This window comes from Phocoena phocoena, chromosome 15, assembly GCF_963924675.1.
Source record: "Phocoena phocoena chromosome 15, mPhoPho1.1, whole genome shotgun sequence".
NCBI lineage: Eukaryota > Metazoa > Chordata > Mammalia > Artiodactyla > Phocoenidae > Phocoena > Phocoena phocoena.
Genome location: NC_089233.1, coordinates 21,264,401 through 21,386,739, shown reverse-complemented (window position 1 = coordinate 21,386,739; position 122,339 = coordinate 21,264,401). Strand labels below are relative to the sequence as shown.

Genomic DNA, 122,339 nt, shown 5'->3' with positions numbered 1-122,339 from the left:
GTTGTCAGTATTCTGGTAGAGATATTATTAGCCCAGAGCCAAAAGAAAATAACTAAAACCAACTATCTTAATTTACAAGTAAGTCACTACAGAGAAAGCTCTTTGGAAAGAGAGATGATTGGATTTAGGATTTGCTGATGGTGATTTGTGGAAGCTGAAGGGCTGGAATCATGCCTCTGACCTTCAAGAGACTCTTTCACAGCCACTAATCTGCAAGATTGAAAGTGCTTTTTCTCCATGGCAAAACTCCTTTTGACTCCGGGTCAAATGGGAAACTGTATTGAAATGCCCTTTAACATTCTTCAAAAAACAAACACAAAACAACAACGAAAAAGAACGGTCGGGAGAATTAAAGTTATTGATGATTTTAAATGGCAATCCCCCCCCCCCAAAACCCCACATACCAGACTTTATGCCTTTTAGTATTAGTGTGTTCATTTTAAGGACACTATTTGGGGAAACTTTTTCCCCCTGCAAAAGCTTGAACAAAAATTGCACTGAAAAAGACAAGTTAGCTTCCAGTGCTAAAAACCCTGCTTTGGAGGGGTTTCCATCATTCTTTTAGAGTCTATAGTCATAGCTGAGAAGCAATCATAAGCAGCCTCTTCAGCAACATTATTATTTGGTTTAGTAATAGGTTAGTGAATAACAACCCAAGCTGATTCTAAAAGGAGGGTTTTGGGTTTCATTTAATAATTCACCAGTATTTTGTGCACCTGCCCACCCTAATCATTACACCATTTTGCTACTTTTAAACTCTTCTGTATAAAACATTTTGTGTTACAGAAGAACCAGTTTCAGAAATCCTTTATTCCTGGTTGTAAAGATACACTATTCTTGTTCTTTGGTGTTTTGTTGCTATAGTAAAATCAGGTAAGGAGAGTTTTTAGATAGTAGTGTTGGCTTTAAAAAGATTCTTAAGTGGTGATTTTCAGTCTGATACCTACTGAAATAAGTGTTTATTACGATGAAAATAATCTAAAGCAAAATATTGATAGTTCCTTTTGCGGATAGAAATAAGGAAGATTTTTACTTCCTCCTCTCAATATATATAAACAGAAGTTTAGGCTATGGAGTTTTTTGTAATGTTATTAAAACCTTATATTCACCATATATATATATATCACATAAACCTTATGCTTCAGACAGGATGGGTGCTTAACTCAAAATCTTTAAAAAAAATTTGAACTCAGCTAAGCAAGCTTATGACTCTTTGCAAAATTCTGAGTTTATAAATACCTGCCTTCAGACTTAATGATACATCAATTCAGAGGGTGTGGCATGCTTCTTGTTTTAGCATGCCTGAAATAAAACTAAGAAAGAGTGCCTAGATTTTGGTGGGCTAAATTTGTATCTTGGCTTTTGGTTCTACTGACTCCCTTGTTTTTGGCTCTTTTAGTAACCCTGTGGCCTCAGCTTCAATCTTCATTCTCACTTATGCCAAAAAGTAACTCCCTAGAGTGAGGTCTTCAACAGTACTTCCCAGCGTTTTCAAACCTGAGAATTACCTTTAAAGCCAGAAATGTTGGCTGACCTCCACATAATAGTACTTGTATTTTTCAAGAGTTTGAGAATGCATAATGATAACAGTTCAAGTATTTGTATTGTATCATTACAGCAGAATCTACAAACATTTTAAGAAAGCTAGTACACAAATGGGCAAAATATTCTTTATTCTGTTTACAGACAATGCTTGGTCTGCATATGGGTTTCATAACCCTTTTTGATAATTCTAGGGCTCTACTTGCCATAGAATTAAAATCATTCTTGTATCTACCCGATGCAAAATGAAACTTAGGCACTTAGGTAATTTGATCATTTGAGCCAGATACCCACTTCCCCCTTCTAACTTGCTCTCCCCTTCTCTAAGAAATTGGGTAATATAGACTGAGGTTCCTGCTTAATTCCCAAGAATTGTTTAAGCAGGTAACATCTCTCGAATTATCTGAATATTTTTGTTTTCTGCTTCAGTAAGATTTTGGAGACCTGCCCATTATAAAACAGGAAAATCATGGTGTTATCTTTTTTTTTAAATTTAATTTATTTATTTTTGGCTGCATTGGGTCTTCGTTGCTGCATGTGGGCTTTTTCTAGTTGTGGTGAGTGGGCGTTACTCTTCGTTGTGGTGCACGGGCTGCTTATTGCGGTGGCTTCTCTTGTTGCGGAGCACGGGCTCTAGGTGCGCGGGCTCGGTAGTTGTGGCTCGTGGGCTCCAGAGCACAGGTTCAGTAGTTGTGGCGTACGGGCTTAGTTGCTCTGTGGCATGTGGGATCTTCCCAGACCAGGACTTGAACACGTGTCCCCTGCATTGGCAGGTGGATTCTTAACCACTGTGCTGCCAGGGAAGTCCCCATGGTGTTATCTTAAAACTACAGTCAAGATTAAAAAAGCAAGATGAGTCTATACCTACCTCTTGCTTGATTAACCTTTTCCTGTTTTCCAGTTGGATAAATCAAGTCCCTGAAAGGGTAAGACAATTTGCCAGATTTAAGAGGAACATTTACATCAGAGCAAGGACCAAAATGTGTTCTTTCTATATCCATCTTAGCTTTGGGCCAAAGCTACATAGAATGTCAGGAGAAGATCAAAAATAAATCTCCCAGTGCAAGTCTGTACTACTGAATGGACAACTTTATGCTAAGATGAAGGGCTTGCTGCTATTCCTTCTCTTTGACACTTGCTAAAGGATGTCACTTCATTGTTTTTTTTCTGTTGTAACCTCCCAAGTAGGGAGGATAATACTGCCATAAACACATCTCCCTGACCACTAGTTAAACATGTCTAAACTCTTGAATATATTTCACTTTTATAAGTTAGAAGAGATACTAAAGATATATTCAAGTAAAGCCACACTCTATGCAAATTAGGGTTCCTGGCAACATCTCACAAATTGTTGAGTGAGTGGATAAGAAAGTAAAGTATTAAATCTCGTTGCGTATTCACAGCTAGTGGTTTTGAACTTTTATTTAACTTAAATTAACTAGTGTCCAGTGGAATTTTGCCACTCCTCAGTTATTGTATGCAAGCAGTGAATCTTAACCATTTCTTTTTTTTCTTAAACTAAAGGAAGAAGGATTCCTCTGTGTGGAAAATGGCATTTTAAAATATCAAAACCATTGCTTGGGCATTTTCTAGGATAACATTAGGGACTGAAATGCTAAATTCTATCTTCAATTTCTACTATGTAAAGGCTTTTTTACACCTGTACAAGATTTCAGAAGTGGCCTTTTACCAAGCGCAGGTGAGATGGAGGTCTTGTTGTCCTTTCACCTTAGGACAGAGTTTCTCCTTCCTCATAGTTGTGCCTTGCTGTGATTTTACAAGGAGCTGATTCCTCATGAGCTGAAAGAGTTATCAAGAAGAGGTTATCCATGTCCAAGATCCTCTGTTTAACGGCAAAGAGACTTTTGAAAGATTGTCAAAACACAACAGCTTTAGAGTTTAAAGGGTAAGCTTTTGGTTATCTGGAAAATTCCCTTATGTGGAAAAATTAGAATTATTAAGATATTCTATGTTTTGAAATGACCCATGGTATTCACAAATTTTATTGTAATTCATTACCAATTAGATGTTCAGGATGGATAGATTTCATGGTCTTAAAAACCCGTATGGTTTATAATGTTACTTGTTTATTACCAGCAACAACATCCTTGATCTAATAAGTGTTTTTGCCATTTTGAGATGGCAAACACTAATATTTTAACCTTTCCTAATGAAATTATGTAAAACTGTGCCATGGTCTGTAAACAGGCCGTCACTCTTTGCAGAGGCGTGGCTGTGTGCCTTGTGGGGAGACACTGTAGCGTAATGATTGAAAGCACAGACTCTGGGGTCATGTGCCTTGGCTCAAACCCTGGCTCTGTCATTTATTAGCCTGGCAAGTTGCTTAATATATCTGGCCCTCACTTTCCTTGTAAAGCAGGGATAATAATAGTACCTGCTTCATAGGGTTGTTTTAAGGATTGATTGAAATAATTCATGTAAAAACTTGTTTGCCTAAACACAAAGTGAATGTGCACTGTTTTTGAGAGGTAGTATTAGCTGTTATTATTAATATTTCAGTATGTACACCCCCTACAGATACTGGAAGCAATGAGCTTTTTTTTTTTTTTTTCAACTGATCAACTTTGGTTACTTCACATTAATTAAAAATTCAGGGGTCATTTTCATCAGTATAAACTATACTAAAATAATCCTTTGGTTTTTTTTTTTTTCTCCTAGATGATTTTAATGATTTGGAATGCTCTTAACGACCTGAGTGGGTATTTTCACAACAACTGTTAGGCTGACTGCTGTTCCAATCATCGTAGTTCTGTTTTGTGTGGTGGCCCTTTATACGCAATAGCCTTCCTGCTTCCTTGGCTCCCTTGGAAGTACTATCATGAAGGTGACTGGCTTAGTGGGCTTCACCTGGTGGTATCATTATGTGCTTTTGATAGCACGCTTACCTTTTTTCAGCAAGCCCAGTGTGTACTGTTTACAGAAATTTTCACTAGATATTTCACTAGTCGGCTAATTATTTAAATTATTTTCACTAATTTCACTAGTCGGCTTCAGCTTATTAAAATCAACCAAGTGGCATCACTGGTAGGATCTACCAGTATCCTTTTCTGTGGTCTCATCTCTGATAACATGGAAATTTTGCTCAGTTTTCAGGCCATCACTGTTGTCATGCTCTTCTTGCTACTGCCAGCCTTTATATTGGCATGCACCACGTGAGTCACTTAGAACCTAAAAGAAGCCCTGAGGAAAACCCTTTCTCAGAAACTGAATAGGATCTCCCCTGGACCTCCATCATCTCACTGATGAGACAAATCTTGATCCAGAAAAGCTTTTGCCTTTTTCTGACTATGCATTTCTTCCAGGTCTTCCCTTTAACCTTCTTCAGTAACTTCATCATGATCTCTGTTGATAATCTCATTCTTAAGGATGTTCTTCCTTCTTCTGTAAGGGGCATCAGGCTTTACCTGCCCACAGGTATGTCATGATTCTTCATGTATCTTCCTGCAGGGATTAAAGATGTAACTCTTACCTGGCTGAGGAATTAAAAACCTGATTATATCAGTAGTTGGAAAAAATGATTCACATTTATTAAGAGACCCAAAGATTCAGAGTCCCAGAAATTATACAAGATTCTGTAGAAACATAATGGAAACAAGAGATGCAAGGAAAAACGGAAGGAGCACCCAAGAAAGCTGAGCAATGTAATATTTTAAACATTTAGCTTTTCAATTTTGTTCTCCTGAGCTTCCTCGTTTAAACCTCCACACAACTACGGAGGAAAATACATGGCTTCCTGTGAGCATGTCATTTTGCTTTATCCTGACATTTAAGATTCCTGTGACTGTTACGAGGAAGAAGAGTTACTTGATCATGGATTCCTGAAGCCAGGTTTCAAAAACACTTGGCTAAAAGACTGGAGTCCTAGAATTCCAGAGTGTTAGTAAAATTCCATGGCCGTGACCATTATTGTAGAGGGTGTATCCTCCAAAAAATATAGCAGCCTGTTGTTTATTACACGATTTGGAGAGTTGATGAATAAAATTGCTTCCCTTAACCTAAATATATCCTCTAAAGATATGACTTAACCTAGCCTATGATATGGGTTTTTCCTGTTTTCACAATTAAAATCTGTTATCTATACTCTTCAGAGAATAAGTTATTCTAGATAGACAAGTTTTTACTGTTGACTAACTTTCCAAAAGATTTAAACCATGTGGGGTAGAAGTAGTTCTGAAATGTTCTAAATGTTGCCACACTTTCTTAAGCAAAGTATGAGGGATAGAATTTGCCTTTCTGCCATTAGCTCAAGGCCTTTATCATAGTTTGGTTACTGTATATACCATAATACTGGTAACTCACATTTTCTGAGTGCTTAGCATGTGCAATGGACTATGCCAAGTACATTGTATACGTTATCTCGTGTAATCCTGACAACTATCTTTGAAAGACCTATCCTGCCAAATGAGAAAAGGGAGGCTCAGAGGCCTTTAGAGTCGTGCACTTTAAGATTCTCTCTCTAAAGTGTACTGTGTTTATGTGGTCTGTTTAGCAGAGTTTACCAAATAGAGTAGCATTTTTGGCTTATCAGTATAGTCTCAGGTACTATGTGTACACAGTAAAATGATGCTCCCCCTTCATGGCAGTTTGAGGTTTTTCAAGCTGTTTGCTGACCCAGAATGGGGAGCTGTTTGAGTTCTTGTTTCTACTTGTTATTGTCAGATTCTAGGCTATATATACATTCCCACTTTTAATCACGTACTTGCCTATAGTATCTCCTCCAGGTAAAAAAAGTTTGTTAAACTCTTACATAAATTAAAAAAAAAAGTAGATAGATATTTTTATTATTTTGGCCACACCCAGCGGCATATGGCATCTTAGTTCCCTGACCAGGGATCGAACCCGTGACCGCTGGAGTGGAAGCACAGAATCCTAACCACTGGACCACCAGGGAATTCCCAATAGATAGATGTTTTTAAGCAGTTTAATTGAGATGTAATTCACATACCATACAATTAATTCACCCATTTAAAGTATACGATTCAGTGGTTTTTAGTATATTCACAGACATGTGCAACCATCAGCACAGTCAATTTTATTTTTGTTTATTTTTAAATTTTTTGGCCATGCCACATGGCTTGCAGAATCTCAGTTCCCCGAACAGGGATTGAATCTGGGCCAAAGCAGTGAAAGCCTGGAATCCTAACCACTAGGCCACAAGGGAGCTCCCACCACAGTCAAGTTTAGAACATTTCATAATCTCAAAAAAACAAAAAATGAGTTGAAATAAGGTAGTTTTTTGGTTACGGTTTTATTGAGGTATGATTGACTCTCAAGAAACTACATATATCTAAACTGTACGACTTGGTACATTTTGACCTATGTATGTACCATGAAACCATCACCACAATCAAAATAGTAGACGTACTCATCGCTCTCCAAATTGTCCTTGTAATCCCTCCCTCTAATTCTTCCTTAGTTTGCATTTTCTAGATTTTTATATAAATGGAATAATACAATACGTACTATTTTTTGGTCTGGATTCTTCAGTCATGTTGCTGTGGTATCAGTATTTCATTCCTTTTTATTGCCAAATAATATTCCATTGTGTGGATATACCACATTTGTTTACCTATTCACTTTTTAATGGGCATTTGGTTGTTTCTAGTTTTGGGCTATTACAAATAAAGCTGCTGTGAAAATTTGTGTCTTTTATTTTTTAGATAAATTTTAATTTAATTTTTATTTATCTTTTTATACAGCAGGTTCTTATTAGTCATCAATTTTATACACATTAGTGTATACATGTCAATCTTTGTATGGACATATGCTTTTCTTTCTCTTGGGTAAACCCCTAGGCGTAGAATGGCTGAACTGCATGGTAGGTAAATGTTTAACTTTTAAAGACACTGGCAAACTGTTTTCCAAAGTGGTTGTACCATTTTACATTCCTCCCAATCATGTATAAGTTTTCCAGTTCCTCCACATTCTCATCAATATTATATCAGGCTTTTTAGTTTTGGCTATACTAGTAGGTGTGTAGCAGTATCTTATTGTAGTTTTGATTTGCATTTTCCTAATGACTGCTAATGATGTTGAGCATCTTTTTTTTTTTTTTGGTGGTACGCAGGCCTGTCACTGCTGTGGCCTCTCCCGTTGCGGAGCACAGGCTCCGGACGCGCAGGCTCAGCGGCCATGGCTCACGGGCCCAGCCGCTCCGTGGCATGTGGGATCTTCCCAGACCAGGGCACAAACCCCTGTCCCCTGCATCAGCAGGCAGACTCTCAACCACTGTGCCACCAGGGAAGCCCTTGAGCATCTTTTAATGTGCTTACTTGCCACCCATATATCTTTTTGGTGAATTATTTGTTTAAATCTTAATTATTTTTTAAGTGAATTGTATATTGTTGAATTGTAAGAGTACTTTATATATTCAATATATTATGTATTCTCAGTAAAGGTGCTTTGTTGGATATATGTTCAGCAAGATTTTCTCCCAGTCTCTCTTGGCTATTAAATTTTAAGAGAAGTATGGCCAAAAGATTTCAACGATCATTTTTCTCAAGCCTTCACACTAACATATGAATTTCTGTTGATCTCAATAAAAAAATCATTCTAAAGTGGAAATCCAAAGTTGCCTTAAATTTTATTCTTAATTTCTAAAGAAGTGACACGTATAAATTATTGGGGTAAAAAAAATGACAGCTTGTTGGAATTTGTTGTTATTTATGTGGCTAGGTCACTTTAACACAATACCTGTTGGTTTTGGCAACGAAGTCTAAGCCCTGTATCTTCATTTTCTCAGGCTCTCTTCCCAGTGGCTTTCTTTTTGAGGAACTGAACAGATGAAAGGAGAAAAGAATGAGCAAGTGGTGTTTCTCTCTAATAACTGTTTTAATCGGTCTGTGACTCTTCCACATCCCACTCCCCTCCAAGAGGCAGAATAGTAAATGGGTTAGGAGCATGGAGACTGCCAGGGAGAAGTCGGCCTCCCCACTTATTAGCTGTCTGACCCTGGGGAAGTTACTGAAGCTCTCTGTGTCTCAGTTTCCTTCTCTGTAAAATGAGAATAAAAATGGTACCTGCGGATTGGAATTATTATGAGGATTAAGTGAATTAAGACATACAAAGTACTTAAAATGGTTCCTGGCACAAAATAAACACTCTAGAAATGTTAGCTTTTATTAAATCTCAGTGCAGCAAATATTTATTAAACTTTCACTATAAACACAGCATTGCCTTTATCTCTGTTTTGATTTAGGCTTCTTTGGCATTTGTTTGCCAACACTTGTTCTGGGACACATTATTCACAACCTTCTACTCAATAAACACATGAATGGAGAGCCAAAACCCTCAGTTTGTAGAAGGCTTTACTTTAGTAAAAGAAAAAGTAGTCTCTTTTTTTGTCGTTATATTACTCATCATTGGCTCCTATCTTTTTTTTTAAGGTAATGGTTTTTAATTTAATTTTACTTATTTATTTTTGGTTGCATTGGGTCTTTGTTGCTGCACGCGGGCTTTCTCTAGCTGCCTCGAGTGGGGGGCTACTCTTCGTTGCGGTGCACGGGCTTCTCAATGCAGTGGCTTCTCTTGTTGCGGAGCACCGGCTCTGGGCACGCGGGCTTCAGTAGTTGTGGTGCACGGGCTTAGCAGTTGTGGCTTGCAGGCTCTAGAGCGCAGGCTCAGCAGTTGTGGCGCACGGGCTTAGTTGCTCCATGTCATGTGGGATCTTCCCAGACCAGGGAATCGAACCCATGTTCCCTGCATTGGCAGGCAGGTTCTTAACCACTGTGCCGCCAGGGAAGTCCCTGGTTCATATCTTTTTACATTGGACAGAAAAGTAATAAGGAACAATTATTAAGTACTTTTTTTTTTTTTTTTTTTTTTATGCGTTACGCGGGCCTCTCACTGTCGTGGCCTCTCCCGTTGCGGAGCACAGGCTCCGGACGCGCAGGCTCAGCGGCCATGGCTCACGGGCCCAGCCGCTCCGCGGCATGTGGGATCTTCCCACACCGCGGCACGAACCCGTGTCCCCTGCATCGGCAGGCGGACTCTCAACCACTGCGCCACCAGGGAAGCCCTATTAAGTACTTTATATGATGAGAGAGACAGAGACAGAGAAGGGGAGGGAGTGCTAGTGGGAGGAAATGCCTCTTAGGTAAAGTAACTTGTCTATGAATGAACAGCTGATAAAAGTGGCAAAGCTGAAATTCAAACCTAGGGACATCTGATTTCAAAATCTTTCTCTTTCCACTTGGCCACGTATTTCTTACATTATTACTTTCTTATATTTTGTATAGTATTTATGTATTAGAGGTTGAAAACAAGAAGCTTCACTTCAATATGTGGAACTGTGTAAATCTACAATATTATTATTAAATATAGGAATATAAGGGGGCTTGCTGGGGTGTTTTACATACTTTACCTTATAGAACTCTAAGAAATGCCTTGGATCCCATCAATCACTGAGCCATTGTTTTAATATTAAAAAAAAAAGCGCTCTTGTTCCTTGAAAGTACAGAATTAAACCAAAAAAATCAGTCAGGGGGAAAACCCCTTATTTTTGTTAAAGAATATTGGTATTATACTTACATCATTGAAAATTCTCCTCTAATTGTAATGTACGCACATTTGGTTAGTGAAAACAGTTCAGGGCTAAATGATGTACTTCTTAAAACTGAAAACAAAGAGGATCTTTTAATCTCTGTTAATGTACATATGTATATTTAGCGCTAACTTTTTGGTCTAGAACAATGAACTTTTTCATTGGTAGCAAGAAATGCAGTAAAAAAATGTGATTGAGCTCTTAACATGAATCGAGTAGAATTATGAAAATATATAAGATTAGGCAGGAAACACAACCAGAAGAAATGTAGATAGAATCATAAACTATTGTTTATCTCTGGTGCTTGATTTTAGGATTAAGAAAGTACATTTCAGACATATTACAGCATGAAGAATAGTAAGATATTCATTTAACTATTTACTACTGTGTGCTAGGTGAATTCTGGGCTTTAATCCCAAATTTTAAAATCTGAATTTATTTTAGATTTGAGCTGGCCTTTTCACATTACAATAAAGCAATGCTTGTTGTTTCTAAGTGATGGTTCTTTCATAGTTGGTTTTAGTAAAACCTCCTCATGTTAGTGTGAAAATAAAAATGTATGAAACTGTTTCTCACTTTGTTCATTTTATAGGAAATAATAGCTGTTTCCTTGTTATTTATAGAATATTGGTCAACTTTTATGGATATCAATGGATAATAACATTTCTAACCATGATAGATAGTATTAGTTGTGTGTTTCAACTGATGTCATAATTCAGAAGCAAATTTATCTTTGGCTGAGAACGTGTATTTCGTTGTCAGGAAGAATAAGCATAATTCATGGGATTCCATCTTAACACGACGCCAATCTGCTTCCGTTTCAGGGCCTTGTACTTGTCAGCCAGTCCCGGCTGAGGAAGTTTGGTTACTCTGTATCTTATTTGCATTCTACCTAGAAGGAACAGCCTCCATTGTCATGTTATTTCTTGGACAGCAATACTATTATTTTTTGGCTCGTTATCTCACTTTTATCATGTAAGTAAATGCCGGTGCCAGTCCTAAAATTACAGTAGGTCTTGCCATTTCCTTTCAAGCAGTGAAACATCTTTGATCTGAAATGTGTTTAGTATTCATTTCTAGGCAGAGTCATTATACCTTTCTGTCAAATTGAATGTGAACTCCTTTTTTGCAGAGACTTCTAATGCTAAATTTTGTGGTAAAGTTAAGCACCTCTTTGTAACCTATTAAAGTGCATCATTTAGTAAACGCTGCTGCCAAATAATAATCTTGTCCCCAAAAGATGTTCTTTGCCTTTGCCATCTTGGGAAATGGCTCTACCATCTTTCTAGTTGCCCACGTCAGAGACCGAGAAGTTGTCTTTGCCATCTCTTTCTTGTCTCCTACATCCAATAAGCTACCGATTGTTAGTAGTTTTAGCTCCCTAATATGTCCTGAATCCATCCCTTCTCTGTTTCCACTGCCATTCCTTTAGCTCAGGTCCTCATCATCTCTTACCTGGATTTCCATATAGCCTCCCACATGGTCCCCTTGCCTCTAGTCCCCAGTTCCTCCAACCCCTTCTTCCATATTGCTTCTAGAGTAACGTGTCATTCCATTGCTTAAACAATCTTAAGTGGCTTCTCATCACTTGCAGGATATAATGCAAATAATGACATATGAGGTCCTTTGTTATGCAGGCCCTGTTTACCCTTTATCCTCATTTCTTGTTACTCCTCCACTTAGAATGAACTCCCTGCCATAGAGAAACATTTTGCAGTGCCTGATTCAACACCTCCATGTCTAACATGCAGCATTCTGTGCCTGGAGAGCTTTCACTGTTTCTTATATGGCTCTCTCCTAGTGTTTCTTTAGGCTGCAGCTCAGGGATGTGTTTTCTGGAAAGCCTTCCTCTATTTCCTCATCTGGATTGATTGTCCCTCCTACATGACCCCAGTGCCCTGTGCTTATCTCTGCTGTAGCACTTATCCCCCTGTCTGTGATTGTCTGTGGCTCCCACTGGACTGAGCTTATTATGAATAAGGTCTAGTTTCTTATTACTGTGGCCCCATTATTTACTATAGTTCCTGCAAATAGTTGGTCCTTAGAAAATGTGTTTTGGGTGAATGAATTAATAAAGCCTACTCCAGGTCCCTGCTGGAACAATTTGAGAAAATTTTCATGAAGACTTACTTGCATTTTGAATACATTGGTAACGGAGAGTATACTAATTAACCCAAAGTATACTAATTAACCCAATTAACTGAATCTCTGTGAAACTTAAAGATGTTAGAGCCCCACATAGATAGCTATTCTGTTAATCTACAATAGTGGCCTTGGCTATATCATATTTCAAAGGACATCTTGATAGAGATTTTTAGAATAAAAAATTTTGTTTGCTTTTTTTTTTTTTTTTTTACTTAAACCATCCCTCCATTTTTATTCTTCTATCATAACTAAGATGTTATATGTTCTTTTATAGTTCTTAACTTTCCTATCTTGATATCAAGAGATTTCTGTATTGGATGTGCTGTTGAACTAGAAGATTTCTAAATGCTTCTCCAGTTAAAATATATTGGAATTTATATTATTAAATACTTACTACTTATATATAATATTTTACTTAGCTCATTTCTTTTTGCATGGGATAAAGATTGTACAAAAGAAATATAAGAAGATAATCTACCTTCCCGTAGCTTATGGTAAAGAATTAGCAAACATAAGTAGTAGATTATAAATTTAAACTGAAAAAAAATTTAAAATATCTGCTATACTTGCCTTCTGTTATCAAAGATAATTTTAAAAGTTATATGTTTATGTGAATGAGAGATAATGGATTCTCATTTCTTCTGTGTTATTGTACAGTCTACAAAATATTTATGCTGTTTAAAATATAAACCAAAAAACACCATGTCATTATTACCATGCTCATAAAGCTAGAAAGTTCATTTTAATTAAGGCAGATCAACTATAGGAAGTAAAAGGGAAAAAAAGGAAAAATAAAGAGAAAAAATGTCTGATGAATTTCATGGCATGTTTTGTTCTTTAGAACCTATCCGTAATTTAAGCAGATTTAATGAGCAGTCATCTGGGAATGAGGAAAAAGCATAGTAAATTTTTCAAAATGTAGTTATTTTTAAAAGAGAATTATATATTCATAGATATATTTTGGGAGGATAGAAGCGTGTGCCTAATATATGTTTACTTTTGTAGTATATTATTTCCTTTTTCCTTTTTGCAAACCGAATGTCTACTTTTATTTGATGTTTGGTTTTTTTTTTTTTTTTTTTTTTTTTTTTTGCGGTACGTGGGCCTCTCACTGCTGTGGCCTCTCCCGTTGCAGAGCACAGGCTCCGGACGCGCAGGCTCAGCGGCCATGGCTCACGGGCCCAGCCGCTCCGCGGCATGTGGGATCTTCCCAGACTGGGGCACGAACCCGTGTCCCCTGCATTGGCAGGCGGACTCTCAACCACTGTGCCACCAGGGAAGCCCTGATGTTTGGTTTTTAAACAAATCTGTGCCTCCTAGTTATAGACTTTTCATTTGTGTATTTAAAATTGTTTCTAGGGTGATTGTGCAAGCTTCTTTTTGCTCATTTAATCTGCCACTAGCTGACGTGGTCAATGCAGATTTACTGAAGTTCAATTGGCAGTGAGTAATATTTTTTCAAATATTAGCTATAAAAATATCACATGGAGGCAGGACCTATCAGAGTCTCCATATCTCAGTTACATTGCCAGTACAAACCACATAACTGAAAGATGACCATAAGAGGCATCATTGGGAATCAAAGAGCAGAACATAACAGGATATTCATAATTGTTCACCCTGGGCAAGTTTTCTATGCTTTTGAAAGGACATCATAATTTTTTATCCCTCAGCTTCACACAGCCAGTGCTACAACAAGGTTAAATCTCAGAAACCAAAGTGAAACCTCAGATAGCTTTATGTTATAATATTGCAATATGAATTATGACACTGGATGATCAGGCAAAATGACCTTTGCCCTGTGACATCACAAGAATTAAAATTGAAAATCAAAGTCCATCTTATCCTCTTTTACTTGAAAAAGTGTAAGCTGATGATGAGAGATTTTGTTCCTTGGTATGGTTATTATAAAAGCTTTAGATCAGCTATAAAATTCACTTGATGGGCAAATATTTTGTGATATGTGCCCTATTTTATGGATTAGAGAGGACTGTATTATTTGAAGACTGGCATAGTCTTTATTAGCTTTGTAGAAACTGCATGGCTTTTTTTTTTTTTTTAATACAACTTAAATTGAAGGAAGCTTTGCCAATCCAGCTTGGTGATTTCTTCCTTATATAATTTCTTTCCTGTTTCAGGGTTTGTTGCTAAGTCATATTTGGAGTGATGAGCAAGGTGGTGAGCTCCTTAAGGTTCAGGACCGTGTCCCTAAGTGCCTAGAAAAATGACCGGCTCAAATCACTTTTAAAAGAAATGAATAAGTTAACAAGAAGAAACATCAGTAAACATCTTATAACCCTCAAATTCTTTTTGAATGAGACTGGGTACAAATGAGTAAAATGCCTCAAACAGTCGGAAAGGGAAGGGCACTGACATTTATCAAATGCCAATGTGTGTAAGCACTGTATGGCTTTTGCTTATTCGAGTCACACACCAGCCACGTGTGGTAGAACTATTGACTCAACAGATATTTATTGATTGCCTCCTATATGTCAGGCACTGTGGTCGATGCTGGGGATACAATACAGCAGGTCTTGTAGCAGATCCTTTCTAAAACATACTCTCTCCTATGCACATGCTGTATGCTTCTGACTGAATGGCTACTCTTGAAGACACATGTGCTTTTCTGCTCCCAGAAGTTATATCCTTACCAAGAGTCAGTACTTTTTGTTTCAAATTGGTTAATGTCAGATGCAATTGTTATTATAATTACAACACTTAATTACACTTATATTTTATAAACTTAGGAAATATAAATATGAAATGAAAGTTATTTCTATGAAAACTAAGTTGAATGCTTTAGAAAGACTTGATAAAGATTAAGTGTAAAAAAATTACTATCAAATCTGATGTGATGAGAACTGTAAATGTTTTGGGGAAAAGTCATAAAAATCTAAAGGTATTCTGTTCTTAGATTGCCTTGTGAACAACTTTAGGTTCTCTCCATAACTGATAGTAGAAACCATAGATCATATCCTATGGATACTATACATGCCAGAAAGATGGCACAACACTTTCATCAGTGGACTTGTACTTAAAGAAAAGATTGGTGAATGAGTATAGTTAAGTTGAAATAGAATGGTCAATGTCTTGTCTTCTGAAAATGATTTTTTGGCTTCAGTCAACTGTTGTCCTGATCAGGTCAGATAAGAACTTAATGCAGGGAGCCAAAGCAGATGTAACCCTTGCCTTTATGGCACTGACGGTCTAGTGGAGGATACAGACAGCAGTTGTATTATTATATTGTCATGAAATCATAATTATCCTCATTTTCAGGAAACTAAAACTCTTGAGGGGTTAACTTTCCCAAGGTAAGGTAACCAGCAGATTGAAGAACTGGGAATGAATCTCAAGCTCTTACCATCAAAGCAATCTTCCGATTCTCTGGCCTCATCTTTTCCCTTCTTTCCTTTCCTTTTCTTTTTTTCTTCCCTTTCTTCACCTCCCCTTTTTCTTCTCTTCTTCCTTAGTTGCAAGGTTTCCACCATTAGTTGAAATATGACAAAATTTCAGATTACTCAGTCAATGCACTTGATTTATTTTATGTGACATAACTAAATTATCAAAATATGATATGGCAGGATTCTTACAGAGAACATGTTAAAGTAATCCTTTATAAAATTTGGGCAGAAAGACTTAAGTATGAATCCCAGTTCTACTAGTTGCTAGCTGTGTGACTATGGACAAGTTAGTCTGTCCTCCCATCCCGAAAATAGGAGTGATAATATCTTCCTCATGGGATTGTTGTGGAGCTTAAGTGAAATAATACATATTGTGTGATATTGTGTGTTCAGTTCCAGACCACTGCAATAAAGCAAATATTGCAATAAAGCAAGTCACATATTTCTTGGTTTTCCAGTGCATATAAAAGTTATGTTCATACAATAGTGTAGTATATTAAGTGTGCAATAGCATTATGTCTAAAAAATGTACATACATTAATTTAAAAATACTTTATTGCTAAAAAATGAAATGTCCAAACAACTACAATAGTAACGTCAAAGATCACTCATCACAGATCACCGTAACAAATATACAGTAAGTCCCCTACAAATGAACCTTCAAGTAGTGAACTTTCAAAGATGCGAACGTGCATTTGCATGTCCAATCACATAAGTTAGTTCACGTGTCTGGCATACGTTGTCGTGTGCGTACATCCGCTACAAGTGGTTGTGCTTTTGTGTGCTTTACTGTACAGTACTCTATAGAGTACGGTAGTACAGTATCTTTATTTCAAGCCCAGGATGTCCGGAAGCAAGTGTAAAGGCAGCAGTATATAGCAGATTGTGTTAGTTGGGTGCCTAGGCTAACTTTGTTTGACTTACGAACAAATTAGACTTACGAACGCGCTCTTGGGACAGAACTTGTTTGTATGTAGGGGACTTACTGTAATAATAATGATAACGTTTGATATATTGCAAGAATTACCAAAATGTGACACAGAGACACAAAGTGAGCAAATTCCATTGGAAAAATGGCTCCAATAGACTTGCTCGATGCATGTTTGTGGCAACCCTGCATTATCAGATGATGGTTAGCATCTTTTAAACTATTTCTATTATTGTCTATTTAGGCTCAAGGAGGACTTAATAGCCAAAAGGTCCTTGATACTTGTATACATATATATGTATATACATGTACATATATACACACATGTAATTTGTGTGTGATGTAGACACATGCTACTTTTTTCTGTTCCAGGTCACCCCTTTCCTCAATGGTCTTTGGCATCAATGCTTTATTTACCAAACCTGCTCAGTCTTTAGCTCCCATGATGATACTCTCTAGGCTAAACCAGTATGGATATGGAAACCCAAACAAAAGGTAGAGAAAAAAAATGCTTTGAAATAATGTAATAGAAATACGAAAGCAAACTCAGCCTTTTACATTGATTACTAGGCAGTATCTTAGACTATGGGCATTATTAGTCATTAATTTATAGATCTTGAGTAAACTACAATAAAAAGTATTCATGTCAAAGGAACTTCAATAGGAATATCTTTAAGGGTATTCTTTAAATTATGTATGCTACAAATGTCTGTGTAATTCACACTAAGCTACATACTGATTGCTTTTCTAAGTCATTCACTCATTTATTACTTCATTCCACAAATGTTTCTGAGGGCCTGCTGTCATCTGCTAGGTTCAAAGGTTCTGGGCATACAAGATGAATAAGGAGACTCCAAAGCCCCACAGATTGTGAAGCACTGTGTAAGGCCCCACCAGCCTTCGGTGATAATGGGCACTGTGGTAATGCAGGGAAGAGGTTCCTGCCTCTGTCTGCCTAAAGTCAGATAGTCATTTTTTAAAGCAGTCGTAGGGTCACAACAACACTGGGCAGAAAGTACACAGAGTTCCTGTAAATTCTCTGCCTTCCCACACGAACTGCTTCCTCCACTATCAGCATCCCACACCAGAGTGGTACAAATGTTATAATCCATGAACCTACATCCTTATCACCCAAGTCCATGGTTTACACTAGGGTTCGTGCTTGGTGTTACACATTCTGTGGGTTTTGACAAATGTATAATGACGTGTGTCTTCACTGCCCTAAAAATCCTCTGTGTTCTGCCTATCCATCCCTCCTTCCCACCAACCCTGACAACTACTGATTTTTTTTTTTACTGTCTCCATAGTTTTGCCTTTTCCAGAATGTCATATAGTTGGACTCATACCTTTTCAGATTGGCTTCTTTCACTTAGTAATATGCATTTAAGATCCCTCCATTGCTTTTCATGGCTTGATAGCTCATTTCTATTTAGCACTGAATAATATTCCATTGTCTGGATGTGCTACAGTTTGTTTATTCATTCACCTACTGAAGGACATCTTGGTTGCTTCCCAGTTTTGACAATTATGAATAAAGCTGCTATAAACAACATGTGCAGGTTTTTGTGTGAACATAAGTTTTCAACTCCTTTGGGTAAAGACCAAGGACACAATTGCTGGATCATATTATAAAAGTATGTTTCCTTTTCTAAGAAACTGCCAACCTGTCTTCCAAAGCGACTATACCATTTTGAAATCTCACCGGAAAAGAAATGGGAGTTCTTGTTTCTCCACATCGTCATCAGCATTTGGTGTTGTCATTGTTCTGGATTTTGGCCATTCCAATAGGTGTATAGTGGTATCTTGTTTTAATTTGGAATTCCCTAATGGCATATGATCTGGAACATCTTTTCATATGCTTATGTGCCATCTGTATGTCTTTGGTGAGGTGTCTCTTCAGGTCTTTTGCCCATATTTAAATCAGGTCCTTAGTTTTCTTATTCTTGAGTTGTAAGATTTCTTTGTGTATTTTGGATATCAGTCCTTTGTTAGATATATTTTTTGCAAATATTTTCTCCCAGTTGGTGATTTGTCATCCTCTTGACAGTGTCTTTGGCAGAGCAGAAGTTTTTAATTTTAATCTAGTCTAGCTTATCAATGATTTCTTTCATGTATTGTGCCTTTCATGTTATATCTAAAAAGTCACTGACACCTAGATTTTCTCCTAGTCTATCTTCTAGGAATTTTATAGTTTTGCATTTTACATTTAGTTCTGTGATCCATTCTGAGTTAATTTTTGTAAAGAGTACAAGGTCTGTTTCTAGATTCATTTTTTGGCATATAGATGTCTAGTTGTTCTAACATCATTTATTGAAAAGACATTTTATTGCTTTTGCTCCTTGGTCAAAGATCAGTTGACTGTATTTATGTGGGACTATTTCTGGCCTCTCCATTGTGCTCCATTGATCTGATTGTCTATCCTTTTGTCAAAATCACAATGTATTTTTTCTCTTCCAGTTTTTTAAAAAAATATTTATTTATTTATTTGGCTGCGCCGGGTCTTAGTTGAGCATGCAGGATCTTCGTTGCGGCACGTGGGATCTTTTAGTTGTGGCACGTGGGCTCTTAGTTGTGTCATACGAACTCTTAGTTGTGGCATGTGAGATCTAGTTCCCTGACCAGGGATCTAACCTGGGCCCCCTGCATTGGGAGCACAGAGTCTTAGCCACTGGACCACGAGGGAAGTCCCTCTCTTCCAGTTTTGTTGTGATGTAATTGACATAAAGCGCTGTATAAGTTTAAGGTGCAGAGCATAATGATTTGACTCACATACCACATGAAATGATTATCACAGTGAGTTTCATGAACATCCATCATCTCATATAGATACAACACAGTGTCTTATTACTGTAGCTTTATAGTAAGTCTCGATGTCAGGTAATATCAGTGCATTGACTTTGGTTTTTTTCAGTGTTGTATTGGCTGTTTTTGATCTTTTTCCTTTCCATGTAAAATTTAGGATCAGTTTTTTGATAGCCACAAAATAGTCTTCTGGGATTTCGTTAGGGCTTGTGTTGAATCTATAGATCAAGTTAGGAAGAACTAAAATCTTGACAATATTGAGTCTTCTATCCATGAACTTGGAATCTCTCCACTTATTTAGTTCATCTTTGATTTCTTTCATATTTTGTTAGATTTATGCCTAACTATTTCATTTTGGGGGGTCCTAATGTAAATGGTATAATACTTTTAGTTTCAAGTTCCATTGCTGATATATAGGAAAGCAATTAATTTTTATATATTAACCTTGTATCCTGTAACCTTGCTATAAATGCTTGTTAGTTCTAGGAATTGTTTTGTTGCTTTTCTGTTGTTGGTTCTTTTGGATTTTCTACATAAATAAGAATTTATTTTTTAAAGTTTTTCTCACAACTCCCTGCATATTTCTATTATAAATATTTTCAAATATACAAAAAATTTGGATAATTTATACAGTGAAGACATATATTCACCACCTATATTCAACTATTTATATCTTACTATATTGGTTTTAACACATATTGATCAAGGTATCCATCCCTCTATCTATATATCAATCATTTTGTTTTTCCTCACAACTTCCTTTTATTATGAAAAATTTTAAACACAAAAGATATTGAAAGAAAAATACAGGGAAAATCCATGCACCCATTTCTTAGGTTTAACAATTTTAACATTGTGCCATATTCGCTTTATCTGTATTTATGTGTATGTATGTATTTTGTCCTCTGAACCACTTTAAGGTTAAGTTGCAGATATAGTAGCATATCATACATCTTATAACTTATGTACACCTTATAGTTTAGCTTACATCTCCTAGAAATAAAAGCATTCTGACTGAAGAGTTCTGAGCACAGTAATGACATGATTTGACTTATCTTTTTTTTTTTTTTAGAAGATGTTGGGGGTAGGAGTTTATTAATTAATTAATTTATTTTTGCTGTGTTGGGTTTTCGTTTCTGTGCGAGGGCTTTCTCTAGTTGTGGCAAGCGGGGGCCATTCTTCATTGCGGTGCGCGGGCCTCTCACTGTCGCGGCCTCTCTTGTTGCGGAGCACAGGCTCCAGACGCGCAGGCTCAGTAGTTGTGGCTCACGGGCCTAGTTGCTCCGTGGCATGTGAGATACGCCCAGACCAGGGCTCGAACCCATGTCCCCTGCATTAGCAGGCAGATTCTCAACCACTGCGCCACCAGGGAAGCCCTGACTTATCTTTTAACAGCGTCCCTCTGGCTGCTGTGAGAGAATAGATGAATGGGGGGAGTTAAGACATGGGAAACCTGTAGTTTAGTAACATATGGTATATTGCGCTTGATGGTAGCTGGAGGGAGGTGAAGCTGGAAAGGTCAGGGGGTGATGCTGCATTTAAATTTTTTTAATCCTGTACATCAGGGTGTCCCAAATGTGATGACTTTTTAACTTTTGTTATATGAGTTCTCTCTGTACTATTATTTACTTAATATTTTTCTTTAAATTTATTTTAAATCACAAACTTAAAAAAATCTGGTCATAAGCAAAAGTATCCGTGATATATATGTATAACTGAATCACTTTGCTGTATACCTGAAACTAACACTACATTGTAAATCAACTATACTTTAATAAAAGTTAAATTGGAATTTCCCTGGTGGTCCAGTGGTAAGACTTTCTACTTTAATAAAAGTTAAATTGGAACTTCCCTGGTGGTCCAGTGGTAAGACTTCCTACTTCCACTGTAGAGGGCATGGGTTTGACCACTGGTCAGGGAGCTAAGATCCCTGCATGTTGCCCAGCGCAGCCAAGAAAAGAAACAAAATTAAATTAAATTAAATTATTTAAAAAGTAGGGCTTCCCTGTTGGTGCAGTGGTTAAGCATCCACCTGCCAATGCAGGGGACACGGGTTCGAGCCCTGGTCTGGGAATCTCCCACATGCTGCGGAGCAACTAAGCCCGTGCACCATAACTACTGAGTCTGCGTGCCACAACTACTGAAGCCCGGCCAACAAGAGAAGCCACCGCAATGAGAAGCCCGTGCACCGCAATGAAGAATAGCCCCCGCTCACCGCAACTAGAGAAAGCCGGCGCACAGCAGTGAAGACTCAGTGCAGCCAAAATTAATAAATTTTTTAAAAACTAAAAAATAATAGAAAGTATACATGAAAACATTCATTTGGTGAGTTTCACTTTTTCTAACACAATTTAAATAGTTAACCATTAAAATAACAAGAACTATTGTGTATCATCTGAAAATCATCACAGGTACTACCAGGAGTACAGACGCTGTACTTTGGGTAAGACTACTATAGGTAAAGGAAGTCACTGAAGATTTTTATTTTATTGGAGTATAATTGCTTTACGATGTTGTGTTAGTTTCTGCTGTTCGATGAAGTGAATCAGCGATATGTATACCTATATCCCCTCCCTCTTGGACCTCCCTCCCACCCACCCCATCTCACCCATCTAGGTCGTCACAGAGCACCGAGCTAAGCTTCCTGTGCCTTATAGCATGTTCCCACTAGCTAGCTATTTTACACATGGTAGTGTATATATGGTAATCCTAATCTCCCAATTTGTCCCACCCTCCCCTTCCCCCCTCTTTGTCCAAATGTTCATTCTCTACATCTACATCTCTATTCCTGCCCTGCAGATAGGTACATCTGTACCATTTTTCTAGATTCCACATATATACATTAATATACGATATTTTCTTTTCTCTTTCTGGCTTACTTCACTCTGTATGACAGACTCTAGGTCCATCCACATCTCTACAAATGACCCAATTTTGTTCCTTTTTATGGCTGAGTAATATTCCATTGTATATATGTACATGTACCACATCTTCTTTATCCATTCATCTGTCATTGAGGTTGTTTCCATGTCCTGGCTATTGTAAATAGTGCTGCGGTGAACATTGGGGTACATGTGTCCTTTTGAATTATGGTTTTCTCAGGGTATATGCCCAGTAGTGGGATTGCTGGGTCAGACAGTGGTTCTATTCTTAGTTTTTTGTTTTGTTTTTGTTTTGTTTTACTATCATTACTCTGAATTTTAAAAAAAATTATTTATTTATTTGTCTGTTTATTTATTTATTTTTGGCTGTGTTGGGTCTTCGTTGCTGTGCACAGGCTTTCTCTAGTTGCAGCAAGTGGGGGCTACTATTTCATTGCAGTGCGCAGGCTTCTCATTGCGGTGGCTTCTCTTGTCGCAGAGCATGGGCTCTACGCACATGGGCTTCAGTAGTTGTGGCACACGGGCTCAGTAGTTGTGGATAATGGGCTCTAGAGCACAGGCTTAGTAGTTGTGGCGCACGGGCTTAGTTGCTCTGCAGCATGTGGGATCTTCCCAGACCCAGGCTCAAACCCATGTCCCCTGCATTGGCAGGTGGATTCTTAACCACTGCACCACCAGGGAAGCCCTGCTCTGAATTCTTTTTCAAGTAGGTTGCCTATTTCCTCTTCATTTATTTGGTCTTGTAGGTTTTTACCTTGCTCCTTCATCTGTAACATATTTTTTTGTCATCTCTTTTCTTTTTTCTTTTGATGCGTGGGACTGTGTTCCTGTCTTAGTGGTTGTTTGGCCTGAGGCTTCCAGCACTGGAGTTTGTAGGCTGTTGGGTAGAGCTGGGTCCTGGTGCTGAGATGAGGACGTCCGGGAGACCTCACTCTGATTAACATTCCCTGGGGTCTGAGGTTCTCCGTTAGTCCAGTTGTTTGGACTTGGAGCTCCCACCACAGGAGCTCAGGCCTGGCCCCCGGCCCATGAACCAAGATCTCGCAAGCCACGTGGGGTGGCCAAAAAGAAAGAAAAGAAAAGAAAAAAAAGGAGCAGAGCAAGAACAAAAGGTAAAAAATAAAATAAGATTAGAAAACTAACAGATATGTTAGAAAAAATAAAAATGTAGATGGGGCTTCCCTGGTGGCGCGGTGGTTGTGAGTCCGCCTGCTGATGCAGGGGACACGGGTTCGTGCCCCGGTCCGGGAGGATCCCACGTGCTGCGGAGCGGCTGGGCCCCTGAGCCATGGCCGCTGAGGCTGCACGTCCGGAGCCTGTGCTCCGCAACGGGAGAGGCCACAACGGTGAGAGGCCCGCGTACCTCAAAAAAAACAAAAAACAAAAAACAAAAAACAAAACAAAAAAAAATGTAGATGAAACAACAACTGGAAGGTAAAACAGAACCAAAAAAGAAAAAAAAAAGGCTGGCAGAGGCCTTGGCTGTGGGGGGGGGCGGGGCTCAGGCAGGGGCGGGGCTTAGGCAGGGGGGGTTTAGGGAGAGGTGGGGTCTAGGCTCAGCACCCGAAGGGGCCCTGGAGTGCCTCTGGCCTTGGAGTGTGGATGATCAGGCCCAGGACCTCAGCAGGCTCCCTGGGCCCAAGTGGGTGGGGGAAACGCTAGCCACGCTTCCCCTCCAATCCTCTGATCCCAGAGGGTCCCTCCCCGTTTGCCTCTACTCTTCTTGCCCTCCCCCACGCCCCTAGGACCCATGTGACTGGATGGGGCCTCTGAGGGCGCAAGCCCAGGCCTGGGACCCCAGCAGGCTCACCAGACCCAAGTGGGCAGGGGAAACCCTAGGTGCATTCCCCATGATCCTCTGATCCTGGAGGGTCCCTCCCTGTCTGCCTCTCCTCTTCTTCCCCCTACCCCTACACGCCTAGGACCCATGTCGCCAGAGGGGACCCCAGAAGCTGGAGGACCAGGCCCGGGAGCCCAGCAGGCTTCCTGGGGCCTGTGTGTGCAGGGGAAATGCAAGCTGCATTCCCTCCCCGGTCCGAGGGCCCCTCCCAGTTTGCCTCTCCTCTTCTTCCCTCCTCTCCCCTCCCCTTCCTCCCACCTCCCTCGCACACCCCCCAGGATCCACGCGGCCAGAGGGAGCCCCGGAGGGCGGAGGACCCGGCCTGGTACCCCAGCAGGCTTCCCGGGGCCTGATTGGGCAGGAGAAACCCTAGCCGCATTTCCCCGCTGATCCTCCAAACCCCCGAGAGTCCCTCCAGGCGTGGGAACCCCTCCCCTCCCCCAGCCACCCCTCAGGGGCGGCAGTGCCATCTGGCCTCCACTTCTCCACACCCTCAGTCCCCCGACATCCTACCTGGTCACTCGGGGGTTCCTCCCATCCCCTTGGGTGTCGAGGTCCCCCACCAGCATCTGGTAGGCGCCCTAGTTGTGGGGAGACTCGAACTCCGTGTCCTCCCACTCTGCCATCTTGACTCCACCCCGCCACTGAAGATTTTTAAACTTGGGAAAGACATAACCTGAATTTTGTTTTAGAGTATTCTGGCAGTGGTATAAAGCAAGGTTTTGGGGGGGGGGCAGAATTAAAGCCTAGTTACTAGTCACCTACTGTAGAAAAAGTGCTCAGAATACAAAGATAGATAAAATAGTTTGCTGCCAGTAAGGAGCCTGCAGTCTAGTAAGGGTGACAGACATTAGGACAGGTAATTGCAGCACAGAATGGTAGGTGCTATGACTAGAAGTATATGCAATATGTAACAGAGGCTGAAAGGTGGGCATGATAGACACTGCCTCAGAAACCAAGTGCAGGGAGGCTGTACACAGGAAAAGATGCTTTAGTCATTTCAGTGGAGGCGTTAATACTATGAATGAAGATTGGAGGTACCTGGGGAAGAGGAACAGTATCGCAAAGCATGGACATGTGAAATGATGGGGCATTCATTCAACAAATATTTACTGAACACTTAACTATATACCAGCTCCTGTGCTGAGTCCAGAGAACAGAGAGACAAGAGATGCAGTCCCAACTCTGAATAAGCTCACAGTCAATTATAGTGAAAATCATAGTGCTATGTGTTAGGTGTTATTGATTTAAGTGTGGGATGCTTTGGAAGTATATACTGTCTGAGCGTATAATTCAGACTCGGTAGCAAAGAAATGATCTCTCAGACGAATTGTGAAAATGCAGTAGGAGTCTGTGCAAGTACAGAGAGGCATGAGATCATGTGACATGCTTGGAGGAGCTGTGCATGGTTTAGCAGAGTTTGAGAAGTATGGATTTGATCCTGAAAGGAATGGAATATTATTGTTGTTAAACCAAGGGGTAATAATATCATACTCAACTTTGAATACATCACCCTGCAGTGTAGAGAATGGTTTGAAGGGAGGTTAGCCAACTCACAGAGAAAGAACAGTTTGAAGACCAGAGTTGGTTATATATGAGAAACGCTGGTGGGGGCCTGAGCTAAAGCGATGTAACAAGGAAGGTCAAGAGGAGATGGACACAAGAGAGGTTAGGGCATTAGAATCATTAGAATTTAGTGATACTTGGATTTGGAGGCATGACTGACAACTGGGTAACTGTGTGTTGAAAAGTGAGTTGAATGTGTGAGAGAAGTGAATGTGGACTGTTCTGGAACACATTTTTCTGTAGAATTTTAAGAAACTCTTTCTCAGTCTTAGCTTCTCCATCCACAAAGTGAACATTTTCCACCTGCATTAGGGAAGTTGCTCAAAATCCAAGTAGCATTAAATGCCTCAAGCAATGTTGTAGAAGAAAACCATGGTGACAGAAGTGGGAGAGGAAGAGACCCTGGAGTAGAACTGACTCGAAGTTCATTTGCTGGTAGATGTGAGAGCAATGGAGGAAGAAACGGTGTGCTTAGCTTGTGCCCCTCCAAGTTTTCTTTGAGAAACAGAAGCTCTAAAGTAATGGTTCTCAACCATGTTGCACATTGGAATCACTTGGAGCTTGAAAAAGTCCTGATATTTAGGCTACACCCTCGGCCAGTTAAATCAGAATCTCTCGGGTGAGATCCAGGCATCAGTATTTTTTAAAGTTCCCTAGCTTATTCTAGTGTGCAGCTGATGTGGAGAACCTGGAGATTTACTTCCTTGGAAATAAGAGGCTCAGGCATAGATATGTTGACAACCAGACACGTTGGCTGTGTCATCTCGTGCTGCTATAAGCATTTTTAGAGTCATAAACTTATTCAGGGCACTCAAGTATCATTTATCTTTGATAATTTAACGTTTGGCATCTTGTGGCCTCACATAGCTAATGCCAATCTGAAAGTGTCTGACTGAAGTCCAGAGGCTAACTGTGTACTTAGCAGGATATGGTTTGATGATCAGAGAGTGCTTTGATAGTCAGCAGTATGAAAAATTTAGCAAAAATGTCTATTTGAAATAAATTTCATACTTGCAAGTGAGTTTTCTAATATCTGATTAATATTTTACTATTACAATGTACAGAACTGTATGGTTCAGGGGTATTATTCTCCCCCCTGTGATTTCTGAAAGATGGTCTGTGGTTCCTTGATATAGTTAGAGAAATGTTTGTTCTACAGGGTAGATTATTTTTCTAAGTTTAATAGATCTATTCGGCAGCCTGTAAATGTAATTGTTAAACTTACTGCTAATGGAGATTCATAACGGAGGTACTTGGGCAAGAAAACCAATGTGTAATCTCTTCTAATTATAGGGGATAAGGCGTTTCATGTTGTAATATTAGAAATTGATTACCTAATTAGTTTATACATGTAGCTTCTATCAAAAAAATGCAACAAAGTCCATACTTTTCACACAAAACAAACAATGACGATGAAATTCTAGTATATTTTAGATAAAGGGCTACTCTGTCCATTTGGTCAATTAAGCATGCTTGCATGCTTTTATCAGCAAACATTTGTTGAGTACCTACTGGGTGTGAGCACTGTGCTGGGAGCTGAGGTAAAACAGCCGTAAGACATGCTGCCGTTTTGCCTTTGGGAGCTCACGTGGCGCTAGTGGTTGAGGCAGACGGCAAAGTCCAGTGCAGTGAGCCAAGTCCAGGGTTGTGATGAGCACACAGTGCAGGAGGAGCACAGACTTGACCCTCGGTGACTTGGCGCTGCCCTGACGTGGTAGGACTGTCTTTTAGCCCTGGCCAGATCCCTGCTGCTTGCTGCACATTCTACAATAGAAAGATACATTTTCCCAGTGGGCAAAGTCTGCCAAGTTATTTGTTGAATTACAGTGTCATCTGTAAAGACTTTGCAGGAAACCTAAATGAAATGTATTTCATTTCATTTCACCTAAGTGAAATGTATTTCATTCACACACAAAATAGCCTTCTGGATCAATCTGCTATATATATAAGTGTGTTGTTAAATACTGTATATGCAGCTTTCCTTTTTCTTGTCTTTTGTCTGGAAGCCTCACAATAGATACTTTCCAAATTATACTTGCAACGAAAGTTTAGGAGATGACTTTTCTCTTAATAACAGAGTAAACAATACTGTCTTTAACTCCAGCGAAGAAGCAGACCCAAAGTGAGTTGCTTCAGGGTGAATAATTGACAAAAAATAACCTCAGGCCTTTGTCTTTTAAATAATGAAAACAATCTTGGTATTTAACTACATGTAGTTAATCATTAAAATCAATCTTAAAACTGTGTTTTGAAAACAAGTAATTTCCATAGAGATTGACTATACCGACAGCCTGGAAATCCTTAGGCAAGCATCTCTCCTGCTTTGTTTAATGACTTCTGTTTCATATTAGGATGAAATCAGTGGTTTTATTCAGTGTTAAAGATTAAGTTACCTAGACTAGAAACGAGCTAGTCTTATGTATTATACTTGGTGCTGGTGGATTTTGGTCTTTCAAAGTATCCATTCTATATCATACTGTTGATTCTGCTGTAGTTATGAAATGCTTATTGTGAATTTCTTTATTAATGTTTTACATATTCTTTATGAGGTGACTGATGAAGCATAGAGGCTTGAAAAGGAAAAAAAAAAAAAAAGCCCCTCCTCTGAGCAGCTCATGTGTCCTAGTATAGGATCCCTAGGAGAGCTAGAGATAGTCAGCAGTTAGAGCACTCCACATATTCAGAGCCTCAAATTTTGTACTTTGGTGAGACATGACTTTCCCCTTCTCCATCGCTGCCTATTTGGGAACGAAGGATTAAAAACAAATAAAAAATCTTACAGCTGTGTATATGAACTGTGTACATATAAGCATGTACATTCATTGGGGTTGCTGGAATGAATATCGGGATAATCAGTTAATCCCCGATTCAAGATTCTTATAATAAGTCCTTTTGCCAACGATGGTGAACATGAGCCCTTGTAGCATTCTAAATTATTAAGAATATTTGGCCCCAAATATTCTGCCTGAAGCTAAGTCAGTTTATTAATAGTGTCAGAAATGGAGCTGTGATGTGAAATTTTGTGTAGGAAATTCTATCTGGAATTTCATAGGACCACAATAATATAGACCCTATGTTTTGCCACAGAATTATCAATGCTGTGTTGATTTCTTCCCTATAGCTCACTTCTCTTCCTCTGTAAATAAGGGTCATAATGTTTCATTGCAAAGGGACCACCTGAGGACAAGATTCTGTCCAAAGAAGGAGATACTCAACATTAGGGATTTTTTTTGGAGAGATATTATGATCTTACTTTTTTCCATTTAGTCTTTATAGTTGGTAACATTAATAATAGCTCCCAGCCTCTGGCAAAGAAAAACAGGTATATCAGGAGATAAATCCTTACATTTTGTTTTTGTTTTTTTTTTTTTGCGGTATGCGGGCCTCTCACTGTTGTGGCCTCTCCCGTTGCGGTGCACAGGCTCTGGACGCGCAGGCTCAGCGGCCATGGCTCACGGGCCCAGCCGCTCCGCGGAATGTGGGATCTTCCTGGACCGGGGCACGAACCCGTGTCCCCTGCATCGGCAGGCGGACTCTCAACCACTGCGCCACCAGGGAAGCCCTGAGCTTATTTTGATAGCAGAAAAGGAGAGTGGAAAGGAGGCAGACTTTGCTTCAGTGTTGAGATGTGGAAGAGCCCCAGTATGATAGGATTGGAGGTGAGAGGATAGTGATTTATATGGCCCCCTTTACCTCACAGAGCTGAATTTACAAATGGTTTAGCAAGGAAAGCTAAGCTAAGACAAGTAAGTAAGCTAAATTAAGAAAATGAGGGAAAAGATACCAGACAATAATACTTCAGAACGTAATAACCTGCAGGTAGATATTTTTCTTTTAAAAGTAGAGCATGGGCTTCCCTGGTGGCGCAGTGGTTGAGAGTCCGCCTGCTGATGCAGGGGATACAGGTTCGTACCCCGTCCAGGAAGATCCCACATGCCGCTGAGCCTGCACGTCCAGAGCCTGTGCTCCGCAACGGGAGAGGCCACAACAGTGAGAGGCCCGTGTACCGCAAAAAAAATAAATAAATAAAATAAAACAAAAGTAGAGCATTGTGAGAGAAAATTGGGTGCAAATTTTTTCCATAAGCAGAGGTTCTTTACATTTATTTATTTATTTATTTATTTATTTATTTATTTATTTATTTATTTTTGGCTGTGTTCCGTCTTCATTGCTGCGCGTGGACTTTCTCTAGTTGCGGCGAGCCAGGGGCTACTCTTTGTTGTGGTGCGTGGGCTTCTCATTGTTGTGGTTTCTCTTGTCGCAGAGCACGGGCTCTAGGAGCGCCGGCTTCAGTAGTTGTGGCACACGGGCTCAATAGTTGTGGCTCCTGGGCTCTAGAGCGCAGGCTCAGTAGTTGTGGCGCACGGGCTTAGTTGCTCTGCGGCATGTGGGATCTTCCTGGACCAGGGCTCGAACCTGTGTCCCTGGCCTTGGCAGGCAGATTCTTAACCACTGCACCACCAGGGAAGCCCAGAGGTTCTTCTTATGAGATAAAATTAAATATATTTATTATCTCTTTGCCTCCACTAGAATGTAAACTTTGTTGAGGGTAAGGATCTTTGTTGAATTATTTACTCTGTACTGTAAGCATCTAAAACAGTAAGTGTGCAATAAATATTTGAGTGAACTAAATTATAAGCAGAGCTTAGGTATTATTTTTCTACCAGAGATTCATTTAAAAATGTTGTTAAGGGGCTTCCCTGGTGGCGCAGTGGTTGAGAGTCCGCCTGCCGATGCAGGGGACGCGGGTTCGTGCCCCGGTCCGGGAAGATCCCACGTGCCGCGGAGCGGCTGGGCCCGTGAGCCATGGCCACTGAGCCTGCGCGTCCGGAGCCTGTGCTCCGCAACGGGAGAGGCCACGACAGTGAGAGGCCCACGTAATTCAAAAAAAATAATAATAATAAAAATTAAAATGTTGTTAAGGATGAAATTGACATTCTGAAAGTATAAAAGGCCAACTGGTCACTAGGTTCATCCCAGTAGAGGGGATGTAATGTGAGAGAGGAAAAGAAATTCTCTAAATCATGGGCATATCTCTCAGATTAGAATAACATCTTAAAAGAAAGAGGAAATCTTAAGAAAGGAGCAGAAAGATCAAGGAAATTTTTGGAAAGCATCAGGTGATTCAGTGAAGTAGTAGGGTAATGAAAATTGTTGCAGCTTCGGTAATAACAGTGTCAACCTGGAAGCATTGGGGGTTAGACCACAACATGATAGCTATCAAACTGCCTTAATCATTTAAACGTTCATTCCCCTGTCTTCCCTTGAACTTCCAGCCTAAGGCTTTCTCCCTGTAGTGGTGTCAGCACGCTCACATGAGGCTTTGCCTCTGCAGATAATCACAGGTGTTCCGCATGCCTCCTCTCACCATGAAAAAAAGAGAAAAAGACAATTCTGTCTTCGAGATAGAAAATCTCCCAGAGAGAACCCCTGGCAGCTGGAATCCAATTTCTTGTTGTTTCTGAAATTGGAATCTGCTATAACTAGAGAATGCCGAAGGATAATGGGCTCCTTGCTGTTAAACACTCAGATAAAAAGCACACAGGTGCCTAGCCAAGCAGAAACCAGTCTTTTCATAAAACACTGGGCTTTGAGCACATACTGTCCTAATTCCTTGACTAGCAGCTCATGGTCATGGCTCTATGGTTTTTTTCTCCTTTGAAGGTCTTGATTAGGCTGCTTCCTTTCTTTTATTGTGTTTAAGAAATGTGTGATTGAGGCTGCTGCAAAGTGGGATTTGGGTTTCCCTTACCTTGTTGGCATCTTGCACCCATTATTGGTCCAGTCCTCCCATCTGGTCTGTCTTGTGGTTCCAATCAGTGAACAGTCAAAGGTGGGGAGAGAAGCATCGTGCTTCTGCACACCTACAACATCAAGTTCAAAAGTATAGTCATGACCTTGTCTTCTCATTCTTGAAGTCTGTGCTCAGCTGTTTCAAACCTCCTGTGTCCTTGCTAGTAAGGGCCAATCAGAAATCACTGAATCCTTTCCCTATAGTGGTCAGAGGCAGCCAGTTATGGTAATATGGACATGAGTGCCAATGGTAAAGTTACACCAGTCAGGCCACTTCGGCTGCAAGTGACAGAAACCCAACGCAGCCTAGCTCAAATAAAAAAAGAACTTACCAGCTCGTAAAATTGAAAAGTCACGCAGAGCTGGATCTATGTAGCTAGTACTCAGAGGATGTCAGGAACCTGTTCATCTCTGACTTTCCCTCTGTGTTGAGTGCAAACTTTTACCACATGGCAACAAGAGAACTCCAGGTTTACACGGGCCTAACAGCCTCAGATCCTAGAGGAAACATGTACAATTGTCCCAGTAGCACAGCAAAAGTTCACAGGTGGACCTTGAAAGGCTTTGCGTGTGTCACACGTCCGTTCCTGAGGCAGTAGTTGTAGGCTGAGGCTGGAGTCCTCTGACCAGCTCTGGGGGTGTGCCTGCCCTTGGGGGTGTGAGCAGGGTAGTCAGCCTCCACTGCATCTTCAGAAGTAAGACAGGGTTACTGTGGAAGAGGGCAGAGGATTTTTCTTTCTTTCTTTTCTTTCTTTTTTTTTTGTGATACGCGGGCCTCTCACCGCTGCGGCCAGGATTTTTCTTAAGGGAAGGAATGCTAGGAAGACAAAACACTATGTGCACGCAGAAATGAAGTTTTCCACAGATAGTTTGGGTGGAGCAGAAGTGTGACCAGATCCTGACAGCATTCTTGCTCCTCTGTTACTTCTAGAGGCTACAGTCAGTATGTGTTGGGTAGTCCAATTGATGACCCAAGCCTTTGTGGTTGTCTCAGAGCATAGAAAGTAGCAGCAAGGGAGCAAAGCCTGGGTTGGTCATAATCAGCAATTCTTGTATTGAGCAGGGCTCAAGGTGAAGGGTGCTTTTGTGGAGCAGTAGTTGGAAGGGGTGGTCATACCTAAGCAAATGCAATCCAGCCCAGAGCACCAAGGACTTTCCCACCTGTGGCCTTTAGAGGAGGAGGTAGTGATGGTTGGATGTTCTGCCCATGATTCTAGGCAGAGGCCTTCTAGTAAACATCTACTTATCCTTCAGGACTCAGCTCGAATCCCACTTCCCTGCGGGAGTCTTCTCCGGGCTCCACCGGCCAAGAGTAGACCAGACGCTCTGGTTATGCGCTCCTATCTAATGCTTTGCTTTTTCCACCTCAGCACTTTTTCTTCTTACGTAGTCATGTGCAAGTCGATCTGATTTATGATTACTTGATTAAGGTCTCTCTCCAGCACTGGGAGGTGGCCTCCGTGAGAGTAGGAATTCTGTCAGTTTGGCCACCATTGGATAACCAGTCCTCGACCCAGTGCCTCGCGCGTTAATCATCACACAGTGCCTAATTTTTAGATGAGTGAATCACACGTGGGTTCTGGTTATTGCAACTGGTTTTAGTATGAAAATGTAACAAACTGCCTCCTTTTCTTGTATCATATAGTTGGATCTTTCCACTTATCTCCTCAATCGGCTGAATTAACGAGGTGCTGTTTTAAATAGCCCAAGTAACCCAAAAGAAGCTGCAGACTAGATAACCAGCCCTCAGATAATTAGGAGGCCTCTTTTACTGTGTATGATTTAAATGAAAAACTATGATCTATCAAATATAATGGAGAACCATAGGCATCTTTGGGCTTAACTGAAGTTCTTGGCAGTAAATAAGGTTGTGTCATTTCTGAATATTATTATTAACTCTGGTTTCCTCTTGTAGCCTCCAATTTTGTAGAATGGAAGTAAGTTTAGTAATAAAAATGAATGCCCAGCTCCTGCCACTTTGTTTGAAACCCACTGGGTGGTAATTTCAAGACTAAAATGTTATGAGTATACAGATGCATATGCCTATGCGTTGCGCCCACCTCCACCTCTGTCCTCCTGTGGCCGGTGTGTGGTCCTTCGCTGTGGCCTCAGCATTTCTCCCCAGGCATTGTGATCCAGGGTTTACGTGTCAGCTCCTCTGGTATAATCAACCAGAAGGTAGGGTTTACCGACTTACTCAGTTATTTGAAAGAATCAAAATTATTTGATAAAATTTCAGTTACCTTTTAAATGGGTTGAATATATACCAAAACTTTTCTGAAACTTTTTGTTGTATAGCTTTGAATTAATAAGAAAAGAAGCCACTGGAGAAACTAAACGTGTTTTTTTGTTTTTGTTTTTTTTGCGGTACGCGGGCCTCTCACTGTCGTGGCCTCTCCGGTTGCGGAGCACAGGCTCTGGACGTGCAGGCCCAGCGGCCATGGCTCACGGGCCCAGCCGCTCCGCGGCATGTGGGATCTTCCCGGACCGGGGCACGAACCCGTGTCCCCTGCATCGGCAGGCGGACTCTCAACCACTGCACCACTAGAGAAGCCCTAAACGTGCTTTAAATCTTTTTTTCCTCCCAGTACAATCTTAGATCTTCATGATGCCATGTTTAATTTGATTTGCCTTGTCCTACTGGGCATTGCAGGAATTCAGATTCTGGTTTGAAGCCCATTCTCCATCAGGAACAAGACAGACCACACAGGGGCTCTCTAAGGGCAACATCAGCCATCATGGGAGTCAAATGAAACGTCAGTTGTTTGTCCTTATAGAGTTTACATTATGCCAGAGGGTAAAACTGTTCTTTATAACCTCTAATTTGTTTAGAAAACAAACAAACAAAAATCCAGCACAACTTAGGGGTTTTTGACTCCATAATAAGGAAGTTAAATATAAATTAAGTGGGCTGTTTCCAAGTGGTCTCATAGCCTGGACACAACCTGTCACTCCTCACCCTTGCACTGCTATGTGAGCTGCTTTGTGTTGCCCAGAGCCCCCCTGACTGCGTGTGCCACTTCCTTTTATTTTTTTAAAGCCTCATATTGCTTCTTTGACTGATCTTATTAGTGCTACATCCTTTTTTTTACCCTTTTCATTAAGTAATACTTCATCACCATCATCTGTACATTGCCTGTGATTAACGGTTGTCAGACTTGGGAATTCAGGGACCTCGATAAGAGGACTCATATAGTCCAGATTTCTGTCGTTCACTGTCTTGGTTGCAGAGCTTTTGGTTGTAAAGAAACAGGAATTCATCTTCAGCTCTCTTAAAGAGAGGTTTCTTGTAAGGATGCAGTAGGCAAATTCATAGGCATCAGGGACAGGAAATAGGACTAGAGTGGGAGAGGCAGGGTGGCTGAGGCAGCTTTCTCTGTTTCTGTCACCTTCATTGTTTTCTCTCTCATTCTCTCTCTCTCACGCTCAACTGGCTAAGAACCAGACCTTTCAGTTCAGTCGCCCACCTTCATCTGACTCAGACTCTGTGTGCTTGTCCAGATTCTCTTACCCAGGAGTGATAAGTGGCCCAGCATGAGACACTGGTACACACTGGTGTGATAGAAATGCTTAATGATTGGCTCTCTGAAAAAAAAAGTATGCATATATACATATGTAATTTTATTATAAATTTTACTGATAAGAAAAGTGTATAGCATATGACTTACAAATCATAATAAAATATACCTCCTTTTTTTTGAAATTCCATATACCTATAATTTCAGTGTGACTTGCTATTTCTTTTTCTTTTTTTTTTTTGGCTGCATGGTGCGGCATGTGGGATCTCAGTTCCCCGACCAGGGACTGAACTCACACCCCTGCAGTGGAAGCACTGAGTTTTAACCACTGCACCGCCAGGGAAGTCCCATGACTTGCTATTTCTTACAAATTCCATGTTGCATTAGAAGTGTTTATAATTGGCAACAAGAGCCATGAAATCAAGACTATGAATGAATGCTTGACTGCTATTCAGTTCCACAAAGAAGTCACTCATGTCATGACCAAGCAGTGTAGTTCCAACCTAAATATTGTTTTATATTTTCGTTTATGTTAACGAGTAAGACAAAACGGACATGAAGACACACTTCAGAACGGCACTCAGTCAGCCATGATGAGAGAGACCTCTTTATTAATTGAATGATAGGTTTTGAATACTGGAAAGAATATGTTCTGAATTTCTTGTGTTTTTCACAGTGTAACAGCTATAGACATGAAAGTTTTGAGTTTAATCTGCATTATTAACATTTTATTACTTTCTTGAGTCTAGTCCATGGGTTAGCAAACTATCACTGCTGGGCTAAATCCAACCTGTGGCCTATTTTTGTACAGTATGAGACCTAAGCATAATTGTTACATTTTTGAAGGCTTATAACACAAACAAAACTATGCAACAAAAACTGCATGTGGTTTACAAAGCCTAAAATATTATATGGCTCTTTACTGGAAAAATTTGCTAACCCCTGGACTAGACAATCAGCAAAACAAAGCAGCAATTTATACTGATTTCCATGGTGTAAACACATCCAACATGGCTAATTTCAAGCTACAAATGTGATATCAGGGAACACAGATTTGGGAAGAAGTGCTCAGTAGCATACCATTATAAAATTGGAAGATGAAATAAATAATCATAACTCCATATACACATGTCATATCACCATACAGGTAGAATAGACATTAATAACATTAAAGAATAAAAATAGTAAAATGTAGTAAAGTAGTTAGAAAGTAATGTCTTGAGTATTTATCACCTTTGTTTTTAATATAATTTATTTGATTATATATATATATATATAAATTTTATATATGGAATATAAAATTTTAAAATAATGGCCATGTTTAAAAACCAGTTTGAGAAGTTCCTGAAAAGTTAGCAATGGCTCTCACCAGCCAGCTTACCACTGGGTATACTTCACAAGCGTGCTCTGTGTCTCTGCTACTTGGTTGGTGGGTAAGCATGTTCAATAAGAAGTGTAAGGAGTGTAGGTGGAGTAGACCTGATTCATATTCTGAGTTCTCTGATTCAAGCCAGGATACTGAAGTAAGAGAGTGCAAAATGGTATAGTTCCTGAATTTGTTTTCTTTTTGCTTTCCCTGAAATCAGCGAAGTTCTATCAGGTCCTGGAGATGGGGAAGGCCAGGGATGGAGATATTGACTGCATTATCTTCCGGTGAGGTCTATTTATCATAAATTCACACTTAATCTTGAAAGGGAAGCTAAAGATTGTGAAGAAGTTTGGTTTTGTGCAAACTGTAATGTTCAGAGTGTCCCGTGAGGAGAGAATCAGTGAACTTGAAGATAGGTCAATAGAAATTACAGGCATACCTCATTCTACTGTGCTTCACTTTATTGCATTTCACAGATATTGCTGTTTTTACAGATTGCTGGTTTGTGACAACCCTGTGTCAAGCAAGTCTATTAGCATCATTTTCCCAACAGCATTTGCTCACTTCATATCTCTGTGTTATATTTTGGTAACTCCTGCAATACACCCATGATCAAGTAGGATTTATCCCAGAAATGCAATGATAGTTGAATATCTGCAAATCAATGTGATACACCACATTAACAAATTGAAGAATAAAAATCATATGATTACCTCAGTAGATGCAGAGAATGCTTTTTGACAAAATTCAACATCCATTTATGATCAAAACTCTCAACAAAGCAGGTATAGAGGGAACATACCTCAACATAATAAAGGTCATAAATGAAAAGTCCAGAGCTATCATCATACTCAACAGTGAAAAGCTGAAATTATCTTCATGTCCTCTAATATCAGGAACAAGACAAAGATGTCCACTCCCACCACTTTTATTCAACATAGTATTGGAAGTCCTGGCCACAGCAGTCAGGTAAGAAAAAGAAATAAAAGGAATCCAAATTGTAAAGGAAGAAGTAAAACTGTCACTATAGATGACATGATACTATACATAGAAAATCCTAAAGACTCCACCAAAAAATTGCCAAAACTTATCAATGAATTTGGTAAAGTTGCAGGATACAAAATTAATATACAAAAATATGTTGAGTTTCTATATACTAACAATGAGCTATCAGAAAGAGAAATTGAGAAAACAATCCCATTTACCATTGCATCAAAAAGAATAAAACGCTTGGGAATAAATCTAAGGAGTAAAACTATACTAGGAAAACTATAAAACACTGATGAAAGAAACTAAAGATGACACAAACAGATGGAAAGATATACCCTGCTCATAGATCAGAAGAATTAATATTGTTAAAGTGACCATACTACCCATAGCAATTTACAGTTCAATGCAATCCCTATCAAAATACCAATGGTAGTTTTCACAGAATGAGAACAAATAATTTTAAAATATTTATGGAAGCACAAAAGACCCCAATAGTCAAAACAATCTTAAGAAAGAAGAACAAAGTTGGAGGTATCATGCTCCCTGACTTCAGACTATACTACAAAGTTACAGTAATCAAACAGTATTGTACTGGCACAGAAACAGACACATAGATCAATGGAACAGAATAGAGAGCCCAGAAATGAACCACACATTAATCTTTGACAAAGGTGTGAAGAATATACAATGGGGAAAAAACAGCCTCTTCAATAAACGGTGTTGGGAAAACCAGGCAGCTACATGCAAAAGTCTCAAACTGGACTACTTTCTCACGCCAGATGCAAATATAAACTCAAATAGGATTAAAGACTTAAATGTAAGACCTGAAACCATAAAAATTCCAGAAGAAAACATAGGCAGAAGGCTCTTTGACATCAGTCTTAGCAATATATATTTTTGGATATATATTGCTATAATATATATAGCAATTTATATATAACTATTATATATTTATATATATATAATATATATAACTATTATATTTATATATAATATATATATTTTGTTTTCTTTCCCTAGGCAGGGGAAACAAAAGCAAAAATAAACAATTGGAACTACAACAAACTAAAAAGCTTTTGCGCAGTGAAGGAAACTATCAACAAATGAAAAGGCTACCTACTGAATGGGAGAAAATACTTGCAAATGATATATCCAATAAGGGGCTAATATCTAAAATATACAAAGAACTCATACAACTCAACGTCAAAAAAATAAACAACCCAGTTAAAAAATAGGCAGAGGAACTGAATGGACATTTTTTCAAAGAAGACACACAGATGGCCAACAGGCACATGAAGAGAGGCTCAACATCACTAAGCATCAGGGAAATGTGAATCAAAACCACCTCACATATCACCTCATACCTTTTTGAATGGCTGTTATCAAAAAGGACAATAAATAGGCCCTGCCCTGCCAGGAACTGATCCCCAGGGCTGGGTGAAGGAGTTTCCTGATCTGATGAGTCTGTTGCAGCCAGCCACACTTCTGGATGAGTTACCGTGGCAACTGAAGAGTCCATCATCCACATCCAGCCATACCACTACATCCATGATGTGCCGGACCAGAACAGCAATGTGTCCCGTGTGGAGATTGGGCCAAAGACTTACATCTGGCAGGAAAATGAGAGGGTCCTGTTTGCCAACATGCGCACAGTGACTGTTCCCCCATGCCATTACTGCACAGTGGCACCCCAGTGTTCCGGGATGCCCAGGGCTCCATGCTCTTCAATGTCACAGGACAAGTACGGCTCCGCCACACTGACTTAGAGATCTGGCTGACCCAGGACCCCAACCCCCTGTACCCAGGGGAGGTGATGGAAAGTGCCAGGCATTGATGGGCAGTGACAGCAGTGGTGGACCAGGAGAGGCCCAGGCTCAGATGCCCGTGGTCATTCTTCAGGAAGTCATTGCAGACCTGCAGTGCCAGCCAGGCGCTCGTCCATTTTGCCCTCAGACCCTGGGCCTGAGTGAGGGGGCACCCCACCTTCATTTCTATAACATTTCTTTACCTTCACCTCCTTGCCATTTTATACTGTTCACTCCGGGTTCCTCTGCTAAGCAGTGCTTCTTGATCCTGGAAGCATTAAGCACATGACCCGGGAGGTTTGAGGCATTCCTGTCCACTTAAATGCAGACACCTTGGGGAAAATGTGTGTGGACATAGTAAAGTAATGAAGAGTGATTCGGATGTTAACCCTTAAGGAATCTGAGAGAAGGGTGTGGGGGAATTCTTTGTACTATTCTTGCAAATTTTATGGAAGTCTCAAATTATCACAAGTTAAAAATCACCCATATCCAGGTTCTACCTTAGACAAACTAAATCCCTCTCTTGGGGGGAGCCGTGGTGGGTGGTCGGGCACCAGCATTTAAATACTCCCTAGGGTGGAGAGAGAGCTTTCCTCATCGCTGCCTCTTTCACCTCTGCTTCCCCGGCAGCCCCAGCTCACAGCAGCTCGTTCTCAGACCTCACGTGCTCTAGGCCAGGAGGGCCGGGCCTTCCCTTCCTCAGAGCCCAATGCCACCAAGATGTTCCTTATCTACCGGAAAGTCGGCACTCACCCTCCTTCAAGGCACTGGCTTCTACGCGCGTCAGTTCCTTTCCCTTCACTGGGGTGACACCTGGCTCGGGCCTGCCTTCCCCCACCCTCCTGCTCTCCTGGGAGGCTCACTAATGTCCACGCGATGACTGGGTCAACATCTTAGCCTTCTTGACCTCAACTCTGACCCTTGCCTCTTGTGCTCTGCTTCAGCCCCGCCCAGTGCCATGTCCACTCTAGACTTGGTTGGTTATTCCCCCACCTGCCCACCTCTGAAAGAAATTTTTTTTTTTAGCTAAAATATTTATATTTTCTTTTTTATTGAAGTATAGTTGATTTACAATGTTGTGTAAGTTTCAGGTGTACAGCACAGTGATTCAGTTGTACATACGTATATATCTATTTTACAGATTCTTCTCCCTTGTAGGTTATTACAAAATGTTGAGTATAGTTCCCTGTGCTATGCAGTAGGTCCTTGTTGCCCCGCCTCTGAAATTAAACCCAGCTCCTCCTTAACCATCAGTCTCCCCTTCCTATCCCTTCTCTGTTGTCATGTTGCCTCCAGGCTTTTGAATCCCATCTTCTCTCCTATCCCTCAGATTCTCTTCCTGGTCTCTCCCTACCCTAGCTGAACCTCATCATTTTCACACACTCTGCATGTGCTGGACCTGCACCCAAACCCGGTCCTGGATTGGTGTTACCCCCACCTGACCTTTCTGTCCTCACACCCAGGGAAGATCCACCCCAACAGTGTTATAAGTAGCTAGTGGGGTAAGTGGTTCATTCCAACCCAAGCCCTGCTCATTAGTTCTCTTCCTTCCCAACCAGCTTTCTCTCCTTTTTTTTTTCCCTGCATGCCTCTAAATATTTATCACATTTAGTGACAACTTGGTCACCTACTTAGTTAGAAATTGAAGCCATCTGGAGGGATCTGGGTCTGTGTCCCCTTCCCTTACTTTACACCTACCCTTATCTCCTTTCTACCTGTTGGAGCCACTAGGAGTTTCCCCTCCATCCGTGGACCCAGGAAGATGCATCCTTCTATCTCTGAGATCTTTTCCCCACCTAGAACTTCTCTCTCCTGTCTTTAATTTCTCTGTTACTGGTGCCTTTCTCTTGGCCAGTAAACATGTTCTGCCTCTTCCATCGTTTTCTGGCCTTGAAGGCTTACTTGTGTACACTTTTCATTCTAAAGAATGCATTCATAAGGCTGTAAAGTCCTCTCTGACTTCCACCAATATCCACTCTCCTTCCCCAGAGGTATCTGCCATCATCCATTCATGGTACACACTTTCCTACACATCTATGCATCCACATAAGTATGTATCCATAAAAAGTATTGATTATAAGTTATTTGCATAATGACTATCACATTGTCACTTGCCCGTGTATTTTGAATGAACCTCTCATCTTGGTGCATAAATCATTTCTGTTTAATTGTATGTAATGCCATATGATGTATAGAGGTTCGGCCCTTCTCCTACTGAATATCATTTAGGATGTTTCCAATTTATAAGGAAAAACAGTGCTGTGGTGAATATCCTCGTCTGTGTGTCCTTGTGCATTCTAGTTTTTTCCTTTTAAGAGTAGGAACTGATAAGAAACTACATTACCGGGCTTCCCTGGTGGCGCAGTGGTTGAGAGTCCGCCTGCCGATGCAGGGGACACGGGTTCGTGCCCCGGTCCAGGAAGATCCCACATGCCGTGGAGCGGCTGGGCCCGTGAGCCATGGCCGCTGAGCCTGCGTGTCCGGAGCCTGTGCTCCGCAATGGGAGAGGCCGCAACAGTGAGAGGCCCGTGTACCGCAAAAAAAAACCCAAAAAACAAAACAAACAAACAAAAAACAGACAAACAAAAAAGAAACTACATTACGTAACTGATAATGTAGAAACACTACATTCATATGGACTCTTAAGAATGGCCCTGTGAATCTAATTTTTAGCTATTTATTGCTTTCTCTTTCCTATTTACTCTTTGATGACGACTTGTACCTGATGTTCTCTGCTCTATTCCCTCACAAGCCCCTGCATCTGGCCCTTGCCCCCACCTCCACTGAACCCACTTTGGCAAAACCCCAAGACATCCCAACTGCAGGCCCAGGGGACAGTCATTTTGTGTCCTCTCAGCCACATCCACTGTTGATCTGCCCTCTTATTAAAACTTGTCTTTATGTTTTACTCTGTGGATGTCTTTTTCGTCTTCTCCCCGTCCCCTCTGCCTTCAGGTTCTGTCCTGACTATCCTGTGTGCCCTCTTCTTTTTCGTGGCCTTGATCACTTCATCTCTGTTGAAGACACCCAACTCTGCAGCTCGCAGCTAAGGTATAGACTGTGAGTCCCCTAGCTGCCTATAGGAAGTCCTCTCCTGGATGTCCCACAATTGCTTCATACTGGACATCCAAACCTAATACTTCCCCTTACCCCCAAATCTCTTCTTCTCTCATATTCCCAGTCTCACTTGGTGATACTACTGGACCTAGTCACTCAAGCTGGAAGCCTGTAACAGCATGTGGGACAAACTGGAAGGAGACAAAGGAGGCAGCCAGGAGACGAGTTAGGAAGATATTTCCATCATCCAGGCGAGAGGTGTTGGCGGCTTAGGTGAGGGTGTGGCAGGGTTAGATAAAGGCAGACCTGCAATGGACAGACAGGAAGTGACGATGGAGTAGATGTGAGAAATGAAAACCGTACTGGACTACACGCTCTTCCCAGAATGCTCACACCTTCCTCCTCCTCCTTCTACACCTTTATATCAAAAGCCAGCTCTTCCTCTGGGCCCCAGTTCAAATGCTACTCTCTGAGGGCCTTTCCCAACATCTTCACCTGGACTTCTGCAACCTCTTCCCCTTGACCCGGTCCACAGTCTGCTTGGAGGCATTGGTCTGTGTTTGTCTTATCACCCACTGGAACCTCAACTCCACGAAGATGGGGGTATGTCTTGACTCCACCACAACCAGCCGAGCGCAGTGCGCAGAGAAGGTGTCCAGGCAAAGGCTTGCAGGGGCAGTAAACCTTCAGCTCTGCCTCTCTCAAACCCAGGGTGTGGTTGGTGGGTGAAGTAGAGTTATGTGAGCTTCTCCTCCCGGGGAGCCACCCTAGTTGGAGTAAGGAATGGCAGGTAGCCTTCACTAAGGCTGAGGTTCAAATCCTGATTCTGTTCCTTACTAGTTGTGTGACATTTGTCAAGTCCCTTAGCCCCTATGAACCTCTTTCCTTGCTTTCCTGCCTCCCTCAGATCAAAGATCAAGTGAAATCCTATTTGTAGAAACATTTGTACAAACTTCTAAAAGGTTTGGCTACTTGTGGCTGGGCCCTCCTTCCTGATGGAAGCAGATGTGATGGCTGGAGTACAATGGCTGTCTTGTGACCACGAGGCAACCTTGAAAACAAAGCCTCATGCTTAAAATGTGCCTGTTTATACCTCCCCACCTCCTTATACTTCCTGAGAGTCCCAGTGCACACTAGGCCATGAGATATTCCCTTCCTTAGCTTCCCAGATGTTTCTCCCACATCAAGCCCCCTATCTGTTGCAGAAGCTCTGCCTCTTTTCACCAGTGCAGAATAGAAACGTGGAGACAGAGTTTTGGGTGAAGTAAAAAAAAAATAGCTTCACTGCTTTGCCAGGCAAAGGGGCCACAGTGGGCTAATGCCTTCCAAACTGTGCTTCCCACCCTGGAGGGGGTAGTGAGGAGTCTTATAGTGCTCAAGGAGCAGGGCGTGATCCACTCGTGCATGGATCTTCTGATTGGTTGGTGGTGAGGTCATCGAGAGTCAGCATGACCAACCCTCTGGTTCCAACTGGTCTGGGATCTGTGTGCTTGTGGGCAGCATGCAGTTAACTTCTTCCACCTGGCGGGGGTTTCAGTATCTGCAACAGCTCAAGGATGTGGCTGAGAATATTATCTATAGCCCTTGAGGAGGAACTAAAGGTCCTTGACTTTGTTTAATAGCTAAAGTATTATTATTTTGCCTTGCTTGACTGTTTCTCATTTTTTCCCTCATTTCTCTGATTAAATTTATTCTTTGACTAAAGTTTTTCTGCAGACAAAAGGCAGGCAGAGGACATGGGTGGGGGCTCTATTCTGGGCAGGCTTCATAGGGTCCTCCTCAGTTACATGCCCAGTTTTCCACAGGCGTTTCTAGTTCAAAACAAGTTCTGAACATTTCTTCAGAGGAAGGTGTGCCCTTGGCCCATCAGCTGTGGTGTCCTCTTGCTCTGTCAACTCCACCTTAGCTCTTCAGACCAGATGCCTTTGGGGCCACCTTCACCTTGTACATTCCACTTGGAATCTTGTTTGGGGACAAGAAAAAAAAGAAGATAAATAACAAGTGTTGGCAAGGATGTGGAGAAAAGGGAACACTTGTGCACTGTTAGGGGGAATGTAAACCGGTACAGCCACTATGGAAAATGGTATGGAGATTCCTCAAAAAATTAAAAATGAACTACCATACGATCCAGCAAGTTCACTCCTGGTTATTTATCTAAAGAAAACTAGAACACGAATTAGAAAAGATACATGCACCCCTATGTTCATTGCAGCATTATTTACAATAGCTATGATATGGAAGCACCCTAAGAGCCCATAAATAGATGAATGGATAAAGAAGATGTGGTGTGTGCGTGTGTATGTGTGTGTGTCTAATGGAATATTAATCAGCCATAGAAAGAATGAAATCTTGCCATTTGTGACAACATGAATGGACCTAGAAGGTATTAGGCTCTAAGTGAAATAAGTCAGACAGAGAAAGACAAATACTGTATGACTTAACTTAGATGTGGAATCTAAAAAAAACAAGCAAACAAACATAACTAAACAAAAACAGAGTCATAGATACAGAGAATACACAGTTTGTGGGGGTGGGAGAGGAGAGAAGTAGGTGAAAGAGATTAAAAGGTATAAACTTCCAGTTACAAAATAAATGAGTCATGAGTGGGAAATGTAGTGTTTGGAATGTAAGTCAATAATTATGTAACATCTTTGTATAGTGACAGATGGTAACTAGACTTATCACGGTGATCATTTTGAAATGTACAGAAATATCGAATCACTATGTTGTGTACCAGGAACTAACATAGTGTTGTATATCAAGTATACTTCAAAAACAACAACCTCAGGGAATATGTGATCAAATTTGTGGTTATCAGAGGTGGGGTGTCGGGGGAGGAGGAATTGGATGAAGGTGGTCAAAAGGTACAGACTTCTAGTTGTAAGATAAATAAATACAAGGGATGTAATGTATAACATGAGAAACGTAACACTCCTGTACATTATATATGAAAGTTGAGAGTAAACCGTAAGAGTTCTCATCACAAGGAAAAAAATTTATCCATTTCTTTAATTTTGTATCTATACGAGGTGATGGATGTGCACTAAACTTACTGTGGTCATGATTTCATGCTATATGTAAGTCAAATCATTATGCTGTACACCTTAAACTTATACAATGCTGTATGTCAATTATATCACAATAAAACGGGAAGAAAAAAAGTAAATGGGATTTTACACGCATGCACACACACGGGAATATTATTCAGCTATAAAAAAGAAGGAAATCCTGTCATTTGTGACAACACAGATGAGCCTGGAGGACATTATACTAAGTAAATGGGATTTTACACGCATGCACACACACGGGAATATTATTCAGCTATAAAAAAGAAGGAAATCCTGTCATTTGTGACAACACAGATGAGCCTGGAGGACATTATACTAAGTAAAGTAAGCCAGCAACGGAAAGACAAACACTCTATGATCTCAACTGTATGTGGAATCTAAAAAAGTTGAACTCATAGAACCAGAGGTTGGAACAGTGGTTGCCAGGGGATAGGGGTGGGGAGGGTTGGATACAAACTTTCAATTATAAGATGAATAAGTTCTGGGGATCTAATGTACAGCATGGTGACTGTAGTTAATAATACTGTATTGGTAACAATGTGAGGTGACGGATGTGTTATTTAACTTGATTATGGTAAATATTTCACAATGTATGTGTATTAATATACAGATCATCTCATTGTATACCTTTAAAAATCACATTGTACAACCCAAAATGTACACAATTTTTACTTGTTCATCACACCTCAACAAATCTGAAAAAAAAATTAAAACTTCTTATCGTTGAAAGACACTGTTAAGAAAATGAAAAGGTAAGGCCACAGACTGGGAGAAAACTATTTGCAAAATTCAACTTTGATAAAGGACTTGCAGGTCGAATAATAAAGAACTCTCACAACTAATGAAAAGATAACAAGCAACCTAATAAAAAAATGGACATTCCACCAAAGAAGATATACAGATGGTATAAAAGTACATGAAAAGATGTTTAACATTTTTGGTCATTAGGAAAATCCAAATTAAAAACCAGTGAGAGGACTTCCCTGGTGGCGCAGTGGTTGAGAGTCCACCTGCTGATGCGGGTGACGCGGGTTCGTGACCCGGTCCGGGAAGATCCCACATGCCGTGGAGCGGCTGGACCCGTGAGCCATGGCCGCTGAGCCTGCGCATCCGAAGCCTGTGCTCCGCAGCGGGAGAGGCCACAACAGTGAGAGGCCCGCGTACTGAAAAAAAACCAAACAAAACAAACCCCCAAAACCCCAGTGAGATAGGGACTTCCCTGGTGCTCCAGTGGTAGAGAGTCCGCCTTCCAATTCAGGGGACGCGGGTTTGATCCCTGGTCAGGGAACTAAGATCCCATATGCTGCAGGGCAACTAAGCCCACGCGTCACAACTACTGAGCTCATGCGTCTCAACTAGAGAGCCCGCATACCACAAACTACAGAACCCACGTGCCCTGGAGCCTGCGTGCCACAACTAGAGAGAGAAAACTCACACGCCACAACTAGAGAGAAGCCTGTGCACCACAACGACGATCCCGTGTGCTGCAACTAAGACCCAAAGCAGCCAAAAATAAAGAAAATAAAGAAAAAATAAATCTTAAAAAAAACCCCAAAACAATGAGATATCGCTACATAACCATTAGAATGGCTAAAATAAAACCTAATAATACAGGAATTCCCTGGCAGTCCAGTGGTTAGGACTCTGCCCTTTCATTGCTGTGGGCCTGGGGTTCCAAGGAACTAAGATCCGGCAAGCTATGTGGTATGGCCAAAAAAACCCGCCAATGAATAGAATTTTTTTAAAAAAGTGAATAATACTATACACATGCTGACAGGGTTGTGGAACACCCAGAACTCTCATGCCTTTCTGGTAAGAATTAAAATGGTACAGCTGCTTTGGAAAACAGTTTTAGCAGCTTCCTATAAAGTTAAATATACCCTTGACATACAATGCAGAATTCCCACTGCTAGCTGTTTGCCCAGGAGAAACAAAAACTATGTTCACCCCAAATATGTACACATTTGATTGTGGCTTTATTCATAATCACCCCTCCCCCAACTGGAAACAACTCAAATGTCCTTCAGTTGGTTAACTGGTAAGCAGGGTGTGGTACCTCTACACTGTGAGATGCTACACGTCAATAAAAAAGAGATACTACTAATACCAACACAGCATGAATGAATGTCAAATGCATCATGCTAAGTGAAAGAAGCCAGACAAAGGTTATCTTCTGTATGATTCCATTTATCTGATATTCTGGAAAAGGCACAACTATCAGGGCAGCAAACACATTAGTGGTTGCCAGGGCCTGAAGGTTAGGGAGATGGGTTGACTACAAAGGGACACAGGGATTTTTTTTAAAATTAAATTAAATTAATTAATTAATTTTTATACAGCAGGTTCTTATGAGTTATCTATTTTATACATATTAGTGTATACATGTCAATCCCAATCTCCCAATTCATCCCACTACCACCACACCCACCCTGCTTTCCCCTCTTTGTGTCCATACATTTGTTCTCTACATCTGTGTCTCTATTTCTGCCTTGCAAACCAGTTCATCGGTACCATTTTTCTAGATTCCACATATATGCATTAATATATGATATTTGTTTTTCTCTTTCCGACCTACTTCACTCTGTATGACAGTCTCTAGGTCCATCCATGTTTCTACAAATGACCCAATTTCATTCCTTTTTATGGCTGAGTAATATTCCATTCTATGTATGTACCACATCTTCTTTATCCATTCGTCTGTTGATGGGCATTTAGGTTGCTTCCATGACCTGGCTATTGTAAATACTGTTGCAATGAACATTGGGCTGCATGTGTTTTTCTGAATTATGGTTTTCTCTGGGTATATGCCCAGTCGTGGGATTGCTGGGTCATATGGCAATTCTATTTTTAGTTTTTTAAGGAACCTCCATACTGTTCTCCATAGTGGCTATATCAATTTACATTCCCACCAACAGTGCAAGAGGGTTCCCTTTTCTCCACACCCTCTCCAGCATTTATTGTTTGTAGATTTTTTTTTTTTTTTTTTTGCGGTACACAGGCCTCTCACCGCTGTGGCTTCGCCCGTTGCGGAGCACAGGCTCCGGACGCGCAGTGTAGATTTTTTTGATGATGGGCATTCTGACTATTGTGAGGTGATACCTCATTGTAGTTTTGATTTGCATTTCTCTAATAATTAGTGATGTTGAGGGCTTCCCTGGTGGCGCAGTGGTTGAGAGTCCGCCTGCTGATGCAGGGGTCACGGGTTCGTGCCCCGGTCCGGGAAGATCCCACATGCTGCAGAGCAGCTGGGCCCGTGAGCCATGGCTGCTGAGCCTGCGCGTCCGGAGCCTGTGCTCTGCAACGGGAGAGGCCACAACAGTGAGAGGCCCATGTACTGCAAATAAAATAAAAATAAAATAATTAGTGATGTTGAGCAACTTTTCATGTGCCTTTTGGCCATCTGTATGTTTTCTTTGGAGAAATGTCTATTTAGGTCTTCTGCCCATTTTTTGATTGTCTTGCTTGTCTTTTTAATATTGAGCTGCATGAGATGTTTACATATTTTGGAGATTACTCCTTTGTCCTTTGATTCGTTTGTAAATATTTTCTCCCATTCTGAGGGTTGTCTCTTAGTCTTGTTTATAGTTTCCTTTGCTGTGCAAAAGCTTTTAAGTTTTATTAGGTCCCATTTATTTATTTTGGTTTTTATTTCCATTACTCTAGGAGGTGGGTCAAAAAGATCTTGCTGTGACTTATGTCAACAGGTGTTCTTCCTATGTTTTCCTCTAAGAGTTTTATAGTGTCTGGTCTTACATTTAGGTCTTTAATCCATTTTGAGTTTATTTTTGTGTATGGTGTTAGGGAGTGTTCTAATTTCATTCTTTTACATGTAGCTGTCCGGTTTTCCCAGCACCACTTATTGAAGAGACTGTCTTTTCTCCATTGTATATCCTTGTCTCCTTTGTCATAGATTAGTGGACCATAGGTGCATGGGTTTATCTCTGGGCTTTCCTTCTGTTCCATTGATCTATCTTTCTGTTTTTGTGCCAGTACCATATTGTCTTGATTACTGTAGCTTTGTAGTATAGTCTGAAGTCAGGGAGTCTGATTCTTCCAGCTCTGTTTTCTCCTCTCAAGATTGGTTTCGCTATTTGGGGTCTTTTGTGTCTCCATACAAATTTTAAGATTTTTTTGTTCTAGTTCTGTAAAAAATACCATTGGTAATTTGATAGGGATTGCATTGAATCTGTAGATTGCTTTGGGTAGTATAGTTATTTTCACAATACTGATTCTTCAATCCACGAACATGGTATATTACTCCATCTGTTTGTGTCATCTTTGATTTCTGTCAACAGTGTCTTATAGTTTACTGAGTACAGGTCTTTTACCTCCTTAGATAGGTTTATTCCTAGGTATTTTATACTCTGTTGCAGTGGTGAATGGGATTGTTTCCTTAATTTCTCCTTCTGTTCTTTTGTTGCTAGTGTTTAGGAATGCAAGAGATTTCTGTGCATTAATTTTGTATCCTGCAACTTTACCAGATTCATTGATTAGCTGTAGTAGTTTTCTGGTGGCATCTTTAGGATTATCTATGTATAGTATTATGTCATCTGTAAACAGTGACAGTTTTACTTCTTCTTTTCCAATTTGTATTCCTTTTATTTCTTTTTCTTCTCTGATTGCCATGGTTAGGACTTCCAAAACTATGTTGAATAAGAGTGGCGAGAGTGGATGGACATCCTTGTCTTGTTCCTGATCTTAGTGGAAATGCTTTCAGTTTTTCACCATTGAGAATGATGTTCACTGTGGGTTTGTTGCATATGGCCTTTATTATGCTGAGGTAGGTTCCCTCTATGCCCACTTTCTGGAGAGTTTTTATCATAAATTGGTGTTGAATTTTGTCAGAAGCTTTTTCTGCATCTACTGAGATGGTCATATGGTTTTTATTTGTTAAATTGTTAATATCGTGTATCACATTGATTGATTTGCATATATTGATGAATCCTTGCATCCCTGGGATAAATCCCACTTGCTCATGGTGTATGATCCTTTTAATGTGCTGTTGGATTCTGTTTGCTAGTATTTTGTTGAGGATTTTTGCATCTATATTCATCAGTGATATTGGTCTGTAATTTTCTTTTTTTGTCTGGTTCTTTTCTTATCTCTGTCTGGTTTTGGAATCAGGGTGATGGTGGCCTCATAGAATGAGTTTGGGAGTGTTCCTTCCTCTGCATTTTTTTGGAAGAGTTTGAGAAGGATGGCTGTTAGCTCTTCTCTAAATATTTGATAGACTTCACCTGTGAAGCCATCTGGTCCTGGACTTTTGTTTGTTGGAAGATTTTTAATCACAGTTTCAATTTCATTACTTGTGATTGGTCTGTTCATATTTTCTATTTCTTCCTGGTTCAGTCTTGGAAGCTTACATCTTTCTAAGAATATGTCCCTTTCTTCCAGGTTGTCCATTTTATTGGCATAGCATTGCTTGTAGTAGTCTCTTAGGATGCTTTGTATTTCTGTGGTGTCCGTTGTAACTTCTCCTTTTTCATTTCTAATTTTATTGAGTCCTCTCCCTCTTTTTCTTGATGAATCTGGCTAAAGGTTATCAATTTTGTTTATCTTCTCAAAGAAACTCCTTTTAGTTTTATTGATCTTTGCTATTGTTTCCTTTGTTTCTATTTCATTTACTTCTGCTCTGATTTTTATGATTTCTTTCCTTCTACTAACTTTGGGTCTTGTTTGTTCTTCTTTCTCTAGTTCCTTTAGGTGTAAGTTTAGATTGTTTATTTGGGATTTTTCTTGTTTCTTGAAGTAGGCTTGTATTGCTATAAACTTCCCTCTTAGAACTGCTTTTGCTGCATCCCATAGGTTTTGGATTGTGGTGTTTTTGTTGTCATTTGTCTCTAGGTATTTTTTGATTTCCTCTTTGATTTTTTTCAGTGATCTCTTGGTTATTTAGTAATGTATTGTTTAGCCTCCATGTGTTTGTGTTTTTTACATTTTTTTCCCTGTAATTGATTTCTAATCTCATAGTGTTGTGGTTGGAAAAGATGCTTGATATGATTTTAATTTTTGTAAATTTACTGAGGCTGGATTTGTGACCCAAGATGTGATCTATCCTGGAGAATGTTCCGTGTGCACTTGAGAAGAAAGTGTAATCTGCTGTTTTTGGATGGACTGTCCCATAAATATCAATTAAATCTATCTGGTGTATTGTGTCATTTAAAGCTTGTGCTTCCTTATTAATTTTCTGTCTGGATGGTCTGTCCATTGGTGTAAAAGAGGTGTTAAAGTCCCCCACTATTATTGCATTACTGTCAGTTTCCTTTTTTATAGCTGTTAGCATTTGCCTTATGTATTGAGGTGCTCCTATGTTGGGTGCATATATATTTATAATTGTTATATCTTCTTGGATTGATCCCTTGATCACTATGTAGTGTCCTTCCTTGTCTCTTGTAACATTCTTTATTTATTTCTTTATTTATTTTTTGCGGTATGCAGGCCTCTCACTGTTTTGCCCTCTCCTGTTCTGGAGCACAGGCTCCAGACGCACAGGCTCAGCAGCCATGGCTCTCGGGCCCAGCCGCTCCGCGGCATGTGGGATCTTCCCAGATTGGGGCACGATCCCACGTCCCCTGCATCGGCAGGCGGACTCTCAACCACTGCGCCACAAGGGAAGCCCCAACATTCTTTATTTTAAAGTCTATTTTAAAGTCTATTTTATCTGATATGAGTATTGCTACTCCAGCTTTCTTTTGATTTCCATTTGCATGGAATATCTTTTTCCATCCCCTCACTTTCAGTCTGTATGGGGACACAGGGATTTTTTTTTAGGTAATAGAAATACTCTGTATTTTAATTGTAGCGGTGGTTACACAGTTGTGTGCATTTGTCAAAACTCATAAATTGTACACTACATAGGGTGAATTACCTGACTTGAAAAAATTTACAGACCACAGAATTTGCTTTCATTTTATTTTTGGAAGGCTGTCCTGAAGTGATTATACAAATGCCATTTGACTTGCTATTTTGAAATGTCATTTTCTTTTTTTAGGTTATCGGCACACTTAAAAATTAATTGCTTCATTAAAAAATAATTTCATGACTTTTGAATGCTTTTAATTAAAGTACATATTGCTTTGCTGAGGACCTTGTCTCTGTCTTCTCCCTGGTGAGCCATGTTGCAAACTCCCTATTTACAGCAGGATTCTGAATCAGCCCACATGGGATGGCCCAAGGAACTGCATTTAACCAACATCACTGGGGATGCTAATGCTTGTGGTCCAAGGACTGTTAATAAACACCAGGAGGCAGTAGAGCTTTGTGTGAAGAATGTGGGTTCTGAAATCAGACTGCCTGGTCTGAAGTCATGCTGCAACCACTCATCTGCTGTGCAGTGGAAGCTTTCTGTGCCTTAGACTCTTTCTCTGTTAAAAAAAGAAAAATTGATAACAGTATTGTCAACCTTGTTAGATTGTAGTGAGGATAAACAGCGTTAGCACAATGTCTGGCACCTAGTACATGCTGTCCTTGTTGTTAGTTGCATGTGTGATAGTCTTGCAGTGCTGTTGTAGGAAGCTCTTTTTCTTTCTTTTTTTCTTTTTTCTTTTTTGGTTTTATCCTTTGAACTTTATTATCACGTTTCAGAAATATCTTCATTTGGTTGTCATACTGATAATTCTTCCCTCATGGAAGGCTCTTTTTCTTGAAGAGTGAAGCTGTGGTCCAGATTGACAACTTCATGTGGTAGAAATACATCTATTTTCATTTTTAGAGTACTTTTCCTCCAGGTATTTCTCAGGGGACTAGGCAAGCCTCACACAATGAAATAGCAGGGGAAGGTAAAGGAGAGGGTGATGACTATGGGCTGGGGGAGTAAGAAATGCAGGGATTTTGGTTTCAGATCATAAGGAGCTGACAATTTGTCAAGCACATAACTCTCAAAACAATGTCTCCACTTATACACTTTGTTGCAGGTATGTACTATTTTGCAGTAAACCGTTTCCCATTTATCTTATGGAGTGTTATGAACTCTGAATTTATGAGATTTGTTTTTAAAATGTGTGGGAAAACACAGAAAATTATACCACTTCTCTTGTATACTGTGTAAGTACAGATATGTTTATATTAGCCTTTGGGAAAAATCCACAGAATTTATAATTCACAAAAGAAAGTAAGCAGGTAAAGGAACAGACCCTGTAACTGGAAGAGACTTTAAGAGTCTCTGATCCAGGTCCATGACTTTATGTACAGGTGGTCTTTATTAATTTCCATTTTTGCAGACAAAATGATTAAGGTTATGTGATTTTCCAAGGTCACATGGGAAATATCAGGATTGTAACTAGAATTTGAGTTTCCTGCCTCCTGGTGTAAATGTTCACCCTGTTTTTGATGATAAAGATGAGGGCTGGATAAACTGATATGGGGACCAGGGACTGGGAGTGTGTGGTGGGACAGAAGAGACCTTGAATAAGAACCACAGGCATATGAGAAAGCCTCATTCCTATACATTGCATGTTTCAGGCGAGTGAGGCCTGATACCTGTTGGATGAGGGAAGGCTGGCTGGTCATCACCATTCCCATAAGGAGTACAATGTAGGTAAATTAATCACAGTTTGAGGGTTTTTTTGGTATAGAAACAATATGTCGGTCCATTGAGAATGGAATCATCTCTCACAGGCACAGTAGCATGGATCAAACTCACAGACCAATGCAAAAAAAAAAAAAAAAAAGCGCCAAACCTATCTTAATCTATACTGAGACACTAAACTATCCATGGGACAAATGGTTATGTTCCCCCACTATCCCTTATCCTATATAAGGGATATGGTGGGCATAGAATGAGGGACATGGTGATTCAGGATAACGTTAATGGATGATGTCATGGCACTTGATAAAATGGATGCACCCATCTCCATCCACACAGAGAGGCACCTGCTGCATTGAGCAAAATGGACCAGGCTTTGGTCTCCTGGGCTTGTGGTGGAGATCCACTGTGAAATCAGTCTGCCTTTCCCTTTTCTAAGGCTGACCCAATCCTCCCCACCCTCCACTCACACGAGCTGTTAATTCTAAAATATGTTCTTACCTTCCTTCAGTCAATTTTTAGCCAAGTCTTGGTTTGGGGACCTGTCTTATTTTAAAGATGACTTTTCATCTCTTTGCTCTAATCCATTAAGTACATGCTTCAAAAAGTGTGATTCTCAGCGATTTTATTTCCTTAGTTCCAGAATTTTTTTGAAGGTAATTTTATGATTGACTCCATGTACCACCTACCATGTCAAAAAAACCTGACAAAGTTTTTTTCTTGAAACATCCTTAAACATATATGTCAAAAATATAATTTATTCCTCATGCTTGTGTCCAAACAGACATAAGTTCCAAACTGGATAAAAGAGCTAACAAATGTTAGATGTCCTCAAATATGATGTGTTACCATGTGTCAAGATGAAAATACGCCCATGTATGTATAGACATGGGCTGCTATTTATAGACAATAGTGGAGAAATTCCAGTCCATGAATCAAACAGGGGGTTGAAGGTTCTAAAAATGAATCCATTGTACTAGCAAACCCTACAGGAGTAACTTATATTTATTTTCCTGAGACTTATTCTATTGAATAATCATGATGAGCACTGTAGATGTGGTAAAAATGATCTGTAAATATGTCTCCTTATGAAAGCAAAAAAAGTGCATATAACTAACCTAAGACAATTTGTTTACTTTGTAAGATATCTGAAAAGCATCAAATTTGGCTCCAATATCATTTATAGTTCTGGTTATAAAATGGACCATTCCTGGAGGGAGAACAGCCTGTTCTACATTCACAAATACCAAACTTCACTTTACTGAGGTTCCTGAGCAAAGCTGGCTTCCCTGACCCACGTCCCCAGGGCTGGAGTGGGAGGCATGAGGGGAAGGTGGGATCTGAGTTCTGTTGGCTACGAACAAAAGTCTCTGTGGTGGAGGAAAGGCTTCTGGCCTCTGATGCCTGCCCTGTCATATCTAAAACTTTTTTGGAAAGACTTGAGCATAGAAATCTAATGAACTTGGAAATAAAGCTTCTATTGTAAAACGGCTTAATAGCTGGTTTCAGTACTTACTTTGTCAATTTTAGGAAACTGTATGGAACAACTGCAGAGTTCTCACAATCTAAGGTTTTGGTTATCTAATAACCAAATGCATTTCCCCTGGATTTAATGATTCATGCACACAGTAAGTTTAAGGAAGATCCCAGGCTAAGTTGCAAAACAAACTCACATTAGTTGTAGCTATTAAAAAATCGATCACAGTTTTCAGCAGAGAAGGGAGTTAATTCTGTCTGATTTTCAGGTTGATTGATTGCTCAAGTATTCTCTTTCATAAAAGTACTCTTCCTCATTTTCAGACCAGTTTGTGGTTGTGCAAAGATAAAATAGTGGTCTTCTCTCATGCCCGCAGAGATGCGGTTCTGTGGTATGTTGTACAAACTATTTAAGATACTTATGTTTATGTACACACATACATGCTTTGTCTACCACAAAATATTTAGATTTTAAGTGTTAAAAGCTTTCTCATCGTACCATGCAATTTTTTTTCCATGTACTTCATATAAACCATACGTTTGAAAGTTGTAGTCACAAAATAAGAAGGCTTTGTAGTTTCAAAATAAGTATATGAAAACACAGTGCCATAAAGTTACATGGTGAGCTGGGGTGGAGAGGAAGCAGCCATTCACAGGACCAAACCCACATACATGCAGGAGACAGCAGTTAAGAGGCCAAGGATAGGGATGTTTTGAAAATATACTTAAAACAAGATGAAAGATCTTGGACCTTTGAAAATGCCCCAGAAAGTGAATGAAAACAACAGCCTTCTCTTTTATCAGAGCTCTGACTCAGACCTGCTACTAGGAAGATCTTGAAATATAGAATATATGTATAGAAATATACATTAAAAAACCATATATTCCTTTAAGTGGATCAAACTATTATATGTGCAAATTTCTTTTAGAGATCCTAGAAGCAGTTGCCTACATGGACCACATAAGTACATAGGTGGCCCACCGTGATTCCTCACAGCCCAGAAGGCTCTCAGGGGTACCCCATATTTTCTCCCATAATTACTGGGTGCACCTGTAGTCCAGAGGAACTTGGGCAACTTGGAAGCTCTCAAGCTTAGCAAGGAGATATCAAAATGAGGCCCACAAAGCAACACTTCCTCAGGACAGCTTTTCCTGAACTGGCCCCCTGCCCCCGCCCCCCACTGAGGTCAGGTCTCTGCTGTAAGTTCTCCTAACAATGTACACTTCTTTTCTAGCACTCAGCAAACTGTAATTAACTATTCATTTTGTGATTACTTGGACAGGTCTGCCTCCCTACTAAACAGTAAGCTGTATGAGGGTAAGTCATTGTGTAAGTCATTGTGCTTTCCTCTCCATTTAGTCCAGTGCCTGATGTCTTGCATGTACTCAATAAATCTTTATTGCCTACGTGAAAGTGGTAGTTCTTTGTCTTTCCAATATTATTCCTGACATAAATTGAAACAGGTATGAGATTGCCATGGGAGGGAAGCTGTGGGGTTCAGAAGGTTCTAAGCAGGTGAAATGCTGTGGCTGGCCCAGAGGTATGCAAATGAGCCAGCCAGGAAGAGTTTCATACATCAGAGATGGAAAGGTTTTCCTACTAAGAAGACAGGCATCTCTGACAAGTAAACTTGAATTTGCGATTCTAGGTTTGAATGTTATGTAAATAGTTTTGTGTTTCATGTTCCTTTTAGCCACTTTCATTCTCACTTCCTAGTTCAAAGTCTCAGGAAGGGGTGTGGGAATAGACAGACACATTATGAGGAGGAGCTATGATCGTGGGCTCTAAGGGAATGTTTTATGGAGGTTAGCTTTGCAGAGACCAGTCGCATTAGGAATGAGCATCATTATGATAATCGTGGTTGAGTTTTTATAGTTTATGAAGCTTTCAGATCATCTGATTCTCACAGACATATTGTGAACTAAGCGACTCAGAATCGTGGCCCACAGTTTATAGATGAGAAAAGGGAGGTTCAGAAGAGCTTGAGTCATCCAAGTTACAGTGAAAGCAAGAGCAAATTAACATTTTTTTGAGAACTTACTATGTGTTGAGGCACTATGCTAAGCCCTCTATATTTAGAATATACAATTTAATCCTCACCACATCCCCATGATGTGATACATTATATATTATATAATAATATATAATATAATAATATTATATATTATTACCTCCGTTTTACAGATGAGGAGACCAAGACCTAGAGAGGTCAAGTTGTTTGCCTCAAATTGCAAAATCAAGAAACGTAGAGCCAGGCTTCAAACCCAGGTGGTTTCTTTCAGAGCTCAGAGGATAAACCCCTATGCTAATGAGTAGCATTATTAGGAGATTTCCGGTAGAGTATATTGTGTTATTTGTATTTGCTAACCAGGTTTTCAGACTCTTGGTTCAATTCTGCTACTTTATGCTGCCATTTTTTTTTCTTTCCGGTACGCGGGCCTCTCACTGCTGTGGCCTACTCCCGCCGCGGAGCACAGGCTCCGCACGCGCAAGCTCAGCGGCCATGGCTCACGGGCCCAGCCGTTCCGCGGCATGTGGGATCTTCCCGGACCGGGGCACGAACCCGTGTCCCCTTCATCGGCAGGCGGACTCTCAACCACTGCGCCACCAGGGAAGCCCCTGCCTTTTTTTTTTTTTTTTTTTTTTTTTTTTTAAACCTATTTGCAGTTTCACCTTAGCTTAGACTTTATCAGTAACCATAGTGATGTCATTGCATATGCCTGAGATTATATCAACCAAGTTCAGATAAAAATCCCTTCCTTACATTTACTAATTAAAAATAATTGTTGAATATATTTACTAGTTTTATGTTTTAGAGGTGCTCATTGCTTAATAACCACAAGGAACATCTATTGAAAACACTGGGGAAAACTTGCACCTTTCTCTGACACTCTACAAAATATTAAGAAGCATAAAAAGAATCTAAGTCCGTGAAAATATGTGATTATATGAGTTCTTTTTAGTCCATTACCTCTTCAAAGAGATGACAATGAACAACAGTGATGGCACATTCTGTGTCCTCTACAGATCCAGCTCTCTCTCTCTATAGGTTCTCTTTGTAATTGAAAAGAGAACACGACGGTGTCGTAATTTGTAGCTGATAAGAACAATTACAACAAAAAGTGCCCTGCCTAGAGTTCTAGATAGGAAAGTGATCCATCCAGTCAAGATTTTGGGCCTGTGCACAGAGCTGTGACCCAAGCTACACACCTAAGCCCTGGTCAGGAGGGCGCTGAGCAGAGCCCAGCTTTTGAATATCACTGCATTTCAAAGCCACATTAGAAAGAATACTGGCTGTTATTTGGCTTTTTGTGTTATCTGTGCCTCTTCCCCACTCTGTGATGGATAACTGAGGCTTTAATATACAGTAGTGACATTCTAGTAGATGAAGGAAAGGGGCAGTCCCCCAAGGGCAATCTGAACTTCTGCTTCGTATATTTACTCTTGCTGTTTTCCTTCCTCCTCATTTGTAATTCAGGAGGCTCTCTGAGAAGAGAGAGACAGCAAGGCTTCTTAGATGGATCAAAGGACGACAAGCTGGGATACCGGGTTCTATGAAAAGGTCTGCTATTGAATTTGTTCTGCTACCTTCAGGCACATCATTTGTTCACGCTGTGCTCTGGTTTCTTCCTGTGCTTGCTAAGAGTAAATAACACGTACTTGAATATTTTGTGATGATTATGGAGTATTTTAAATGCGTGAGTGATTTATTTTTCCAGGCTGCCTGCTCAGGTCTAAAGTGAAAGTCTGCTCCTTTGAGATGCTAGGCTTCGTTGTGGTCAACTGACCCCAAATCCTTTAGACGACAGCAGCCACCTAGTTGCTTCTTCTCAGCTCATCTGGCTTACTCTATAGTTGCCGGGCTTATCTTTTGGTCTCCTCTGTTTGCAGAAATGAAATATGTAATTTTATATGTTCATGCTGCTTTTACACTCCCCCACCCCACTCACCCCCTCTAAAAAGATGAAGGCTTTCTTTGGCACAGAGCTGCTTTATCTGTGACACTGATCCCAAGAGACAGTGGAGAGAGGTGACATGGCAAACAAACGGAATTATCTGAGCTTGTTACTATAGTTCCTTTTTGATGATTTGGGTCAGGACCACTAGAGGTTTGAACTAGATTTAGTAAGGTGCAGGCTCTTTGGGGTTTGGCAGGGAGAAGTCAGGGAATATACTGGAAACAGAACACAAAGTACCCTTCCCCTTTCCCCTCCCTGCCTTTTTGTTTGTTTGTTATAGCCTGTGTTACATTAGGCAAGAAGATGCCCCTGTTAGCGAAAGGTGCCAAGCTGAGCGTCTTAGAAGCTAATAAAAATGTTTGTGGATAAGCAACAGTTTTGTTCCTCAGCAGTGGATCACCACGACGCTATTAAATAAGTCTCCGAAGTGCACTAATGGAGTTAACGGAAAGGTTTCTTTTGTTTTGAACTAAAATACAGTGTATTACATTATTTCTAGTGAAGTTAAAAGCAGTTTCTAAACAAGCCTAGGAAGGTGTGAAGCTAGAGGACCCATGAAATATGTTACTCCTTAGTTGTAGCTTTGGTGGCAGCAGGAAGAACTTCAGACACAGGAACACAGTGTAACCTTTCAGTTTTGAAACGCTGCTAGGTCTTCCCGTTCTATAAATGATCAAAGAAACATTTGGGTAAATACTGCTCCCAAACCTTACTTGGCTTTAAGAGTGCTGGGTCCAACTTCCGTTTGTTAGTTCAAGGAAACAAGCAGCCAGGGACTCTAATTTGGGGTCTTCATTCTTGGACAGGGTCATCAACACACCAAAACATTACTTGCAGGTGCCCCAGCTGCAGCAACTTCCAACAAAGGCAGAGCTTTCCCCGATGCCTTTTAGAAACAGGGAGCCAGGAACCTGCCAGGCTTGGGGAACTGGGCGGGGAGGTGGGGAGGAGTTGGTGGTAACTTTCCCCCCCTAGATTCCTGTCCGCTTTGCAGCTCCTGTGAAGCAGGGTGGAGGTCCTTGGGGTGGGGGTCTGGCTGGCCGGCTCTAAATGTAAATAGGAAGCCAAGCAGCTCAGCAAGTAACAGTTAAGAAATGGCAGTCTCCATCTCTGGCAAGGACTTGGTCCAAGTGTCCGAAGGTACGAAAGGGATGAGGGTCACCCCCGGGTCAATCTGCACAACCTGGTGAAAGTCCCTCCGGGGGGGGCGTGAATGAGGGGCCCAGAGGCAAAGACTAAGGCGAGGAAAGACCAGAAGAACCGCGGACACTACCTTGGAGGGACGGGGAGGCTTCAGGTACCGCCTTGGAAATTATCTCCCCTGGCCCAAAAGTCTTAAAATCGTTTCCGCCATGATAAGGAGCCGCGACCAAACGGGAGGCGGGGACGCGCGCCACGCGGATGCGCGCTCCCTTTGTCCCACCTCCTGGCCGGCCCGCTCATTGGGAGGAGGGAGCGCGCTTCGGAGAGAACGCGCCGCAGCAGTGCGTATGTGCTCCGGGTGGAAACTGGAGCCGGCGGCGGCGGCGTTCCGGCGGCGGAGAGGACGGGGGAGGCGGGAAGGCTGCGCGCCGCCCGCTCCTCCCCACCCCCCGCCTCGGCCCTGAAGGGGCTGGATGGGCGAGTTGGGCGCGATGGCTCGATCCTGGGCGGCGGCGGCGGCGGCGGCGGCGGCGGCGGCTGGAGGCGGTGGCGCGTCCTCCTCCTTGCCCCGGCGCCGGCGGTGATCCGAGAGAGTGGCCGCGGCCCCCGATGAGACTGCTCGCGGGCTGGCTGTGTCTGAGCCTGGCGTCCGTGTGGCTGGCGCAGAGGATGTGGACCCTGCGGAGCCCGCTCACCCGCTCCCTGTACGTGAACATGACGAGCGGCCCCGGCGGGCCGGCGGCGGCCGCCGCGGGCGGCAGGAAGGAGAACCACCAGGTACTGGGCCGAACCCGGGCCCGGCGGGGCGGGGCCGTGGCGGCCGACCTTCCCGCGCTCAGCCTGGCTATTGTGCGGGGCGTCGCGACGAGAGGCCCCCCCGGGCCTCGCCCTGTCGCCCCGGCCTCTCACAAAGTTTCCCCCCGTCTTCCCGGCCGGGCGCTCGGTCCCGGCCCGGCGACTCCTTTTGTTCCGCGGCGCGGGCGGAGGACGGCCTCCCTATCCCTCCCCGGCCCCGGCGTGCGCGGCCCGGAGCCCCGCATTGTTCCTGGGTCCCCGGCGGTGATTGCAGGCGCTCCGCCACCTCTGCGTCCGCTCCCGGCGGCGGGACGGAGGAACTTTGGGGTCGGCGCGTGGCGACTGGGACCCATCTGACACCGGGGCCTGAGAGCTAGATGATCGGACCAAACCCATTACCCCGGACAACCTTCATCAGCTCCGAGAATCACACCGAAAAGCCGGTGCCTCTTTTTGCCTGGTTGAATTTCTGAACGTACAAAAGGTCATAAAGAAATTTAACCGTGCTTCGTGAGCCATTTAACTCTCTTGGCTCGTTCCGGTGACATTTTCCCTAAGCCCTTAAAAATGTGTTTGACAGGTCGTCACTCCCATCCTATCGAGCCTTCCCCTGCTACTAAAGAGAGATCGCCTTTAAACTTTGATTTTGGTATCTGACCGCAGAGATGTGATAATAAGAAAGGTGATGTAAGCTTCTACTGGAAGGGTTATTAGAACTGGGCAGGAGTGAATTCTTTAAAAAGTTGTAGTTGTGCACTGTGAACGATGGCGGTGTGGCTCGTTGGGTAGACTTTTCATTAGCTTAGTTTTGTGCCACTTAAATATGTGCATTTGTAGTATTAAGAGTGAGATATTTCATATTTGACCGTAATGTAGTTGGAGGTTAACGTGACTATTGCAAGGAGGCTTTTGAACTCTGCCAGAGTGTTCGTTTATAATAGCTAGCATTTGTAGTACATTTTGCCTTCCCAGAGAGCAGTAGCTAATTAGTTCCCATCTTGTGTCTCATAATTTTCATAGTTTTCTCATTTTCCTATGTCATTTTTCTTGTTGTGCCAGGTGTTCAGAGTTTACACCGAAGTTAATTTCATGTGTTCTAATGAAACTAAAGAATTATCTAAGGAGATAAGGCTATTCATTCAGAGAAGTATTTATTTTTCTTTAAAAAATATTTATAGTGGCCTTTTTCTATTTTTAAAGGAAATCATAAATTTCCATAAAATTTTTTAAAATTTATAATCCCACAGCTATTGCACTTTGTTAGGTAATCACTCCTATGACATTGTTAGGAATGCACATAAAGTTAGTCGGTGTGATCTTAACTTGTAAACCACATTGTTTGCTACAGATTGATCAGTCAGTTTTAGAGTTGTACTGTAGTGATAATGTAGTTACCAAAATGTCATATATCTGTAAGGAACATGGATAATGGTGTAAAACAATGAATAGAAATGTCATTTTTAACAGTTGGTAGAAATAAGTTTCTGGGTAGGATAAAAAGGAGGCTTATTTCCATTGACATGGAATTATGGTAGAGTCTCTTGGCTGTAGGTGTTTATTACAACGCTTGTGATTACCTCTACTGCAGTACACTTGATGTTTTCAGTGCTCAAAAAAGAAATAGACATATTATAAAACTGAAAAACTGTTTAAGTAACTTGATTTTTATGGGGCCTAGGTAGAATTATAGCTGTAGACATAGCCTCAGAATATGTCCTAACAAGATATCTCTGAAGGTCTTCTAATTGTATACCTTTATCAAGTTGAATCTGCCAGGTTCTAAAGGAAAAGTAATGCCTCATTTACTTCATTAGGCTCCTGAGATACTAAAGTATGTGTGTACATGTGTACATGTGTGTGTTCTAACCAGTTGCACCTGACAGCTTGGCAGCTAATTTCTCTGAAGACTAATCTGGTGGTTTCTGAATATTAGGTGGGCAGGGGGAGATTGGCTCTTTTCCTTAGAACAATCAATCCAGACATTATTTTGAGTTGATACATGCACATTATGAAAATATTGTCCATGAATAAAGATTAAAATGAACAAAAGAAACATGTATAGAAACCACAGTGAAATAGGAGACTGTTCTCTCTGCAGCGTGGCTGAGTTGATGATTTGTTACCTGCTTTATATTTCAGGATCCTGGGTTTGCCTTATAAACTTAGTTGCTTGTGAAGTAACTTAACCCTAAAGGCTTTTCCTCCCTTCAAATTAATAGTTCATACTGGGTCTTCTGGTGTTCATTTGGGTATGTGGCTTCCATAGCCAGCCACATCTGGTTCTTTTGCAGTTGCATGAAAGTGGGGTTATGGATTTGATTGAACCGTACTTAGCACAAGTTTTCCTTATGGTTATTATTATTATTTTTTTAAGTTTTATTTTTTAAAATTTTTATTTATTTTTTTTGTGGTATGCGGGCCTCTCACTGTTTTGGCCTCTCCAGTTGCGGAGCACAGGCTCCGGACGCGCAGGCTCAGTGGCCATGGCTCACGGGATCTTCCCGGACCGGGGTACGAGCCTGTGTCCCCTGCATCGGCAGGCGGACTCTCAACCACTGCACTACCAGGGAAGCCCTCCTTATGGTTATTTTGATTAAGAAGTTATGGTGGTAGATTCTGTGTTTAAGACAGACCTTGGGCAATGTTTGTTCTTTAAAAATAGCTATTTAGTTACTATAGCCTTGAGAGGCAAGGCTCCTTTGAGCTAAAGCAGCTCTAAAACTATAGTCGCAGCACCATTTTAATAACTCGGTTTGGTGTGCTAGCTTCAAAACTGGGATTTATGTTTCACTTTGGGAAATCGAGAAGCAAGGGAGGGCTTCTCTCAGAGCAGGGATGGATATGGCTTGCATGCCAAATTGGGCTCACTGACTTTTTTGTACAGACTGTGAAGTAAGAGTAGTTTTATACTTTTAAATGGTTGCAAAAAATACATAATCTTTTGTAATATGTGAAAATCTTCTTACATGAAATTCAGATTTCAGTATCCACAAATAAAGTTGTGTTAGAACAGAGCCACCAAATTTGTTTACCTATCATCTGTGAGAGCTTCCAGATACAGTGGCACAGTTGCATGGTTGCTACTTTATGACCTACAAGCCTAGAATATTTACTGTCTGGCCCTTTACAGAAAAAGGAGTTTCCTCCAGAGAAACTTTCCAGCTTCCTTAATCAGCAGCACATTCTTTTTTTTTAAGCCGCACATTCTTAATCACAGATTGCAAGGTGGGTAGTTTGACTTACGGGGAAGAAATTGAGGCAGACAGTGAGAAACTAGATATGTGACTTTTCAATATTGGCTGACCCGGAACTTACAAAGAAGATAACAGCAACAAAAACTTTGGATCTAGTCTTTTTGAGGCATTGCACCTAGTACTTAAAGTTAATGCAACTATTAAAGAGCTATTGAAACTCTTAAAGGACTCTTAGGCCCCACTAACTAGGTTCTTGATAATAACAGTTATTCAGCAGCTTCTCAATTGATGGAGTGAAAAAAGGATTTTTATCGAACTCCTTGGAGCCAGGCCAGGACTGTTTCTGCAGGTGACATACTGCAAGGTTTTTTTTTAAAAGCACAGATAACATTATCTGGAGTTAATAAGGTGTGACATAAACTTGCAAATATGTGTATATCTGACATTTTATTTTTTCACCTTCTTATATAAACTTGAACTGTGCTTTGCCATAAGCAGTGGTGGATTTAAGATAGAATTGAAATGATTTGGATTTTTTTCCAAATGAAAAAACACTTGGACATCACAGCGAAAGATCAAAGGTTATGCTAAAGGACAGATTCTGTCTGATGTCCCTCACTCCCCAGTTACCTTATGGAGGTGGACCCAAGTCAGGCATGAGTTATCAGTGCTCAGAGGGGCCAGTCAGCTAGCCAGACAGACACTGATGGATAGGTTCGTGTCCTCCTCTGAGCTGCCTTTGAAAGTCTGGAGGCCTTTGCAGCCGAATACCAAAGAGATTTTGAAAAGGGTTTCTTCCTTCCTTATAACCTGTGTTGAAACCCTAAACAAGTGTTTGCTTCAGTTTTACAGAACACAGGGATGCTCTGTTCTTCTGGATATACCAGAGGCCTTTATGTTCCCCTCTGAAGGTGCCCTAGGGGACCCAGGTACTTCCAGTAAAAGAGTTTTTTAGACCCTCTGAAGCGTGGTTAAAATCTTAGGATTGTAAAATACAAACAGTGAGTGAGTATTTGAAATAAAGATTGCCAGTAATTTATTCATTACATCAGAGCTGAAGCAATTTAATCTAATCTGTATAAGTTGTTTCCCTCCATGGACGTGAAGGTGCCTTGTTACTCTGCACTTTGAAATCTCACATAAAGAGGTTGTTGGTTTAGGTTTGTGTCATTTGTAGAAAAAGAATGAATGATTTGAATATCTCCTCCTAAGCTGTACTTATACACAAGGTGTCAATGATTAAACGTCTGGACTGACACGATTGCATTGTAGAACTGAGAATGTGATTTTTGACTCCTTAGCTGTCAAGGTCAATGTCGTCAGGCTTGGTCTTACCACCTGCTGTAGTAGAAAAGATTCTGCTGGACCCCGTCAGTGGAGCCTTTCTGGTTGTTTTTAGTGGTACTGAATATCTCAGGTCTTTGCTTACTCATTTCTTTTGAGAATGGCTGGGTGCCCAGACCTACAGTGTGGTTTTTGGGCATTCCCTTGAACTGCAGTTCTCTGACTGGCTTTTGTGGACCTTGGACAGGAAGGGAAAGAAAATCAAGTTATTTTGCTTCTATTAAGTGTCAGGTACTTTAAATATATTATCCTCTCTAATCCTCATAACAACTCTTGGATGTGGTATATCCCCATTTTACAGACAGAAGATTGAGGCTGAGCAATGAAACTTGCCCAAGAGCACAGTTAATAGATGGCAGAGTTGGATTTTGAAACCCCGCTCTGTCTGGTTTCAAGGCCCAGGCTTTTCCCACTGTTTCATGGTATCTCTCCTAGGAATCCTTGTTGTCTGAGGGGCTGTGAAAGTAGACTGCCTTCTTAATGGCAGACTGTCCCCATTCTAGTGGACGTCTGTGTAGACATTGAAATTATGTAGCTGTGTGCAAAAACCAAGTTGTTCTTGCAGTTTGTGAGTTAGATAAAGATGGGACAAGTGCTTGAAGTTCTGGCTTTCATCCAGTTTGTGCATGCTTAGGTCAAGTTTAACACTGAAAAAAAAAATCTTACCTGTGGTGTCTTTCTTGTGACACCAGCCAATTCTCTGACACTAACTAGGTGTTCTACAATTCAGTTCTGTTTGACACTACCCGGAGTCAACAGCCCAGAGACTTAAGGGCTCCTTCCTGCATGCCAGCTACAAGTTGAGGGTCCACAGTCTACCCATGCTTCTGTCGGACTTGTTTATCAACTCTGTGTTTTCCACAACCCCCATCAGGTTAGATAACTTGCTGAAATGACTCACAGAGCTTAGGAAAACACTTTACCTCTGCTTATGGTTTATTATAGAGGATACAACTCAGGAACAGCCAAGTGGAACAGATGCATAGGGCAAGGGGGTTGGGGGTTGGAGAGGGTGGCACAGAGCCTCCGTGCCCTGTCCAGGTAAGCCACCCTCCCAGCATATCAATGTGTTCAGCCACCTGGAAGCACCCAGAACCCTGTCTTTTAGGAGTTTTATGGAGGTTTCATTACCAAGGCATGACTGATGAAATCTTTGGCCTTTGGTGATTGAACTCCATCTCTAGCTTCTCTCCCCTCCCTGGATGTTAGTGGTGGGGCTGAAAGTTCCACCCTGCCCTCCCGGTCATCTCGTGAGCATACAAAAGGTGTTTTATCACTCCTGAGTTTCTCTAAGGTTTTTAGGAGCTCTGTGTTGGGAACTGGCGACAAATACCAAATATTTATTTATTTATTTATTTATTTATTTATTTATTTTTTTTTTGCGGTACGCGGGCCTCTCACTGTTGTGGCCTCTCCCGTTGCGGAGCACAGGCTCCGGACGCGCAGGCTCAGCAGCCATGGCTCATGGGCCCAGCCGCTCCGCGGCATGTGGGATCCTCCCGGACCGGGGCACGAACCCGTGTCCCCTGCATCAGCAGGCGGAGTCTCAACCACTGCGCCACCAGGGAAGCCCCAAATATTTATTTTTTATTAAAATCAGGAAGTTGGTTTTTTAAAATAACTTTCTAATTCTACTAATGTGCTCAAGTCCTTTGTATTTTGGAAGAAGAGACTATTATATCATATACCACGTGTTTGACTAGTTGAGGAACTCAAAAAAATAATTTCAGAAAAACTTTTAACTGTATCCCTCAGTCTGATAAGCAGATATAATTTTATAGGAAAATTGCATTTCTACTTTAAAGGAATGATTCATCAAACAAGGTTATATAAAGATGAGGAGATTTCCATGGCCTTAATGAAATCTTTAAGACATGACTTAACACTTCGTTATGTTGATTAGCTGATACCCTGTCATGTCTACCTGATTTGGCTCTTTATTGTTTGGCTAATTATTAGTATCTCTACAGTCTTGTTGCTAGTAGGGAGAACATTGCTATTTACTGTAACCTCTTTTAGAAGATGTTATGTTTAGTTATCACATCCTATTTCACACTTGGCATCAGCAGATGACTGCATGGCATAACTCTGGCTTGATTAGACTTTGTTATTTCAAAGATTTCCTTACTTATTTCCATTGAACAAAATTCAAGCAAACTTTAAAGGGAGATGCTAGCTCATAAGATGCTTTTTCAGACGCTCTGGTCTCCAGCTGAGGAGTACAGCCCTACAGTAGGGCTGGCACACAGTCCTTCCAATGTGAACCTTTAACAGGCATGATACTTTGTTCTTGCCTGTGCACATTTGTCTCTGTAGTCTTTGAGGAGCACACGTTCAAAGAACTCACCTGCTTGAACATGTGCAGAAGCCTACAGACAGGCCACTTAGTGAGAGCTCATTACAGCTTTTCATTTAAGCTGGGTTGTCTGGAGAGAGGTAACTCCAGGGGGACTGCCACATGGTTGCATGGGCTCCTGCGCTGACTTTCTGTCAACATCTTAAGGGCAAGGTGACTACGTATTTAAGACCTGAAGGTCCTGGCCAAGATCACGATGACATTACTTGTTTCTCTGGGTTTCTGATTTTTTCCCTCCTCTGGAATGTAAGTTCCTGGAGGCCAGTGAGTCCATCTTTAATTTTCCCTAGACCACTTTTGAGCTGGGATGGTTAGGAAATGCTAATGAAATTTTCTGGGTAAGCCCATTTAGGGGTTCTTAAGCAGTGGTGATTTTGTACCTTCAGGGACACTTGGCAATGTCTGGGACATTTTGGGTTGTCATAACTGGAGGGTGCTACTGGCATCTGATGGGTACTGGCTAAGGATGCTGCTAAACATCCTACAGTGCACAAGGCAGCCCCCATAACAAGGATTGTCCAGCTCCAAATGTCAATAGTGCTGAGGTTGAGAAACCCTGGCCTAGTGTAATTCAGTTGCCATCTAGATCGGATTATCTTTAGACACATTCAGTCAGTCTAACTGGCCAGAATAGTTCTGCTTTCTCAGACAGATACACTGGGTAGACTGAAGCAAAGAGTAGCTTCTTTGAAAGAAACGCATAAAAAAACCACATGCACCTAGAACAGGAGCTTGAATCAGCTGGGAGTGCTCAGAAACCCCAGGCTTCCTATTCATTCAGAAGCTATAAGGTGGGAAATGAAATGTGAAGTGCTCTGCCAGGTGCCTGGTACAAGGTAGGCACTCGGTGTGTTCCTTCATTGCTTGCTCTGCTAATGCAGTTTTGTGGTGGGTGGGTAGCTTAACTACTATTTGCAGAATTGGGTTTAAGCAAGGCCTTGCAAAAACCTTGAAGTTTTAGAAATTGATGAAACCCAGTGACACCTGTCTCCATGGTTATCCTTGTGTTCTCTCCAGGATTTTACTAGAAACTCTAACTTTTATCTGTTAGACTGCCTGTGATTTTTAACAATAATTGTTAAACAGATGAACATTTATTGTTCGTCCGTATCTGTGCCAGTCACTGAAGTCAGTCATTGTCCCTCACCTTTTATGGAGCTTTCTGTCTACCTGGGAAGATAGACACCGGACATGCAATTATATACAGGTATTCAGTTCAGTGGTTATAAATGTTACTGAGGAGACTTGGGAGATGTGAGAGAGTATTAGAACAGGGGATCCATCCTAGTCTGGAAGTTCAAGGGAAACTTACTTGAAGAAATATTTAGGCTTAGGTCAGTTGGGGTGGTGGGAAATGTAGGAGACAGCAAATACCATGCGAAACAGCCTTGGGAAAGGAGCCTTCCAGAAAAAGAAAGACATAGTGAGTGGCTGGGTGTTATGGATCGGTAGGGAGTGTTGTGAGGTGAGGCTGTGGACACAGAATGGACAAATCCTGTAGGGCCTTGTCAGCCATATTAAGTATTTTGGATATTAAGACTTCTCTGAAGCAGGGTATTGACATGATTAGATTTGCATCTGAAATTTGCATTTTTAAAGAGATATGCTTGACCACTTAAGTTTTCTAAGTATGCAATTCAGTGCTTATTAGTATAGTCACAAAGGTGTACAACCATCATCACTTTCTAATTTTAGAACATTTTCATCACTCGATACAGAAACCCCATATTCATTAGCAGACACTCCCCATTGCCTCCTCTCCCCAAACCCTTGGTAACCGTGATCTACTTTCTACTTTCTGTCTCTGGACCTGCCTGTTCTGGACAATTCATGTAAATGAAATCATGTAATTTGTGGCCTTTTGTGACTGGTGTATTTCACTTAGCATAATATTCATAGTTCATGTTGTCTCATGAATCAGTACCTCATTCCTTCTTATGGTTGAAATAATATTCCGTTGTATGGATCAATCACATGTTGTTTATCCATTCATCAGTTGATGGACATTGGGGCTGTTTCCACTTTTTGGTAGTTGTGAATAATGCTGCTATGGGGTTGACATTAGTATCATACAAACGGTCAGGAGGAACATGGAATTCAACCTTCATCTTTAAAGAGAAGGGCATTACTCCTTTTTATTCTGTAGCACATTCTTTTCTGTAAGCATTTTCTTTTCTGAAAGATTTGTATGGCAGTAAAGGTTCAACCACATGTGTTAATGTTGATGAATTGAGAGAAATGCTGTTAAAAACTTGAGTTTTGGGGAGCACTTGAAAGCATTATTTGCAGTTAATGGTGCCAATTCTCGCTTAGTTCTGGAAGTCAGAGTCTGTTATTGTTCTGGTTGTCCATTTACAAGTGGATGCCAAAGAATTCTTAGCTCCTCTGTTCCACTTGAATGACTTCTTGTCCACGTTAATAGAATGTACCTGATTGCCTATTACCAAGGTGATGGCTTTCATCTTGATTAGTCATTTCAGAGAATTAAGAGAAAATAAAAGTTAGAATGGCCTCAGTATTACAGAGTTCAGAATGTGAACCAGGAGGTCAGGCATATAATAAAAAATGGTTTATGACCTGCACTGGGGCATAACTTCAGGCACAATGAGTGTTAAGAATTAGTTAATGATTAAGCATGAACGTTTTCAGACCAAGGAAAAAAGTGTAGGCAGTGAATGTAAGAAGCTTCAAAGCTTATCATGTAGAGTGGGAAAAATAAAAATAGTATCAAGCTGAAGCAGTTTTGGTAAAAGTGTTTAATGGTAAATTAACACAAATCAGTCAACAATTGGAAAGATTTGGTTTATCAAGTCAGGGCACAGAGTTCGTAAAAAGATTAGTTAATCTTTGAAATCTTAATGTGCCTGTCTGCTTCTTTGTATTGGTTTGTAACTGGTTCCTTTCAATGTTAGTGTCGGGAATATTACCCAAGATTTCATTCAATGTTTAGCAAGCTTAGGATGACTGTAAGATTGGTCCATCAATTGTGCAAGCAGTTACAGGACACCTACTGCTGATGAATGGTCGTGTTTGTCAGGGGGAAGCAGGTTACTTTTGGCTACTCATTGGGAGAGATTGATTGTTTCTTAGTGGATAACAGATTAATAGTAACTGGTCTACTCTGCAGTTTCATCATGGTACTTAATGGACTTACTTTTATTTATCAGGCCATGTCAGAGGACTTTATCTCATGGCTATTATTATTACAGCAGTCTCATGTGTCCGGTCCTATATTGAGGATTGGCCTGCATTAACTTGCTTAATCCTCTAAATAACCTACCAGGATAGATAGAAACCAGTGACATCTCTAGTCTACAGATGAATTTACAGCGGCTCAGAGATTAAGTGACTTGTGTGAGCTCATACACAGGAATGGCTGAGCCAGGACTTGAAGATGAGCTCACTCTACAGGCTGCTTACCCCCTTCTCTGGTATACTAACGCTAGATGAAAATGGGACACATTTATTACGGAAGATTACATTTCATCCACAGTTGAGGTTCTTGAATTTTGTTCTAAAAGTGTGTTCTGGTTAGAGCCTATTCCTAGAAATCTGGTTCTTAGCATGTTATTACTTTGTCTTCTCATTGGTTGCATGTGACCTTAAGTAACTTCTTAATCTTTCTCAAGCATACTTGGCTCCTGTCTAGTAGAATGTTATATGACCTGGTAAAGCACACCTCAGTGTTCCTAAAGGTCCCTATTTAGCCCACAAGAAGAAGCACAGCTTAATCTGGTCACTGGAATATTAAATTCTGCTGTTCCTCCTCCGCTTACTTGATTTGTCTGGTGGTTTCGAGTTAAATCATTGCATTGAGTGACTGTTTTCTTATCTAAAAACAAGGTTAATGTTGGTAGTTATTGCCTTATGTTGAATCCCAGTGAAGGAGAGGCCAACAGTTTTCCTAATCTTGGGGTACAGGGGGATATAGTGACAGAGTTTTGGGCCAGGAGTCAGAGCACTTGGACGGTGGCCTGGCTCTGTCACTTACTGAGCTGCATGACCCGGAAGCCTCTTCACCCTTCCCCCACTCTCTCTGCGTACCCTGAAGGTAATGAGAATTAAGCCAGAAATTATGTATGAGGAAATACTTTATACCTTATAGGTCATATAAGAGATGATGATTATTCTTAAAGTGCCATGAGATTATAACATTTGGAAATCTTAGATTTAATTTAGTCTTCTATTTTTTGTTTTTGGACTTCTTAGATGACGCTTCAGTTGTATGTTTTCATTTTTTTCCTTCTTTCTTTTTAGTGGTATGCGTGCAACAGAGAGAAATTATGTGAATCACTCCAGGCTGTCTTTGTTCAGAGTTACCTTGATCAAGGAACACAGATCTTCTTAAACAACAGCATTGAGAAATCGGGCTGGCTGTTTATCCAGTTATATCACTCTTTTGTGTCGTCTGTTTTTAGCCTGTTTATGTCTAGAACATCTATCAATGGGTAAGTGAATCTTGGATACTTTTTTCTTTATCCTTAGGTCTAAAAAAAGAAAAGGAAAACGAAAAGTTACCTTGTTGAGATGTTGACCACCTCTACAGCTACAACACTTCTAGTCAGAATCCTTGGCACAGTGTCTCAGCCGCTGCAATTATGCTTTTAAAATTCACTGTAACTTGATCTTGATAAACAGCCTCATTGGTCTGTATTTCTGTGATGGGAATCACAGTGCTTCCCACTTTGATGTGCACAGGAATCACCTGGGTATCTGGTTAAAAGGCAGATTCTGAGTCAGTAGGTCTGGGGTGGGACCAGAGATTTTGCATTTTTAACATGTTCCAGGTGATGCCTATGCTGATCTATTAGAGAGGAGCAAGATGGTTGGAACCAGGCCCTTAACACAGGCTGAAAAGTAAGACCTTTGCCTTAAGCACACTTCCCAGGAGCAAGTTTTTTTGGGAAGGATCTAATTCAGCCCAGCAGTGGATGGTGGCTTGTTCGAGTGAAGGGTTCTCCATCTGTTCTTTCTTTCTTTCTTTTTTAAAATATTTATTTATTTATTTGGTTGTGCTGGGTCTTAGTTGCGGCAGGCGGGCTCCTTAGTTGTGGCACGTGGGCTTCTTAGTTGTAGCATGTGGGCTCTTAGTTGCGGCATGCATGTGGGATCTGGTTCCCTGACCAGGGATCGAACCCAGGCCCCCTGCATTGGGAGTGTGGAGTCTTAACCATTGTGCCACCAGGGAAGTCCCTCCATCTATTCTTACATATTGTTTAGACTCACCAGAATTTTGTAAACATTGTGGAATTCTCTATCCCTAGAGTGGTTCTCTCATATAAGTCTATGGAAGAAACTTTAGGAATATTTTTATCCTTTCTTGGCCAAATTTTCAGACACCGCAAAGCCTAAGAATCCAGAACTCCAAAGAGAAAAGCAGCAGGGCTCAGTGCTTGAAAAGCCTGTTGGACCACTTGAAGCCACTGGCTGGGCCCACTTTTTCTTCCCTTGAGGTTTGGAGCCAGCTTCTACTGAATGTCTGGATCCCCAGTCTATCATCTGGTCCTTAAATATGTTTTCAGGAACCATGAGCCGTTTCTCAAGATTTCTTCATTGTTTATATGAAATTGCCTTAAATTTGCTTTAGCAAACAGTTGTTATTTTTGTATTGGTAGTTGAGTTTAAACAACTTGGTCTGACATTTTGTTTCTAAAATTCACGGCATTGAATTTCTGTTCTGTACCATTTATTTTTTCGCTGGGAAAGCAGACAAGTCACCGCAGCAGTGATTTTTAACCTTTTTGGGGCCCTGTACCTCTTTGAAAGTGATATAAAGTAGAAATTCTCTCTTCAAATAGTCCTTACATTCAGCATTTTGCATATAATTTAGGGAGATTTCAAACTCTAAACCGCTTCCCCCTACCTCTACCCTGTTCACCCCTGGTTAAAATTCTCTGCTCTGGGATTTCACAATTTGGTCAAAGGGGCAATAAGATTAATAAATCCGTTTTGGCTTATCTTATCCACAGCTCTTCTGCTTTTCTTTTTTAAATAACCCTCATCCCCACCCCTTCATCCCCCCTTGGCACCCTTCTCCCCCAACAAAACAAAAACATCTCTTGCCCTGTGTCCTATTCTCAGCTGGAAGCTTAACTTTGAGCCCATTGGGAATTTCCGTCTATGGCAATGGAAGCTTATTACCACAAGTGGCTGTCTCTTATAGAAATAATTACTATGGTAACCTTTTTTTAAAGAATATTTATTTATTTTTTTTGTGGGTTTTTTTGGCTGCGTTGGGTCTTAGTTGGGGCATGCGGGATCTTTGTTGCGGAATGCGAGATCTTTTCCATGCGGTGCGTGGGCTCTTTGTTGAGGCTTGCGGGCTTCTCTCTAGTTGTGGCGTGAGGGTTTTCTCTCTCTGGTCGTGGCACATGGGCTCCAGAGGCCGTGGGCACTGTAGTTTGTGGCACCCAGGCTCTCACATTAAGGTGTGGGAGCTCAGTAGTTGTGGCTCGTGGGCTTAGTTGCCCCGCGGCATGTGGGATCTTAGTTCCCTGACCAGGGATCGAGCCGTGTCCCCTGCATTGGAAGGCAGATTCTTTACCACCGGACCACCGGGGAAGCCCCTATGGTAACCTTCTTGAATTAAAAAGATAAGGTACTTATCGACGTCCTTTACTGGGAAGGGGAAGACCAAGTAAGGAGAGACTTGATAGCTGTTTTTAGAGTTTATTTTATAAGGAAGATATTTGTAAGGAGGTTTATCTCCTCTGTAGACTCTAAATCTAGAGAGAACTTAGAGAACGTAGGATGGTTTTTTACACACACACACACACACACACACACACACACACACACCAAAAAAAATACATCGACATCACTAACTTTGGGAGTTAAAGACAAATTAGAGAGCCATACCTCTCGGTGGTATGTGTTTGCTGGAAACCTTGTACTGAGCAAAAGTCAGTGTCTTGGTATTTTAAGTGGGGTAATTCTTCATTGTGTGGGACTGTCCCACACATTGCAGGAAGTCTGACTTTTCTGACCTTGCCCTCTAAGTGACAGTAGCACCCTCAAGTAATTGTGACCACCCAAAACTCTTCCCACCTACTCCCAGGGCTTCCTAGAGACCAAAATTCATCTGGGCTCGATGAATTTAGATTTTTTTTTTCTTTTGGCAGTTTAAATCTTTTTGTGTAGCCTCTGTTGCTCATGATCTTTGGAAATAGGGCAATGCTTCTCTCTCTGGTGCCTTTCAACCTGAGCTTTGACCTCAGATGACCTCTAGCTCTAGAATTTTATGATTATCATGTCAAGGGTCCTTAGACTCCAACGAGATGGCTAGGGAAGCATGTTATTGTAAAATTGGGAAAGTTTAAGCCATGTAACTGTTTTGCAACTTACTTTCGGTCCTATGGCAAGTTAGCACCAGCATTTGAAACATGTACCCCCAAGCCTGTGACCTCTCTTAGCTCTTGTTCTGACTCTGGCTCCCATGTGAAATTTTGTATAGCTATTTCAGGAAGTTCAGCTCCTTTTCTCAGATTTCTTTTTCAGCCTGTTTTCCCACTAGAAGATAGGAACAATTGAGGATTAAAAACAACTTGTCTTTTAGGAGATGTTTTCTCTGGGAGCTAGTTGTATTGGGTGAAAGTCTCTGAGGGTCCCCCCCACCCCATTTTTTAGCATTTCTGTAGGGCAGAAGATTTACTGCAAGTATATTGTTAGATTTGGTTGACCTCTTCTAAGGGAAAGGGGAGGAGGAGTTTGTTATATGAGCTCCATATTTTAATTTTTTCCTGGAACTGGTCTTACCAGGAACACCCAGTTGCACACGTCCTTCCAGTCACTGTGTAACAAACATATTGCACCTTAGGATTATTTCCAGAAAGCAGCAGTATGGTACAGATTTCCCTGCCATTTCCTAGACCAGTGGTTTTCAGACTTTTCCAGGGTCTGAAGAGGAAGCGCCTCAGGAGCTGCTTCAGGCTGCAGAGAAAGGCCTAGGAGTGGGCTGGCAGCAGCGCTGAGGCTCTCAACCTCATTTCAGCAGCAGTTCTCCTGTTACATTTTACATTGTCCATGAGTAACGTCTGCTTCATTTAAAGAAACGGTTCTGCTGCTTAAAGGAAGTTTGAGAATCCCTGTCCTAGACAGACTGGGATTTGAGAGCTAGAAAGCAAGTTCTAAATAGGGAGTGCATTTTATTTCCCAAGATGATGCTTCCTCAGGACTTGGTTTGATCTGTAGCTGCTTTTAGGAGAGCTCTCTTTGATCTCCATTTTAACTCCTCTTTTTTCAAAGGCATTACTATGTTTTAGATGTTTTTTAGGATTTTTAGAAATAATAGGACCCAGCCAACTGTATAACATACAAACTGACACAAGTATGAATCTACTTTTTATATGCAGATTAACTGATATCACAAGGACCACTCTTCCTCTTTTCTCTAGTGTCTCTTAAAAATCTAATACCTAGAGCTATTTTTTATACTCATTGTTCAGTTTCATATTCTAAATGGCTTTTTTCCCCTATTTGCTTTTTCTGCTTAGTGTTATTGGCTAGTGTTGTGGTCTGATCCTGTTGGCCTGTCATTTTTTTAAACCGATATACGTGTTTTCTATTACTCCTTCCATCTTTCCTTCCTATTTTGACTTAAATTCTTCACATTCATCTTTTTTTTTTTTTCTTTGCGGTACACGGGCCTCTCTCAGTTGTGGCCTCTCCCGTCGCGGAGCGCAGGCTCAGCGGCCGTGGCTCACGGGCCCAGCCGCTCCGCGGCATGTGGGATCTTCCCGGACCGGGGCATGAACCCGTGTCCGCTGCATCGGCAGGCGGACTCTCAACCACTGCACCACCAGGGAGGCCCCACATTCATCTTTTAATTTCTTATATATTTCTTCTTCCCTTCCCACCTTTTATTCCTCTCCTTTCCCCACTCTTTTTGGTATATTGTTTGCAGCCTCAAAGGCAGACGATGATATCTAGAGGTGTTTTCTTATTTTATTAACTTTGCTTTTTAATCATAAATCATATAAAAGATATATATTTTAATCGTATAATCTTATAAAATAAACATTGTGTAAGTTCAGAGGCTGTTGGTGTTGAGTCACTACTTTGTGTGGATGTTGGGTGGAAGTGCTTATCTTGTATAGAGTCATCCATTTTTGTCCTTTTTTCTTTTCCAGGTTGCTAGGAAGAGGCTCAATGTTTGTCTTTTCACCAGATCAGTTTCAGAGACTGCTTAAAATTAATCCAGACTGGAAAACACATAGACTTCTTGATTTAGGTGCTGGAGATGGAGAAGTCACAAAAATAATGAGCCCTCATTTTGAAGAAATTTACGCCACTGAGCTGTCTGAAACTATGATATGGCAGCTTCAGAAGAAGAAATACAGGTATAATTTTTAGACATGGTTTAGAGTATATTTCTTGGTTTTAGATGTATTGCTTCTTGAGATTATATTATTTAAAGAATATAAATCAGAAACAATTTCCATGATGAGGAATTAAAAAAAAATCTTTCCATATTACAGTTGACTCTTGAACAATGCAGGGGTTAATTCACGTATAATTACAGTCAGCCCTCTGTATCTGCAGTTCCTGCACATCTGCGGATTTAACCAACCATGGACTGTGTAGTATTGTAGTATTTACCTTTGAAAAACATGGGCAGTGTATAAGTGGACCCAGGCAGTTCAAACCTGCATTGTTCAAGGGTCAGCTGTACAAGTAAGTGGAAATTGAGAGAGAAATCATCTTTCCTTGGCAGTGTTCTTCTGAACTAGAGGTTTTGGCACTGTAGGAAGGAAAAGGGTGGGTGAGAGACAGCTTGGAGAAGAGAGATCAGATGTAGGGACTTGTTCCCTAATTTGAATCTGGCATTCTCAAATCTCGTTTTTTGTTTGTTTATTTTTTTTAATTAAAAAAAGCTTTTTAAAAATTGTGGTAAAAATATGTAACATAAAATTTACCACTTTAACCGTTTTTAAGTGTACAGTTCAGTAGTATTAAGTATATTTGCATTGTGGTGTAACCATCATCACCATTCATCTCCAGAACCTTTTTATCTTTCCCAACTAAAACTTTGTACCCATTAAACACTGATTCCCCAGTCCTCTGTCCCCCTGGCTCCTGGCAGCCACCATTCCAGTTGCTGTCTTTGCAAATTTGACTATTCTAGGAACCTCAAATAAGAGGAATTGTACAATGCTTGTCCTTTTGTGATGGGCTTATTTCATTGAGCATAATGTCTTTAAGGTTCATCCACGTGGTAGCATATGTCAAAATCTCCTTTCTTTTTAAGGCTGAATAATATTCCATTGTATGTATATGCCACATTTTGTTTATCCATTCATTTGTCGATGGACACTTGGGTTGCTTCTACCTTTTAGCTATTGTGAATAATGCTGCTGTGAACATGGGTGTACAGATATCTGTTTTGAGTCACTGCTTTCCCTTCTTTTGGGTATATACCCGGAAGTGGAATTGCTGGATCAAATGGCAAGTCTGTGTTTAATTTTTTGATGCACTGCCATACCTTTTCCATAGCAGCTGCACCATTTTACGTCCCACTTGCAATGCACAAGTGTTCCAGTTTCTCTACATCTTCACCAATACTTGTTGTTTTCTGTTTTTTTGATAATATCCATTCAAATGGATGTGAAATGTCAAATCTTGGTTTTTAGACCATCTGCTGCTTGAGAGACTTGGGAAGAAGGTTATTCTTAATTCAGTATGGATTCTATTGAATGGGGGAAGACGGTGCTGAGTATGGAAGGGGGCAGGTGGAGGTAGAGCCTGCTTCCTTCTCTGATATATTTGAAGCTGGGCTTAGGCTTAGAAAGAAAGGAGAGAATTATGTACTCCCTCACTTTCCTACCCAGCTAAGTTCCTAAGTAGAAGACTATCTTAGGAACAGACTAACCCTAGAGACAGAGCATTAGCATAGCTCTTGGAGCAGGATTAGATTTAAATTTTGGCAAAACATGGTCATTTTTAGCCTGGGGAAGAGAAGACCAAGTAGGAAGGAGGGGAAGGGAAGATTACTGTAAATGGGTATTTAAAGGGATTTATGTGGAAGGAGGCCCACCTACCCTGGGCCATGGCCTTGCTTGTTTGCCTGACATTCAAACCCTTCTGAGACTGAGTGTCCAAAAGGAATTTTCAGTGAGACTTCAGATGTTTGAATTAGTGATTCAATATATGTAGAGTTTACATGTTATGTTACCTGATAAACTTGTACACCATATAAAAAATACTTAGTTATTGGGAATTCCCTGGCAGTCCAGTGCTTAGGACTCAGCACTTTCACTGCTGTGGCCCAGGTTCAGTCCCCGGTCGGGGAACTAAGATTCTGCAAGCTGCGTGGAGCGGCCAAAACAAAACAAAACAACTTATTTTTTTTTCCCTAATAAATATTTCATATGCCAAAATCTGTTTGCAGTTTGATAGGGAAGTTATACTGGTTGACGCTCCCTTCATAATATTATTAGTATGAAATAGAAACGTATTCACAAAAGTGGCAACTTTGGGTACAGTTTGACATTTTAGTGGGCAAGCAGTATCTTACTAAGTTTAGGGTTCGCCTGATCCATGATGGCAGGGCAGACTTTTAGCTTCCATGGTTTTTTTTTTGGCTTCTTTTTGGGAGGTAGCTGTTTTCTGTTTCTCTTCAATATCTGGGCTCATGAAAAACTGGCTTTTTAATAAAGGTTCTGGATGTCACTTTTGAAATAAACCCATAAAACAGAAGATGGCCAGGTTTTCCCTCTGTTTTGCCAGGATATTATTGTTTATGCCAGAAAACCTGATTGTAAAATTTAAGGATGTGGCTTTGATTTTTAAAACAAAACAATAAATTTTCTCTACATTGCTGGTATTTTGTTTTTTATTTAGGATTTATCAAAATACTGATTGCTTTGTTACTTCTCTAAGGAAAGTGTATTTTAAATCCCCCTGAAGGTAAACTATTACTTAACTCACTTTCTTGAAAATAATAACCCCCTGAACGGACGCCTTTCTTCTAGGGTTAGAAATGCTGTTTTGAGAGAGCCGTAGACATTTAGGAAGGGATTATACAATTACTTTTTGATTGTGTGTACTAATGAACGGTTCCACAATTCAAATGACAATAAATAAAAACTGTTGTTTGGCAGGAAGAAAATTTTGGCAGCATGGTTACCTTCCTTAGTCTGCTTTACCAAAAGTTAACGTGAAAATTTGTTGACATGATCTGAATGGTGGTTTGTAGATAGTGGAGGAAACAAGTGTGTGGCAAGATGCGGACTGGCAACGTGGACGGGTTTGGAATTAAGTCCGCACGGGCAGTTCACGTGTGGGTAGTTCAGAAGGAGTTGCGTATACATTTTTGACACCAGAGAACAAAGATCTTTAATGTAAATTTGAAAGATGCTTGACTTTAATCCATTATCTATAGGTTATCTTGATCTATAGGGATCTTTCTTGAAAGGAAAAGAAAATATTTTGGTTAATTCTATTTCTCGTGTTCATATCCTCTTTTCTTTTTTAACAAAAAGATACTGGAGACTGAAGGGATGGCCATTCACTCTCAACCCACCACCCTGGAAGCATTTATTCAAGGACTGATTGTTAGGTTCTTTCTCACCTTATATGGAGAGAGCAGGTTCATTGACCTGAATAACATACTAGGAGAGTTTCCAAGTTGTAATTTCTACTCTGCTAGAGATTTACAGTGTGACCTTGGCCAAGTCACTTCTTTCATTTTTCTCATAAGAAGAGGAAGATTCTAACAACTTGTTAGGATTCCTGGGCTAATATGCAGTTTGAGTGGGGCTGATAAATATGTCTTCATCAGTGGAACTGAGTTTACAAGTAGAAATCACAAAACAGAAGTAAAGATGAAGTTGGACCTCTATAGGTATAGTTTTAACTGTCCCGGTATTAAGGCTATAATTTTCTGTTATGAGCATGTGTTTCTGTCTTTCAAAATTACCAACATGGAAACTACCTATCCTCAAATAATTCTGAGATGGATTTAGTTAGATTATTCTAGATATTTTTTTTTTTTTTTTTTTTTTTTTTTTTTTTTTTTTGTGGTATGCGGGCCTCTCACCGTTGTGGCCTCTCCCGTTGCGGAGCACAGGCTCCGGACGCGCAGGCTCAGCAGCCATGGCTCACAGGCCCAGCCGCTCCGCGGCACGTGGCATCCTCCCGGACCGGGGCACGAACCCGTGTCCCCCGCATCGGCAGGCAGACTCTCAACCACTGCGCCACCAGGGAAGCCCCTATTCTAGATATTTTTAAAAATAAAATTATTATTTATTGGGTCTTCGCTGATGCGCGCAGCCCCTCTCCAGTTGTGGTGAGCAGGGGCCCCTCCTCGTTGTGGTGCGCTGGCCTCTCATTGCGGTGGTTTCTCCCGTTGCGGAGCACGGGCTCGAGGTGCTTGGGCTTCAGTAGTTGTGCCTCGCCGGCTCCAGAGCGCAGGCCCAGCAGCCGTGACGCACGGGCCCAGCTGCTCTGCGGCATGTGGGATCTTCCTGGACCAGGGCTCAAACCCATGTCCCCTGCATTGGCAGGCGGATTCTTAACCACTGCACCACAAGGGAAGCCCACATTATTCTAGATTAAAACATGCTGATGATGTTGGGTTCTGCTTCGTTTTAGATCAGGCCTAATTTTTTTTTTTTTGGTTTTTTAAATCAAATATGTAATTTGTCTTTTGCAAGTTTATGAATTTAAATTGGCTGTTTGGCTAAGGTATTAATATATAAATAGTCTTTCTTTTTAATTGTTCATTTCTGCTTTTAAAATGGGAATTGATGACATTTTTATCCTGAAAGTAGAGTCTTCTCTCTAGTTTAAATGAGCTAAATACAGCTCCTAAAATCATCATTGCAGTCTCAGTTTTGATACAACAAAGTGATTTTGGAGCTCTAATGCCCTAATTTCAAGCAACAAAGAAATCTGACTAGCTCCTTGAAGTTTGTCAGTTTTGCTTTGGAGGAGGCTTTAGTTTTTAAAAACATATAGATTGAGGGATTCCCTGGTGGTGCAGTGGTTGAGAGTCCGCCTGCCGACGCAAGGGACACGGGTTCGTGCCCTGGCCCGGAAGGAAGATCCCACATGCCGCGGAGCGGCTGGGCCCATGAGCCATGGCCGCTGAGCCTGCGCGTCCGGAGCCTGTGCTCCGCAACGGGAGAGGCCACAACAGTGAGAGGCCCGCGTACTGCAAAAAATATAAATAAATAAAATAAAAAAATAAAAAAATCTAGATTGAAAAGAAGATGCACCTGAGCAGTTAGTGTTTCTTTTTATTCTGCTATACAAAAATGCTCTGAAATGTCATTATACTATGAGTTTTCCTAAACAGTCCTCATTATGCTTCTAGAATTTTCTAAGATATCTCTGTCTGCTGAGCGTGATCAAAGACTTGTTTACCAAAGGTCCTTTTTCCTGTTTCCTTTTCCTCCTGTCTCTATCATAACATGCCTCACCTTCCACATTCTGATTGGTATAACCAAGCAGGAGTGAGTAATTTATAGAATTGCCTTAATGGTGTGGCTAACAAAGCCTCTTGATATAAGGTCTCCTCCTCTCTGTGAGTAAAACATTGTAAAGGACTAGAAATGTTCTTAGGGCGAGAGAAGACAGGTAGGAGAGAGGGGGAGGGAGAGACTGTGTGTTCATGAGATACTGAGGGCTGAGAGTGGTGTGTTAACTATGTTCTTCGCTTACTGTTTTAATAGGATGTCCTGTGCTTTATCTTTTTCTATATAGTTATTTAGATATGAAGATTCTAGAATATGAAATAGTATCTCTCTCCTGGGAGTAGAGATGTGCTCAAAAGACATAAATGGAAATTATCTTATACCACTCCTAGCCATTCTTAAAAATAGGAGGGACCCTAGGAATAGAAAACATGAATATATGATGTATTCTACGATTACATTCCAGTGAATGTAAAAGTAGGATTCTTTGTTCATTAACTGATGTTCAAGAATTGGATGCCCCAGTTTCATAACCATTTTTATCATCTTATATCTTCATACTTATTAAACATACTAGTTCTTATAAAGGAAATTTTGCATGTTTTGAGATTTGGAAATAGGAGAATTGCTAAATTTAAAGAAATATGGTTGTTTACTTTTGTATGGCCATTTTATTATTGCAAATATAAATTATAAATGAAGATTTTTGAACTTACTTTGATTTAGAAGACAAAATTAAAGTCTTTACTGGCATCTGAGTATTTTTAAAGATGTCTTTAAGAGGGTTTGTATCTTTCTGATTTTTCCAGAGTACTTGGTATAAATGAATGGCAGAATACAGGGTTCCAGTATGATGTCATCAGCTGCTTGAATTTGCTGGACCGCTGTGATCAGCCCCTGACTTTGTTAAAAGATATCAGAAGTGTCTTGGAGCCAACTAGAGGCAGGGTCATCCTTGCTCTGGTCTTACCTTTTCATCCCTATGTGGAAAACGGTAAGTGTGGTCACCCACTTACCAGCCTGTTATCCAGAATTGGTGCTTATTGGTATTTGTGATTCTGTGCTGTGCACAATTAGACATGGACTGGTATTTCTCAGAATAGCCTGGAATTTAACAGAGTACAGTTAACCCATGTAAAATACCACCTTGGTTAATGTTTGTCTTAATGTGGATTTTATAGAACTCTAGTACTCCCTTTGCAGTGGTAAGAATTAATACTCAGATGGATCTGCCTGCTCAAGATTGAAAGCCTAAAATGCTTTTAAATGGAGCCTTAACCACTAATTTATTAGCTTATGAGCTGAGTCGAGCAATAGATGATGCCTTTTAATCTACCTGAATATACCTGCCAAATGTTACAGCTGTTTCATATTTTACATCTCTTGTCCCAGACTCTTAATAGTGATAAATGCTGTTGTTATCCATTTTTTCCTTTTGAAGATCATTTGTGTCCCAGCATGTATCATTTCTTTGACGTTTGGTTTTTTGATTGCATGGTCTTGCTCTTCAGCACCACTGAATGAGGAATATCTCAGAAGAAATGGTTTGATTTCGTATTGCTTCACATTTACTTTTGGCCAGAGACATTCATTCATACTTGGTTTTCGTTTATGTGGTTTGCATTTTAGATCATGTTGAAAGTTATGACTTTAAACCTCTTTTGAATTTTCGTAAGTTATTGTACAGTAATGTAAAAATTATTTATTATATAAATAATACATGTTAATATTTTTAAGTCTTTTTCTCTCTCACTGCCTTGTTCAGCTTTGTGTTCAAAAACTGTAAGAGCTTGTAGACATTTTTAAGAAATCCATAGTATTTTGTAAGCATCGTAGTTAGCAAATACCTGTGAAAATCTGTGTCTTGAGGAATAACACTGAAGTTTGCTCATAACTGTGGATTTGTGTTGCCATTCACTTGCTCCTTCTTTTCTTCTTATTTTTTCTCCCTCAGGTCTTAGTCCCTTCTGATTTCATGCTTGTCTTAACATTTGCTGAATGGTTTTAGGTTTGTGTTGATGGTGGGGAAAATGGAGAATTCTTTAGACATAGGAGGGTGGGAAGGAGAATAGATAGACTAGATGTCCCCTCCCCCATCTAACTTCTCCATTCCTGTGTTGAATCCTTTTGTCATGGTAAAGAAAAAAACTGCTTTAACGTGTGAGTGCCCATATAGCGCATATACGTGTTGTATAGGGGAAAACCTGGTAAATGTTGTCCTTGATAATTTAGCAGCCTGACCTTGTTTCAGTGCTGTTCCCTGTGTAACTAAACTTCGGCTCTATCTCACTGCATTGCAGTCACTAGTCATCAGGTTGTAAGGTCCAGGCTTCCTGTGTCCTGTTGGGCAACCACAAGATGGAACTTTAATGCTACTTTCTGACATAGCAGGAGGTGGAAGAGCAAGGGAAAAAACATCAATCTAACCATGAATTTTATTTCCTTGTGGTTTTTTTTTTTTTTTTTGCTGTACGCGGGCCTCTCACTGTTGTGGCCTCTCCCGTTGCGGAGCACAGGCTCCGGACGCGCAGGCTCAGCGGCCATGGCTCACGGGCCTAGCCGCTCCGGGGCATGTGGGATCTTCCCGGACCGGGGCACGAACCCGTGTCCCCTGCATCGGCAGGCGGACTCTCAACCACTGCGCCACCAGGGAAGCCCTCCTTGTGTTTCTGACACTAAAAATTGAAAAGAAGTTAAACTGGACAAGAGGGCAGTCTCTAGTAAGGCCTGAAAACAAGCTCCTTGATTGTGGTTACACAGTTGCCTGTTGAATCCAAGGAGTCTGGTGTGTGATACACAGCAAACTGAGCAGCGGAGCCTTGTTGCTGTGGGTGACCTTTAGTGACCTATAAGTTTTGTAGACTGCTTGTGGCACTCTATTATTGCTTCCTTTCTCTAAGTCACTAATTAGATCCTGATGATTTCCATGTGACACTGTGTGAAGACCCAGGAGGTGCAAAGTGATCTTGCTGTGAGTTCATGTATATGGGGCTGGTTTAAGGATATGTGAGTGTACTTTTCACGCTTGGCTCAATTTATTTTTTAACAAAAGCAGTTGTAGATGAAATGATTACTTGTGTGATTTTTTTTGATTTGTCTTGAAGTTGAACCACAGCAATTTTGTTGCTTAGGTTAATTTAGGGAAAAAAAATGCAAAATGTATCTTTGTAATTTCAGTTTGTTTGGTTTGCTGACCCAATTCTGGTTGGGGGTTATTAAACCTAGTGAGAATTGTCTTAAGCATCAAAAAGGGGCAAAGTATGTAATCAAGAAAAGGAGACTTATTTTGCAAAAATGAAAATTTAGTGATGTTTAATTTTTCAAAATTGTAATTTTTATGAAAAGGTAATTCATGGTCAAAAAGAGTTCAAGCAGCTTGCAACAGTATAAAAGGAGGTTTCTTATCCACTCATTACACAATCTTGTTCAGGTTTCTTGAATAGTTTTCTAAAGATAGTCTATGCAAATATGTGTGAACATGAAATAGTTGATTCTATAATTAAAGCCCATTATAAGTAGTTTCATTGCCCTTTTCCTCTTAAGTATGTCTAGGAAATTATTCCTTACTAGTGCGTAAGTATCTACATCCTTGTCTACGTGTAAGCAGTGGTGTGCTGGAGCTGGTTTTACTGGCTCAGGAGAGCTGATTGTTATCTTGGCAGGAATTTAGTGAACTGGTTGTTAAACTCGGCCATTATTGAAATTGACCTCAATGGGATTACTTACACCATGGAAATTGGCAAACTCTACAAATAGTCTCTCCCTTCTCCTAGCTGATTGGTAAACCTTTACCAGCACACTGCTGGGCATTTGGTAACTTTACTAGAGGAGGCCTCTGTTGACTTATTACTTTTAGATACCAGCAGTTTGCTTTATAAATATTTACAAGTGAAATGAACATTCTTAGGCAAGTCTTTTGCACACGTGTAAGTAGGTATCAGGATGTGTTCTGCTTCAAGAAACAGAATGAGCAACTAAAAGTAGCTTTTAAAAATTAAGAGTTGGGCTTCCCTGGTGGCGCAGTGGTTGAGAGTCCGCCTGCCGATGCAGGGGACGCGGGTTCGTGCCCCGGTCTGGGAAGATCCCACGTGCCGCGGAGCGGCTGGGCCCGTGAGCCATGGCCGCTGAGCCTGCGCGTCCGGAGCCTGTCCTCCGCAACGGGAGAGGCCACAACAGTGAGAGGCCCGCGTAACGCATAAAAAAAAAAAAAAAAAAAAAAAAAAAAAAAAAATTAAGAGTTTACTTTAGAAAAGTGATTTCAAGGTTGGTTAATTCAGTGATGAAAGTGTCCACTGAAGTTCAGAACTTGCTTTCATTTCTTCATCTTCAGTGTGTTGACATTCCCCTCGCAATTACACAATGGCTGATGCAGTGCCAAGCATCATGTGTAGGCATGACAGAGTCTTGGAAAGAAAGAGGCATTTTCTCCCATCCTTTTTTTTTTTTTTCTAAAGTGATGGAAACCTTTTCCAGAAATCTCCCTGGCACATCGCACTTTTTCCCATCGGTAAGGATGGGGGCACATGCCTTGCCCAACCAGCAACTGGCAGGCAGGTTAGGACAATTGTGATGCGGGTCTGGGGAGGGAGTCTGCTCTGAGCATATTTACACTGTGAGACTGAGCTTGCAGTGAAGGTGGGAGGGATACTCTTATGCCACAGAATATCTTTATCATTTAAAAAGTGTTTACTGAGTGGTGCTGGAGATAAATGAGCGAAAAACATACAAATATCCTTGTCCTCATGGAGCTTATGTTCTAATGAGGAAGACAGACTGTAAACAAATGACATGTTGTTGGTGATAAATGTTATGGAGAAAAATAAACAATAAAAGCAAAACAGGGGCTTCTTGGAATTGGGGGTTGGGTTTGGGCGCTATAATTTTAAAGAGGGGGGCTCAGGGAAGGGCCTCTCTTAGAGGGTGATGTAGGGAAAAGGCTGAAGGAAGTAAGGTTTACGGTTATCTGGATGATACATTTCTAGGAGTGGAACTGCTTGTTAAAGAGCGAGTTTTCCAGGGCTTCCCTGGTGGCGCAGTGGTTGAGAGTCCGCCTGCCGATGCAGGGGACACGGATTCGTGCCCCGGTCCGGGAAGATCCCACATGCCGCGGAGCGGCTGGGCCCGTGAGCCATGGCTGCTGAGCCTGCGCGTCCGGGGCCTGTGCTCCGCGACGGGAGAGGCCACAACAGTGAGAGGCCCGTGTAATTCAAAAAAAAAAGAGTGAGTTTTCCAAATAGCTACACTGTGATCCTAACACCATTTATTGAGTAATCATCTTTTCCCCAATGCTTTGAAATGCCACCTAAATCATAGACTAAAGTCCTCTAATGTGTTTGGTTCTGTTCTCTTAAGATTTATCCTCCTATATGTGTGCCAATGCCAAAACACTTTAATTACATGCTTGTTAGTATCATAGCACTAGTCTTTCTTAATCAGTTTCTCTTAGATTTTTCTTGGCTTATTTATTTAACAGTTCAACTTTAGCACTAACTTGCCTAGTTCCCCTATATTTATCGGTTAATTTAGGGAGTATTGAGTCTTCTTAGCTAATAATAGGATGTCTTTCAGTTTATTCAGTTATGTTCATTAGTAACAAAAGTTTCTTCATAAATGTCCTGCACAAGTTTTGTTAGATTTATTCTAATGGTGTGTGTGTGAGATATTATAAATAGGAATTTTTCTTCCTTCATGGTTAAAAAAATAAAAAATTTTCCCAGCTTTATATAATTGGCAAACATTTTTTGTATTTAATGTGTTCAACATGATTTAGTATACAGTATACATTGTGAAATGATTGCTGCAATCAAGTTAATTAGCACATCTATTACCTCACATAGTTACCTTTTGTGTGTGTGTGTGTGTGTGAGATGAGAACACTTAAGATCTATTCTTTTAGCAAATTTAAAGTATACAGTTCAGTATTATTAACTGTAGTCACCAGGTGGTACATTAGATCCCCAGAACTTTTTCATCTTATAACTGAAAGTTTGTATCCTCTGACCAACATCTTCTTATTTCCCCCACCCACCAGCTCCTGGCAACCAACATTCTCTTTTCTGGTTCTGCAAGTTTGACTTGTTTCAATTCCACATATAAGTGTGATCATATAGTATTTGTTCTTCTGTGTCTAGTTTATTTCAGTTAGCATAATGTCCTACAAGTTCATCCATGTTGTCTCAAATGGCTCTCCCATCATATTTTAGAGTGGATATTATGCATACACAGACAAGCAGTTGTTTTGTGTGTGTGTGTGTGTGTGTGTGTACCAGTTTTGTAACCATTTACCTTATTGGATTATTTTAGTGTGTCCAGTAGTTTTCAGCATTGATTCTCTTGGGGTTTTTTTTTAATACAGTTATAGCATCTGCAGATGGTTTTAATACTTCCTTCTCATTTTTAGACTTTTTTTTTTTTTTTTTTGGTACAAGTGAATTTGTAGTTATTTCCAGAAAATGTTAAAGAAAAAAATGGTGGAAATTTTTGCTTTGTTTTTTACCTTAATGAAAAAATACTTTAAATATGATTCTGTCTTTTGGCTTGAGATTGCTGTTTGGCTTGAGATACATATTTTTAAAAAATCCTATTTTATTAAGAGCTTAAAAAAATCAGGAATCAATGTTGAATTTGCCACCTGTGTTTTCAACATCTATAGAGATAGGGTTTTTTCTCCATTGGCTTATTAAATTAATAGTACTTTTCTAATACATATCCACTCTTGCATCTCTGGGCTTAGGCAGAATAGTCTTGTATGTACCACTAGATTGTATTTACAGAAACTCTAAATAAAAATATTAGCATTAATATTATTGAAAAATGATAGTTGGTCTGATCTGATCTTTTATTTGGAGGATGTTATCTTTGTCATGTTTTGGTATCAATGTTCTGCTGGTTTTGTAAAAAATAATTTCTAAGTTCTTTCTAATGCTCTGGAACAGTTTAAATAGCATTATGGTTATCCGCTTTTGGAAATTTGGTAGAATTCTCCTGTGAAACCAGCTAAGCCTGTGGGTTTTGAGAGGTGGCCACTGGCAACTTTCTCACTTTCTTTCAGGGTCATTGTTCAGATTAAATTAGACATGTTAAGTCTTAAAGTTCCCATCAGTCTAAATAGAAATAAGCTAGACTCTGGCTAGACTGCTTTGTTGAAAGAGCATGGGCTTTGAGGGCTGACCTGTTTTGAAACAGGGGTCAGCCCTTATTACCTGAGCCTCTCATTAAGCTTAGTGTTTCATCTGTAAAAATGGGGCTAATACCTACCTTGAGGTTTGTTGTGAAGATTAAATAACGTAATTTAAAGGATAGTGCCCAACCTTGTCTATCTCAGTATTGGTATTTGATACACGTTAGATATTTTCATTCCATCCTATTCCGTTACTTTGCTTTTATTTGTAGCTTCATTGATCAGATTTGTTCACAGTTCTTCACTTTGAAGTATTTGTCAATGTTTTTGCATTTTAACTTGGTCTCAGAATCTGTACCTTTTTCATCGGTTTATGTGACTTGACTCCACAGACACTTAACTATATGCCTATTAGCCCAGGGCTTCAGGCTCTCTCAGGTCTTATATAGTAGAGAGAAAGAAATGACTTATTCTGAAAATCTCGTTTACACCTTTTGGTATGTGGGTTTAAGTGCTCTTGTCTAGAGGGTAGGGTGTATAGACACTAGAACCATGTCTGTCCATTTTCGTCTTCAAGTTGTTTTAATATTATTTTCTTTTCATTGTCTTGGGAAATACAAATCTAAACAGAAAGCTATAGCTTAATCCTTTCCAGTGAAAATTCTGGTTGCTCAGATAGCAGGAAAATTAATGTTAGGGATCCAGTGAACAGCCCTTATGAAGAGGGGTGAGGATCAATGGCTAGAGAGTGAAGTGTGCTTCATATCTTAGTTGAAATGCTGAAAAAATATTTTTCTATAGAAACATCGTTCAATTGCATTCATATAAAGGCATTTAAGAGCCTACTATGTACCAGGCAGTGCTAGGCAGTAGAAATAAGAAGAAATGAGACATGTGCTTCTAGTTTTAAAATACTTACAGAATAGTTCAGAAGATGTAAACAGACAATGGCAGGATAGTCTGATAAGAAACATGACAAAGTACTATCGGTTTAGAGAAGGAAAGATCCATTAACTGCTAGGGAAGTTTTCATGTAGGTGACATTTGACCTGTTTGTATCTGTGGAGCATTTTACCAGGCAGAGGGAATGGCATGTGCAAAAGCATGAAGATGAGAACAAGGTGGGGTTCACAGGCGAGGACAAGTTCAGTGAGACCCAAGGATAGCATGCAAAAGAGGCCTTTGGTTGCATAATAGTATAGCACTCAATAAATATTGTTGGCTACATGGGTGGATAAAAGAATGAATATAATATATACATCAGGCGCTCATATGTGACCTCAGGGAATATAACTACTTGGAAAAGTGTATTCCAAATTTTAGCTTAAAAATCAGTCTTTGAAACACAGTCTTTGGTTGTATTGGCAAGGCTTTAATCTGAATCAAATATGAATTTGTCTTAGGGATTTTGCTTCCTTGTTAGTTACACAAAGAACAGTATATTTTCAGCCCTGAAAGTACCAAGTGATGATTCTCAGAAACGAAAAGGAAATGATCGAATCCAACACTTCTTCTATTCATCTAGATGGTGTTTGTGGTTAGTGGTTTGGAAGTTCATTTATTTCAGCCAGGCCAGTGGTCTCAAAGTGGAGGGAGTACACGAGACAATTTATTTTGGGATATAGGAAGAAAATATTAACATTTTTATTTATATTACTTTTAATGCCCATTGTTTAATTTCTATTTTTGTGTATACACATATACACACAGAAGTGTATATGCATACACTATATAAATCACACACATGTACTCACACGTATATACATCCTACACACAAATAAAATGAGGTTATGTGCTCCCCTCTCTCCCCTTTCCATTTTTCCTGGCACATGTGATTAGAAAGGTTAGAGATTACTGATTTAAACCATTAGTACAAAACGCTTTCAAGGGATCTTAAAATATTCTAAACTTTGATCTGGGTTTTAAAAATAAGAATACATCTCATTTTATACCAGCTTAAGAGAAGCACTTTAATGAAATAAACATAATAGGTTGTAATTCATGTTTAGTAATGAACATATACTTGTAGGTACTTTAAATAGATTTTTTCTTACACAGAAGTAACTTTCAGTGAACAATTCATGTTTTCTTAGTGAGATGGTAATGATGTGCCATAAACATCCTTGCTGTATACCCAGTCCCTTACCTAACATTTCCCTCCTAAGTTGGTTAAAAATCAACATTGCAATGGACAATACAAAACTATATACTTAGTATGATCCCAGCTATGTATAAAGTGTAGGTTTGTATAAGTGTGTATGTATGTGCACATATGTATATTTGTGTGTGTGTGTGTGTGTGTGTGTGTGTGTAATACAATGACTTATTAAAAGAGAAAAAAAAAAATCAGTATTGCAAGGGCATTGTCAGGAACAGTGCATTGCTGAATCCTTCCCTGGTGCTGTTTGGCGCGAGACTGACATCTAGAGTCGGATGTGGCTTATTTGTTCTGAGGTTTTTTCTGGTTGAACTTTCTGCTTTGGATTTTCTGTATATGTTATTGTATTCTTACTCTATATTCTATTCTGGTCTCACTGTTTGTTGGTAGCATGATGTAAGTTATTTTGCATGTGCACTATACCATTGCCCCACTGCAGTACCAGAGGGAATAATTTTTGCTACAAAATACTTTTCAGGGTGATTTTTTCTAACTCAAGGTTTGCCACTCTCCTTCCTCCCTCCATCCTCCTTCCCTGCCAACTTAGTCTAATTGGCCCATCACTTCTACACAGCGTAAAGACAGTTCTTCCATGCAAGACTGAGGCACATGGTGTGGCTTCAGATCTTCTTCAGGGCAACGGTCATCAGGTGCACCTCATATGTTGAATGAAGCAAATACAGGATATATGCTGTGATTGAAAGTTTTGGAAGATGTTTGACTGCTTAGAATTCTCCTAGCAAATTAGGAAAGTATTTTTCAGTTGCATTTTGTTGGGCTCTAGTATTGTGATAATTACTCTTAGTAATAGTTTCCTTATACTGTGACATTCTTCTTGTAGCCAGTTGACTTTTCCGTTTACTTTAAATTGTTTTGAAAAAAACCCCGATCAGTGTATGTCCATTGACACTTGCTTAACTTCTGGAGTTGGATTTTCAGTGACTTAATGGAAAATCAGAAGATTTCTATGGTCTTTCATAGTTAGAAGGTGCTCTTCCATTTTCATAAGTGTTGTCTTTCTCCTGCTGCAATAGTAAATAATAAGCCATATTTTAAGTTATGTAACCAGTAACGCCACACTACAAGCAACATATAAACTACAGCGCCATCTTGCATTCTGGGTCCTAAATACCCTTCCAGTAACCTTAAAGGTCCAGTTACCATTTTCCCTTTATTTGGAGTAAGATGTGGGAACTGAAGAATAATTTTCTTGTTCAGATGCCATTGTCAAAGCCCTGGCTTAGAGCTTTAAAATTCCTACTTCCAGACCTGTCTTCAGGCCATTTAACTTGGTCTCTTTGCTGAAAAAGATGCCCCAGCATCAATAAGAAAAGAGTGTGAACAGGCATTTATAATTATTCAGAGTGACATCTTAGGTAATTAGGCCACTTCTTTATGTATTTGTATATACACTGAAGGATGAAGTGACCACGTAGATGATATTCTTTCCTGGATGAAAATCCTTTTCAGAAATTGGATTTTAAAAAACACACTTCAGGGGGCTTCCCTGGTGGCGCAGTGGTCAAGAATCCGCCTGCCAATGCAGGGGACACGGGTTTGAGCCTTGGTCTGGGGAGATCCCACATGTCGCCGAGCAACTAAGCCCGTGTGCCGTAACTACTGAGCCTGCACTCTAGAGCCCACGAACCACAAATACTGAGCCTGCGTGCCGCAACTACTGAAGCCTGTGTGCCTAGAGCCCGTGGTCCGCAGCAAGAGAAGCCCGTGCATCGCCACGAAGAGTAGCCCCTGCTCGCCACAGCAAGAGAAAGCCCGCACGCAGCAACAAAGACCCCATGCAGCCAAAAATAAATAAATAAATAAATAAACAAAACAAATCCAAAAACCCCCCACACCTCATATCAGAATTCTGTTTCATTTGACCTCATGGCTGCTATTTAAGAAGAAAATATCTTTACTAGTATATAAGTTCATTATTTTGTATACATTTTAATTTAAATCTGAGCAGTTTGATCATGCATCATGGAAACCATCTGCTCTGCTGGCTCTAAAACAATGTCTTGTTTGAAAAACCTGTTTATATAGGACTTTAAAGAAACACTATCAGAATGTATTGTAGTCAGTATAGATGTATTCTTCCTATGACTGCAACCCCAAAGACTAAAAAAAACCCTCATTTCATATTTTTATTAGCTGTATCTTTTTTAATGTGAACAAGTAAGTTTTCTATACAATTTGATCCACAAATGTTTGCAACATCTACTTAATGCTTACTACCGCATGCAAGATACAGTACAAAGTAGTTTTCAACCCACAAAAGCATCCTTGTCTGTACTGAAAACATTGCCTGTATCCAATGTGTTTCTGAAAGATTTCATGTCACTAAGATGCCAGCCTGGTGTCTATTGAATATTGCATCAGATGACCTTTGTTATGTATTTATCAAAGCAAGTTCTATATAAAAATGCATTTTGTGAAAATCCTCTTTCAGACGTTTGTAAAGGAAGACTTGGTTATCGATAGGTTGTTGGCAGCTTAGTTGTTTTTAGTTAAACATGCTTTATATCTTTTTTGATATTTTACACTTACAGGTTGTTGGTTTGTTTCCATGTGTCTCTTCGTATATAGTTCTTGAGCAATTTCCTGAAAAATACGCCGAGCACTCTTTTTCTATAAATACAAATAAGAAAAAAATGTATCTCTCTCAGGAATAAAAGCAATGATTATTGCACATCATCTCAGCCTTTTCTTTCTTTATTGCCACCAGTCTCAGAAACTATCCCGCCCAACACATCTATACCTAGTTAACTCTTGTATTTTGAGTATAGTAAGTAGAATTTATGATTGAGAACTGTCAATTTACCACATATGTTACCATTATCATTTTTCTCAACAATAGGAAACAGTATCTGTGGTTGCAAGTTGTTCTTTGATGATGTTCGGAGTTTCTTAAATTATTTTGGATTTGAAGTAGTTACAACCACAATTCGAAAGATATTTTACAAGCATTGGTCTGTACCTTTTGTGAATCTTCTGTTTCTTTCTTTCTTAGAGTGTTAGATTTTGACTGTCAAGAAGAAAAGGAGAATCTTATAAGACACTTTATATACTCAAAACAGTTGTGGCGGAGATCTCATACCATAATAAGGTTAAACTAACTTAATATTTAAATGGTGATGCAGTAAGAGTTAATAATTTTCATGTCATTTCTGAGATGCTTTATTAATAAAATAGCTCAAACTGATTGTAGGATTTATAGTAATCCTAATATAACATATACATCCCCCCTCTTGTAGCATGTGAATAACCAGAAGATAGTCTTTCTCAAAATCTTTAGGCCTTTTAAAGATATTTAAAGGCAGTTTCTAATCTCTTTTAACTTTTTTTTGCTCTTAAAGATTGTTCTTAGCCCTTTCATACCTCCCCCACCAGCGGAAAGTAGCATGTGTATGATGGTTATAAAGAAGGGTCTCTTATTCCCATATTACTGGGTTTTAAAAAGAAAACCCTGTAAATTGTGTACTCTGGTTAATAATTTCAGTGATGAAAATTTTTGCTTTCTTCTACAGACCTCTTCTGCAGGTGGTATTTCCTGCAAATGCAAAGGAAGGTATTAATTAGATGAGCTACTTCCGAGGCTCCCAACATGTGGAGAGATGGAAATTATTTCCTTATGATAATATTCAAGGCCATAGGGACATCTAATGCAAGAAATTTGACTTACTTTGGTGAGGACGATGAAGTACACGAATACACCAGTGACGTAGATAGAGAGCAGTGATAAGAGGGCCGTCAGGAGACTCTGCAGTTCCTTGCTGAGAGCCTTCGTGTCTTTGTTAATGACAGATACAGAAAGAACCACAGTCACTATTGAAGCATATTATTGCAAATATATGTATAAAGTATAATCGAAACTACATGTTAGAGGTGAAACATGAACTTATTCTATTTGGCTATTCATATAAAAATTTATTCAGGGTCTCTTGATTCAGAAAGTACTCAAGTATATGATATAGTTAAAGCCAGTTCATTAGTTCTTTAAATGTATTATGCCCAACACGTTATTCATTTTTAAAACTTAAAATTTTTAAAAATTCAATTAATTACTTGTCATAATGCTAAGAATCACTTTTTATATAAAGTTTTGCTGAAAGTTAGATAAACATTAAGAGTTTGTTCAAGGGCGTTTAAAGTTTCTTTTAGTAGATATGATGTACAAGTGTCACCAAGAGTCTGTTTATGGAGTTAAGATACTTTCCCATGTGTATTTATAACCTTGAACTGTTTAGTACACATAGCTGAACAGTGCAGTTCTCTAAGAACCTGAGAAGGCCGTACATTGAGACTTTAGTGCTCACTGCATGCTTAAAAGACAGGCATTGTTATATGTGCCCCTTATTTCTAATAAAGTTCTGGAAGTGGATTTATTGAATCCATTTGCACATTCTGAACTTCTCCCTCCTTGCAGGAAGTGTCCTGTGCCCTAGGTAGTGATGAAGTAACACACCATGTCTTCAAGTACCTGAGTATTTGAAATACAAAATCCATTTAGATTTATAATTGTTATCTGAATAACTTGTACTTTTCAACTAAATATCCCATAGATGCTTATTGTGTGAACTCAGTTTATACAACATACATTTTTCTTGTGAAACTAACAAATCAACCATATCTGTAAAACTTAAAAAGTTTCAAGTGTGAAATTAGGAGCTCTGTAGAAAAGGAAATTGCCATGTCTATCTTAGTGGTACTTTCATTCCTGTTCCTCAAGAAGAATGTTTCTTCACATAAGCTTGCAGGTTTGAAACCTTCATCTCTTTACAAACCATTTTTCTTCTAATATTTTTTATAGAAGACGAATGCATGCAGTGAGATATACAGATCTCCAAAGCTGTTGTGTTTGTTTTAATACCTATAGCTAATGTTTATTGAGCGCTTGCTATGAACCAGACACCATTAAAAGTGCTTTATGTGTATTAACGCGTTTATAATTTACCTTACAGGTGAGAATAAACTAAGGTTAAATGACAGTGGAATATCAAAAGGCCATTAGAGCACCAAAGCAGGGGTTAAAATACAGGACCATCTGGGCTCCTCAAAGTCCTGTTTTAAAACCAAAAGGCTGGTTAATTTGAGTTTACGTTTTAATGATCTCAGCGCTCATCATACCAGAGTTTTTTTTTTTTTAAAGAAGATGTTGGGGGTAGGAGTTTATTAATTAATTTTATTATTTATTTTTGCTGTGTTGGGTCTTCGTTTCTGTGCAAAGGTTTTCTCTAGTTTTGGCAAGCGGGGGCCACTCTTCAACGCGGTGCGTGGACCTCTCGCTATTGCGGCCTCTCTTGTTGCAGAGCACAGGCTCCAAACGCGCAGGCTCAGTAGTTGTGGCTCACGGGCCTAGTTGCTCCGCGGCATGTGGGATCCTCCCAAACCAGGGCTCGAACCCGTGTCCCCTGCATTAGCAGGCAGATTCTCAACCGCGGCGCCACCAGGGAAGCCCATACCAGAGTTTCTTTAAAGGCGAGAGGTCTGAACAAAAGCACGGAGTTGCTGCCCTTCTTTTCCTTCCCCCAGAATCACGTGAAGCTTTTCCTCTGAAATTTCTTAATTTCTTAATTTATAGAATTTAGCTAGGCTCCGTGTCCTCACTTGGATGAGGAAATTGTCATGGAGTTTAGTAAATCTCAAGAAGCCAGGGCCACACCGACCTTTTTTCTGTTCATTATCTATGCAGAAGGGGTAGGGTCAGGGATCCCCCAGTGGCTTCACCTAAAATTTGTGTTTATTCTCCATAATGCATATTTTTTTTCGGGGTCCAATTTATTGATTGCTTTCGCTTCTCCAGTGTTTTGTTCTAGATGGTGCAATACCAGACTAGATACTGACAAGGCTGTCAGTTAATCATCACATTTCAATCAGTGTAACATACAAAAGGAGGACATAGTTGGTCAGCCTTTGCCAGTAAAGTCTGGACATGGAGAGAGAATATAGCACCCACATAACCCTGACTCTGTGTCTGTGGAGGCTGGGAGATGGTGTCAGAGGAGTTCTTGAATCCAGACTTCATGTTAGCTTGTGTGCAGGTCACACTCTTCACTGGCTCGGGTACTAAGTTATCAAATTTACCTCATAATCTCTGCATATAAGTATTGTGATGCATTTCGGGGGCAGAGCAGAACGCAGTGTTCGGGAATAAAGTCTTGACTAACCTCTTACCACCAGCACAGTCCCTCCTCCCGTCCGCTTAGCTCTCGGTTCCTTTGAACTGGGAAAGGCTATTCCACAGATGTAGATTGCACTGTCATTGAAAGCCAGCCTGTTTACAGTGAGGGAAACTTGGTTTTGTGCCAGATTCGCAAGTGTGAATTTGTCTGTGTCATCTCTGCACCCATCCAAGCACAGGTTCTCGGGCTGGAGAGCGCCGTAGCGAAACCACAGGCTTGTTGGTTGCTCTGCAGGGCACCCCACTGTGGAGAAAGAGCACTGCATGGTCACAGCCTTTTGAGTGTAGTCCACTTCGAGGGAAGGTGGTTGAACCACCGAGACGGTACAGTTGCTCACGGCACCTGCAGGAGGAAGCAGGTGAGACTTTTTAGTGGGCCTCTCACCTCCCTTTGTGCTTCCGTTTTATTGACATTTTGGGGTGGAGAATCGTTGAAAGCCATCGCTTTCTTTTTCTTCCCTCACTCCCAGCACAGACAAGACTGTAAAAGTAGACACTGGTGACAATATTTTATAATAACTATAAATGGGGTATAACCTTTAAAAATTGTGAGGTTGTACACCTGTAACTTACATAACATTGTACATCAACTTTACTTCAATTTAAAAAATTTGAGACTAAAAAAAAAAAGCAGACACTGGTATTCCTCACTTTTCCTAACTCTCCGAGTTTCCTAACCTCAGCCTGCTGTTGTGCAGTGTGATGTCTGGTGCTTGAGGGCAGCCCCAGAGAGGTCCCGGGAATCTGCATTATCATGAGCGGAGGTGACAGCAGATCCAGAGTCAGAAGTTCGGGGTCCACATGTACACTTGTGGTGTACGTACAAGCTTTCCTCTGACCTCCCTATGCAGATCACTTACTCTCTCAGGACCCGTTTCCTCATCCGTACCCCCGGCCTCACAGGAGTGTTGTATTCAACGTGGTAATAGGTATCAAAGCCCTTCATGCAAGTGTCACGCCCACTGATTGAGCACATGGGCAGTAGGGATTTGGGCGGGGCGGGGGGGCCTTGTGGCAGTTGTGATTGCTAGGAATTCATGACAATTTACAATTGTTCTTTTATGAGTCTAGTTGTCCCAGTGGGAAACATTATAAAAGGCAAGATGTACATCTGGGAAAATGTAGCCCTGGCTTAGCCTACAGTGTCTTTGATTACTGAGCAGAGGCCTAATGAGTTGGCCGTTTGGCCGTGCCACAGCCCAGCAAGTTGGATTTCTTCCTGGCACTTGTACATTGCTTTGTAGTCTCTTGTAGCTTTCATCTATTTGATGAGAGTGTAGCTCCTGGAGCACACACTTTAGTTCGGATCCTAGCTCTGCCAGTTCCTAGTTCTCTGGTCTGTTTCCTCATTAGCAAAATGGGGATAGTATCGTACACCTCATGAGTTTAGGGGGAAGTTTAAGTGAGGCCATGTATGCATAAGGAGTATTTACTTACCTAAGTCTTAGTAAGTATTTAATAAAAGGTAGCTATTTCTGCTGCCACCATTATTGCATTGATGGGCAGTGTCATATGCCCATTTTAGAGATAATTGTGGACATCTCAGCAACGTGTTAGCAGGGCCGGGATTAGATATCCAATCCAGTGCTCTCTCCACCACGTCCTGCTGCTTTCATGTCATAGAGGTTGGGTCCCTACTTTGGCCTTCTGTCTAATCCCAGGCATGTGAAGCTGGAAAGCTGCTCAGGTGTTTATAAATGGGAAGACATCCCCTCAACCCTTTTGGGATCAAGGGAGAGGCTCTATGTGAAATAGTATTGGTTGAGACAAATTGGAATTTTTGCATGTTTTTAGTCTGACTTTGCCTGGTTATATGTTTCCATGTGGTCTTATTTGTCTGACTTTGTCCTTTGCTACTGTAAACGAAATTGAAAGGTAATCCAAGTGGTCTGATGTAAGTTTCAGACGAGCTTTTTGTCACCTAACATTTTTGTTATAGGTCCTGACCCAGAACAGAAGAATTAAAACTAGAATTATGGTATCTGTGATGCAGATCTGTTCTCACCATGTTTTCATTTTAGTATTTGTACAATTGAAGACGAGCTGGGAGCTTTTTAGCAACCTGATAAAGTCACTTGGAGAAGACCAGGCTTCCTACTTCTTCAGCTGACGGACTTAGCCTCACTCCTAAGTCTGATAACTGTAAGCACTGGTCTCCTACCCAGACTCGGTCACCTTAGAAGTAAAGAAACGCTTTACAAGGTATAGTGATCATTATGTATGGAAACTTGAAATGGAAGTGGGCCTACTGAGCCACAAAGTTAACCAGCAGTGTCCCAGTGTCAGGTCCTCTGTCACATAGAGTTTTTAACAGGGAAGCTGCCTTTTAACATTTTTCTTGGAGAGCTAGTGCTCCAGGGTAAAATAAATATTTGCAACTTTGGAGTTTCCTATCTCTGCTCATTTCTGACTACTGCCTGAGAAGGGAGAAAACCAGTTGCAGTGGTTTCCTGTGAGAGCGCAGACTGTGAGGACACTGCTGCCCCTTCCCCCATGCTGTGAAGCAACATCTTAGTGAAAAAAGGGAAGTTTGGATGATATGTCACACCGCAGCCCACTCCTTGAAAAATTTCTCTTTAAGAACTCCCACATTCTGTAGGATTTTTTAAAAAAATACAGTACCCTCTGAAAGGGTTGAAAGTTTATCTTCTTAGTGGAGGGAATAAAAAAAGATTACTATTTTTGAAGACCAAGGTAGAAAATACATAGAAAATTAATTTTTTGACACTTTCTAAAAAAAAGCCTTTTTGGAAAATTTCGAACACATGCAGAAGTAGTCGACCAGCACAGTAACTTCTTTGCCGTCACCTGACTTCAACACAATGTTGTTTCACCTCTTCTCCCTACTTGCTCCTTCACTCCTGTGTTATTTTAGGGCAAATTCCAGATATTTTATCTGCACATCTTTCAAAATATATCTTTAAAAGATAAGAATTCTTCTTTAAAATAATACTAATTAAAATATATTAAAAGTAATATATACACATTAGGGAAAAAAAGACTATAACTGAAAGTAGAAGCAAAAAAATCACCCATAGTCCTTTCATCACCCCCACCAAAATCACTGTTAACATTTTAATGTATTTCTTGACAGATGAGAAAAAAATCATTTTAAAAGCTTTTGCTCCCTTTCCTGCCCTATGACCCAAACTTTGTGGGCAAATCTGAGATTATTAGATTTATTAGAACTATGGTGAGATTATTAGAACTGTGATGTAGGAAACTCTTTCATAGAGAAAAAAACAGGTAAAGGCATCCATATATTATGAGATGATGATTCTTCAAGGAAGGAGCCGTTGCAGCTGTTTTTTTAAAAGACAAATACTTTAATTTATAGAAATTCAGCTCTTCTGAAGCACTGTTCTTTAAAAATATTCAAGTATTGTTTAGTGCAGAGTGAGTTCACCTGTATGGGAACTGAATTGTTGATTACTAACATGTGATTTTACGAATAGTTTCAACCCTTTGTCTGGTGAGGTGCTCTTCTCTACAGCTGCCTAAGAGCAAAGGACATTTTCAGTGTTAATATGAATTTTTTTCTCAGCTCTTTTATTACCTGTTTCTCTGAGAAAAAAACATTTATCACCTTAGACAATTTCCATAATGTTATACATTTAAAAATTAATCTGTAGGGGCTTAAAATATAAATGAATTAGGCGAAAAGTAGCAATTGATTTAAATAAAATGGAGGGAAAAATAAAAGAACCTTACCGACATGAAATAGAATCAGATTGAGTTCCAGACCGAGAATGATTTTGCCTCTGTTCACAGTCTCCATTTCTGTGTGTATGTGTGACGTGGTTGGTGGGATTGTGTATTTGAAGAGAGTTGGCTTTTTTTTTTTTAAAGAACGGAAGAACCAAAGAGAGGAACTCTTATTAAGGAACCATAATCGGGAACTTTTTGAAATTGTGTAAAGATTGTTTGTAATCCAGTTTCACCATTGAAAGTTGAGATTTTAGCCTAGAGCACATTTCTAAATGTTCATATGTTCACATTTTTCTTGGATTTTACAAATCCTCGAAAGTATTAGATGTTTTGAGACTTTGATTTACACGTGGTGCATATTCTCAGGATGTATTGTTTGACGGATAATTCGTACTTTAAATTTCTAGAGCAGTTCAGTCGCTGGTCTTGGGGCATCTAATTGGTGCTTAGTGCTGGGCCAGTAACTTCTGGAAATGGAGGAGAAGCAGAAGGAAGTGTCTTCACGTAGAGACAAGAGAAAAATTAGTGAACGTTACATCAGAGTACAATGAAGAAATAAGTTGTGTACCATTAACTAGTTGTGCCCCAGTTTGTGTGACCCCTTTTATTGTGCTGTGAAACAGATGTGTGGAATCTCTGTCATCCCCAGCCCCTTGGGGGCTTCATCAGTCAGGTTCTTTGTAAGCAACAGAAAATGACTTGGGCTGACTTAAGCAAAGGGTAATTTACTGAAAGGATTTGGGGTAGCTCAGCGAGTCACTGGAAGGACCGGAGAATCGTGTATGGGGGTCTACACACAAGACACATGCCCCAAAACATACTATAAAACTGATCCAAAGAGCACACTGCCGCCGCCAAGCACTAGATGCTGTGGCTGGACCAAAGCCTGTCCGTAGTACCGCTCAACGCTGCCCAGCTGCTTGGTCTCACGCCACTGCTCCGCCTCCCCAGAGAACGAGCCTCATGTCCCCACTTCTCTGGGTCACTAGCTCCTCCTTCCACGTGAGCTTAGGTCGTGTGCCAGTGCCTTAGCTGCAAGAAAGGCAGGGAAAACTGCTTCCCCAGGCTCTGTCTTCCACCAGGAAGAGGGTGCTGGGCCACTGAAAAGAGTGAAAATCTTCCCATTGTACTGTTTGTACTCTTGGCACCTGTTGATTATATTTTGTCATTTACGGAAAGTTATTCTCAGTCTGAATTTAGTAACACTTTTAGTATTATTGTGTTTTTTCCATCATCATAGCATCTAAAAGCACCCCCAAATTTATATCTACTATTGTGTGCGTGTGTGTGTGTGTCTGTAGTCAGTGCTTGGTATGTGTGTGAACTTGAAGACCTTTTCTAGCCCCCCAGTATCTGGGCATCTGATGCTCATGGGTTTGGAAGTGACTAAAATAACATAGACTTCAGTCACTATTCCAAGAAGTGCTGAATTGATTCATCCATTCTAGTGTGTTAACCACTCTCTGGTTCTGGAGCTTAACTTTTATGAAATTGTTCTGGAAAGTTAGAGAGTGGATTGACCTCCCTTGAAAAACATACTGAATGATCTGTTTTTATAAATTAAAACCCTTCATTAGCCTGTTTTTATTTTCAGCCTGATAAACCTCTCTAGTTAATATGTTGCATAATTTTACTACACTAGTGGCATTTTCTAGCATTTATCCAAAACCGTCTTTCAAATTTTACGTGTTACTCTCTGCTTCAATATTCCAGTGTTTAATCAGCAGTTTTCCAAACCTATTAACCATTACACACTAGTCAGTCTGAGGGAGGGTGATGTCCAAAACTGTCAGAGAAAATAGTAGTGTGGGCTTTGGGTCCAGTTAAACCAGGGATTATGTTTCTGCCCCAGTGTTCATTAACCTTGTAGGCTGGGGCATGTGCTTCAGTTCTCCTAAGTCTGTACTTCCTCTCTTTGTCCTACCACTGGGTCACCTGGGAGATGATTCATCAGAGCACCCAGTGCTTGGCACATACCAAGTCCTTAGCAAATATTGTTCTTCCCCTCTTCCCTCTTTAAATAACTTGTTTGTTCAAGAATTTAACTTAATGTTTTTATTTGTTTTAGTAGGTGGCAAGTGGGATAAACCATCAGAAATTTTGGAAATCAAGGGACAGAATTGGGAAGAACAAGTGAATAGTCTGCCTGAAGTTTTCAGAAAAGCTGGTTTTGTTATCGAAGCTTTCACTAGACTGCCATACCTGTGTGAAGGTGACATGTATAATGACTACTACGTTCTGGATGATGCTGTCTTTGTTCTCAAACCAGTATAAACACGTGGAGCTTGAAATTTTCACAGTCCACCCCAAGAATGTATGCTCCGGAAGAGGGTCTGCGTTCTCAAATATGCGAAGGGAGGACCTTTGGGGACTGCCATTCTAAATATCATGTAGGAATTTTAAAAGCCAAAATACTAATTATTTCTTTGTAGTGTGTAAAAGGAATGTTTTTAAAAAACAAAAACCCAACTCTTTGAGGATTTTTATTAACTCTTTACTCAGTAATGCAGGTCACACTCCGATTATGGAAGATATTTTTTATACTTAATTGCAGTAGGGACTCATTCCCAGGCAAAGCAATAGTCATGACTTCACATGGAACCAATAAGTATGGATTGTTTTTAATAAAATGAAGACTGGCAGTAAAACTGTCCATCCAGTTGCAAATATTGGTTATAGGATATAGCCACTGATACTCTTTCATGTTTAGAAATTCTATCATTATTCAAGAAAATGTTTTTAATCATGCTAATAAACTTTTTTGGAGATGACTTTGGCATCATGTTTGAGTTAATATAAGGCTTCCCTAGCATCTTTCATTGCTTTGGCTTCAGGGGTACCCGAATAGTAGCAGTATGTGAAGGATGCAGTTGACTTGAATGTGCGGTGAAGGAAGGCTTGAGACGGGGGTGGGGTGCTTACTGCAAGGTGTGGTGAACATAGGCAACCCAGACGAACCCTTAGAACAACCTCATTCAGATACAGTACTTCGAGGACCACTCTCACTCCCTAACTCACGTTGTTTTCGGAAGTGCGGAACACTGGATTCTGACTTTGTGGTAGCTTCTGTCCTACATTCAGAATTTTGTTTTTTCCGGACAGTCTCAGATTCTCAGCATTGAAACATTCAGTTTTGTCTTCTGACAAAAATGCAACCTAAAAATGTTTTAATTCAGCTTCTTACTCTGTATTTGTATACATCTTTCCCAGAACTCGGCTCTTTCAAAATCCTTAACTGAGTTTATCGAAATCCTTAACTGAGTTTAGAGTTTGCCAAGAGTGTGGTTTGAGGAAACCATGTCAGACTCATGCATTCTAGAATCAGCAAGTGCCTCCAACTATATATCCAGAAATGTTGCAATGAGGAACTCATTAGCAAGATCAATAACCGTTACGGATGTTACAAAGAGCAGAGCACTTAACCCAGAATCTAAAGTCTCAGTAATAACAGATGCCAATTTGAGATCGTGGCTATTAATATGTTATTCTCACAACTTTATTTCTTTTGTCAGCCAGGTGTTTCATTAAATATTCTCATTCATATGCTCATAGAAGTTATCAGATCAGCACATTTACTGCGACACCTGGGTATAAAGGAGAATTAAATCCTTGAGAAGAATGACGTTATTATTCATTGAGAACAGCATTCCCATGTCCTCACACCAATATCTTCCAATGTTATTGTGTAGTCATAAGAGTTGGGTTACGTGATTTATGCAAAAGTGTCATTGGTGTGTTCTAATGCTTTTTTCCAGGAATTCAAATAAGTGAAGTGCAAATACTTAGCACCTTAGATTGTAAAAATAGAGGAAACGAGTAAACTTAATGTAGTTCTTGTACAGTTGAGTTTTGCTTCTTTATAAACTGTCATCATCAGGGGTTACTATTTAGACTGCCGAACAAGAGTGCAAGAGTGACGGATGTTCAAAGAGGCAGGCTGCTCCAAAGTGTTTCATAACCTTGAAATCCAGAATTAATTTGAGAGTCTATTTGAAAAACACATAACTCATTCTTTAGCCCCCAAATCAGAGAAAGCACATACATTAATTTATTTCAAAGGTAAAAATACTTTCTCAAAATCTGAGGTTCTCTGAAAGCCAGCTTCTCAAAAGTGCGTGTGTGTTTTTTTTGGTGAAAATTTAAACCAGCAAATCCGCTCACGTTTCATGCCTGGTCTTGAAAGTCTTGATGGTGTGTCACCACTCCACTAGATGGCAGTGTTGCTTACTGAGTGTCAATGGCTGTTTTTTCCCCTAAATGGAGTCATGTTTTTTCTTTTTTCTCCCCAAAATACAATAAACTGCCTTCTTGTCTACACCATTCCTGTGTAAGTGCTTCATATCAAGTTAAGGTTGTACTAGAGGAATTAAGAAGAGCTCTATTTGTGGTCAAAGCAAGCTAACCAGTTGACCTTAAAGGTCACAGAGAAAGGAAATGCAAGCTGCACCTGTGAGTCAAAGCTCTTTGCACCTGCAGTTGTAAGCCCCTTGAGTGTTTAGACTACTGATTTCAGGGAAGGGAAGGGAAGGGAAGAAGACACAATAGCCTTAGTCATTTCTCCCTTGTGCAGAGTTGTTAAGAGAGACAGTGTATTTTCTACCCTTCTCAATGTCGCATCGGTTTTTACACAGTTGACCTTTAACAGAAAAGAAGCTGGGCTGGGAAATAAAGTAAAACTTAGCTGTTTCAAGTCGTCTTTCCGAGTAAAGCTTTGTTTTCACTTAGTTCTGAGTATAGTATTTAAATAGACTTATAATGAAGCAAGATGCTTTCATCACTTGCTTCCCGCTGCTTGGTTACTGACAAAAGTATTTCATGATCATTTTTCTCTAAAAGCTACAGCACCTTCAACAGGGGCTTCTAGTGGCTAAAGGGACCTACTATGTTTGTGCAGATGCCTCAGTACCCCCCAAATAAGCTTGTATCCAGTGCACCCATGTTGCAGTTGGAAGCTGGTGGACTGAGCTAGGGTTGTCCAGGCTGAGGTTTGCTGCCTAGGAGTCCACTGAGCACAGCACTGGGCTCGTAATTGACTTGAAACAACCAGGATGCTCACTAAGTCACGACTTATCAAAGATAGAAAATCATGAATTGGCAGAAGGAAGTTCACACTGTGTCCATGCTAAGATCTAAGTGAAATAATGCACCCAGGATCATTAAGGAAATATTACCGCAATATAAAATTCAACAGCCTGCCTTTTTGCAAGTAGTGGATGATGAGGCAATAGCTGGGCAACAGTGAACGGCACAAGAAAAACAATTTCATATCTACCGTAGCTATATAGGTGTTCGTATGTTTTGCTCCTTACCTTCATCAGTTCTAATACATTTGTATTGTCTGTCTTCTATGTAGGAGTTGATTCTAACTTCTTCTTAGTTGTCACTTGCTTTTTAAAATTTTATTTTAAAATGAACTTTTATTTTGGAATAGTGTTAGATTTCAAGAAACCTTGCAAAGATAGTACAGAGCGTTCCTGTATACCCTTAACCCCCTAACGTTATCTTGTATAGAAGCCACGGTATGTTTGTCTAAACTAAGAAATTAACATCAGTACACTCCTGTTAAGTAAGCTACTGACTATTGCAACTTGGCCCATTTTTCCATTCATGACCTTTTTTCTGTTCTAGGAGCCAATTCAGCATACCACATCCCATTTAGTTGCTTACTTTTTAAATTGTTAGTGTTTACTGACACAGTACCATTATTTATCTTTTCCTTCCAATTTTTTTATTGTAAAAAGCACATGAAATTTACCATCTTAACCATTTTTAGGTGTTCGGTTCAGTGGTATTCCGTACATTCATATTGTGCAACCATCGCCACTATCCATTTTTACTCTTTTCATTTTGCAAAACTGAAACTCTGTACCTATTAAACACTAACTCCCCATTCCCTCTTCGCCCCCAGCCCCTGGCAATCACTGTTCTGCTTCCTATGAATTTGGCGCTTCTAGGTAACTCATATAAGTAGAATCATACAATATTTGTCCTTTTGTGACTGGCTTATTTCACTTACAATGATCTCAAGGTTCATCCATATTGTAGCATGTGTCAGAATTTCTTCCCTTTTTTTTGGCTGTGCTGTGCGGCATGTGGGATCTTAGTTCCCCAACCAGGGATCGAACCCACAGCGCCTGCAGTGGAAGCAGGGAGTCTTAACTGCTGGACCACCAGGGAAGTCCCTCTTCCCTTTTTAAAGTTGAGTGATATTCCATTGTATGTATTTTGCTTATCCATTCATCTGTCAATGGACACCTGGGTTACTTCCACCTTCTTGTTATTGAGAATAATAACAAAATGCTGCTATGAACATGGGTGTACAAATAATCTGTTTGAGTCACTGTTTTCACTTCTTTCGGGTATATACCCAGAAGTGGAATTGCTGGATCAGATGGTAATTCTATGTCTAATTTTTTGAGGAATTGCCATATTGTTTTCCACAGTGGCTGCACCATTTTACATTCCCACCAACGGTGCACAAGGGTTCCAATTTCTCCATATCCTCCCCAACACTTGTAATTTTGTATTTGTCTTGATAGTAGCCATTCAGTGGATATGAGGTGGTTTTGCGTTTCCTTGATGATTTGTTTTTACAGTACAATTTGTACAGCATTGGGTTTCATTTACTAGTAACTTGCACTTTATAGCTTGCTATCTATATTGATATCAATGAATTGGAATCAGTGTCCACTGATACCAAAGTACTTCTTTTTAGTTATGAAATTTCATACTTTTGGAAAATTAGGAGAATATTTTTACATAACTAGAACTTAAGATTTCCCTCTGGATTTTAGAGTCAATATGCTGTATTCACATGAATTAAATACTAGTGTATTTTTGATGCAAAGCCATTTAAAAATTACTTTCAGTAAGTGTAAAATGAAAAGTAAAGCTCCCCTTTCTCTGCCCCCAAATAAATGACCATGTGAAACTGGAATGTCTTATTACAGACCTGCATTTCTTAAATTCTGGAAAATAATTAAGAACAGGTAGAATGCCCAAATGCTGTTTTCTTATATCCTGTTCAGGAGTCAACACAGAATATGGGTTTTAAATGCCTTTGAACCCTCAACACTTTTCAAATGGTAGAGTTGTGGTGTTTGAGAATACATTGGCAGTCCTTTTTATACTCAGCAGAACAAAAAAGTTTTCCCTGCCCTTGATTTTGCCACCTTGTTTTTATTATTTATTATTTATAAGCTGGCTGTGACTGATCATAAAGCCCTACTGGTTTTGGCATGTTTGTTATAGAAAAAGTAGAAAATACCGACAGGTGTAAAGAAGAAAATGCAAGTAGGTTTTACCTGTATCATAATCTTAGAGCACCACTGTTAACGTTTTGGTATATGCCCTTCTAGACTTTTTTACATCTATATTATGTACCCACACATACACATTTACAAATTAACATTAAAATTTTTACAATAAAAAGATACTTTTATTCTTCTGAGATAAATCATGTGAAACTCATAGACACCTATTTTCTAAATCAAAAATTGACAAAGGATGGAAGACATTTTCTATCATTTAGTGCTTGAGAGCAAGATTCTTGTTTAAAGGATTAAACCAGGAGCCTGGGGATAAAAGGGTGTTTTTGAGGATGCTGATAAATATTATAACTATTTTTAAAATAAGTTTATTTATTTTATCGTTTTTGGCTGCCTTGAGTCTCCGTTGCTGTGCGCAGGCCTTCTCTAGTTGCGGCAAGCGGGGTCTACTCTTCGTCGCGGTGTGCGGGCTTCTCATGGCGGTGGCTTCTCATGGCGGTGGCTTCTCTTGTTGCGGAGCACGGGTTCTAGGCACGCAGGCTTCAGTAGTTGTGGTTCTCCGGCTCTGGAGCGCAGGCTCAGTAGTTGTGGCGAACGGGCTTAGCTGCTCCGCGGCATGTGGGATCTTCCCCGATCAGGGATCGAACCTGTGTCCCCTGCGTTGGCAGGCAGATTCTTAATCACTGCGCCACCAGAGAAGTCCCACAACTATTTATAAATAATATAAATATTACATTAAAACCATCAGATGAGCAACAGAGCAGTACAGTTGGCCATTTCTGAAGAGGATTTTGCCACTGACAAAGTAATTTTGCATTACACAAAGTAATTTTGCATTGCACATTTAAAAAAAGTTATTTTTTAAAAAAAATTTCAGGCATTGAGATGTATTTCATTAAATGTAAAGGAATGCAAGGAATCTCTAGAGTTCACAATTATATTTTCATTAGAAAAGACAGTTATTCATAATTTCACCATGAAAACCTAACACTTCAATGTATTTCCTTTCTGTTTTAATACAAGTGCATATACATACATTACTTCATATTTGGCTTTTTTTGGATATAAAATGATTTCCTTGTGTTTCTATTGTACAGTCTTTATTAATACCCATTTAAATAGCTGTATAACCCACGAAATTGATGTAGCATAGTTCACATAACCATTTCCTTAATGGTGAACTCAAGTTGGATCTTTTCCTACCGCCCCCCACCCCTTCTTTCTGTATTTATATGTAATGCTGCTGCAGTAAATATTTTGGTGCACAAACTTTTTTACTTCTGAGGATTTTTTTCTCCTCATATAAATCTGGCCACGTTTACTGACCTAGGGGTCTGAATATCTTTACGGTTCTTCTTCTTCCCCTTTCCCTTCCTCTTCTTCCTTTTCATCTTCTTCTAAAAACCTTTTTATTACAGAAAATTCCAAGCTCACGAAAAAGAAGAAAACAGATAATAACCCCTGCTCAGGCTGCAGCAAGTATCAACACATGACCAGTTTGTTTCACTCAGATTCCTGTCACTCCTTGGTCCCCGTTATTTCCACGTAAATCCCAGACATCATATTTCAGGTTTGCAAATATATATCTGCAAAAGATAAGGACTCTTTAAAAAGAGCCATACTGCAATTGTCACACCTAAAAAACCTAACCATTAAATATCCAGCGACTACATTGCTGCAGTTGTCCTATCATTTTTAAAATAGTTTGTTTGAATTCAGATCCAAATAAAGTCGCTACATTGTAATTGGTGGATGTGTTTGGAGAGCCCTTCAGCCTCTTTCCTGGCTGCTGTCTCGGAGAGGGGCGAGGGAGAGCGCGTTTTCGCCTGCGTCTTGCACGCTTCGGGATTGTGACCCCCGCTGCGCTCGGTGCCCGGGTTTCCGCTCGGCCGCCGCTGCCGGGAGGTGGGCGCGGTTCCCACCGCCCGCGCGCTGGACTCAGAGCAGCCAAGCGGGGCACCGCAGGTGAGGCGCGGGCGGCTGGGGAGGACCCCGCGGGGCCAGGCGCAGGGACGCGGGCGGGCGCAGCTCAGGCGCTGGGGTCGCGCGGGGGCCAGGAGCTCGACGCGGGCCCGGTGCAGGGAAGGGGCACAAGGTGTGCCTGGGGCGGCGGGTGACAGACAAAGAGAGGGGGCAAATGGCGGATTCAGCGGCTTTAAGGGCTCGCGGGGGCGACGGCGTCATGGGAGGGGGTGGGGAGGAAATTTCCAAGAAAGGGATCCGAAGCCACTTAATAATAGTAAGAAGAAGAAAATGATAATACCAGGAGCAACAACAATAGCATCAGTAATAATAATAGCTACTATTCATCGAGTGTTTATATGTCCCACGCTGGGCTCAGGTTTTTAAACATATTTTACATATAAGGAAAGTTGTTTGCATAGTTTACATATTTTATCTCATGGCTGTTGCGAGCAAGAAATGAGAGTATTCAGGAAGAGCATAGTACTGACTCTGCATTGCATAAATTGATGAACTTTAAAAATGTTTATACAGTCTTTCGGAGGGAGGTACTCTTGGCATCTCCATGGGACAGAGGAGGAAATGCAAGCTCAGAGAGGTCAAGGAATTTGTTGAAGAGCACACAGCTAGTAATGGGTGGTTTAAATGAAAACGGGGGCTTCTATCCCTGAGGTGGCACCTCCCACCTGGAGTTTTAGGTTCAGAGTTACTGAGCAGAGGCTGGAGAGCAGAGCCAGTATGTGCTTGGAATCATTTAGCTCTGGGTTTGGGACCTGGCCCTGCCACCTACTAGCTGTGTGACCTCGGGCAGGTCACTGGACCTTTTAGAACCCGTTTCCTCGTCTGTGAAATAGAAATAACAGTAATATTTGCCTCAAAGATTCTGCAAGGACTGAGAGAGGCAATGTGCATAGAGGGGCACGTGCTTTGTTCTCTCTCATTCAAAGGTTGCTACAATTATGATTACTAGGGAGTCCCGCCATTTGCTTGCTCTGTGACCTCTGCAGTCCACTGAACTCATCTCTGAGACCACGTAAAGTAAACCTTCAGGGCTGGTGGATTGAGTAAATGAATTGGTCCGGCAGATGGAAGATGCCCAGTGACACCAGCATCCTCCTGTCTCTTCTTTTATCACAGAATCCCAGGCCTTCCATTTTGCTCTCCTGACACTAAAAGAGAGGAAGGGGAATGACTGTCCAGAGTCTCGCTATCAGTGACAGAGCTGGGACCGGCACTTAGGCCTCATGCCTCTAGTCCAGAGAGCTCTTATTCCCTTGAGTTCTACAACCCTTGTGAGCCGGGCAGTTCTAACGCCATGGTTTGAAATAAAATCCAAATCCAGTTCAAATAGCCTGGTATTCGACAAACCAGACAAGTTAGCCCACTTTGCATTCATAGTAATGAAAATAGTCTTGTGGGGTTTTATTTATTTATTTATTTATTTATTTGCGGTACGCGGGCCTCTCACTGTTCTGGCCTCTCCCGTTGCGGAGCACAGGCTCCGGACGCGCAGGCTCAGCGGCCGTGGCTCACGGGCCCAGCCGCTCCGCGGCATGTGGGATCTTCCCAGACCGGGGCACGAACCCGTGTCCCCTGCATCAGCAGGCGGACTCTCAACCACTGTGCTACCAGGGAAGCCCTTGTGTTTCTTTTGATTTTTGTTTCTGGGAGAAAATCTCCAAGATAGTGTCTGTAGGTCCGTATGTATGTGTCCATGATACAGACCTTAAATGGAGCTGCTTTGCAGACAGTAAAACTTCATGTACTTTTGAATTGTCGGTTTGTGTCTGGGATGGGATGCCCCAGCGTTGGGGGAGCCTCCTAGCATCTTTGCAAGTTTCATGGAAGATGAAATGTCTCTCATCCCCTGGGTGACCAGCTCATCCTGTTTTGCCTGCACCTTTCTGGGTTTTAAAGCTGAATCCTCCCTGCTCATCCAAAAGCACGAGGTGTTTTAGGAAACCGTGTTCATTTCAGGTTTGTGGTTATTGTTGCTGGTTTCATTTTGAGTTCCTTCAAAGCAGTCCTTGGTTGCCTGATTTTCACCCATCTGCTGGGAGAGGGCCTTTAGGTGGGAAGAGGGGCGGGGTGCGTGGAGGAAACTATCGACCCCCAAATCGCCGTTGCCCAGCTCAGTCCTTTTAATCCTCTTGGCCGAGCTCCTGAAAGAGAGTGACCCGAAGGGCTTTTAATTAAAACCAAATCCCATCCTGGCGATGGGCTGGGGTTTCGTTGGAACGAAGACTCTATGTGCGGTAGAAAGTGGGGCATCTGTTTCAGTAATTGTAAACCCCTTGTATAGTTAATAGGGAGACTGTAGCAATAAGCACAAGAAGCCTCATTGTCTGGGAAACTGGAGAATTGTGAATGAGGCCAATGCCCCAGGGCAGCTGACCAAAGGGAAGGGAGAAAAAAGGGCCAAAGGTTCCCCAAAGCCCCCAAACCAGTAAGAGTTATTATGAGAGTTGAACATACCAGCCTGCGGGGTGGGATTGATGGAGCAGAATGTGTCTACAAAGTGCTTTGGGATCAGGTTCGCTCAAAACCTGTTAGAATGCGCTGCTTTTGGTGTCTGGAGGTTTCAAAAGTTTCAGTTTGTTTTTGCCCTGGGCGGTCAAGTGAGCATACCTGTTTCCAAAGTTGGTTGAGAAGTCCCCATGGGGGATAAAGAATCTATTTACATAACAAGCCAGGCAATAGCAGGGGAATCTGTATTAGAGGGTGCTGGGGCGCCTATAATCTCAAGAAACCATGGGTGTGCATTATGGTGCAAGTTCCCAAGGGGGTGGCATCCTGTGACTGAAGTGGGCCTGGGAGTCAGGCACCACCCTCACCTGTTCTCCTACCAGTCCTCTGGCCACTCCTCTCAGCCCCCTTTCCCAGTTCCTTCTTATCTCTCCACTTACTTTTATGAAAAAACACAGTCTCTCTCTTTTTTTAAATTTTATTTATTTATTTATTTATGGCTGTGTTGGGTCTTCATTGCCGCGCGCGGGCTTTCTCTAGTTGCGGCCAGCGGGGGCTACTCTTCGTTGCAGCGCGCAGGCTTCTCATTGCGGTGGCTTCTCTTGTTGTGGAGCACGGGCTGTAGGCACACAGGCTTCAGTAGTTGCAGCACTTGGGCTCAGTAGTTGTGACTCGCGGGTTCTAGAGCACAGGCTCAGTAATTATGCATGGACTTAGTTGCTCCGCAGCATGTGGGATTTTCCCGGACCAGGGCTCAAACCCGTGTCCCCGGCATTGGCAGGCGGATTCTTAACCCCTGCACCACCAGGGAAGCCCAAAAAAACAGTCTTTTTTGTTTTGCTTTTTCTTTAAAAAAATCATTTATGTGGAAAATTTCAAGCCCATATAAAGGTAGACACAAGAATATAATGGGCCTTATGTACCCATCACCCAGCTTCAGTTGTCAACTTGTTTCATCCATCCCTATTTCCTCCCTCCTGTATTATTTTGAAGCCATCTCAAATGTCACATTTCTTCTGTAAATATATGAGTGTAGCTCTAAAAGTGGGCTTGGCAAACTTATTCAGTAAAGGAACAGAGAGTAAATATTTTTGGCTTCGTGGGCCACACAGCCTCTGTTGCAACTTCCCAGCTCTGCCGTTGTAGTGTGTGAGCAGCCGTAGACGATACTTAAATGAATGAAATGGCTGTAGTCCAATAAAACTGTATTTATGGACACTAACGTTTAAATTTCAAACATGAAATTTTCACGTGTCAGGGAATGCCGTTCTTTTGATTTTTCGAAACTTTAAAAATGTAAAAACCATTTTTAGCTCACGAGCCACACAGAACCAGGTAGCCTTTGAATTTGGCCCTTGGCTTGTAGTTTGCGAACCCCTTGTAGGAGGTCATCGAGAGGACGTGACCGCCTGTTGACCCTGGAGCTGGACTTGGGAATCAGAGCCTCCTCACCCCTCCCCCATCCTTGGAACGTACATTCTGCTCACTGTTCCCACAGTGGGAGCGTTTTCAAGGACGCAGCCTTGAGAGAGCAGTGTGTTGTTGAGACCCTCTGGACAGTATACGTGACTGAGCTCCATTAAGGCCTCTATAACCTTTCTATATTCCGGGGGGCGGGGGTGGGGATCTTGCGGCCCCTCAAGACAAGCTTACTGTATAGCGCAGGGAACTCTACTCAGTATTCTGTAATAACCTTTATGAGAAAAGAATCTGAAAAAGAGTGGCTGTATGTGTATGTATAACGGAATCACTTTGCTGTACACCTGAAACTAACACAACATTGTAAATCAACTCTACAATATAAAATAAAAATTAAATTAACAAAACAAAACAAAAAATCCCTCAATAAAATATGTAACGACAACAACAACAAAGACAGGCATTGTAAGTAGGTCTCCTTGCCTATTACACCTGTCCCCCACCAATCTTCCTCAGTCTCCCCTTACCCTCCCTGTATGGGGGCCAGTGTGTGAACCAACATCCCTCCTTTAAAAGATAAGTACTCCTTTAAAAATATAACCACATTTCTGTTATCAACAGTATTTCTTTAAAATCTTCAGATAACCAGTCAAGGTGCAAATTTCCCCAGTTGTCCCACAGTCTTTGTTTTTTACGGTTTGCTTGAATCAAGATGCAAATAGAGTCTGTATGCTACAAGTAATTGTTATATCTCTTAAGTTTTTTAAGTTCCTCCGTGTGTGTGTGTGTGTGTGTGTGTGTGTCTGTGTCTGTGTCTATTTCTGTCTGTCTCTTTGCAGTATATTTGCTGAAGAAACTAGGTTGTTTATTCTGGGGAGTTTCCTACAGTTCTGAGTTTGCTGGTTGCACCTGGTCTACCTAACATTTTAACCAAGGAATGCTTGGGTCTCAGTCCTTGAAACTTACCCACGTCTCCCTACGCTCACTTTCTTGGTGATCTCATCCAGTGTCCTGGGTTCAAGTATATGCTGACTGCTCTGCATAGATAGCTCCAGTCTGGAGCTCTCCCCTAACTGCAGGCTCAAACACCAAACTGCCTACTTGCTTTCTCCACTCGAACAATTAATAGTCTTCTCAAGCTTAGCTTGTCCACATCTGAGCTCCAGGGCCTCTCCCCCAAACCTGCAACTCCTACGGTTTTTCCCATTTCTCACCTCTCTAGATGCTCAGGCCCAAATCCTTGGAGGTGTCTGTGACTTCTCTGTCTTTTATTCCTCACATTCGGCCTATCGGCTGCACCTTCAAAATACCCCCAACCACATCTCACCGCCCTTACTGCCATCGGTGACTAAGTCATCATCATTGTCATCTCTTACTGCTCTCTCTGCTTTAGCTGTTGCCCCCCTTCAGGTTCTTCTCAACACAGCAGTTGGTGTTATGGAGCCAGTTTTTTAAAAGTCAGAGCACAGCTCTTACTCTTGTGCTAATATCACTTCAGTGGCTCCCATCTCCCTCCAAGTAGAAGTCAAGTTGCTAATGATGACTTAACCTCATCTACTGCTCTCATCCTCTTGTGATTTATTGCATATGTAAATTGTATTCCTAATGTCAAGGCCTTTGCACTTCTGATTCCCTTTTTCTGGAACATTCTTTCTCCAGACTTTCCCATGAGTTGAATTTTGAAAACATCAGTCTGGCTTATTTGTTTATTTAATAAACCCATATGTAGAGCTTTCTTCATGCCAAGCATTGTTCTAAATGATTTACTTCATTAACTCATTTTATCCTCATATGACACTATGAGGTAGGTACCATTTATTAACCGCATCTGACAGATGAGGAAATGGAAGCACAGAGAGATTCAGTAACTTGTCCAACATCACACAGCTACTAAGTAGCAGAGATGAGATTCAATCCAGGCAGTCCTGCTCCACAGTCCATGCTTTTCCTTTCTCATTTGATATCAGCTTCTGTGAGGTATAATTTATATTACAATAAAATGCATCCATTTAAAGTGTAGAGTTTGATGAGATTCAATAAATGTATGTACCTGTGTAACAACCACCAAAATCAAGGTATAGAAATGTCGCCCCAAAGTTCCCTTGTGTTCTTTTGCAATAAATTCCTCCCGCTGCACCCAGTAGAGTCCCAGGCAACTTATTTGTTCTCTGTCACTGTAGATTATTTTGCCTATCATGGAGTTTCATATAAATGAAATCATGCCATATGTACTCTTCTGTGATTGGCTTCTTTTGTTTGGCATAATGTTTTTGAGGTTCATCCATGTTGGTGCATAAATCAGTTTATTCCTTTTCCTGAGTTTTTTTTTATCTTCCATGTCTCTCTTTTACATCTTTATCCTTTTCTCTACTTTCCTGAACTTACAGAATATATTTATAATAGTCATCCGGTCTACTGATTTGATCTTCTGTGTCATTTCTGGATCTCTTTCTGTGGACTGGGTTTTTTTCTATGGTAACCAGCCATATATTCAATTTTTAATTGGATGCTGGACATTTTGGATTTACATTTCTGGATTTTGTGACACTCCTTTAAATATTGTTGGGTTTTGTTCTAGGATGCAGTCTAGTTATTTAGAATCAACTTGATTCTTCCAAGGCTTGCTTTTAAGCTTTGTTAGGGTAGGTCCAGGGCAGACTTTAGGGCTAATTCAGCCTATTACTGAGGCAGTACTTCACTGAGAACTGTCCTTGATGCTCCATGTATTTGGAGGTTTTCCACTGGTAGTTGGGAATTATTCTCCACCCTGGGTGAACTCCAAGGATTGCTCTGCTTATTACTGGTGGTTCTTTCTTCAGCTTCAGGTGGTTTCTTACATGTATAGGCATAGACAGACCAATATTCAGCCAAAGACTCAAGCGACCCTTGTTCAAATCTCTAGAACTTTCTCTCTGTGCAAATCCCTCCTCAAGTAGTCTTCCCTGTGGATTCTAGTTGCCTTGATTTCCCTAAACCCCTACTCTGTCTCCTCAGCTCTGTTGGGATTCTCCTTCTGGTGCTGTGGTCTAGAGACTCCAGGCAGCGAGCAGGGGCACTTACAGAAAAACCTCAGCTTTCCTTCCTAAGTAAGGAAAACCCCAGTTCTCCCCCTCCTTCTCTGTTCTCTTCCTATAAGCCTTTTACCTGTGTGTCTCCTTTACTACTCACTCAAGACACTCAACACAGAACACATCACTTCTGACCCTCCTGGTCACCAAACGTGTGGAGGATTTTCCTTACGCCAAGTGATTCTGTGACACCAGCTGGGTGTCCTACAATTCAACTTAACTCTGACACTGTCTACCTGGAGGTAGCCTCAGGTCCCACAGGTTAAGGTCTCAGTCCCTCAAGACTTCTCCCATCCCACTTCAGACACCAATCTCAAGTAGCAGGTCTCCAAGTTACCCACAACTTCTGTCTGATTTGGCTACAAATCAGAGGTTTCCATGACCATCTCCTCAGGTTCAATTAATTTGCTAGAGCAGCTCACAGAACTCAGGGAAACATTTACCAGCTTATTAAAGGATATGATAAAAGATGCAGATGAATAGCCAGATGAGGAGACACATAAGATGAGGTCTGGGAGGGTCTCAGGTCTCAGGAGCATCTGTCCCCAGGGAGTTGGGGTGTTCACCCCCCTGATGTGAATGTGTTCGTCAACCTGGAAGCACCCTGAAACCCCTATTATTGGAGGCTTCCTCACATAGGCATAATTAGTTATTAACTCCATTCTCAGCCCTCTCCCCTCTCTGGAAGATGGGAGGGTGGGGCTGAAAATCCCAAGCTTCTAATCATGGCTTGGTCTCTCTGGTGACCAGTCTCCATCCAAGAGCCCACCCAGAGTTGCCTCGTTAGAACAAGAGGGCTTCCCTGGTGGCGCAATGGTTGGGAGTCCGCCTGCCGGTGCAGGGGATACAGGTTCGTGCCCCGGTCCGGGAAGATCCCACATGCCGCGGAGCGGCTGGGCCCGTGAGCCATAGCCGCTGAGCCTGCGTGTCCGGAGCCTGTTAAAAAAAAAAAAAAAAGAACAAGAGATACACCTAGTGCTCTTTTTAAAAAATTTTTTATTGGGGTATAGTTGATTTATAATGTTGTGTTAGTTTCAGGTGTATAGCAAAGTGAATCTGTTATACATATATCTGCTCTTTTTTAGATTCTTTTCCCATGTAGGCCATTACAGAGTACTGAGTAGAATTCTCTGTGCTATACAGTAGACTCTTATTAGTTATCTATTTTATGTATAGTAGTATGTAAATGTCAGTCCTAGTCTTCCAATTTATCCCTCCCTCACCTTATCCCCTGGTAACCATAAGTTTATGTTCTACATCTGTAACTCTATTTCTGTTTTGTTGTTTTTTGAATTTGTTTATTTATTTATTTTCGGCTGCGTTGGGTCTTCGTTGCTGCGCGCGGGCTTTCTCTAGTTGTGGTGAGCAGTGGCTACTCTTTGTTGTGGCGCGCAGGCTTCTCATTGCGGTGACTTCTCTTGCTGTGGAGCATGGGCTCTAGGTGCACGGGCTTCAGTAGTTGTGGCATGTGGGCTCAGTAGTTGTGACTCATGGGCTCTAGAGGGCAGGCTCAGTAGTTGTGGCTCACGGGCTTAGTTGCTCCGCGGCATATGGGATCTTCCTGGACCAGGGCTCGAACCTGTGTCCCCTGCGTTGGCGGGCAGATTCTTAACCACTGTGCCACCAGGGAAGTCCCTCTATTTCTGTTTTGTAGACAAGTTCATTTGTAACCTTTTTTTTTAGAGTCCACATATAAGCGATAGCATATGATATTTGTCTTTCTCTCTCTGACTTACTTCACTCAGTATGACAATCTCTAGGTCCATCCATGTTGCTCCAAATGGCATTATTTCATTCTTTTTTATGGCTGAGTGATATTCCATTGTATGTATGTACCACATCTTCTTTATCCTTTTCTTTGTTGATGGACATTTAGGTTGTGTCCATGTCCTGGCTATTGTGAAGAGTGCTGCTAGGAACATTGGGGTGCATGTATATTTTCAAATTATGGTTTTCTCCGGATATATGCCCAGGAGTGGGATTGCTGGATCATATAGTAGATCTATTTTTAGTTTTTTTTTTTTTTTAATTTTTATTTTATTTTATTTTTTAACATCTTTATTGGGGTATAATTGCTTTACAATGGTGTGTTAGTTTCTGCTTTATAACAAAGTGAATCAGTTATACATATGTTCCCATATCTCTTCCCTCTTGCATCTCCCTCCCTCCCACCCTCCCTATCCCACCCCTCTAGGTGGTCTCAAAGCACCGAGCCGATATCCCTGTGCCATGCGGCTGCTTCCCACTAGCTATCTACCTTACTTTTGTGAGCGTATATATGTCCATGACTCTCTCTCGCCCTGTCTCAGCTCACCCTTCCCCCTCCCCATATCCTCAAGTCCGTTCTCCAGTAGGTCTGTGTCTTTATTCCTGTCTTACCCCTAGGTTCTTCATGACATTTTTTTTTCTTAAATTCCATATATATGTGTTAGCATACAGTATTTGTCTTTTTCTTTCTGACTTACTTCACTCTGTATGACAGACTCTAGGTCTATCCACCTCATTACAAATAGCTCAATTTTGTTTCTTTTTATGGCTGAGTAATATTCCATTGTATATATGTGCCACGTCATCTTTATCCATTCATCCGATGATGGGCACTTAGGTTGTTTCCATCTCCGGGCTATTGTAAATAGAGCTGCAGTGAACATTTTGGTACATGACTCTTTTTGAATTTTGGTTTTCTCAGGGTATATGCCCAGTAGTGGGATTGCTGGGTCATATGGTAGTTCTATTTGTAGTTTTTTAAGGAACCTCCATACTGTCCTCCATAGTGGCTGTACCACTCCTAGTACTCTTATCACTTAAGAATTTACAAGGGTTTAGGAGCCCTGTGTCAGTGATGGGTCAAAAACCAAATATTAGAACAAGAGATCCTCCTAGTGCTCTTATCATTTAGGAAATTACAAGGGACTTAGGGGCCCTGTTCCAGGAGCTGGGGGCAGAAACCAATATATATTTTCTATTATCTCACAGTTTCCCTTCTCTCAGGGATCTCAGTCTTGTCCTACCTGTTGTCCAATGTCTGAAAACCTTTGTTTCATGTTTTGTTTGTTTTCTAATTGTTTAAGGCGAGAGAGTTTATCTACTGCCAATTACTCCATCATAGCTGGAAGCAGAAGTCCAACGCATTCCTTATTTATTGATGAGTGGTATTCCACTGAATGGATATACCGTATTTGTTTAAATTTTCATCTATTGTTGAACATTTGAGTTGTTTCCAATTTTTGGAATGGAACTCTACAAATCTTTGTATGGACGTATGTTTTAACTTCTCCTGGGTAAATACCTAGGGGCAGAATTCCTGGATCATAGAGTATTGTATACTTAACTTTATAAGACACAGACAAATCGTTTTCCAGAGTGGCCGTATCAGCAACGTATAAGAGTTCATGCTGCTCCCCATCATCCTCAACACTTGGTGTTGTTAGTCTTTTTAACTTTTAGCCATTCTAGTGTGTATGTAGTGAATTTGTTACCACATCAAACTGGGGTCCGCTTGCCCGCATGCAGCAAAGCCAATCTATTGACCCTGGGTTTTGGTGAAGGAAAGTGCAGCATTTATTGCAGGGCACCAAGCAAGGAGTCCAGGGAGCTAGTGCTCAAAAGGCCCCCCAATCCCCAAAGTCTTTCGGGGAAAGTTTTTTCAAGACAGGGTGAAGGAGGGGGATTTGGGGTGTGTGATCAGCTCATGGACATTCTTCTGATTGGTTGGTGGTAATTGGGAGTCGATATCATTAACCTTCTGGCTATAACCGGTCTGTGGCCTATGTGCTTGTGGGCAACATAAGTTTACTTCTTCCACCTGGTGGGGGTTTCAGTATCTGCAAAACAGCTCAAGGGACGTGGCTCAGAATACTATCCACAGTCCTGGAGGAGGAGCTAAAGGTCCTTGACTTTAATGGCTAAAGTATTATTATTTTGTCTTGCTTGACTCTTTTCCTTTTTATGCGTGTTCTCACTTCCCTGGTTAAATATATTCTTTGGAACTTGGGGAAGGCCTAGGAGGCTAAAATCTTTGTATAGACAAGAGGCAGGTAGAAGGGAGTGTGGGTCTGTTTTGGGAAGGCTCCATACGGTATGGCTCAGTTACAGTACCTCATAGGGGTTCAGTTTGCATGTTCCTGGTCACTAATGATGTTGATAAGCTTTTATGTGCTTATTGGCCATACATTTTTTTTTTTTTTTTTTTTTTGCGGTATGTGGGCCTCTCACTGTTGTGGCCTCTCCCATTGTGGAGCACAGGCTCCGTACGCGCAGGCTCAGCGGCCATGGCTCACGGGCCCAGCCGCTCCGCGGCATGTGGGATCTTCCCGGACCGGGGCATGAACCCGTGTCCCCCGCATCTGCGGGCGGACTCTCAACCACTGCACCACCAGGGAAGCCCAAATGTATTTTTTTTTAAATGAAGTTTAAGTTTATATTTTTTCCCTATTGGCTTGTTTATCTTCTACTTACCGAATTTTTAGAGTTCTTTTCATATTCTAGATATAAGTCCTTTGTCAGATATA

General features: G+C 40.8%; 2 protein-coding genes across 3 annotated transcripts; one reads left to right on the top strand and one right to left on the bottom strand.

Annotated features, from left to right (window-relative positions):
* The first annotated feature begins 60,794 nt into the window (after window positions 1–60,794).
* METTL9 (methyltransferase 9, His-X-His N1(pi)-histidine) lies at window positions 60,795–104,416 on the top strand. Of its 2 annotated transcripts, none has more exons than XM_065892480.1 (5): window positions 60,795–61,149; window positions 72,319–72,509; window positions 77,190–77,399; window positions 83,285–83,469; window positions 103,714–104,416. In XM_065892480.1, the coding sequence occupies exons 1-5, from the start codon at window positions 60,982–60,984 to the stop codon at window positions 103,917–103,919; spliced, it is 960 nt and encodes a 319-aa protein (XP_065748552.1). In that variant the 5' UTR covers window positions 60,795–60,981; the 3' UTR covers window positions 103,920–104,416. The 2 variants fall into 2 exon arrangements, with proteins under 2 accessions (XP_065748552.1, XP_065748553.1); XM_065892481.1 differs by having other exon boundaries at window positions 60,867–61,149; window positions 103,717–104,416.
* On the bottom strand, window positions 92,719–101,715 carry IGSF6 (immunoglobulin superfamily member 6). The gene is made up of 6 exons (XM_065893482.1): window positions 101,649–101,715; window positions 97,924–98,280; window positions 95,439–95,545; window positions 94,734–94,781; window positions 94,304–94,384; window positions 92,719–92,775 (listed from the first exon to the last, which is right to left on the bottom strand). The coding sequence occupies exons 1-6, from the start codon at window positions 101,713–101,715 to the stop codon at window positions 92,719–92,721; spliced, it is 717 nt and encodes a 238-aa protein (XP_065749554.1).
* Window positions 104,417–122,339: the final 17,923 nt, after the last annotated feature.

What these genes read in the sequence shown, in the direction of transcription:
- IGSF6 (XM_065893482.1), bottom strand. Translation starts at nt 101,715, where the DNA reads ATGGAGACTGTGAACAGAGGCAAAATCATTCTCGGTCTGGAACTCAAT. An exon ending in AAACAGAAGATTCACAAAAG is followed by an intron (nt 94,385 to 94,733) that starts GTACAGACCAAT and finishes TTGTATTTATAG; the next exon opens with AAAAAGAGTGCTCGGCGTAT. An exon ending in TGGAAACAAACCAACAACCT is followed by an intron (nt 92,776 to 94,303) that starts GTAAGTGTAAAA and finishes CTATTGCAGCAG; the next exon opens with GAGAAAGACAACACTTATGA.
- METTL9 (XM_065892480.1), top strand. Translation starts at nt 60,982, where the DNA reads ATGAGACTGCTCGCGGGCTGGCTGTGTCTGAGCCTGGCGTCCGTGTGG. An exon ending in TCTAGAACATCTATCAATGG is followed by an intron (nt 72,510 to 77,189) that starts GTAAGTGAATCT and finishes TTTCTTTTCCAG; the next exon opens with GTTGCTAGGAAGAGGCTCAA. An exon ending in TCATCCCTATGTGGAAAACG is followed by an intron (nt 83,470 to 103,713) that starts GTAAGTGTGGTC and finishes TATTTGTTTTAG; the next exon opens with TAGGTGGCAAGTGGGATAAA.